We start from the raw sequence: 144,179 nt of genomic DNA, 5'->3' as shown, positions 1-144,179 counted from the left end.
ACCCAAGGATTTCTAGCAACCCTCGTCTTTTTACCTACTTTATTATCTGCTGCCTTCACTACTTCATCCCTCAAAGCTACCCATTCTTCTTCTACTGTATTTCTTTCCCCCATTCCTGTCAATTGTTCCCTTACGCTCTCCCTGAAACTCTGTACAACCTCTGGTTCTTTCAGTTTATCCAGGTCATGTCTCCTTAAGTTCCCTCCTTTTTGCAATTTCTTCAGTTTTAATCTACAGGTCATAACCAATAGATTGTGGTCAGAGTCCACATCTGCCCCTGGAAATGTCTTACAATTTAAAACCTGGTTCCTAAATCTCTGTCTTACCATTATATAATCTATCTGATACCTTTTAGTATCTCCAGGGTTCTTCCATGTATACAACCTTCTTTCATGATTCTTAAACCAAGTATTAGCTATGATTAAGTTGTGCTCTGTGCAAAATTCTACCAGGCGGGTTCCTCTTTCATTTCTTAGCCCCAATCCATATTCACCTACTACGTTTCCTTCTCTCCCTTTTCCTACTGCCGAATTCCAGTCACCCATGACTATTAAATTTTCATCACCCTTTACTATCTGAATAATTTCTTTTATTTCATCATACATTTCTTCAATTTCTTCATCATCTGCAGAGCTGTTGTTGTTGTTGTCTTCAGTCCTGAGACTGGTTTGATGCAGCTCTCCATGCTACTCTATCCTGTGCAATCTGCTTCATCTCCCAGTACCTACTGCAAACTACATCCTTCTGAATCTGCTTAGTGTATTCATCTCTTGGTCTCCCTCTATGATTTTTACCCTCCACGCTGCCCTCCAATGCTAAATTTGTGATCCCTTGATGCCTCAAAACATGTCCTACTAACCGATCCCTTCTTCTAGTCAAGTTGTGCCACAAACTTCTCTTCTCCCCAATCCTATTCAATACCTCCTCATTAGTTACGTGATCTACCCATCTAGTCTTCAGCATTCTTCTGTAGCACCACATTTCGAAAGCTTCTATTCTCTTCTTGTCCAAACTAGTTATCGTCCATGTTTCACTTCCATACATGGCTACACTCCAAACAAATACTTTCATAAACGACCTCCTGATACATAAATCTATATTCGATGTTAACAAATTTTTCTTCTTGAGAAACGCTTTCCTTGCCATTGCCAGTCTACATTTTATATCCTCTCTACTTCGACCATCATCAGTTATTTTACTTCCTAAATAGCAAAACTCCTTTACTACTTTAAGTGTCTCATTTCCTAATCTAATTCCCTCAGCATCACTCGATTTAATTTGACTACATTCCATTATCCTCATTTTGCTTTTGTTGATGTTCATCTTATATCCTCCTTTCAAGACACTGTCCATTCCGTTCAACTGCTCTTCTAAGTACTTTGCCGTCTCTGACAGAATTACAATGTCATCGGCGAACCTCAAAGTTTTTATTTCTTCTCCATGAATTTTAATACCTACTCCAAATTTTTCTTTTGTTTCCTTTACTGCTTGCTCAATATACAGATTGAATAACATCGGGGAGAGGCTACAACCCTGTCTCACTCCTTTCCCAACCACTGCTTCCCTTTCATGCCCCTCGACTCTTATGACTGCCATCTGGTTTCTGTACAAATTGTAAATAGCCTTTCGCTCCCTGTATTTTACCCTTGCCACCTTCAGAATTTGAAAGAGAGTATTCCAGTCAACATTGTCAAAAGCTTTCTCTAAGTCTACAAATGCTAGAAACGTAGGTTTGCCTTTTCTTAATCTTTCTTCTAAGATAAGTCGTAAAGTCAGTATTGCCTCACGTGTTCCAACATTTCGACGGAATCCAAACTGATCCTCCCCGAGGTCCGCATCTACCAGTTTTTCCATTCGTCTGTAAAGAATTCGTGTTAGTATTTTGCAGCTGTGACTTATTAAACTGATAGTTCGGTAATTTTCACATCTGTTAGCACCTGCTTTCTTTGGGATTGGAATTATTATATTCTTCTTGAAGTCTGAGGGTATTTCACCTGTCTCATACATCTTTCTCACCAGCTGGTAGAGTTTTGTCAGGACTGGCTCTCCCAAGGCCGTCAGTAGTTCTAATGGAATGTTGTCTACTCCGGGGGCCTTGTTTCGACTCAGGTCTTTCAGTGCTCTGTCAAACTCTTCACGCAGTATCTTACCTCCCATTTCGTCTTCATCTACATCCTCTTTCATTTCCATAATATTGTCCTCAAGTACATCGCCCTTGTATAAACCTTCTATATACTCCTTCCACCTTTCTGCCTTCCCTTCTTTGCTTAGAACTGGATTGCCATCTGAGCTCTTGATATTCATACACGTGGTCCTCTTCTCTCCAAAGGTCTCTTTAATTTTCCTGTAGGCAGTATATATCTTACCCCTAGTGAGATAAGCTTCTACATCCTTACATTTGTCCTCTAGCCATCCCTGCTTAGCCATTTTGCACTTCCTGTCGATCTCATTTTTGAGATGTTTGTATTCCTTTTTGCCTGCTTCATTTACTGCATTTTTATATTTTCTCCTTTCATCAATTAAATTCAATATTTCTTCTGTTACCCAAGGATTTCTAGCAACCCTCGTCTTTTTACCTACTTTATCCTTTGCTGCCTTCACTACTTCATCCCTCAGAGCTACCCATTCTTCTTCAACTGTGTTTCTTTCCCCCATTGCTGCCAATTGTTCCCTTATGCTCTCCTTAAAACTCTGTACAACCTCTGGTTCTTTCAGCTTATCCAGATCCCATGTCCTTAAATTCCCACCTTTTTGCAGTTTCTTCAGTTTTAACATACAGGTCATAACCAATAGATTGTGGTCAGAGTCCACATCTGCCCCTGGAAATGTCCTACAATTTAAAACCTGGTTCCTAAATCTCTGTCTTACCATTATATAATCTATCTGATACCTTTTAGTATCTCCAGGATTCTTCCATGTATACAACTTTCTTACATGATCCTTAAACCAAGTGTTAGCTATGATTAAGTTATGCTCTGTGCAAAATTCTACCAGACGGCTTCCTCTTTCATTTCTTAGCCCCAATCCATAATCACCTACTATGTTTCCTACTCTCCCTTGTCCTACTGACGAATTCCAGTCACCATGACTATTAAATTTTCGTCTCCCTTCACTACCTGAATAATTTCTTTTATCTCATCATACATTTCATCAATTTCTTCATCATCTGCAGAGCTAGTTGGCATATAAACTTGTACTACTGTCGTAGGCATGGGCTTTGTGTCTATCTTGGCCACAATAATGCGTTCACTATGCTGTCTGTAGTAGCTTACCCGCATTCCTATTTTCCTATTCATTATTAAACCTACTCCTGCATTACCCCTATTTGATTTTGTATTTATAACCCTGTATTCACCTGACCAAAAGTCTTGTTCCTCCTGCCACCGAACTTCACTAATTCCCACTATATCTAACTTTAACCTATCCATTTCCCTTTTTAAATTTTCTAACCTACCTGCCCGATTAAGGGATCTGACATTCCACGCTCCGATCCGTAGAATGCCAGTTTTCTTTCTCCTGATAATGACGTCCTCCTGAGTAGTCCCCGCCCGGAGATCCGAATGGGGGACTATTTTACCTCTGGAATATTTTACCCAAGAGGACGTCATCATCATTTAATCATACAGTAAAGCTGCATGTCCTCGGGATAAATTACGGCTGTAGTTTCCCCTTGCTTTCAGCCGTTCGCAGTACCAGCACAGCTAGGCCGTTTTGGTTAATGTTGCAAGGCCAGATCAGTCAATCATCCAGACTGTTGCCCCTGCAACTACTGAAAAGGCTAGTTGGCATATAAACTTGTACTACTGTAGTAGGTGTGGGCTTCGTATCTATCTTGGCCACAATAATGCGTTCACTATGCTGTTTGTAGTAGCTTATGTATTATCAATTGTAAATAACTTCAAATTTAAGTGACCTACATAAATAAATTTTGCAAAATGTATTAATATTAGTACTTAAAAAAATGTAACAGCAATCAGCATGTGGATGATTGTGACCAATTGTAATACTTTTTATTTATTTATTTAATTTTAATTAAGTTAAGAGCATTCCTACTCGAATCTCTCTCTTGTCTGTTAACTTTTATACTGATAGGATGCACTATAGCTGTATTCCTCCCGAATCAGTAATTAACCTTTCTTTTGCGTATACAGATCTGATACAAGTGTTATGTACTAGCTTTAGAGCCATTTTCAATTAAATTAATGTAAATCTGTTAAGTCTCATGAGTTCTCATTTTAACAATTCTCCTAATAACTGTAAGATACATGAAATATTTTAATCCTTTACTGTGCAGCCAACAATCAATACAAGCTTACCAGATTGTGGCTTGGAAACACAACGGCTGAATACAATTAGTATTCTGCCTTTTATTCATTTGCAACTTGCTACAGCATTCCTCAGATTAATTGCCAATCATCACAAAGCATTTTGCAAACTCGAATGCAAGTGCAGAACCTTAAATGATCTGACCAAGGTCTCCAAGTTATGATTCTGTTTCACCTGTAAATAACAGATACACTCCACAAAATTGATGCTGGTATTAAAAGGTGTAATCTTTTCTAAATTTTACAGCATTTTTCTAGAAGTCAGTTTGGCCACTAACAAAAATGCATCCACCATCAACAATGGGCATAGGCTTCAGTTAACTTTAACAGTTTGTTTCCTGGTATTAATTTCAATTTCTATTTAAAACCATTTTTTAGAAATACTTTACTTGCCATTGGTAGCCTACATTCAGTGTCTCATTTTCTAATCTAACTCCCTCAGCATCACCTTGATATAATTCAACAACATTACCCCTGTTTTACTTTTGTTGATATTCTGCTTATCATATCTTTTTAAGAGACAATCTATTCTGTCCAGCTCTTCCATCGTTTCTGTACAAGCTGGAAGTAATATTTTCGCTCCTTTGTGTTTCATACATGCTACCGTTAAAATTTCATCACACAGAAAGGACATGCAAGAGGCCTCAATCAGCACTGCTCTGTGCGTATATATATATATATATATATATATATATATATATATATATATATATATATATATATATACCAAGCGGGAAAGCGCCGGCAGACAGGCACATGAACAAAACACACAAACACACACACAGAATTCGAGCTTTCGCAACTGGCAGTTGCTTCGTCAGGAAGGAAGGAAGGAGAGGGAAAAATGAAAGGGTGTGGGTTTTAAGGGAGAGGGTAAGGAGTCATTCCAATCCCGGGAGCGGAAAGACTTCCCTTAGGGGAAAAAAAGGACAGGTGTACACTCGCACACACACACACATATCCATCCGCACATACACAGACACAAGCAGACATATTTCTGCTTGTGTCTGTGTATGTGCGGATGGATATGTGTGTGTGTGTGCGAGTGTACACCTGTCCTTTTTTTCCCCTAAGGGAAGTCTTTCCGCTCCCGGGATTGGAATGACTCCTTACCCTCTCCCTTAAAACCCACACCCTTTCATTTTTCCCTCTCCTTCCTTCCTTCCTGACGAAGCAACTGCCAGTTGCGAAAGCTCGAATTCTGTGTGTGTGTTTGTGTGTTTTGTTCATGTGCCTGTCTGTCGGCGCTTTCCCGCTTGGTAAGTCTTGGAATCTTTGTTTTTAATATATTTTTCCCATGTGGAAGTTTCTTTCTGTTTTATATATATATATATATATATATGCTTGAATCACTGAAAGATGGTGCAAAGGAGACTTCGCCATATGCACACATCCCACAGTCAATCTCCAATGGCCAGCCTGCACTAATACATTGGCAGCTGATTCAGACACACATGCACAGTGACACCACCCATTGTGCACTCACACTCATATGCACTAGCTGCAGAATACAATACACTGCACCCCATATGAAGCAGGTGCACAGGCGACGGAGGAGATGCCAGCAGCCCAACGAGAGACAAGTACAACAGACCCAGCTCTTGAGCATGGGGCTGGAACACATGGCACGCCTGAGGGTTGCGGGCCAACGCAATGCCCAGTAACAGTGCTGGAGAGGATGGTACCATCACAATCTCGATGTCATCATCTACAGGCAGGTCCCAGTGCAGAAATGGCAGGGCAGGATGGTGATGATGGCTGATGTGATGATGGAGAGGGGACCTGACTGAAACAGCAGCCTGTTGCATTGGACCCAAGGCTGGAGAGAGACCGGTACTGAGACTGGAACCCCAGTGCACCACACATGGAGGAGCCAGCCAATGGGGCAGGTGTACCTCCACAGCAAACGGTGGGGTGGGCTGTGGCGACAGGAGCCACCTCTATGACCTGGTAGCTTCTGGCGGCAACCGGGGCTACAGCTGATGGAAGTGCCACACTATCAGCCCACTGGCTGTTGGGAAGTCAGACCTGAATGAATCCGACTGTAGCAGGTGTGACAGATTGCAAAAGGTAAAGGGGTGTGCTTGGCTGCCAGCTGTGGAGCAACTCTACTGGGGCTCTGCTCCCCCATAGGCATGAAGTAATAGGTGCTCAGGAACGGAGAAGGGCACTGTCTGGCAAAGAATCCACAACAAACTTTCTCATTGGGGACCTGAACATACACACTTGTCATTGTATCATGCCATTTGATTGAGGGTGGAATGATGGAGCCATAACATGACGAATGTCATGATGGGAACAAAACAATTGAAAGGTCTGAGAAACAAACTGGGGCCCATTATTGGAAACTAAGACACAAGGCAACACTTCAACAGAAAAAAGAACCTGAAAAACATATGAATTGTGACCGCAGTCCACGTCGATGCACACCAGAGAAGGTGTAAGGAGACTATGAAATGCATCCACACAAAGAACCATTAGGAATTCAAGAAGGGATCTGCAAAGTTGACAGGAATGCATTCCCGTGGCTATCATGGAGCGCAGCAAGGGAACAGAGATGCCCTGGGACCCACCTGTTGTTGGGCACAGTGCTCACAAACCACGCAAAATGGACAATTTCGTCTTAAGTCACTGGCCATAAAATGTCTCCTAGCTAACAGTTAGGTGCATAAAACCTCCCGTGGCCCTGGTGGAGAGGGTGTAGGACCTTATGATATAACACTGGGAATATAAGTTCAAACTATTTGTTCAGTCAATTTGTTTGTGGACTCACATGCTTTTTAAGAAAATGAATAGGGATGAGGATAGGAGTGAGGTAGAAATGAAAGCTATAGAATCCAGCCAGGACATGTCTGAGCCAACTGAAATCGTAGTTTGTAAAGAAACAGTAAAAACTGATATTTTGCAGTTAATTTTGATAAAACTAGAGGAAATTAAGACAGATAACAATAGCAAATGTATTGCAGTTAATGATCAGTTAACTGAAATAAGAAACTGAAAACAGCAGCAAAATGGACGAAGCACAAGATTAGATACATCAACTTTGTAATCAAGTTTCACAGTTAAAAAATGGGTTGTCGAAGGGATTAAAAAATGTGAATGAAAAAGATGATGTTTCAGAAAATAAATGTATTGTTTTGGAAAATGAATTGGTAGTTGAGTCAGTGAGACAATTGAAAAATGGTGATGATGTCGGAGTTGAACAGAAGACTGTAGCAGAAAAAAATGGAACAAAATATCGCCAGCTTAAACCAAAAAAATTTAAATGTTGAAAACAATGTGCAAATTAATGTAACTCTTTTAGATCAAAAAATTTCAACAGTTCAGGAATTTTATGTGAACCAATGTCTATGTGCAAACAATGGTATTCCATGGTCCAACACTCCTATCAAAAATTTTCCAATGTGTAATTTACATCCAGTGGATTTTCTGAACTCTTGCAGAGAGAGTTATGTATCAGGCATGGGTGACAATCAAAACATTAAATTTGTTTAAAGGTGTCTTGTAGGCAAAGCTCTGTTATGAGTTAATTTTAAATTTAAGACAACAGGAAAATAACAGAGTTTCGAGAAAAGCTTTTTAAATAAATTTTGGTCAGTAGCTGAACAGGGGAGAATCAAAAGTGAATTTTGAACTGATGTAAATATAGGAATATGGACGGAATTTTGAAAGAGTTTTGTAAGAACCAACTTAAAAAATTAGCACACCCTGACAAAACATTTGACGAAATGACCTTGATTGATGCACTTAAAAGGAGATTACCAGAAAGACTGCAGTGGGATTTAGTACACAGACCTGATGGCTATCTTGACCAATTTTTACAATATGTTAACAGGCTGGATAGTGCAGTAGAAAGAAGTATGCTCCATAATAATAGGAATGATAGAAACCACAATGGGAGTAAGTAAAGAAACTCCAAACAGAATTAAAGTGTCAATAGAGAGAGAAATTTATAATCTTGAACAGAATAGGAATAAACATGATAATCATGTGCATTTTAATAGAAGAAACAATCACAGAAGTAACTACTCAGGAAACAGCAGTTAGCCACACTGAAGGTCCACAGTTTTGGACCAAGGAAACACAACAAGCACAGGACCCCCAAGTTACATTTGCATTCAGACAATAATAACTGTGTTAATGATAAGGCACATTTATCTGAAATTGGATAGTAAGAATATCAGATTTCTCCAGAGTTCTCATTTACTGTTCTGATGAAAAGTTTTGGGATACTATGTTTAATTATGGTGATGTAGGTGCCAATCACAAACCAGAATGTGAGAGTAGTGAGAATTTTGATACAGTATGTACTAATGACTTCTTCTCTTGGCTAGAAAACAGTGTTACTGATGTATGTCAATCAGGTGATGGCTGTATTGGATATGAACTAGATGATATCTTTGATGTAGATGTGAATGGGAGCAGTGAAATAACTGAGGTTGGTAAGTCTAAGACTGCTGCTTATTACAAATGAGTATAGGTGAGGTAAGTGACTTTGATGGAGATGAGACCAGTATTGTTAGTGAGGAATATGATGATGATGATGATGATGATGAGTACCAGGTATTTGTGTAATTTAAGAATAATGAAGTTTCAGAGTTAGTTGTGAATGATGTTGACAATACAGGTAAGGCTAGTTATGTATGTGATGTTGTAAGTGAGAGCCATTGAATACTAGTCCTGTCAAAACAGTTTTTCATTAATGTCATGCAGAGTAATGATCCAAACGGTAAAGGTGAGTTATCTTTGAGCCTAGAGAATAAAAGTGAAAACTTTTTGAAGTTCGTTTGGGACCAGATTGATGATGACATAGATAAATGTGCATCCGGGGATAAGTTAGCTGTGGTTAGTCAGAATTTGTGTCCAAATTGGTAAAATGAAGCAGGAATTGTAATTTTGACAATAATGTGTTTTATGTTTCTTCTGTAATAGGTGATGTTAGTTATGGCATGCAATCTATTCATTGCGTTCAATCTTTACCTGTCAACATAAGTAACCAAAGTAATGCTATGGTACCAGTAAAGTTGATAAAACCCTGCACAGACAGTGCGAATGTAGCATTTGATGAAACTGAAAGTCATGAAGTGTCTCGAAAAAAAGGGATGATTGAGATTTTGGTTGTCCTTACAATAAAATTAAGACTGATCAGTGGGAAGGTAACTGTTTTATTGATACAGGTAACCCGACCTGTGGTGTATCAGAACAGTTTAGGGACAAGATCAAGTATAGTAAAAATTTTGTAGAAATGTCCACGTGTAAAGAGAAGAGGAGCTTCTGGTAAGCAAGGCATGTTGTTAAAATCTCAAGCACTGTTAACTTTTAGTGCAGAAGACAAGATGTTTGAACATGGATGTGTAGTGACCCGTAGTTTGGAAGAAAATATAGACTATGCTTGCAGATTCATACAACTATATAGCTGTGTTTTGTTTGTCAGGAATGTAGTATGTAAGATGATGTGATTTCTAAAGTTCTGTCTTATCTATTGCCTGAGTTTAAATCTGTGCTACACTATATTTGCTGGTTCATAAAACCATATAATTATGTTCTGTAATAGAGTTGTGCTTTAGAATTTGGTAATATATGCCATGATACTAAATGAGTAGATCCTTTTGAAATGGGCAATGCCATTAAATATCTAGTAATAAATTTTCATAACTTGTACCGTAAAAATTAGGAATAGTGTCTCATATCTGTTTGTATCACTTTACTAGTTCATTTTCTCATTGCATTTTGCTGTATTTATTAAAGTTTCATATGTAAACGCTTTTTAATCCAGTCTGATGTAAACTCTGTGTACATGTTTTTTCAATATACACTCCTGGAAATGGAAAAAAGAACACATTGACACCGGTGTGTCAGACCCACCATACTTGCTCCGGACACTGCAAGAGGGCTGTACAAGCAATGATCACACGCACGGCACAGCGGACACACCAGGAACCGCGGTGTTGGCCGTCGAATGGCGCTAGCTGCGCAGCATTTGTGCACCGCCGCCGTCAGTGTCAGCCAGTTTGCCGTGGCATACGGAGCTCCATCGCAGTCTTTAACACTGGTAGCACGCCGCGACAGCGTGGACGTGAACTGTATGTGCAGTTGACAGACTTTGAGCGAGGGCGTATAGTGGGCATGCGGGAGGCCGGGTGGACATACCGCCGAATTGCTCAACATGTGGGGCATGAGGTCTCCACAGTACATCGATGTTGTCGCCAGTGGTCGGCGGAAGGTGCACGTGCCCGTCGACCTGGGACCGGACCGCAGCGACGCAAGGATGCACGCCAAGACTGTAGGATCCTACGCAGTGCCGTAGGGGACCGCACTGTCACTTCCCAGCAAATTAGGGACACTGTTGCTCCTGGGGTATCGGCGAGGACCATTCGCAACCGTCTCCATGAAGCTGGGCTACGGTCCCACACACCGTTAGGCCGTCTTCCGCTCACGCCTCAACATCGTGCAGCCCGCCTCCAGTGGTGTCGCGACAGGCGTGAATGGAGGGACGAATGGAGACGTGACGTCTTCAGCGATGAGAGTTGCTTCTGCCTTGGTGCCAATGATGGTCGTATGCGTGTTTGGCGCCATGCAGGTGAGCACCACAATCAGGACTGCATACAACCGAGGCACACAGGGCCAACACCCGGCATCATGGTGTGGGGAGCGATCTCCTACACTGCCCGTACACCTCTGGTGATCGTCGAGGTGACACTGAATAGTGCACGGTACATCCAAACCGTCATCGAACCCATCGTTCTACCATTCCTAGACCGGCAAGGGAACTTGCTGTTTCAACAGGACAATGCACGTCCGCATATATCCCGTGCCACCCAACGTGCTCTAGAAGGTGTAAGTCAACTACCCTGGCCAGCAAGATCTCCGGATCTGTCCCCCATTGAGCATGTTTGGGACTGGATGAAGCTTCGTCTCACGCAGTCTGCACGTCCAGCACAAACGCTGGTCCAACTGAGGCGCCAGGTGGAAATGGCATGGCAAGCCGTTCCACAGGACTACATCCAGCATCTCTACGATCGTCTCCATGGGAGAATAGGAGCCTGCATTCCTGCGAAAGGTGGATATACACTGTACTAGTGCCGACATTGTGCATGCTCTGTTGCCTGTGTCTATGTGCCTGTGGTTCTGTCAGTGTGATCATGTGATGTGTCTGACTACAGGAATGTGTCAATAAAGTTTCCCCTTCCTGGGACAATGAATTCATGGTGTTCTTAGTTCAGTTTCCAGGAATGTAAATAGGCAGAGCATATGCTGTATGATGTGAGGGAGATATTGAACAGCACACTTAGTACATAAAACAATGATGCGCAGGGTTTGATGTGAATGCTAGACAGGAAGTAACTTATCCATCAGAGTGTGTGATGGCCCAGTCGACTTTCAAGAGATCATAGGTGCTGGGTAATGTACTCAAGCATCTGACAAATAAATCAGTGTTGTGGTTGAGAACTGTAAATTGTAAGCCAGGAAATTATCCTATATGATGAATTCATGGAACTATTTGTTAGAAATGTCGCCACTGCCACGGACAGTGTTATTCCACATAAATATAGGTTTATTTTATTTTATTTTTTATTTTTTTTATTAAGTTGTGGAATTAACTTCCCAATACATTATGTAACTTTAAAACAGTATGTATTATTTTTTATCAAATGTAAATTAATCTTCTAGGCTTCTGTGTACATAGGTTAGTTTGTATGGACAGTTAGCAAATAGTGTGGAAGACATTTACATGTATAGACTGTATAACAAGATATATATGTTCCTGATTTCACGCACTGACTTTGGTCCTCAAGCTACTCGGTTATGTCATCATTCAAAGCTATTTATGTCTGTGATTACCTGTATTTATCCTGAGTACTGCATTATGGTATCTCATCAAGATGGCGCCGCACGGTAAAACAGTAAATGAGGATGGCTCTGATAAATGTGACTATAAAAGTGTTACCAATTGTAAGATGTGCAACAAAAAAGTGATTAAAGGTATTCGGTGTACAAGCTGTCACCGCGGGTTCCACGAGAAGTGCGCTAATTAAGCATAAAATTTGTAAACAAGGACTACATATGGACTTCTTTCATGTGTGTTAGTGATGCTGTGGAAAACAAATTTAGAAACACCATCAAGGAAAAAGATGAAAAAATCAGAGCACTTGAAAGTGATTTACGTACTCTAAATTACAAATACACTACTCTGAAGAATAAGTGTACATGTGGTGCAAAGGAACCAGATGTAAACAAACCAGACTCTTCTCGGTAAGAGAAGACGATTTCTCGATTAAGGAAGATTATGGACATAAAGAAACATCGAAAGAAGTCTTCTCAGTGTCATGTAAAAATGATTCTACAAAGAAGATACACAGAAGAAGATGGCGAAAATATTCGGCGACAGTCATGGCCGCAACATATGGGAACTCTTGACAAACTGTGAAATAACATTGTTCAAATCTCAGGCATTGTAAAGCCTGGTGCCAGTTTTGACAATGTGGTTAATAGTGTTAACGAAGATTGCTCAGAACTCACAAAAAAAGACAGTGTGGTGATAATATGAGGTGCAAACAATATTTACAGAAATGAAGCCATGGTCTTTGTTAAGAAGCTGATCACAGTGCTGCAGTTCCTACAGTTCACAAACTTAATTGTAACAATACTCCCACAAAGGTATGATCTTCCAGACGGAAACTTCCTGACAGATTTAAACTGTGTGCCAGACTGAGAATCGAAGTCAGGAGTTCGAGTTCGAGTCTCGGTCCAGCACACAGTTTTAATCAGCCGGGAAGTTTCATATCAGCGCACACTCCACTGCAGAGTGAAAATCTCATTCTGGAAACATCCCCCCAGGGATGGCTAAGCCATGTCTCCGCAATATCCTTTCTTTCAGGAGTGCTAGTTCTGCAAGATTCGCAGGAGAGCGTCTGTTAAGTTTGGAAGGTAGGAGACGAGGTACTGGCAGAAGTAAAGCTGTGAGGACGGGGCGTGAGTTGTGCTTGGCTAGCTCAATTGGTAGAGCACTTGCCTGTGAAAGGCAATGGTCTCGAGTTCGAGTCTCGGTCCGGCACACAGTTTTAATCTGCCAGGAAGTTTCATATCAGTGCACACTCCGCTGCACAGTGAAAATCTCAATCTTCCAGACTGGTCGTGTGTTATCAAAGAAATTTAAAAGTTTTTGTGCCAAATTTTTAAATGTAAAGCTCATAGATATTGATACTTACAAAAGAAACTGTTTTACACGGCATGGAATGCATCACAACAAACATGGTAGGAAAAGATTAGCTCCGAGCATTAATGATGTACGTGGACAGATATCTCATGATAACAAAAACAGATCCATTATTGCAATGGAAGCGCCTTCACAGGGAAACTAATATGGCGGACCAGTTCCAATGGAATTAGGTCCGAAAGAATTAACGAAGCGAGGGACCGTAAATTAGCAGTAAAAATTCACATAGGTGTAAACTTTGCCAGCAGTTTAATATATACTGTAAATTCTTTAGTCAGTAAAAATAGTTTCATAATGCAATTAAACATAGGTGGTGTGTCAGGAGAAATGATGAACAAACGATATGTCCTAGAAATACTCTTAGGGCAAATAAACTCTGTAAAAGTCATATGTTTGAATGAACATTGGCTTAAATGGGACAATGTCAAGCTACTAAATTCTCTCTCAGGATACAAGTTAGCATCGAGTTTTTGCAGACAAAAGGGGTATGGGGGATCATGTATATTTGTTGAACAAACGCAAAATGTCGAAGCCAAAACTACTTTCAATTGTTCAAATGAGGAACAGGTATTCAAAAGCTGTTGTACTGAGCTGTCTGAATACAGTTTACTAATCATAAGCTTATATCATGTCCCAGGATATTGGGCTACTAGGGCGTTTCTAGAGAACTTTGAAACTCTACTAAGTAGGTTGCAGGTAGGGAAACCATATAAAAATGTAATTTGTTCAGATTTTAATGTACATATAAGAGATGAAAACAGATTTCTTCGCAGGCTGAAGGATTTTTTGGCTACAAATGGCTTAACACTAAATTTTACTAAGTGCACCAGGCTAACAGCCACTTCTGCCACAAGCATTGATGGTATGGTGAGCAGCAAAAATTATGGGAATACAGAAAAACATGTATTAGAATCAGGAATATCTGATCACTCAGCACTTTTTAGGTCATTGCCATACATAGAAAAAACATATAGGCCCACAGTAAAATTTGTCAAAAATTTCAGCCAGCCAAATATAAACACATTTATCTTGAAATTAAAGGACACCCACTGGACCTTCAGCAACCAGTGTTCAGTAAACAATAATTACAACACTTTCATATTTGAATTCAAGAACATTTTCAATGAATGTTTTCCCCTTGTGTCAATACGTGATAAATACAATAAAAGTAAGTCATGTATTATGGAAGGTATCGGGATCTCTACTATCAGAAAGAGGGAAATGCACAAGGAAGCGAAAACCAACCATGATGCTGAATTTATTAGATACAAAATCAAATACAAAAAAATATTTGATCGGATAGTTAAACAAGCAAAACAAATGGCAGATGGTAAATATATAGCTAATGCCTCAAATAAATCAAAAGCAGTATGGCAGGTTGTCAAGAAAGAAACAGGTACTGAAGAAACAAAACATTTTAATTACAAACTAGAAATTGGTAGGAATACTGTTACTAACTCTCAGCACATCTGTGAAAAATTTAATAAGTACTTCATAACCACAAACAAAATTCATAACTTCTTGCTTCACAAATAAGACCTGATGCAGTACTGCAGGAATCAAGAGAGTTTAAATTTACTGCAATATCTTGTCATGAAGTAGCTACCATCATACAATCCCTAAAAAATCTTAAATCTGTGGGCTAGGATGAATTCCAACAAATATCATAAAGGCAGGAAGTGACAGCATTGCACCTCAACTCTGTAAAATAATAAACCAATCATATTTGATGCCCCCCCCACTCCCCCCCCCCATGTACCATGGACTTTGCCGTTGGTGGGGAGGCTTGCGTGCCTCAACGATACAGATAGCCGTACCGTAGGTGCAACCACAATGGAGGGGTATCTGTTGAGAGGCCAGACAAATGTGTGGTTCCTGAAGAGGGGCAGCAGCCTTTTCAGTAGTTGCAGGGGCAACAGTCTGGAGGATTGACTGATCTGGCCTTGTAATATTAACCAAAATGGCCTTGCTGTTCTGGTACTGCGAACGGCTGAAAGCAAGGGGAAACTACAGCCGTAATTTTTCCCGAGGGCATGCAGCTTTACTGTATGATTGAATGATGATGACGTCCTCTTGGGTAAAATATTCCGGAGGTAAAATAGTCCCCCATTTGGATCTTCAGGAGGGGACTACTCGAGAGGACGTTGTTATCAGGAGAATGCAAACTGGCGTTCTGCGGATCGGAGTGTGGAATGTCAGATCCCTTAATTGAGCAGGTAGGTTAAAAAAATTTAAATAGGGAAATGGATAGGTTAAAGTTGGATATAGTGGGAATTAGTGAAGTTCAGTGGCAGGAGGAAGAAGACTTTTGGTCAGGTGAATACAGTGTTATAAATACAAAATCAAATAGGGGTAATGCAGGAGTGGGTTTAATAATGAATTAAAAAAGTAGGTGTATGCGTAAGCTACTACAAACAGCATAGTGAACACATTATTGTGGCCAAGATGGACATGAAGCCCACACCTACTACAGTAGTACATGTTTATATGCCAACTAGCTCTGCAGATGACGAAGTAATTGATTAAATGTATGATGAGATAAAAGAAATTATTCAGATAGTGAAGGGAGATGAAAATTTAATAGTCATGGGTGACTGGAATTCATCAGTTGGAAAAGGGAGAGAAGGAAACGTAGTAGGTGAATATGGATAGGGACTAAGAAATGAAAGAGGAAGCCGTCTGGTAGAATTTTGCACAGAGCATAACTTAATCATAGCTAATACTTGGTTTAAGAATCATAAAAGAACCCTGGAGATACTAAAAGGTATCAGATAGATTATATAATGGTAAGACATAGATTTAGGAACCAGGTTTTAAATTGTAAGATATTTCCAGGGGCAGATGTGGACTCTGACCACAATCTATTGTTTATGAACTGTAGATTAAAACTGAAGAAACTGCAAAAAGGTGGGAATTTAAGGAGATGTGACCTGGATAAAGTGAAAGAACCAGAGATTGTACAGAGTTTCAGGGAGAGCATAAGGGAACAATTGACAGGAATGGGGGAAAGAAATACAGTAGAAGAAGAATGGGTAGCTTTGAGGGATGAAGTAGTGAAGGCAGCAGAGGATCAAGTTGGTAAAAAGACGAGGTCTGGTAGAAATCCTTGGGCAACAGAAGATATATTGAATTTAATTGATGGAAGGAGAAAATATAAAAATTCAGTAAATGAAGCAGGCAAAAAGGAAAACAAACGTGTCAAAAATGAGATCGACAGGAAGTACAAAATGGCTAAGCAGGGATGGCTAGAGGGCAAATGTAAGGATGTAGAGGCTTATCTCATGGGGGATAAGATAGATACAGACTACAGGAAAATTAAAGAGACCTTCAGAGAAAAGAGAACCATTTGTATGAATATCAAAGACTCAGATGAAAACCCAGTTCTAAGCAAAGAAGGGAAAGCAGAAAAGTGGAAGGAGTATATTGGTTCAAATGGCTCTGAGCACTATGGGACTTACCATCTGTGGTCATCAGCCCCCTAGAACTTAGAACTACTTAAACCTAACTAACCTAAGGACATCACACACATCCATCCAGGATTCGAACCTGCGACCGTAGCAGTCTCGCGGTTCCAGACTGAGCGCCTAGAACTGTGAGACCACCGCGGCCGGCAGGGAGTATATTGAGGGTCTATACAAGGGCAATGTACTTGAGGACAATATTATGGAAATGGAAGAGGATGTAGATGAAGATGAAATGGGAGATACGATACTGTGTGAAGAGTTTGATAGAGCACTGAAAGACCTGAGTTGAAACAAGGCCCCGGGAGTAGACAACATTCCATTAGAACTACTGACAGCCTTGGGAGAGCCAGTTCTGAGAAAACTCTACCATTCCAATCCCAAAGGAAGCAGGTGTTGGCAAATGTGAAAATTACCGAACTATCAGTTTAATAAGTCACCGCAGCAAAATACTAACTAGAATTCTTTACAGACGAATGGAAAATCTGATAGAAGCTGACCTCGGGGAAGATCAGTTTGGGTTCTGTAGAAATGTTGGAACACCTGAGGCAATACTGACCCTACGACTTATCTTAGAAAATAGATTAAGGAAAGAAAAACCTACGTTTCCAGCATTTTTAGACTTAGAAAAAGCTTTTGACAATGTTGGTTGGAATACTCCCTTCCAAATTCTAAAGGTGGCAGGAGTAAAATACAGGGCTATTTATAAAATGTACAGAAACCAGATGGCAGTTATAAGAGTCAGAGTAGGTATTAAAATCCATGGAGAAGAAATAAAAACTTTGAGGTTCTCCGATGATGTAATTCTGTCAGCAAAGGACTTGGAAGTGCAGTTGAACGGAATTGACAGTGTCTTGAAAGAAGGGTAGAAGATGAACATCAACAAAAGCAAAACAAGGATAATGGAATGTAGTCAAATTAAGTCAGGTGATGCTGAGGGAATTCGCTTAGGAAATGAGACACTTAAAGTAGTAAAGGAGTTTTCCTATTTGGGGAGCGAAATAACTGCTGATGGTCGAAGTAGAGAGGATATAAAATATAGACTGGCAATGGCAAGGAAAGTGTTTCTTAAGAAGAGAAATTTGTTAACATCGAGTATTGGTTTAAGTGTCAGGAAGTCATTTCTCAAAGCATTTGTATGGAGTGTAGCCATGTATGGAAGTGAAACGTGGACGATAAATAGCTTAGACAAGAAGAGAATAGAAGTTTTCGAAATGTGGTGCTACAGAAGAATGCTGAAGATTAGATGGGTTGATCACATAACTAATGAGGAGGTATTGAATAGAAATGGGGGGAAGAGGAGCTTGTGGCACAACTTGACTAGAAGAAGGGATCGGTTGGTAGGACATGTTCTGAGACATCGAGGGATCACCAATTTAGTATTGGAGGGCAGCATGGAGGGTAAAAATCGTAGAGGGAAACCAAGAGATGAATACACTAAACAGATTGAGAAGGATGTAGATTATAGTAGGTACTGGCAGATGAAGAATCTTGTACAGGATAGAGTAGCATGGAGAGCTGCATCAGATTAGTCTCAAGACTGAAGACCACAACAACAACATCATTTGATGAGGGACTGTTTTCCAGACAGACTGAAATATGCTGAATTCTGTCCAATCTACAAAAACGGAAAACAAGATGATTTACTAAATTTCCGCCCAGTGTCTATATTCCCAGTTTTGTCTAAAATAATTGAATGAATAGTATGTAATCAATTAGAAATGTACAATGAAGAAGGTAACATTATTCTCAGTAACCAATATGGGTTTAGGAAGGGACGAAACACTTTACAGGCTGTAAATGAACTAATCTCTAAAGTAAGTAAATGCCTCGACAACAAACAAAGCATATCTGGTATGTTTTGAGACCTCTCAAAGGCGCTTGACACAGTAAACCATAAGCTACTGCTCCAAAAACTGGGTACCTATGGCTTCCATGGAAAATCTAGAAGATGGTTTTCATCTTATCTCAAAAAAGATACCAAAGGGTGGTGATACATCAAAAGGGAGAGAAAACTTTCTCTACCTGGAAAGAAATTCAAGCAGGCGTGCCCCAGGGCTCGATATTAGGACCAATTCTGTCCTTATACACTCCTGGAAATGGAAAAAAGAACACATTGACACCGGTGTGTCAGACCCCCCATACTTGCTCCGGACACTGCGAGAGGGCTGTACAAGCAATGATCACACGCACGGCACAGCGTACACACCAGGAACCGCGGTGTTGGCCGTCGAATGGCGCTAGCTGCGCAGCATTTGTGCACCGCCGCCGTCAGTGTCAGCCAGTTTGCCTTGGCATACGGAGCTCCATCGCAGTCTTTAACACGAGTAGCATGCCGCGACAGCGTGGACGTGAACCGTATGTGCAGTTGACGGACTTTGAGCGAGGGCATGCATATAGTGGGCATGCGGGAGGCCGGGTGGACGTACCGCCGAATTGCTCAACACGTGGGGCGTGAGGTCTCCACAGTACATCGATGTTGTCGCCAGTGGTCGGCGGAAGGTGCACATGCCCATCGACCTAGGACCGGACCGCAGCGACGCACGGATGCACGCCAAGACCGTAGGATCCTACACAGTGCCGTAGGGGACCGCAACGCCACTTCCCAGCAAATTAGGGACACTGTTGCTCCTGGGGTATCGGCGAGGACCATTCGCAACCGTCTCCATGAAGCTGGGCTATGGTCCCGCACACCGTTAGGCCGTCTTCCGCTCACGCCCCAACATTGTGCAGCCCGCCTCCAGTGGTGTCGCGACAGGCGTGAATGGAGGGACGAATGGAGACGTGTCGTCTTCAGCGATGAGAGTCGCTTCTGCCTTGGTGCTAATGATGGTCGTATGCGTGTTTGGCGCCGTGCAGGTGAGTGCCACAATCAGGACTGCATACGACCGAGGCACACAGGGCCAACAACCGGCATCATGGTGTGGGGAGCGATCTCCTACACTGGCTGTACACCTCTGGCGATCGTCGAGGGGACACTGAATAGTGCACGGTACATCCAAACTGTCATCGAACCCATCCTTCTACCATTCCTAGACCGGCAAGGGAACTTGCTGTTCCAACAGGACAATGCACGTCCGCATGTATCCCGTGCCACCCAACGTGCTCTAGAAGGTGTAAGTCAACTACCCTGGCTAGCAAGATCTCCGGATCTGTCCCCCATTGAGCATGTTTGGGACTGGATGAAGTGTCGTCTCACGCGGTCTGCACGTCCAGCACGAACGCTGGTCCAACTGAGGCGCCAGGTGGAAATGGCATGGCAAGCCATTCCACGGGACTACATCCAGCATCTCTACGAATAGCAGCCTGCATTGCTGCGAAAGGTGGATATACACTGTACTAGTGCCGACATTGTGCATTGTCTGTTGCCTGTGTCTATGTGCCTGTGGTTCTGTCAGTGTGATTATTTGATGTATCTGACCCCAGGAATGTGTCAATAAAGTGTCCCCTTCCTGGGACAATGAATTCACAGTGTTCTTATTTCAATTTCCAGGAGTGTATTACATAAATGACATGCCTATCAAAGTAAATACAGATACAATACATTATGCAGATGACTTATCTGGTGCAAAAACACTGATGAATTAGTAAGGACCACGAAACAAACTCTAAAAGAACTTGAACAATGGATAAAAGATAGTGCTATGAAATTAAATCTTGAAAAAACACAAATCATACACTTCAGGACCAAACAAACTACTGAATGTATATCGCAAATAGAATATTCCGGTAAAGAACTGACCACAGTTGATTCTGTAAAATTTCTTGGGATAACTTTAACTGAAAACTTGCAATGGATCAGCCATGTGGACAGTTTACTGAAGAGATCAAATAGTTTAGTTTATGCAATGAGGGTACTACACAAAGTAATGAATTTAATGGTGAAGAAAACTGTATAATACATGTATTTCATAACACTTATAAGATAGGGAATAATATTTTGGGGTGCTGAAAAGACAAACCTCCTTCGAATCATCAAACTAAATAATAATAATAATAATAATAATAATAATAATAATATACTCAGGGCAATGACAGGAACCAACAGTACACATTCATGCAAACCACTATTCAAAAGCCTGGACTTCATGACAATCCCTTCCATCTTCATATATGAAATACTTCTCTTTGAACAGAAAAACACGTATCTGTTTGAAGGAAATACATTCACACATGACTATGAAACTAGACATAAATTGAAATACATGCTAACTTGTCACCAACTCACAGTATATGAAAATACTCCATATTACATGGCTCTGGAGATCAGAAATAAGTTAAGATCAATATTTGGGGAATCCACATTGGAGACCATTGGCACATATCTAAAAAGCAAATGTTGTTATAGTGTAGAAGAATTTCTAAATAAATAAAAAGGAATGTTATAGTTTAGAAGAATTAATAAATAGGAATAGGGAGTAAAGATACAAGTACAAATGGTATACTTTCGAAGCCATATAGATACAAAGTATACACGTTCACTGTATATTCATGTTTATATATAGAATTATAGTTTGAATGATTGTTTGTATCCTGTTCAGTACATCCATACTTCATATAGTAGTGTGAAGGCTATTCTAATGATTCAATGAGCTACGAAAAGATTTAAAATATAATGTTGTATTTTTATTATAATAAGCAATGTACGTATTATGTATTTCCTGTAGTATATAAAATACTGTAACAACTTAGGTTAAAGACTGATGAGTCACCAATGTTCTCAATTGAATGATTGTATAAAAACATGTCATGTGACAATAAAGTATCTTATCCTATCATTGAAACTTGAGTTGTGTGCAAACTCATGCTTAACTCTGTTTTGGGTACCCCTGGTCATTGCAACTGTGTGCGTGTGTTCAGGAAGAGTGTGCAGCTGTTGATTGAGGCTGGATGCTTCCCATGATAATTCTTTTCATATGACTGAACTCATTGATGTATGATTATGAACTTTATTGATTTTGTTGTGGTCAAAACATTTCTTCTGTTCTGCACCTGGTGTTGGTCCCCACATTGTAAGCTTAGGCCCTAATATTTTTTTCATTATTTTCTCCTTTCACGAGTCAACATATCCTTAAATGCTCTGGTTTATGTAGCTGATTGATTTTGTGCTATGTGTATGTTTATAATTGTTAGATTTAGGTCGTTTATGGAGTAAATATCTATAAAACGCTGAAATAATTATGCTGAAATCATTTTGCACATTTATATTGCTTATGGAAAAGCTTTCTTTGGACAGAAGTATCTGCAGTTGTCCTGACACCTGTAGTTTCTGTTTGAAGCACAGTAGCGCTGCCTTGGGGTGATTACTATGTGTACATTTTGGTATATGTGGTCAGCTATTGTGGAATTTTCTTAGGGGTTGAGTTGAAAAGTGCCAGGGTGTTCTATATCATGCATTTAGAAAGTTCTACCTCCTTCCTCATATGTAGAACGCAGGGCAACTGTTGCATTGTAATTTGAAAATCCACTATGTTCAAATAGGGTGTGCTTTGGGGCAGGCAAGTGATAACTGAGTCTATTAGAATGCAGAGTCTCATGGTGATAACAGTGAATAAAAAGTTCTCGGTTTTCCAGCTACGTCAAGTAATTAAAATTACAGGAGCTTGTTGCCATGCACTTCTTGGCCATTATCAAGTGGTATGACCGTCAGTGGGCTGTTAGTATCTCCTTTATATACACTTGATGTCAGCTGTGGTATCATTGGTGCCCGCGGCATCACCATATATGTTGACTCGGCATTTGATGCTTCCACTTCAACTGTGCGATCGCTGGATCCCCTTGCCATACTGAGCTGCAGACCACTGTCTCTATTTAGGGTGTTATCAGTGATTTTTATTTCAATGCCTTCTTTAATTATACAACCCTAGGAGCTCTTTCTGCGAGCAACAATGCATGTTTCATCAAATTTGCCCCTACTTTTTATTAGCCAAAATAAGGTACACAAGGTAATGATAAATGTACATCCTATTCTACGTACCTTACACTATTTTTCCACATAGTCTCCACACCAGTTCACACGTTTGAGCCATTACACCACAAAATTTGAGATGCCCATGTTTTAGAATTCGTCCAGGTGACTGTGGAACCATTGTTGGACTGCTGTTTTGGCTTCACCATTACTTGTGAATTGCTGTCCTGCCAGCAACTACAGCAGTCCGAAAACTTGGAAATAACTAGGGGAAAGGTTTGGACTGTATGGTGGGTGGTTCATAGTCTCCCAGTAAAATACTCAGACTTTTTTGGCAGTTCTGATTGCTACATGTGGTCTCGCATTGTCATGGAGCAGAATCACGATGTCCACATTGAGAATTCCTTGGTGCCTTTGTCTGATGACAGCCCTCAGTTATGACACTGTGGAACATTAGCTGTAGGCATTGATGGTTGCACCTAGTGGCAGGAAATCCAGCAGGAGTGATGGATGGCTATCCCGGAAGGCTGTTAACATCACTTTCCCAACAGATAGCACTGAACGGAATTTTTTTTATCACAGGTGAATGAGGGTGTTTCTATGCTCTGCTCTGCTGCTTGAATACTAGCATGAAATGCAGTATCCATGTTTCATCGTCAGTAACAATGTGATCCAGGAAATTTCCACCCTCTTTTGAGTAACATTCCAGATGATTTCATGAAGAAATCGTTCGCTTGCCTTTCATTATGTCATCCAACTGCATAGGCACCCATCATATGAAACTTTCTGGTACCCTAAGGACCTGAGAACAATGTTGGAAGCACTCCCATGCAATATGCCAAGCTTCCAGGAAATGGCCATGATTGTGCAAATGCCAATCTGCTTTCACCATTGCATCTACATGGGAAATTTATTGTCAGTCAGTGATGAACGCAGTCTCCCTGACCACTCATTGTCATGAATGACTTCAAGGCCTTTGTCAGACTGAACTCACAATGTCACCACTACCTTACATTTCTATAGGCGAGACAGTTTCTTTCATATATGGGCTACATTTCCCTGTAGATCTTGATGGGTGTTTGTCCCTTTCTCTATAGTAAAAGAATCACACTTCATTGCTCTAATATCTTGGACGTGTGAAGCACAACTACCATTTGTAACAACTGATAGCAATGCCATGCAGGAGCTACCAGCAGACAAGGTCGGCATGAACCAAGAAAGGTCCAGTGCTGTCAATGGATATGTTGGCTTCGCATTTACAGCAGTAATTTGGCTAAAAAAAGGCCAAAGACTTTGTGATTTGTCCTCATATCCAGTGTCTGTTTTCTAAAGCATGCTCAGCTAACGCAGATTTCTCAGGAAATTGTAGGCAATAAAACCTCTCATGCTCCTTCCTTCATTTTTTTGATGTAAGGCTTGCCACACTTGCAAGGTATCTTGTAGGCCCCAGGTGTTCTGAGACCTGTTGCATCTTTAACTGTCTCAGTAATTGATAGATTTCTTGTTGGAGGTCTGAAGATTGATTTGATCATATGTCATTTCAGCAGGCAGCTTATCTTGCCTGACACAGAGCCAGAGAATGACAAGAAAGCACGTTTCTTTTCGTGCTCCCCGTCAGTGGTATTGTGAGTCTTGCTTGAAATCACTTTATTTATATGATGGATGTTATGGATGCTGTTCCTGAAGACCTTGCGTAGGAGGCTCAGCTCAGGGAACAGCTATGAACTAATGTATGTAAAACAGTGCGCTACTGTGCTAGGTGATGATGGCTGATGGCGCGGAAGTACAGGTCAGTGCGGGTGGAATTTCTACAGATGCTGTGAGCAAGGCATCCATTTCATTTGTGCAGATGAGAGGCATTGCCCTTCAAGCACCACTATTCTGATTTCTTGTAGAGGAGTGAGACTAGGTGCCTTTCATTGAGTTCCTCTCACATATACTGCGATTTCAAATCACGTACCCTTTATGACAGGCACATCATATCCTAAGTTCTCTGTTGGATGACAATATACTAAAATGATCCATGAAGCTATTTATCTGCAGATAGTATGCAGCTGTCGTCCTGAGACTGATGCTGCATCACGAAGTTACTTCTGAGACCTTTGGCAGTGAGCCTTGGTGAAACTATAGCAAACGAGGTAGCCAGTGCACACTGTCATCCATTTACTCCCAACCCAGTAAAATGGAACAACTGCAGGAGGAATATCAGGAGTCGTGGGGTAAGAGTAATATGTGTTTCCATTCCTTACAGTAACTTGCAAAATGTCTTTCAGATTGATAGAGGCCTGCCCAATGATACATACTGTTGATTCTATTGTCGCATGAACATCAAAATGATAAATATCGAAATAAGTGACTATGGGATTGAAAATAAACTTAAACACTCAACAGAGAAAAGATCACTGGACCTGATGGGATACCAACATGACTTTACAAAATTTATGCGAAAGAGCTTCTTCTCTCCTAGCCGTAGTGTATCACAGGTTTCAGGAGGAGTGCAAAGAGTTCCTATGATTGGAAGAAAGTGCAGGTCATTCCCATGTTCAAGAAGTCACTGAACAGACACATAAAATTACAGGCCTATAACTCTGATACTAGAGCGTTGTAGAATTTCAGAACTTGTTCCAAGCTCACATATTATGACATTACTGGAGTCCGAAAACCACCCCTGTAGTAATCAACATGGTTTCCAAAAACAACAATAGTATAGAAACCGGCTCAATCTGTTTGTCCATGAGACCCAAAAAGCAATAGACACCGATGCCCAGACTGATGCTTTGTTTGTTGACTTCTGCAAATTGTTCTATACAGTTGTGCACTGCCAACTAATGAACAGAATATGACATTGCAGATATCATACTATCTGTGTGTTTGGACTGAAGAGTTTCTAGTAAACAGAACTCAGCACATCATTCTCAATAGGGAGAAATCTTCTGGCATAATGGAAGCTTTGAGAGTACCCCAAGGAGCTTTATAAGAGCATTACATACGAACCATGAGAGAGCTTTGGATACTTCAAAGCCTACTACAGCAAGAAGCATAAAAATCAGGTTGATAAAGTATCAGATTTTGAAGACATAATCAATATCATTGCTCATAAAAGTACTGAATTACTTTCTTGTAGGTTAATGTTTGAGAAGAAACTAGACCATAGCTTTGAGGAATTAATAAAGTTCCCTGACAGCCAATAAATAACTTTATGAAAGATGCAGGCAAAGGCATTTACACACAATGCAGCTCAAGATCGCCTGGTTAAACAAACCTATCATTTACAAAAGTTGAGATTATGTTATCATCTGCTTCATGCACAAAGTTCCCATCCACAGAGGAAGTGCTACAGAAATTCCTCCCTTAACATATAGTATAATTCCAGGTAATCCTTATTATATACACACATTCTGTCAATTTACAGACATCAAATGGTGGGAAGTACCATAGGAAACACTCTGTGGAGAATTCAAAGTTGTAGCATGGAAGAAACGAGTGTTACAATAATAAATAAGTTTAAAGGATTCAGTATTTGTTTTGAAGTAACTTTTCCTATGTATGTTTATAGACTGCTTGAGGTCACTCTCTGTGATAATATAAGTAAAGTGTGTGTTTAGTGCTAGAATTAAAGAATCTCATTTCCGTGCCAGTAGACACTTTGTGCGACGTGTGTAAAATATCACATACTTTCGTAATTTAGTGAAGTGGTCACCACAAGTGTGTACTAGTTTTTTATTATCAGTCATTCCCGGATACATACTTTTGTAAAGATTTGAATACAGTCGTTATCAGCATGTGCAATTTACTGTTTTGTAGCATGCACTAGCCTAATTTTATTGTTGGAGTGGTGCTGTTAGAAGTTTATTATTCTTTATCAAGAGGCACATAAACATCAGAGGAGAGGAGTGGGTCGCATATCATGTTCCTGCATGCAGGAGATTGATGGGAGATGTACTATGTTATGTCATGTGACCTTCCCAATCAGTCCTTGAGGCTTTGTAGTTCCAGCAGCAGCCACCTGCAAGTCTGGTGCGCTGAGATCGCATCTGTTGAGATGTTTCTGTCCCATTCACCTGTCCCAAACCTATGCTCTCCCTGCAGGTCCAGAGGTTAGAATAGGCCCGCTGTATTCCTGCATCATAAGTAGCGACCTAAAGGAGTCTCACACATTTTGGCGTTTGTGATGGACCCCGTAGTGTTTGACCTTCATACTTCCAAAATTTTCCGAAGAGTGAGCCACTTGGGGAAGGGCGCCTTACATGGTGCATCATGTCCATTGTGCATTGAGATCTTTAGTCTGCTTCCTTTTCATCGCATTGCAGTCCTGCTCACTCTCCATCTCTTGGGCGAGGATACATTCCTGGGTGCAGTTTCTGCCATCCACTATGCTGTGTCGCTTTCTGTGCCGGCAATGACCATGGACTTTTTTGCACCTGATATCCAGCGTGGTAGCCAGTCCATTGTGGTGGGGCTGCCATGTACCTTGTTGGTTGTAGCCCCCTGACAACACAGGGATCGCTCTGCTGATGCCTGTGCCGTTAACTCCCCACATATGCCAAGGAGTAGAAGCTTATCTCCCTGGGGCATTGGGACTCCTGGCAATGGCCATCCTGCCTTGCTGCAACTGGGTGGTGCCTGTGCGGAGAGGCCTTGGTCAGATTGGGTGGCATCAGGGTGGATGACATGCAATTAAATGTGGCACATCTTTTCTTGCTGGTGGCCAACTGTCAGCAGTCGCTAAGTGTTCCAGAGCTCAATTTAATGCAAGCACATATGACCCCAAATCGTTTTCCTCCCTGGCCACACCTTGGGAGGAAAGAAAGGCTAAGGAAGGCAGCGAAACTTTTTCACCTTGGTACATAGTATGTACGAGAGCTGATGGGGAACCCTTTGTGTCCATGAAGCCTCAGTTCTTTGTAGAACATTTAGAGGACAAGTTTGGGGAGGTGGAGGTCTTGTTCAAAATGTGGTCTGGGCCAGTCTTGATAAAAACAGTGTCCTCTTCCCATGGGCATTACTCACTTGTGACAAGCTGGGGGATGTTTCTATTACTATCACGCCCCGTTAAAGCTTAAATATGGTCCAGGGTATTATCTTCCAAAGGGATCTTCTTTTACAGTCTGATGATGAGCTGCACACCAACTTAGTGTGATGAGGTGTCTATTTCATCTGGTGCATTCACTAGGGTCCGAGAGATAATCAGGTTGCCACCAGTGCCTTCATCTTGGGCTTCGAAGGTGAAACATTATCCGAGAAGATGAAGGTGATGGTCTACCGTTGTGATGTCAAGTCATATATCCCTCCCCCAGTGTGGTGCTTTAAATGTTGGAAGTTCAGCCATATGTCTTCCCACTGTGCTTCCATCCTCATATGTCGAGGTTGTGGTTGTCCATCCTATCCCCATACTCCATCTGCCCCGTCTCCCATTTGTGTCAACTGTGGAGAGCACCATTCCTCTGGCTCGCCCTACTGTAGGATTCTACAGAAGGAAAGGAAAATAATGGAATACAAGACCCTGGAACGACTGAACTATGCTGAGACGAAAAGGAAATTTCAAAGGCTCCATTCTGTGCGCATGACAACATTGTACACCTCCGCTATCACTACTGTTACAGCCTCATCTGTTGCACCAATTCGAGTCAGCTGTCAGAGGTACATCTTCCCCCTTGATGATGAGGGGCACTTCCCTCCCTGTTGCTCCAGCACCATCTACCTCAGGAGCAGCAACCCCCCCCCCCCCCCCCCCACACACACACACATACACACCATGGACATCAGTCCCCACTTCTCAGCCAGAGAAGCGAGCGTAAGTCTTCTTTGGCTTCTATCGTTAGGAAGTGGTCCCTTGGGTCACTCCCTTCCTCGGTTCCTACCAGTGGCAAAGCAGACACCATCCAGTGGCTGAAGAGGCCGAAGGTAGCTGGTCGTAGGGCTTTGCGGTCCTCCTCAGTCCCAGAGACTGAATCAAATAAGCCTGCCCAGCTAGAGCAACCCAAGGACCAGTGCGAGAAATCGAAACCAAATACCCCTAAGAGCAATGAAATGGCGGTGGCACCCACACCACCACTACCTTCACCCTTTCTTCTGTATTGATCTGCAGGAATCCCCGACGTCTGTGGCTGTCGGGATTATTACAAGAATTGGGCAGCTTATGCGAGGATATCTGGCGTAGTCTGTGTCTACGTCCTTAACTCTCTTTACAGCGAGTGTGTACCTATTCAAACACCTTTAGAGGCTGTTGCTGTTTGGGTGTGGACGTCTTGGGCTGTTACTGTCTGCAGTATCTATCTTCCGCTGGATGGTGATGTCCCACAGAATGTATTGGCTGCACTGATAGCCCAACTGCCGCCCCCTTTCCTGTTACTGGGTGACTACAATGCCTATAACCCTTTGTGGGGTGGATTGGTGGCTACAGGCTGAGGCACTGTCGTTGAGCAAGTGTTCTACAGATCGACCTTTCCCCCTAAAATAATAGTGCCTCCACACATTCAGTGTGGAGCACGGCACATACTCAGCCATCAACCTTTCAGTCTGCATCCCTAGCCTTCTACCAATGGAGTGTGCATGACAACTTGTGCAGTAGTGACCACGTTCCAATCTTTCTGTCACTGCCACAGCATCACTCTTCTGGGCACATCCCCAGATGGGCTTTGAATAGGGCTGACTGGGATTCATTCACCTCGATTGCCACTATTGAGCCTCTTTGTCATGATGTCATTGATATGGTGATTCAAACGATGACCACTGGCATCGTTTCGGCAGCGGAATTCCCTGTTCTTCTGGGTCCCCTAAGTGGAGGACTGTGCCTTGATGGTCACCAGAGATTGCTGAGGTAATTAGAGATCACAGGCGGGCCCTTCAAAGTCATAAATGGCACCCATCACTGGAACACCTCATTACCTTTAAGCAGCTCTGTGCCTAAGCCTGATGCCTTATTTGCCATTGGAAGCAGGACTGCTGCGAATGGTACATCTCCACCATTGGCATCCGTACCTCTCCATTGCAGGTTTGGAGTAAAGTTAGGCGACACCTGTCAGCGTACCTGGGCTTTCCCTGAATGGAGCAGTCAGTACTGAATCAGACACAATTGCAGAACACTTATCAGAGCATTATGTTCAGAGTTCCGCTTCTACAAATTACCCACTTGTCTTCTGCTCTCTAAAAGAGTGGTTGGAATGTCAGAGCCTTTCATTCTATATGCACCACCCCAAATCGTACAATGCTTCCTTCAGTGAGTGGGAATTCCAGAGTGCCCTAGCCACTTGCCCTGATACGGCTCCTGAGCTGGATTGCATCCACTATCAGATGCTCAAACGCCTCTTGGTGGACTGCCAGCAACACCTCCTCGACCTTTTCAACCGTATCTGGGTTGAGGGTGAGTTCCCATCACAATGGCGGGAAAGCATAATCATCCGCATGTTGAAACCTGGCAAGAACTCACTGGAGGCAGACAGCTACCGCCCCATTAGCCTCACCAACATTCCATGTAAGTTGATCGAATGCATGGTGAGCCAGAAGTTGAGTTGGCTACTTGAGTCTTGAGGCCTTCTGGCTCTGCCCCAGGGTGGGTTCCATAAGGGCCACTCTGTCACTGATAATCTGGTCTGCCTGTATTCTGCCATCTGCACAGCATTTGCCTGTCATCAGTATCTGGTTTCCATGTTTTTTGACATGCAGAAGGTATACGATACAATGTGGTGACATCACATCCTCACCACGCTTAATGGGTGGGGCCTTAGGGAGCTGCTCCTGATTTTTATTCAAAATTTTCTGTCACTTTGTTCCTTCCATGTGCAAGTTTGTCCCTCCCATAGTTCCTCCCGAGTCCAGGAGAATGGGGTCCCGCAAGGCTCTGTCTTGAGTGTCTGCCTGTTTTTAGCTGCTATCAATGGTGAGTCCTTCATTATCTGTAGTGACTGCATGAGCAGTTTAAGAGCTATCGACCAGTGTTTTCCTCACTCTTATCTGGTGATGGCTATCCAGGAGTCCCTCCATACTCTTGTCCGTTGCTGCTGCTCCATGGTCTTTGGATGGAGCCCAGGTCAAGTTGGCATCCCGGGTAATTAACATATTGACACGTTGGCCAAACAGGCTGTCAGTGCACCGTTGTTGGAGATTGGCCTTTCGGAGTGTGACCTCCAGTCAATTTTGTGGCAGAAGGTCCATGGTACTTGGGGGTGATGAATGGCACAATCTGCCTTCACCCAACAAACTTTGAGTCGTCAAGGAGACTACTGGTGTGTGGTGCTCCTCCTTGTGGGTGTCTCACAAGGACTCTGTTGTACCCTGCCAGCTGCACATTGGCCACACCTGGATGACGCACTGTTATTTATTGCACCATGAGCACCTACCTCTCTGTCGCTGTGGTTCAGCATTGACAGTGGTCCACATTTTGCTGGACTGTCCACTTTTAACTGCACTCAGGCAGACGTTTTCGCTGCCTGATACACTTGCTGCACTTTTAACAGATGATGCTGCCATGGCAGACTCATTTTTGCATTTTATTCAAGCAGAGGGTTTTATCGCTCAATCTGAGGGTTTGTTTCTTTTGCGTGTGGTTTCTGGCCTTTGGCCTCCGGTTTTAGATTGGGGTTTTTAGTGTGTTTCTAGGTGGTTGGCTTTTCCTTTTCTTTTTTTGTTTCCATGGCCGGCCAACCGCTGTAGCACTCTGTGTGCTTTTCCTTCCTTTTCTCTGGTCTTTGTCTGTGTCTTTCTTGTTCTGTGTAGTTCCTTGTCATCTCCGCTGCTTGTTTTTATTCCTTGTGGGTGTTTCATGGTCGCGAAAAAGGGTACCGATAGCCTTTCTAGTCTGGTCCCTCCAACAGCCACAAACCAACCAACCAACCAAACCTATGCTGCCCATGATCTCTGGGCAGTTATCATGCTGTAACCCGCAATACCACATGACCTTATTGGCTACCTCCCACAATGCTGTTGTGGCAACTGTCTCTGTCTACATACCCAGTGCACTGAGATTGCGTCTGATGGGTCGTATTTCTCAGCATTTTCAATTGCTGCCAACTGCAAATGCAATGTCTTAGAAGCCCAGCATTCTGATATATTGCTTGCCTGTTGTTGACGAAAGATGTTTGAAGACCGGATGACAGTGATATCGCCAGTGAGCAGTGCAATTTCATAATGCTTACAATCTGTTAACATTGTACTCTTTCATATTTAGATTCTATAATCTGTTTATATCTTTTGAACTTATTCGCAGGATATTGTATTTATAACTTGTAACTAGCAGCAGTTCAGTATTTACATTACTTGTCTGCACCAGTATTTTGAGAACAAGGGGATATTTTTCAATCTTGTCAATTTTTGCCTTTACAAATGTCTGCTTGTGTCTGTGTATGTGCGGATGGATATGTGTGTGTGTGTGTGTGTGTGTGTGTGTGTGTGTGTGTGAGTGAGTGTATACCTGTCCTTTTTTCCCCTTAAGGTAAGTCTTTCCACTCCCGGGATTGGAATGACTCCTTACCCTCTCCCTTAAAACCTACATCCTTTCGTCTTTCCCTCTCCTTCCCTCTTTCCTGAAGAAGCAACCGTTGGTTGCGAAAGCTTGAATTTTGTGTGTATGTTTGTGTTTGTTTGTGTATCTATCGACCTGCCAGCGCTTTTGTTTGGTAAGTCACATCAACTTTATTTTTAGATATATTAATATGGTTCATATTCATTGCTTAAAGAATTGTCGGTTCCTTTCATTTATCCGGTACAGCTTGTGCTCAAATGTGTTCATTTATAATTCCTGATAGGTTCTGCTTTGTGCGCTTGTAAGTGCTGTTATAGCTTTTGCAATTTTACTTTTGTAGCATTTCCTGTGGGATTATTCAGCGCCATATGTTATGTGATGGACATGTCTTGTTTCTTGTAACACCTTTCCTTTTTTTATGAAGATTCTTCCCTTTTCATTAAACGCATTTCGAACTGAAATTTTATGAGACCTAACATTTTCAGAGTGAATGTGTCTGGTGGATGTGTGGCGTTTCAGCATCCTCACATATCTAGAAACGTGAGTTTTGATATGATTTTTTTATTTCATGTTTTCAGTTATTTGTATCTCCGGTGAGTGGTGCACCGTATCTGGCTGATATTTGTCTAACAATCATGACGTGTGAGTGAACAGTGCTGCAGATGGCTATCAAGACAGTCATAGCATCTTGTTGTACAGTACAGTATGAGTCTGGTCGTTGAAGTGATGAGGTTCATAGTCAAATGGAATGACGATAATTATTTGTATGTTAATAATGATGCTTATAACTACATTCTAAGTTGCTACTATTCTTACTTGTATAAGTTTAGTGTGCATCACTTGTCAAGAACATTAAATTCAGAAACAAATGCTGCTCATTTTCCATGATAAATAAGATTTTTCTCAATAACAATGGTAAAGGAAAAGAAACAAATGCTGCTCATTTTCCATGATAAATAAGATTTGTCTCAATAACAATGGTAAAGGAAAAGATATGTTCAGTAGCTGTGAAGGACAAAGAATTGTAATAAGAGGTGGACAGCGTTTTAGGGAGTGTCTTAGCAGGAAAGGTCAATATTCAGAGATATGACAGGAACTATCATTTGAAGCAAGAAACTTCACATGGATGACTTAGGTCAACAAGATAGAACACAGATTATCACTGGTGTGACCAGCCTTACTTGCATGAATTCATTATCAGGATTACACAAATACAAAAAAAGTGAAGTACAAAGCATGTGGCAGATTTATGTTACACTACCTTCAAAAGTACTTTTCCTGCCTTCTTTTAGATTTGACACAAGGTGTCCCTCAACTTTTCCCAGTCTGATTTTTTTCTTTAATTTGTTAATGATTTGCCAGTTAGTATCAACATTCTGTCAGCTATTTTTGCATATGATACATCTGCATTATTTGAACACAGGTAAGATGGGTAGACACATATATGCATGCGACTAGCCCAAAACAATACATTAAAAGTTTTCTATCTCGAAAAGTTTTTCCAAGAAGTGTTCCTGTCGTATCCCTGAATGTTGACTATCCCTCCTGGGACACCTTGTACAATACCACAAAGGAGGAAGCTTACAAAGCCTCGTTTGACCAATATTTGAAATGCTCTTCTGTCTGGAATCCGTATCAGATATGAATGACAGAGGAAATCTATATTATCCTAGGGAGAGCATCGTGTTTCGTTACAGATAAATTTAGCAAGTTCAAAAATGTCATGGAGATGCTCAGACAACCCCAGGGGCAAACACTGCAAGGTAAGATTTCTGTATCACGATATGGATTGCTGTTAAAATTCCGAGGGGTGTGTTCGTAGAATAGACATTCTACCTCACATGGAGCTTGTCAGAAATCGTTCTTTCTGCGAACCATTCGCGACTGACACAGGAAAGGGGAAGCAGGGAGTGACAGTGGTACATAAAGTGTCCTCTGCCACACAGCTTAGGGTGGCTTGTATAGTGTAGATGTATGCATGATGCCACACTCGTGAATGCAAATCTCAGGGCTCGCCTGTCTGGTTTTATTACAAGAAACAAAGCACTAGGTTCATAATTGATCCATTATTACACTTTCCAATAAACTTTCTACTTACTTGTAATATAATTTTAAAAAAAAAACCTGTTGCTCAAGGCGGAAGAATGCTGATGAAAAATACACTTTCTCAGTATTACAACAAATGTAATGCAAACATTGAATTTCTTTTCTATTGTTAGTGACTAACTGCACCAATGCCGATTAAAAAGCAAGATAACCAAGGGTCCCGTGATCATGGTTAAGACTTAGTCGTGATTAAGTTGTCTGTGTGCTGCACCAATGTTAAACGCCAATTATCAAAATGTGGATAGCTAATCAGGAGTTTGACTGTAGTTAACTCCCATGTGTTACAAAAGAAAGAGCCCATACACATGCAAAGATAATGATATTCGCTGTCTGCCTTTGGCAAAGGTGTTGTAATCCTTGGTCTGTGGTACTTACGCATGGTTTTCATATTGTTGGCGTAATGTGAGCGTTGTTACTGCACTATGGAGAACAAAAAAAGGAAGCCGAATTTTTCCAAATTCGAAGTAGACATACTTTTGTAGTTGGTTTCCTCCAATTCAAGTATATTAGAGTGTGAAAAAACGGATGGTTGCACAGTTAGGGAAAAACTGGATGCATGGGAAAATATAGCAACACAATTTAGTTCAACTCCAGGTAAGATTAAATTTTTATTTGAATCATAAATCGATAAATATCTGTTAATAATCTAAATTAAAACACTATTTTTCATGGTGCTTAGATTGATATTGAATAACAGTTCAAAATACACACAACAAAAATGATATCGGCTACTACAAAATATATCCATTTCAGATGTAACAAAAAGAAGGCATGGAAGGCTTAAAACATGTTATGAGAATTTGAAGAGGAGGTTGGGAAAGGATTTGCTGAAGAGAAGGTTCAAACAGAAGGAGGGAAGGCAGCGCCAGTGCGTAAAAAGAGTCCACACGAGGCAAAACTACTGGAAACAGTTGGCTCATCATTGAAGCCACTGGAAAATACCTTTGATTCAGATGCACAGTACAGTGTAATAATGGATCTAAATGTAGATTTAGTTGATGATGCAGCAGTTGGCGATGCCAGCAGTACCACAAACAGTAATGGAACTGTAATTGCTGCTGAAGCTGGCGAAAGCCTGATACCAGCACAGGTTGTTATGGAGAATGTTCAACAACCTTCTCCAAACCTTCAACTGCAGAAATACAAGAAACATGTAATCGGAGAAGGATGCCACCGAGACCTAAACCAACTTCTTCCTCTGCACTGGACAGTGTGATGCAGAAGAGGGTGGAAGTACTCCAGCAGCAGCTGGAAATAATGAAGAGAGAACATATGAAATAAATGAGAATAAAAAATCTCAAAATTTTGGAACTAAAAGAAAAACTGGAATATTGGAAGCAGAAAAATTCTACCGAATGTAATGCAAATGTTTAAAAAACATTTTGTTATTTGTGCACTATAATAATTTCAAATAAAAATAATTACATATTTCACGTGTATTAAGTAACAGTTCATCCATTATAGCACGACGAAGTGCTCGTCCAGGTAATGTGTCATCATAATACATTTGTTGACCGGGAGGCATTGGCTCATTATCGTCAATATCGGAGCCCCTCTCTCTACATAATAACCTCAGCAGCTGCATAATTTCCGTTCATCTGGTGGCTCTTCCTTGCTTGTGCTTCTTTCAGTATTATGCAAGACAGCTGTACTCACTATAATTGGCATTGTCTTTTGTGGAATACACCTCATTCTCAAAGATAAAATGAGGAATCTCCTCTTCCACAACCCATATTGTCTCTCCACAGTGTTCCTTGTTGTAATGTGAGACCTATTATGTCAGTGTTCTGCCACACTCTGTGGATTTGAAAGTGGTGTCAATAAGTAAGGTCTGCAAGCATAGCCACTATCTCCTAGTACAAGTAAGTGACCGACTGGTATTTCACCATTTTCAAACTGTGCCCTTCGAATGAAATTACAAAATATTGTACTATCGTGCACACAGCCACACACTGAGCCACAATGTCCTGTATTATTAAATTGTGGTCGCTGATTGTTTGACAATTAAAGGAGAAATATGATTTCCCATTGCGGAAAAGTTCTGCATTCAGTCCCCCAGGTGACTGAATCCTTATGTGAGTGCAATCCACTGTACCAATGACTCAAGGAAATCCAGCCAGTGTGTTGAAACTATCCATCACAGAGCGTACTTCTACTCCAGAAGGAAACATTACGTATTGACGAGACGTTGTTGCTATGATTCCCGACACTTCACTTATAATTCTTTGTGCCGTTGTAAAATGTATATAGCACTGTCACCAATTATTATATTAAATGCTCCAGTTGCGTATGCTCTTAATGTCATCAAAAGTATGTTCATGGGCGAGACTGGATTATTTCGGTAAGTTGGAAATTCTAACCTAGCGTGGATTTGATCCAATAACCACTACACTGTTTCTTTTGAAAGACGAAACCTCTCTTCAAATTTCCGGTCACTGTAATCTTCGAAAGGATTTCACCTTTCTGCAAGTACACCAACATGGTTGCGATGATTTATATGTTGAAGACATAGTATTTCTTCGTTTTCTATGCCATCTAAAACATCATAGTGCGCTGCCATGTTATGTGTTTACAATAAGTTCACCGTGATCACTTCTTAATCGACCCTTCGAGCTCAGTTAACTTTAATCGCGATCAAATCCCCCGATTAACTTTGATCGAGGCAGCCGAATATCGAGTTAATCAGGGTTAAATGCTGACTTGGCTGCAGCTAACTTTTAGTGCAGTCAGCCCCAGGAGTGAGTTTCAGAGATAAATATCGTTTAGACTCACCTGGTGATAGCAGTGTTCTTATCAACAATCAAAACTTAGCGATAAAAAACTGCATACATCAAACATACAGCTGAGTCCACTTGCGTGTCTTTTTTTGTGATGACAATAGAAAAATTGTGCTACTCTCGGCACTACAACAGATGCATAAAGTGACATTGTCTCTGCCAATTATTTAATGAAGCGATCATTTTCTCTAACAATGCAATGTGTGTGATTGATGACATTCTTCCTGCCTGATGTACACATAGGGCATTGTTCTATGTTTTGTCGAATCAGACACAGCAGAATGCGCTGTTCAAGCAATTCTGAATTGTAATGAAGGTGTGCTTTTTTTGTATTTGTCAAATTAAAAAAAAAAAAATACATCGAAAAGTAGACAAGTAGATCTCCATTTTTTTACTGAAAAGGAAGAAAGAAGAAGTAGAATCGAGCGAAAATGGAACAGTGTTACCTGGAAACAATGTTGGTGTCTTATCATTGTCGATTTAACGTTCAGCAGCTACATCTTTCTCTGTGTACTTGATGAAATTCATACAAACACGATTAGTCGAGTTTGTGACTTTTATTGGGTTGAGTTCGTTGATCTTTCAGTCTGTGTGGTGTGAGTGGCTGTGGAATGGACTCTGTAACAGTATTGCGAAGTTAACGATTTTTCTGACTAAATTTGGTGGTTTTGAGCACCTGTCTAGTGTGCAGAATTTGCATCTACTGGCTGGTGTAATTTATGGTGGATTTTAAAAAGATTTGGATGGTTTATGGCAAAATTATTTTTTAAATCACTTGATCCATTCTACGTACAGCAAACAGCAATATTTAATTTGCTACTTGCCATTGGTGGGAAGGCTTATGTGCCTCAGCTATACGGATAGCCATACTGTAGGTGCAACCACAATGAAGGGGGGTCTGTTGAGAGGCCAGACAAATGTGTGGTTCCTGAAGAGGGGCAGCAGCCTTTTCAATAGTTGCAGGAGCAACAGTCTGTATAGTTGACTGATCTCTCTTTGTATCATTAACAAAAAACGCCCTTGCTGTGCTGATACTGCGAACTGCTGAAAGCAAGGGGAACTACAGCCGTAATTTTTCCCGAGGGCATGCAGCTTTACTGTATGGTTAAATGATGATGGCATCCTCTTGGTTAAAATATTCCGGAGGTAAAATAGTCTCCCATTCGGATCTCTGGGTGGGGACTGCTCAGAAGTATATCGTTATCTGGAGGAAGAAAACTGGCGTTCTACGAATTGGAGCATCGAATATCAGACCCCTTAATCTGGCAGGTAGATTAGAATATTTTAAAAGGGAAATTGATAGGTTAAAGTTAGATATAGTGGGAATTAGTGCAGTTCAGTTGCAGGGGGAACAAGACTTCTGGTCAGGTGAATACAGGGTTTAATAGTCATTGGAGCCTGGAATTCGATAGTAGGAAACGGAAGGGAAAGAAAAGTGGTAGGTGAATATGAAATGGGTAAAGAAATGAAAAAGGAAGCTGCCTGGTATATTTTGCACAGAGCATAAGGTAATCAAAGCTAACACTTGGTTTAAGAATCAAATGGCTCTGAGCACTATGGGACTTAACTTCTCAGCTCATCAGTCCCCTAGAACTTAGAACTACTTAAACCCAGCTAACCTGAGGACAGCACACACATCCATGCCCGAAGCAGGATTTGAACCTGCGACCGTAGCGGTCACGCGGTTCCATACTGGAGCGCTTAGAAACCGCTCGGTCACACGGGCAGAATTTAAGAAGGAAGGTTGTATATGTGGAAGAGGCTTGAAGATGCTGGAAGATTTCAGACAGAGTATATAAAGGTTAACAGAGATTTAGGTACCAGCTTTTAAATTGTAAGACATATCCAGGGGCAGCCGTGGACTCTGGCCACAGTTTACTGGTTGTGAACCGTAGATTAAAACTGAAGAAATTGCAAAAAAGTTCGCATCTTAAGGAGATGGGACTTAAATAAATCGAAAGAACCAGAGGTTGTAGAGAATTTCAGAGACAGCATTAAGGAACAATTGACACGAACAGAGCAAAGAAATTCAGTAGAAGAAGATGGGTGGCTTGGAGAGATGAAATAATGAAGGCAACAGAGGATGAAGTAGGTAAAAAAACGAGGCCTAGTAGAAGTCCTTGTGTAACAGAAGATATATTGAATGTAATTGAGGAAAGGAGAAAATATAAAAATTCAGTAAATGAAGCAGGCAAAAAGGAGTACAAACATCTCAAAAATGAGATCGACAGGAAGTGCAAAATGGCTAAGCTGGGATGGCTTGAGGACAAATGTAAGGATGTAGAGGTATATATCACTAGAGATAAGTTAGATACAACATACAGGAAAATTAAGGAGACCTTTGGAGAAAATAGAACCATCTGTATGAATATCAAGAGCTCATGTTGTAAGTGAAGATACGAAAGCAGAAAGGTGAAAGGAGTATACAGAGGGTCTATACGAGGTCTATGTTCTTGAGGGTAATATTATGGAAATGGAAGAGGATGTAGATGAAGATGAAATGGAAGATATGATATTGCATGAAGAATTTGACAGAGCATTGATAGATCTAAGCCGAAACATGGCTCTGTGAGTAGACAACATTCCATTAGAGCTACTGACAGCCTTGGGAGAGCTAACCATGACAAAACTCTGCCATCTGGTGATCAAGATGATACAGGCGAAATACCCTCAGACTTCGAGGAGAATATAATAATTCCAATCCCGAATAAAGCAGTTTAATAAGTGATGGCTGCAAAATACTGACACAAATTTTGTACAGACAAATGGAAAAACTGGTACAAGCCGACCTCAGGGCAGATCAGTTTGGATTCCGTAAAAATACTGACCCTACAACTTATCTTAGAAGAGAGATTAAGGAAAGGCAAATCTACTTTTCTAGCATTTGTAGACTTAGAAAAAGCTTTTGACAAGGGTACTGGGATACCCTCTTTCAAATTCTGAAGGTGACAGGGATCAAATACATGGGGTGAAAGTCTATTTACAATTTGTACAGAAACCAAATGGCAGTTATAAGTGTCAAGGGGCATGAAAGGGAAGCAGTGGTTGGGTAGGTACTGAGACAGTGTTGTAGCCTCTCCCCGATGTTAGTCAATCTGTACATTGAGCAAGCAGTAAAGGAAACAAAAGAAAAATTCGGAGTAGGTATTAAAATCCATGGAGAATAAATTAAAACTTTGAGGTTTGCCAATGACACTATAATTCTGTCAGAGACAGCAAAGGACCTGGAAGAGCACTTGAACGGAATAGACAGTTTACTGAAAAGAGGATATAAGATGAACATCAACAAAAGCAAAACAAGGATAATGGGATGTAGTCAAATTAAATCAGGTGATGCTGAAGGAATTAGATTAGGTAATGAGACACTTAAAGTAATAGATGAGTTTTGCTATTTGGGGATCAAAATAACTGATGATGGTCGAGCCAGAGAGGATTTAAAATGTAGACTAGCAATAGCAAGGAAATCGTTTCTAAAGGAGAGAATTTTGTTAACATCGAGTATAGATCCAAGTGTCAGGCAGTCCTTTCTGGAAGTATTCGTATGGAGTGTGGAAATGTATGGAAGTGAAACATGGACAATAAATAATTTGGACGTGAAGAGAATAGAAACATTCGAAATGTGGTGCTACAGAAAAATGCTGAAGATTGGGATCACGTAACTAATGAGGAGGTACTGAATAGAATTATGGTGAAGAAGAATTTGTGGTACAACTTGACTAGAAGAAGGAATCGATTGGTAGGACACGATCTGAGACATCAAGGGATCACGAGTTTAGTATTGGAGGAACACATGGGGGGTAAAAATGGTTGAGGGAGACCAAGGGATGAATACACTAAGCAAATTCAGAAGGATGTAGGTTGCAATAGTTATTCAAAGAACGAAGAAGCTTGCACAGGATATGGTAGCATGGAGAGTGTATCAATCCAGTCTCAGGACTCAAGACCATAACAACAACAACAACAAAAAGAACGTATTGTAGCTCTAAAATTTATATCACCTAAACATTAATAATACACGGTATTTTGTCTTAATTTCCATGTTGTTTTGTGGCCTTATTTTTATACATCTGTTTTGTTATGCTATTACTATTAATAAATCTGCAATAGCATGCACAGTGCATATCTATGGTTCCAGCGGTAATGTGGTGTTTCTTAAATCGCTTGCTGTTGTTTTAATGCTAAACATATGTAAAGTTAAGTGACTGTGTATCCGGAAATTTCGTGCAGAATTTCTATGCGATAGTAAATTTGCAGACTGACTAGAAAGAATTCAAGGCGATGAAGACAGAGCATATTGTAAATTTTGCCGTAATATTCTGTTAGCGTGTTCTGCTGCAAAAAGAAGCCACAGTGACTTTAAAGGCAAGTACAAGACAGTGGGAGTAGGGGAGACTGTCGCACAGTGGGCACTTTTTTTTTTTCAAGGATTTGTTGTGATGAAATTTGAATATCTTTTTGGATTATTTCCTGACTGGCAGGAAGCCTAAATCATCTAGTATCTATGTTAATTTAATTTTTTTGCTCTTATAAAAATTTTACATATAAAATAAATGAAAGCAAATTCATGTAAAAGTGCCCACTGTGCCCAATGATGGGGCATTGTGAGCATTGGTATGGGACACAGTGAGCGCTAGTAAAAAAATCCTCACACAAGTTGAAAACATTTATTTTAGTGCTAAATATTATTTGATACATTGAATTGATACACTGTACAATCACTGGACATTTTATGATTCCATGTAAGTGGGGAATACAAACATTCCTACTGTTCGTTTTGTGCTGCCAACTGTGGAAAACTTTGGTAATTTACAAATGACATCTGTCAAACAAATCTCACCTGCTTCTGCACCTGCAGGAAGTGAAAAATGTCTGTCAAACTCCCGTGACTTTTGCAAATAAGTCACAATTGCAGTGCCTTCATTTTTATTCATTGAATTACTATGCGCAACTTCCAACTACTGCACCTTGTGGACCACATGTGACCTGTCTCTCTTCTGTCCTTTCAGTAACATATGAGCCCAAAAAATCCGTATAAGAGAAAACATCAGTATTAAATGGCCAAATACTAGTACAGTGAAAACACTGCAGCTACTGCAAAAACAACTAACCTTTGAAGAGTCTGTCTTGGGGTATGATGTAGTTCTGCTGCTGTCAAAACTGTCATTCCATCTGCAATAATACTATTCACAGATTTCTTTATTTCTTCAGCACGTGTTAACCCAAAAGATGTTTTCCTCTTTCTGTAGCGAACCATTTTTCTTTTCTGAAAGTTATGGAATAGGCTACTATTTAGAAATGAAACGAAACATGGGGCACAGTGAGAACCTATGCACACTGTGCCCCACGAAAAATTGCTCACTCTGCCCCAAACTCCATCTTCACAATCAAACATTTTTTTTCAGTCACAAATAGGCATAATAATTCTGTATTTTACGTGACATGTAGAAACAATATGTATTAACAACTACTTACATTCTCAATCTTTTGTTTCCGCTAAACGTAGAAATACAGTCCCTCACACAAGATGCAGCAAAATTTACTGTGGAAGATCGCAAAACCAAAGAGTCACAATTTCAAATCTACAGCATCATTCCGCCATCTAGTTTTCATTGCCCTCTATATGCTCAGAGACTAGTTCCAATGGGCAAAACTTTGCTGGAATTCTGGCAGTCATCGATTATATATAATCGACTGCTCACTGTGCACTGCTCACTCGCTGAGTGGCAGTGAAAGGTTGAGCATCGCTCCTCTTACTAGCGCACCTTCAGCCATAGGCCCCCGCTTGGACGGGTGACAAACCAGGAGAACCCTCGACTGTAGTTTTATAAAAGCATTGGCGGGATCTCAGCAGAGGTCTGCAGTAAGAAATTACGGCGGGCAGGGTATTTTTTGGCGACACTCGACAGCAGAGTTGTCGTGTTTCTTCTTCGAATTGTGATATGTTGAACTCCATTGGTGCCTTCGGGTCGAAACGGTCTACCGCTGTCGACAAGAGGCGCGTGTTGTTGTTGCTGCGGGCAGCTTCTCTGGCCGTTTCGATCACATCATCTGCTGCAGAGCCAGGCTCTGTCCCCCCCCCCACCCCTCCCCCAAGGTTAGGGAAAATGTGGGCCAGGACCTGGAAGCCGGCTGCAGAACCGCAGAGAAGGTTTCCGCTGCCGCCGTCCAGACCTCCGCGTCCACCAGGAAAATAGGGCCAGCAATGCAGCTGGGCCACCTAACGGTGTCAACGATGGCTGTAACTGGCACCCCCTTGGCAGCAGCCCCCCTTTCCGCTCAGGACATGGCAAATAACATGAGAAATGCGACCATACACAAAATGCCAACAACCTCATACATAGTCAGTACTTGCGATCCCACCCCTCCTCCCCTTGTCCTAAGTCCACTCCTGCATGGCAACGCTACCAACAGCCTACCAGACTACATCACTTCCCTAAATAAAGGTAAGCAGGGAACCCATCTACCGATCGAAATCTTCCCCAAACCCACTCCCTCGTCCCAGCCCTCTACCCGATCCAAATACCTTAAGTCCCCCCCCCCCCCCCCCCCAGCCCCAACCACTCCCTCACCCTCCGAGGAACCTGCACCCCTGACAGCACCTGTCGTTGCCATGGGAGAGGATCAGGAAACAACTGCCCTGGAAGGGAACCATGTAACTGGGCATGACTCGGATGGTTTCGTGTTGGCAAAAAAAACCTTTCACCATCCAAAGCTTCTGGTGGCTTGGGGAGTGGAACCTACCCCGAACAGGTTCCAGGTGGTGGCTGATGAGCCAGAGACAACACATAACACAACACAAACACAAAACCATGTCACCCACCACCTCCCTCCAATTGTCGCGGAGTTCACTCAGAATTATGAGAACTCTTCGAGATGCTAATAACAGAAATTGGGGGAGGCAGTTTCCAGGCAAAACCTGCCGGTGGTGACAAAATGAAAATAACAGTACACACACTTGAAGACTACATCACAGTCAAAACATACTTCAACAAGTAAAACATACCCCACTACACATTCCCCATAACAAAAACACGAAACAAGAACAGCGTGATCAGAGGCAGGTCCGGCATGTTAGACATAGCTCTCACTAGGAGGAGTGCAGGGTTTGCGGCTGCAAGGACAATCAACAGAATTTGCTCCAACCACAAACCAGTGATTCTAGAGGCCGATGTGGTAGAATGGGTATTACTCCCATGGTACCAGTCATGTTACAAACGTACAGACTGGGAGCGATACCGAGAAACTGTCGCCTCTGATATCGCACGTGCTCTGTCACCTACTACCGAAACAGTATAACAAGCACTACAAGACTTAACAGGTACCGTCTTGCAGGTAGCAGAAGAGGCCACCACTCCATAAAGGGATGGCCCACAGCTGCAAATACAGCTCCCGGAACACTTGCTAGCTCAAATTCGACATGTTATTACGGACTGCACCTCTGAATGATTATACAGCAATGAGAAAAAACTGTATGGGCCACCTACTTTCATAAGTTGTCCACAGATGACCACCCTTTTCATGCACTTTGCCCTAAAGGAGCAGATTCTTGGTGTGGTTACCAAAAAGCAAAATAAAGTAGTCAAATATACCATCATAAGCATTCTCTTCCTTAGTCTGCTACGAATGAAATAAAACCACTTTTTAGAGACCTCAGTGACCCTGTTTTGCTTAGTAAATGTCTTCATGGGGGCACTCAGAATGAAAGTTTCAACCATTGCATATGGGAAAGATTACTCAAGAATGTTTCTGTAGGACTAAACACATTAAAAGTTGGTGTATTGTATCGTATGGAATTGGGGACCTAGAAATGACGGAGAGGCTGCGTCCCTGCCATAGCCCTCAGTGGTTCACAACCCTTCAACAGGCTACAGCAGTGCACTCACCTCACTACCACCCCACACCGAACAGAGGGTTACTGTGCAGTTCGGCCCTCAGTGCACCCCCTGGGAACGTCTCACACCAGACGAGTGTAACCCCAAATGTTTGCATGGCAGAATAATTATGGTGTACGCGTAGGTGGAGACAGTGCTTGCATAGCAATTGCCAACATAGTGTAAATGAGGCGGAATTAGGGGGACCAGCCCGCATTCGCTGAGGCAGATAAAAAATCTGCCTTAAAAACCGTCCACAGCCTTACCGGCACACCGGACCTCGACACTAATCTGCCTGGTGGACTCGTGTCAGGGACCAGCATGCCTTCCCGCCCAGAAAGAAGTACGTTAGATCGCATGGCTAACCGAGTGAGCAGAGTTGGTGTACTACTGTAGATGCAGTAATATGTTACAATGATGGAGTGACAGGAAGATTGGAAGACCTGAGCAATTTAGGCATAAAATGTGGCTCTTTTATGGAAGATCAATTGCTTGCGTCTGACAGACCAGGGGTGCATAAAGCTGAAAAATTCGCTCTTCTAGTTACAAAAGAAGCAAGAAGTGCTAAAAGGAATGCCAAGAGGAAGCTTGAAGATGAAGAAATGCTGCAGGATGGAGACTATGCTTCTGGAATGTTCTGAGGAACAGTTTAATTGGACTCATATCTTCATTCACAATTTCCCGTAAGTTGTATTTTTTAGAATTCAGGTACAAATATTTCCTAAAGTTTATAAAGCATTGCTCTAATTTTTTTCTGTAACTTATTGGGCCAGAAAAGTACCCTGTACCCTTAAAATTGCACGCACATGTGATACGCAGTGGTTGTCCATAGAGCTTGTGGTAACGAGAACCACAGAGCAGCGGTTTGAGTTTAGAATGCGCATTGAACTAATGCGAATCAAAGACAAATTGTACACTGCAGAAATGCTTTATTTAGTGTTTTTAATGGATCCAGTTAGGCGTATTTAAATATTTTCCAAGATGATTATTTCAAATTTACATCTGGTTAATAACATTTCGAACCCAACAAAGAGGATCTGTTAAATAACCACATTGTGATAACAGAATCATTAATAAAAAAGTTTTTGTTGCTAAATATCCCAGGCAAAGAAAATTAAATTTAGACTTTGAAAACTACTTAGATCCCAAAACATATCTAGGATATCAGTTCGAAAATAAGATTAAAATAAATGAGAAAATCTTAATTATACCCAGAACAAGAACATGTCCTACGTCTGACATGCATCCAGTTTGTGTACCAATTAATAATGCAGTTGTTGCAACGACTTCCAGACAACAATGAAATTTTGAGGAGAATTTCACTTCTTCCAGAGTCCAAAGCTATTCGTGTCGTTAAGGAGTCATTAATTCCTCTCCTAGAATTGTGTAATATTGATCCTGGCACAATAACAAAAACTGATTTTCAATGACAAAATTCAGGTCTTGTCAAATGGTCCGAGACATACGCTGTTAATTTCCGGTGTGAAGTGCTTCAACACAGAGATGCAAATGACATGAGTCCATTTCACGAATTGACAACTTTTGCACTGTCACGACTCATTTTACCTGTTCGAATGCCGAAGTGCAAAGACTTTTTAGCCGGATGAACATGATCAAAACTAAAGCAAAAAATAAAATGAAATCCGAAATGATGAATTTGCACTGTCGATTCCAGCAGGAATCGGTAGGAAGAAACAATGTTGCCACAATAATGAACTGCCAACAGAAGTGCTGATGCAGGTAGGACATGGGCAGCAACAGCCATTGACATTCAAGGCTACTTGAAACTGAATGAAACTGCAGACAGCTGTTAACTGATGGTTTATTGAGCTGACCGGTTTCGCTGCGTTAAAGTAGCGTATTCAGGTGTACGTGGTGTCACATAAATTAGCACTTGGAGATGCTCCCAATGTTTGTGGTCAGAGAATCCACTAGCTTTTTACCCTTACGACTACGGACTACAATTGCCGCATCCCCTGCACTATTCGCCCCAGTGTTTCGGCTATTTTTAACCGTTGAGCAGTTCCCTCTTTATGGGGTTGCATTCTCTGACTACGAACGATGGGGTGTCTCCGTGTGCTAATTTATGTGACACTACTTATACTTGAAGATGTTGTTTTAACGCACCGAAACCGATCGTGTTAATAGACCATCAATTAACATCTGTTTACGGTTTCATTCAATTTCTTGTGACCTGATAGGAAGTATTAACGTCATGTAAATCATCTGAACATACTTTATCCGCAACTACCTCTGCCTCTGGTGTCGAACCTTCTGTCAAGGAAGACATTGATAACCCCAAGCTTTTCATTTTCTCTTAGGTAATTAGGTTCACTGCGCCACATTCCATAATATTGCTCTAGCTTTAAACAAAGGGATAAATTGAGTTGTCTCATACTTTTGGTTGCTCATCATACTCAGTGCTTAAAAAATAACAGTCTATCATCATCATCATCATCATCATCAACAACATCTTCGTTTCCCTTCTATCCAACATCTGGTCAGGTTGGGGTATCAATGGTACTTCGCCACTTCACTCGGTCTTTCCACCACTCTTCTTCCACAATTTGAATCCATAGCAGGTTTCTCCTCCTTAAACTTATCTTTATTGTATCAATCCATCTTGTTCTCGGTCTTCTCTTGGCCTCTTGCTCTCAATCTTGATCTCGATCATCCAGTTTCCTTCCTAACATCTTCGTTTTTCACTCTGTCTCTCCTCATCTTCCCTAGCATATGTCTCAGAAACTTCATTTTACTGTATTGTATCCCACTCTCCTCTCTTCTAGTCATAGTCCAAGTCTCTGGACCGTAAATTAGTATGAGTGTGAAGTAAGGCTTGCATAGCACCAGTCTGCACCTCATTGTCACTTCCCTTCTGCATACCAAGCCCCACATACAATGGTAAAATGTACTACTCTGTTGTATTCTTTTGTTAATTTCTTTCTCCAAACGAGCATTCCCCATTAATACACTTCCCAAATTTATAAGTTGTCCACTATTTCAATATCCTGTCTCTTAATATGAATTTGTCCCTTGCCCTCTCTATCCCCTCCATGGTCTTACTTTTCTCCACACTAAATTTCATTCCATATGTCTCGTCCTTATCATTTAGGATGTATATTTGTTTTTGTACCTCCTTACCTCTTGTTCACCACACCACAACATCATCTACAAATAGTAACAGCTTCGTCCCACTTTCTCTATGGGCTTCTTTCGTCTCTTTGACAACTTCATCCATCGCCATTATAAATAGTAGGGGTGCTATCACACTTCCTTGTCTTAGTTCCGTAACATTCTTAAACCATTCAGTTCTTCCAACTGGTGTCTGCACACAACTAGAGCTTTTTTCATACAGTGTTTGGATGACTTCAAGTGTTTGCTTTCCAACTCCCTTTCCCTTCAAGGTTGCTCATACCTTTCCCCTGGGAACAATGCTTTCACTAGGTCGAGAAACGTCATCACCAGATCTTTCCCATTCTCCCACTGTCTTTCCAGCAACTGTCTCATACTAAAGATTGGGCCCACTGTTGATCTACCATAACAAAAGCCACACTTCTAACTGCCCTTCCACTTTTTTCCCTCACTCTTCAATCCACTATCCTCTCCGTTATTTTGATCCCATATTATTATCCCTAGATAGTTGGTACATACTTTCCTGTCACCCTTCACAAAAACTGGGATTATTATTCCCTTTCCCCATTCTTCTTGTACACATTTTTGGGTCCAAATGCATCTTGTTAGTCTATATAGCCACCGTAGCCCAATTTGTCCAGCTGCCTTTATCATCTCCACAGTAATTTCATCTATCCCAGGAGCCTTTCCTGTTTTCGTTTTTCTCAGAGCTAGTTCCACTTATAACATCGATATATACTCCTCTTCTTCCAGACCCCTGCCCCCCTGCTGTACTTATATTCCCTTTCACTGCCGTTATTCACATTTAGTAATTTATCAAGGTACTCTTACCATCTTTTCTTTAAAGTAGTTCTAAGTTCTAAGGGACTGATGACCATAGATGTTAAGTCCCATAGTGCTCAGAGCCATTTCTTACATTTATTTTTACTATCCCGGTATTTCCTTTTACTTTCAGCTGTTGGGTCTCTGTTCCATTCATAAAATAAAATAAGAAATAACAGTCTAACGGTTGTGTTAAAGGCTCGATAAAAAAGTAGTGGTTTATAGTGGTTTTGAATAAGTTTTTTGGCGGGAAATCTCATTTCAGTGTAGGCAACAAAAATGCTCTGAGCACTCGATTCTATTTGTCTGCCCTGCAAGGAACAGCGTGTAGTAATATTTAGCATTAATGATGTAATGTAATATCAGTCATCGGGTTTGTTCGATTTTGAGTTCTTTTTAAACTAGCTTTCTTTGCGGGTATGCCTATGTGACCGCGAATTTCATACGTTTTTACCGCATTATTTACCTAAAATCGGTAAATAATCTTTTAATGGGTTAAAGTACTTACAGATAAGAACAAATTTTACTGTGGAACCAACATCAAAATCGTGAAAAATCAGCTGTTTCATACATTTTGTGCGAGTAGGTTAGTTTGTATGTAACTTTTACAGGGACTAGCGGGCGGATTTAAGTTTGTCCCATAAAAAGAAAAGCTTCATATTAATGACTTTTATTTTAAATCCTTAAATGATATTGGCCTTTTTAAATAACTCTTTAATATGTTCATTTTCAACTTCTCGCAGCGTAATGAATAGTCCATTAAATTACGGGCATGCAGCCGCGCAAATAAAATTTCCTCCACTGATATTTCGGCCGCGTATCGTCCGTCCATCCTCCTTCGGTAGTCATGAAGCGTTCAGAAAGGCAGCAGTCCTTATTGTCACCTTATTAGCAGGATCTTTCTTAATCTTACGGTATGCACCAGAACTAAGTAGACCACATATCTTTTCCCTGTAGTCTTTCTGGGGCAAAAGGACGGTAGCATTACCTTTATCAGCACGCAGAACGACTGTATCAGTATCCTCACGCAGCTTTCGTATCACACATCTTTCTTCCTTGGAAACATTGCTTCTTTGTGAACGATGCTTCGTTATTGCTTGACAGGTTTCTCGTCTGATTTCTTCAGCAGAATCCTCTGATAGTGGTCGGACAGCTTCTTCAATTGCACTGACGTTTGGAGTAGGGGCAAAATTTAGCCCTTTTCTTAGAACGGACAATGTAGCTGTCAAATTTATGACAGGACGTCGAATAACAGAGTACACCTGAGAAGGCTGGTCCAATCGGCTGTACTTGGTAATCAGTCTTTTTGTGGCCACTTCGCGAACCCAGTCAGACAATAAGGACTGCTTCCTTGCTGAACGCTTCACCAATACGGAAGGAAGTCATAAGAAGTTTACTTACTCCGAGGATGGCCGGACGATACGCGGCCGAAATATCAGTGGAGGAAATTTTATTTGCGCAGCTGCATGCCCGAAATTTAATGGACAACTCTGTAATATACACTCCTGGAAATTGAAATAAGAACACCGTGAATTCATTGTCCCAGGCAGGGGAAACTTTATTGACACATTCCTGGGGTCAGATACATCACATGATCACACTGACAAAACCACAGGCACATAGACACAGGCAACAGAGCATGCACAATGTCGGCACTAGTACAGTGTATATCCACCTTTCGCAGCAATGCAGGCTGCTATTCTCCCATGGAGACGATCGTAGAGATGCTGGATGTAGTCCTGTGGAACGGCTTGCCATGCCATTTCCACCTGGCGCCTCAGTTGGACCAGCGTTCGTGCTGGACGTGCAGACCGCGTGAGACGACGCTTCATCCAGTCCCAAACATGCTCAATGGGGGACACATCCGGAGATCTTGCTGGCCAGGGTAGTTGACTTACACCTTCTAGAGCACGTTGGGTGGCACGGGATACATGCGGACGTGCATTGTCCTGTTGGAACAGCAAGTCCCCTTGCCGGTCTAGGAATGGTAGAACGATGGGTTCGATGACAGTTTGGATGTACCGTGCACTATTCAGTGTCCCCTCGACGATCACCAGAGGTGTACGGCCAGTGTAGGAGATCGCTCCCCACACCATGATGCCGAGTGTTGGCCCTGTGTGCCTCGGTCGTATGCAGTCTTGATTGTGGCGCTCACCTGCACGGCGCCAAACACGCATACGACCATCATTGGTACCAAGGCAGAAGCGACTCTCACCGCTGAAGACGACACGTCTCCATTCGTCCCTCCATTCACGCCTGTCTGACACTGACGGCGGCAGTGCACAAATGCTGCGCAGATAGCGCCATTCGACGGCCAACACCGCGGTTCCTGGTGTGTCCGATGTGCCGTGCGTGTGATCATTGCTTTTACAGCCCTCTCGCAGTGTCCGGAGCAAGTATGGTGGGTCTGACACACCGGTGTCAATGTGTTCTTTTTTCCATTTCCAGGAGTGTAGTTCTAAAGAGTTATTTTAGTTGCTGGTAATTTAGTGATCTACTTTAAGTGGCTAGAAAAGTATTCAGTGACGAGGAAAAGTATAAATATCTGACTGAGTCTTCAGAACAAACTCTTAATTATTAATATCCAGAGCAGACAGAGGGTGAACAAAAAAGAGCGTTACTTTCTGATTGGCTAAAGTCTAGTCTATAGCCAACAGCAGAACGGTGCATATTGTTTGCCTCGCGTACTATTTTCTAGTCTAGATACTGGGGCTACGGATTCTGTGGCTCTAAGATCTTTAGCCACTCATCCACTTTGAAAATACAAAAAAGCACTAGAAATCTTCAGAAACCATTCTGCTATAGATTAAATGGCAGTTTTAAAAAGCACAAATTTCAAAAGTTCATATGAAAATCCCGAAAAAGTTGTAAATAATTTAATAGAAACTGAGAAACCGAAAATGATTAAATGAAACAGAGAGCGGCTGATTCCTATAGTAAAGATGATCACATTATGTGGTCGAGGAACCGTACTGTTAAGAGGCCGCCGAGATAATGGTACACTGAGTGATGAAATCAGTCAACGAAAATTTCGAGTACTTTTAAAATTTCACGTTGACTCAGGTGATTCGTCTCTCCAAAAACATTTAGAGACAGTGCCAAAAAATGCTACATATCTGATCAAAACAAGTCAGAATCAGGATTGATTGTTGTTATTCTGTCATTATGAAAAAGGTACTCGACAAAGTCAAAGAAGCAAATATTATGCTGTCGTTGGCGACGAAACAGCGGATGCCAGTGGTACAGAACAACTCAGTGTACGTATCAGGTATCTGAATTTACAAAAAAGAACAATACACGAAGACTTCATCTGCAACTGGCATGACTGGTGCTGTATTAAGTGATGAAATCGTTCAAGAATCAAATCAAATCGGCCTACAAGTTAAGAATTTGAGAGGGCAAGGTCATGTGGAGGTGCCCTTCTTCTGATATCTGAACCAGTGCATCATAAACGCCTCCAATTTGAAACCTCAGGGGAGTAAGTGCATCGATGCGACTTTCCCACCTAGTATCGTTCAGTGGCTTCAGCGACAGGTTAGGCAGATACTTCTTCAAGACATCCCAACATCGAACAGAGGACGAGAGGAAGTCATACAATCTTTTCACTGTCGAAAACATGGAAACAGCATGTTTAGAAGACATAGCGGCATCGTTTACAACAAGATTCCATGAGTGACTGTTACATGGTACATAACATGCTCTCTTGTTCGTATCTGAAATTCTTTTCTGGAGACCAGACTTCTTTCCTTTCATGTTTGCTCCATTGTCGTATCCTTGTTCTCTCATATTACACAATAGGATTTTTTTTAAATTTTCCAACAACTTGAGTACGACCTGCGTCAAAGTGGAGCTTGAAGAATCGGGCACTGGAAGAAATCCCAGGAAATGCTCCCAAATTGGGACATCGTATACCCCGTCGAGTCTTGTCTCCTGGACGAAACGTACCACAACTGTCATCTGCTCAACTTTTGAAATATCTGGTGTGCAGTCCAGAATTATACTGTAATACTTTGCAGATTTCATCATTAATAGAATGTTGTTGGTTATAGATGATCCAATAAGATGAATTATTTCATTGTGTGTTTCTTTTCCAAGATAATGATGACCCTTTTTCTCACCTTGCTTTGTTCTGTGCAGACGCTCCATCATCACAGTGTCGAACTTTCCGAATAATTCAACGAGTTTCAAGAAGTTTCCGTCGTCAGGCTGAAAGAGTGTATCTGTACTTTCTCTCAAAGGCAGACGTTGCCGACCCAGGAAATGAATTATTGCTGTTAAGCGCTCAAGAACATTTTTACAATGTTCGCTTTCAGTATTGAGAAGCCTTTGATGACGGGCGTCAACAGTTCGGGACTTTTTCAGTCCCTCGGAAAACACGATCCACTTTTTATGTGAATACAAATGCTCGGTAGACTTCCCGTGACTTTCGAAATACGAAGCAAGGTGCCGCCAGTCGCTTATACCGTTCTTTGCAATTTTTACTGTAGACGACGAAAACAGTTTGCAACAAAAGCAGAACACAGCATCCTCGCTCTTTGAGTACAACAACCAATGTCTATCTGCTTCTTCTAAATTCTTCAAAGAATAGTTGTAGTGCACAGGACTGAAATGGCGGTTGTCCGCGCTTCTAGGATATTCTTCAGCTTCCTTAATGCGCTCGGAAGGACCTCGCATGACCAAAGTCGTTCGAATGCAGTCGGTAATAATTTCCGGCCATCTTCCGGGATCTGAGTCAATTGTGTCTTCCAGTTTAGGCTCGCCTTCAATCCCTTCTCCAGTGGTGAGTACTTCGGCTGATGTTCCTCCGTTATTTTCCGAATCGGGTCGCCTAATTTCAGTTCTGCCTGATGTTTCAATCTCGGAGCTTTCGTCACAAAGCATGTCTTGAGTCCAGACGAGGTCTGTTGAACATATTGTGGATGGCCCACCGTCAGCATTGTTAATGTATGCTGTGGTCGCAGTACTGTGTTCATCAACTTTCTGATCATTTCCTGAAGATAAAGATGTAGCTGCTGTACCTCCACTAGTTTCTGTACTTTCAGGACCTATTTTTCCACCCTCGCCGCTGCTAGGTCGTTTTCTCTTTGGCTTGAAATATCGTTGTAGAGCATCATTTTGCTTCTTATCGTCATCTTCCTTCAGAACCCGTCTTTTCATATATTCACTGCCAGACAGTCTTTTTCTACCATCGGACATGTTTCGATACAGCCTGTAAAGAACGATTACGTGAAACTAACTGTTGATGTCAGTGTACTAACTTTATTTGCAACACACTTCGCAAAAAAATTCCTGATATTCCACTTCACGTAAACGGAAAATTATATTACTGTAGGGTACACTGTTCAGGAGATGAAGTCATAAGAACTGAGCCGCGTGAAATTGAATTTTCAGGCCGAATTTCACTACAGACGCAGGTGAAACTGTCAAAGAGTGAGGCGGAAGACAGTGGAGAGAAGGAAGAATAAGGAGGTGGAGTAACATAATAATGCAATAAAAACACACCCGGGCATCGACGGGTACTAATGCTAGTCGAAATATAACAACTCACTGCACTGCTGCTGCTCATTTCAAAGAACTGACACTCGACATCTGTCATAATTTCCATGAGTCACTTCTTTCGTGTCTGATTATGGAATAAGGGGTAACAAATTAGTCATCGCCGTATCACTTCACTTTTCTTCGCTTTATTTTCATTCTAGCTGTTGGGACGACGGGTGCTTATTTGCCGACTTGCCAATTTTAAAAAGTAACAGATCATAGGAAAAATAAATTTTCCTATTCTGCAATCTTGAAGGAGAATGCAAGAAATTCGGGCACACCAATTCTTCTGTTCTTACGAAACGCAATGAAAGTGCTTCTGACCAATCTTGACCCCCTCGGCCAACAACAGAAACGAATTCTATAGTTTTCGTTGTAGAGAACGCAACAATACCTATTGCCTAGAAAGGCGAAGTGGTGACGCGGCAGTGCCAGGAACTAGGATCCGTGACGAGGTACAGCAAGGCTACCGTTAAACTAGCGCCCAAGAAGAAGAAGAAGAAGCAAGAAGCTCACAATAAGTATGTGACCGATGATAAGGACAAATGTATTATCAGGCAGCAATTTCTATGGCATTACGAACAATAGAAAGAAATACGAACATTGCGAAAACTGCACAACTTTTATCAAACAGAAATGAGCTTCACAATGTTCTGTCTATGGATTTTCGTTTTAGAAGGTGTCAAAATTAAAGTTCTGTTTTGTGCGGACGAGAGGGCATTGTTGTTAAAAGACCATACTTTCTCAGGTTTTCATCAGAATTAAAGCGACCAGTAGTTTACTAAGATGAAACATGGATTCACACGCATTACACAGAAAATAAATATTGGCAGAGTGATAGTGTGCGAGCAGTATTGTCAAACAAAAGTGCCGGTCAGAGTTTAATTGTTGTACATGCAGGTGGAGACATGTGTTTCATGACTCAAAAACCGAAACGTCCGACTATCACTCAGAAGCAGATAGCAAAAATTTTCTAAAATGCTTATGTCAGGCAATAGGCCTGTCAGTAGTAATGTTCAACCATTTTTTTCCATAATGCGGGAAGAATAAAACACTCGGAAACTGCCATTGAAGGGCTTAGCAAAATTGATTCAGACTTAATATGTAAACCCAGTATCGAACATTGCATTCGAATTTCCAAATTAGATTTCGTCTTCTGCAAAATTAGTTGTGAGTAAACGCAATGCGCGCAAAGAAAAAAAAAAGAAAGGGGGGGGGGGGGGGCTGCAGATTTGCCGCCCCTCAGAAAATGCCGCCCCGTGCAGCCGCACGTTTCGCACGTATCTTGCGCCGGCCCTGCCTGAACCAAGTCTCCATACTTTTTATGATTTTGTCAGTAGTTGACTGTAACGAGTTTTTAAAGTCGCTCACTATCAGACTTGTGTCATCTGCATATAGCACAATTTTTGCTGTATAATATTGTAACTGTAAATCATTGACATATATGAGAAAGAGTAGTGGCCCTAAGATGCTGCCATGGGGTACTCCTAAAGGAACTTCTTTTGCTTCTGAAACTAACCTTATTTTTTGATTTGAATTTACAGTGGTGAGCTCTACAATCTGAGATCTGTTTTGAGATATGACTCAAACCACGTTTTAACTCTTCCTATAATACCTACTATTTCCAGCTCATCAAGAAGGATCTCATGGCAGACCGTATCGAAAGCTTTAGATAGATCTAAATTGATTCCTGCTACTCTTTTGTTTTTCTCCATTTTTTAAATTATTTCTTGGGTGTAGTCTATGACTGCAGTTTCTGTGCTTTGTTTTGCACGAAAACCATGTTGATTACTATTACAAAGTTTATTTTTGTCTAGGTAACTAGTGACTCTCAATTTCATCAGTTTCTTTAATATTTTGGAGGAAGCAGGAAGAAGTGATATGGGATGGTAGTTTTCTGTTTTATGTCTGTCTCCATATTAAAATAGTGGCCTCACATTTGAGATCTTCAGTCGCTGAGGAAATACACCTTCACTAAAGGATAAATTTGCAATATGTACTAAAGGTTTTGCAATCTGCACTGCAGTCCTTATTATGATTGAAATTGGTACTTCATCAACACCTGCTGCCATTTTTGGTTTTAAGATTCTAAACACTCTAATTATTTCATGTTCATTTATTGAAGGAATATTCATGCTGCAGGCAACCCTTGGAGCATGTATTATTTTTTGTTTTGTTAAGTTTAAGTTTAGTGAATGTGGTACATTTAAAAAATAGTTATTAATATCGTTTGCCATTTTCTTCTTTTCTATATTGCAATTTGCACTGCTTTTAATATTATTTCTTTCTCTTCTCCGAAGGCAGTAGTTTCATTCCTCACAATGTCCCATATAGTTTGTGGTTTTTGTCTGAGTTACTGATTAAATTGTCATTATATAGCAACTTTGCCTTTGCTATTGCCTTTTGGTATATTTTTCTGTATGTTGTTACATATTCTACAGACTGTGGATCTGAGAAAGTTTTAATTTCTTGGTTCAGTCTTTTCGTGGTTACTCTGGAAATTCTAATGCCTGTAGTTATCCAAGGTTTGTGTGCTTTTTGTTCTGATGACTTGGCCTCACTAACGTCTTAGGGAAACACATTTCAAAATTGTTACATGAATATAGAAGAAAAGCTATTATATGCATTATTTGCACTTGATTCTGATCTCACATCTGTCCAACTTTAATTGGTTAGACAGTTAACAAAATGTGTGCACTTTTCTTTAGAAAAAATTCTTTTATAAGTCTGGCAAGATGTTTTTTTTTCACATGCATTGGGGAGACGGTAAGCACAAGAGCATTGTGATCAGATAAACCAAGGTCAGTGTTATTTACCTCCACTTCATTGGAATCTATGTTTGAGAATACATTATCTATGAGGATCTCTGCTGTGTGTGTTATTCCGGTAGTAAAGTGTTAAAACTCTGTAAAATATTCAGGAATCTATCCTTAACCATACTATTGCAAATAAGATTTATGTTAAAATCCCCACAAAGAAGCACAGTAGCTTTTTCATTGTACCCAATGTTTAACATAATTTCTAATTTTGAAAAAAAAATTATCTACATCTCCACATGGTGACCTGTACACAATCATTACTATCATTTTCCTTAGCTTACCATACAACTCGATAGCAGCTGCTTGGAAATGCTTTTCTACACTTAACGTCTCAATATCACATCTCCTTTTGAATTTTATCCCTGTTTTTGTATAAATACAGACACCACCACTTCTGGCATTTTCCCTACAGTAAGAGCTAGATAGTCTGAAAGGGTGTATAATGATTTTTAATTCATTTTCCCGAGGTCATGCAGCTTTACTGTATGATTAAATGATGATAGCATCCTCTTGGGTAAAATATTCCGGAGGTAAAATAGTCCCCCATTCGGATCTCCGGGAGGGGACTACTCAGGAGGATGTCGTTAACAGGAGAAAGAAAACTGGCGTTCTACGGATCGGAGCGTGGAATGTCAGATCCCTTAATCGGGCAGGTAGGTTAGAAAATTTAAAAAGGGAAATGGATAGGTTAAAGTTAGATATAGTGGGAATTAGTGAAGTTCGGTGGCAGGAGGAACAAGAGTTCTGGTCAGGTGACTACAGGGTTATAAACACAAAATCAAATAGGGGTAATGCAGGAGTAGGTCTAATAATGAATAGGAAAATAGGAATGCGGGTAAGCTACTACAAACAGCATAGTGAACGCATTATTGTGGCTAAGATAGATACGAAGCCCACACCTACTACAGTAGTACAAGTTTAAATGCCAACTAGCTCTGCAGATGACGAAGAAATTGAAGAAATGTACGATGAAATAAAAGAAATTATTCAGATAGTGAAGGGAGACGAAAATTTAATAGTAATGGGTGACTGGAATTCGAGTGTAGGAAAAGGGAGAGAAGGAAACATAGTAGGTGAATATGGATTGGGGCTAAGAAATGAAAGAGGAAGCCGCCTAGTAGAATTTTGTACAGAGCACAACTTAATCATAGCTAACACTTGGTTTAAGAATCATGAAAGAAGGTTGTATACGTGGAAGAACCCTGGAGATACTAAAAGGTATCAGATAGATTATATAATGGTAAGACAGAGATTTAGGAACCAGGTTTTAAGTTGTAAGACATTTCCAGGGGCAGATGTGGACTCTGACCACAATCTGTTGGTTATGACCTGTAGATTAAAACTGAAGAAACTGCAAAAATTTGGGAAATTAAGGAGATGGGACCTGGATAAACTGAAAGAACCAGAGGTTGTACAGAGTTTCAGGGAGAGCATAAGGGAACAATTGACAGGAATAGGGGAAAGAAATACAGTAGAAGAAGAATGGGTAGCTCTGACGAATGAAGTAGTGAAGGCAGCAGAGGATAAAGTAGGTAAAAAGACGAGGGCTGCTAGAAATCCTTGGGTAACAGAAGAAATATTGAATTTAATTGATGAAAGGAGAAAGTATAAAAATGCAGTAAATGAAGCAGGCAAAAAGGAATACAAACGTCTCAAAAATGAGATCGACAGGAAGTGCAAAATGGCTAAGCAGGGATGGCTAGAGGACAAATGTAAGGATGTAGAAGCTTATCTCACTAGGGGTAAGATAGATACTGCCTACAGGAAAATTAAAGAGACCTTTGGAGAGAAGAGAACCACGTGTATGAATATCAAGAGCTCAGATGGCAATCCAGTTCTAAGAAAAGAAGGGAAGGCAGAAAGGTGGAAGGAGTATATAGAAGGTTTATACAAGGGCGATGTACTTGAGGACAATATTATGGAAATGGAAGAGGATGTAGATGAAGACGAAATGGGAGATACGATACTGCGTGAAGAGTTTGACAGAGCACTGAAAGACCTGAGTCGAAACAAGGCCCCCGGAGTAGACAACATTCCATTAGAACTACTGACGGCCTTGGAAGAGCCAGTCATGACAAAACTCTACCAGGTAGTGAGCAAGATGTATGAGACAGGCGAAATACCCTCAGACTTCAAGAAGAATATAATAATTCCAATCCCAAAGAAAGCAGGTGCTAACAGATGTGAAAATTACCGAACTATCAGTTTAGTAAGTCACAGCTGCAAAATATTAACGCGAATTCTTTACAGACGAATGGAAAAACTGGTAGATGCGGACTTCGGGGAGGATCAGTTTGGATTCCGTCGAAATGTTGGAACACGTGAGGCAATACTGACCTTACGACTTATCTTAGAAGAAAGATTAAGAAAAGGCAAACCTACGTTTCTAGCATTTGTAGACTTAGAGAAAGCTTTTGACAATGTTGACTGGAATACTTTTTTTCAAATTCTAAAGGTGGCAGGGGTAAAATACAGGGAGCGAAAGGCTATTTACAATTTGTACAGAAACCAGATGACAGTCATAAGAGTCGAGGGGCATGAAAGGAAAGCAGTGGTTGGGAAAGGAGTGAGACAGGGTTGTAGCCTCTCCCCGATGTTATTCAATCTGTATATTGAGCAAGCAGTAAAGGAAACAAAGTAAAATTTGGAGTAGGTATTAAAATCCACGGAGGAGAAATAAAAATGCTGAGGTTCGCTAATGACATTGTAATTCTATCAGAGACAGCAAAGGACTTGGAAGAGCAGTTGAACAGAATGGACAGTGTCTTGAAAAGATGATATAAGATGAACATCAACAAAAGCAAAATGAGGATAATGGAATGTGGTCAAATTAAGTCGGGTGATGCTGAGGCAGTTAGATTAGGAAATGAGACACTTAAAGTAGTAAAGGTGTTTTGCTATTTGGGAAGCAAAATAACTGATGATAGTCGAAGTAGAGAAGATATAAAATGTAGACTGGCAATGGCAAGGAAAGCGTTTCTGAAGAAGAGAAATTTGTTAACATCAAGTATAGATTTAAGCATCAGGAAGTTGTTTCTGAAAGTATTTGTATGGAGTGTAGCCATGTATGGAAGTGAAACACGGCGATAAATAGTTTGGACAAGAAGAGAATAGAAGCTTTCGAAATGTGGTGCTACAGAAGAATACTGAAGATAAGGTGGATAGATCACGTAACTAATGAGGAGGTATTGAATAGGATTGGGGAGAAGAGAAGTTTGTGACACAGCTTGACCAGAAGAAGGGAGCGGTTGGTAGGACATGTTTTGAGGCATCAAGGGATCACAAATTTGGCATTGGAGGGCAGCGTGGAGGGTAAAAATCGTAGAGGGAGACCGAGAGATGAATACACTCAGCAGATTCAGAAGGATAGGTTGCAGTAGGTACTGGGAGATGAAGCAGCTTGCACAGGATAGAGTAGCATGGAGAGCTGCATCAAACCAGTCTCAGGACTGAAGACAACAACAACAACAACAACAACATTCCCTACACGAATGCTCTGAAAGACACAAACAGTCAATGTTAAACTCATCTAAAGCAACTTCTAGTTCAAGGTATTTATTTCTTAGAGACTGAATATTTAGATTCATAACTTGAAAAGAATTTGATGGGAGCCCAGATTTAGTTACACTGCAATTTGTTTTATCAAACTGGTTATAGAGAAGTTGGTTGTCTGCACATGTGTTGAAAGTTCTGTACAGCAACTTTTCCTGTTCTCGGGTAGAAAAAATCCTGGTTTAGTCTTAAAGGTCGTTTTGATCTTAAGCTCATTTGTCCATTCTTCGGTGTTTCCCTGAATTATTGATCTTGCTTTCAGACTTCTGTGTGCTTGTTCCAGCAGGAGTGAGCTGTACTGCATTTGTTATTACATTGGTTCTTGAAGCTGTTGGAGTACATAATTTGTTTTGGTCTAGTCCTTTAGGCACAGCTTTCATAGTCAGAGAAGGTGCTGTGGTTGTTACCTTCGTATTTATACACATATTAGAGTACTGTGTTGGATCTTCTGCTTCCATTTGTAATATAATAGGATCATCATCTTTCTTGTCAATAAATTTCCGGATGAGCTTTTTTATTTGTGTACAGACATATTGCTTTCCCACATATCAATAGAGGATGTAGAGACCATCACTGAAGAATTGCAGTAGAGAACATTGTGTGCATGGTGGGTGCCTGGAATGTTCACTCCCGACAAGAAACAGAGGAAACTTGGAAATCTGTGGTAGTTCCAATGGGACTAAACTGCTGAGCTCTTTAGTCCCTAGGCTTACACACTCCGTAATCTAACTTAAGCTTACTCGCACTAAGGACAAAACACACAGACACACCCGGGGAGGACTTGAACCTCCATGGTGGGGGGTGGGGGTGGAAGTGGTGTGTGAAGTAGAGAAGATTGGACGACTGTTAACAATTTCAAGGATTTGTTTTGCGCTTTGAGTGTGAGGGTGAGAGGTTCTTAACAACATTGTGACAAGCGATGCAACCTTTGTTCACCATTTTGACCTCAAAAACAAGAAAGCATCAGTGGAGTTCCGCCAATTAGGATAACTGACACCAAAAAACATCAAGTCCATGCCATGACCTGGCACAGACATACTCATGATATTCTGGGATGTTCAGGGTGTGGTCATTTGGAATTCATGCCTAAAAGAACCGACATAAACTCTGAAAAGTACTGCAAAACCCTCTGAAAACTGAAACCATGAATGTGAAGAGCTCATACACACACGAACACTGCGACATCTGCTCAATCAGACGCTTCCTTATAATCGATCACCCTCCATACTGTTCCGACTTGGCCCCATCCGATTTTTATTTGTTTCCAAAACTTAAAGAATAGGTTCGAGGAATGCACTGTGATAGTGATGTAGTTGTGAAAACAGATGTGAGGTCGTGGCTCTCTGTCAACAAAGTCAAACATTCTACAGCAACGTTATCAACAACTGGTCCCTCGTTGGAGAAATATGTTTTTTTCCAGGGTAGCTACGTTCAGAAACAAATATGTAGACATTAAGAATAAAGATGTAGGGTGTTAATAACGTTTAGACAAGCATTTGCCATAGGAGTCATATTCGAAAGGCAGGAGAGTATCTAGTGAAAGATCAAGTCAACTGCAAATGAATCTTTTTCTAGTGTCCTTTTTGTCTCCTCTGTGCCCTTGATTTATTCTTTCCTCATTGCAAGAAAATATGAGCTTATTTTTTTTAATTTCAGAGACTGAACAATATTATTGGTGGATATAATATTTATTGTTCAACAATAAGGCATTCTGCATATTAGCATCAAATTTTAATTTATTTTTGTACGACCAGTTACCAAACATAAAAACATGTTATTTTTATAATGAAATTATGATTCAATTTTTAAGATTAAATAACAAGTAAACTGTTTTTATTCTACTGATTTTTGTTCATTTCTAAATAGTTTTTAGCTTACAGGGCCATCTTCAGGAAACAACTGATTAGCATCTGAAAACTAGTTAGAAATAAACAAAATCATTAGAACAACTACAGTTTACTTGTTATTCGAATAAAATGGGATTGTTCTATCAAGAAGTGACAGAAGAATCGATATATAAGATAAGATACAGTATTTGTTTATTATCATTTACAACTGATAATAAATACAGCATTTAAATAAAAGTAAAAAGAAATTATTGACTCCAACAAGGTTCAAACCAGAGACCTTGCTACCACCAGCCTGTGACGGTACACAGTTACTAGAAGTTATTTTGATAAGTGCAATATGTATTGTACTATTGTACTCAACAGCTCTCAGAAGTCTTCTCATCTACAGATTGGTTTATTCGGGTTTTACTATGAACTACAGCTTACAGCTACAGGGAACTGGCTGGCTCCTAGGTGTTGACCTCCAAATCCATGAAGAGGGCCAGTCTGTCAGATAAAATAACTCAGAGACATTTCAATAATTTTCACAACGCTCGAAAAGTATGTGCCTACAGCGGGAAACACTGAAAACATGCAATTCGAAAGAGACAGGCGAACGAAACACGGCATTGTAGCTGATCACATGTTACGTGCGACTTCTCTCTCTCTCTCTCTCTCTCTCTCTCTGTCTGCTGCAGGTTCTCACAACTAAGAAGAACTACTACTGTGCGGGCTGCTTTTCGCGTTATCTGTGTGTGGCTGTGTTTTCTACGTACACGCCATTTCTGAAGTCCTATATCAAACATTTTTAATGTTACTCTGCACGTACAATGTTCTGAATTTAACCATGAAATTAAAAACTAGTTGCAACATCATTAACTTAGAATAGATTTAGTCTCGCATACGCTTTCGTAACAAAGAAATTATAGGGCAGCTGATAATGTTTGGCACTGAGGACTGGAATCCTGGATTAATTCAGCTGTCTTACACAGACTTTATCCACATTAACAACTACCACAAATTCTTCTTACTGTGTGGAGAGCACCAGCATTAAATTGTCGATCTGGAGCATTTACTTCAAGGGTTCGGGAAGTACTCATAACAAAGCGAGGAACTGCCTGCAGCAAAATTATGTACCAAAATTTATTTATCGTCCACAGTTGTGGATATTTCACGAAAGTTTGGAGCTGTCATGTAAGTATATTCCAGACGTGACTTATAGTGTGAAAAACTCTATTGTTTACTTATGTACAAAAAATACTTTTTTGTAATGTCTAAAACGTGGAATACGAGGACAAAAAAGTAATAATAGAAGTTGTATCAAATATCTTTTGAGTGTGTGGATTCGGACACAGGTGACTATCAATACTGTGAAGTAAATTTTGTGAAATCTGCAAAAACTGAATTGCGATATCTGAGATGAGGCGCAGGAAATCGGCGCGTAAAGAATCTGTATCTTAAAAATGCATAGCACCATATAAAATATTGCATTTACAATAGGGAGATATCGCTTAGTTATTATCATTTCTGCATATTTTGTTTTACAAAGACAAGATCATTTATTTTTACCGGCACCGGCTCTACATCAATCGTACAATTCAAAACATTAAATTTCACATTGAATGTAGAGTTGGAATTTCGTTTCTGTGAACTAGCACTCAGCGATCGTAACTCTATCTCTCATTTTTAAGGAAGAACGTTGCAATAAAAGAAAAGCGCCAGTTTGCTTTTCATTTATTATAATGTTGTTCTACCAAGAACCGACGGAAGATTCTGTTAATATGAAGAACGTTGTCATTACCCAAAAACGCCTCTTGTAGACAGAGACAGCTCGAAGGATTTTGGATCCCCATGCGAAAGTTTCAGGCGCCTTTGCCTTGGCCCCCCTCGTTGCACTTCCAGACATAGTCAACCTTTCTCACAATGTCATTCCTCCACGACGTCATATTTTCACATAACACAAGTACTCATAGGTCTTTTTGATGTGAATACCTCTTTAAGCACAGATCTATGTTGGGGCACGTATCGGTGAAACAGAAGCGAAACGTTTACAATGTAATACAGTTTGAGTTATAGCTCCAAAATTAATTTTTATGGCTTACAGAATATACAACTAGCACCGGTAGATCGCATACGTTGGCAGAAGATGCCAGAGGCACAAAACGTTCCTAATTAAGTCAACGAATTCCGAACAGAACTGTAGGTCTCATCGCAGGGAAAAGAAAAGATTAAACACAATATAGTATGCGAAATAGCACTTCCAACATTGGCTTTGCATAAACAGTTGACATTTGGCAACCTATTTGGATATTAGACAGAACAAATGTAAGCCTACCCTACAACAAATTTGTATATTAAGTAAATGAACTAATAAGCACGACACACATAAATAAATCAAAACTAAAATTAAAGATTAACAAACGTTTTCACACTTAGTGAACGTCGATTAATTACGTGAACTCATAGTATGCGGGGGATAGGGTCTGGCAAAATATCACCAAATCTTATTTAAAGTGGGTTGGGGACCAATGAAAATCTCACGTCAACTTTTTAATTCAGAAACTATACATCATTATAACGGATAACATTTTGTTTTATAAAATTAATTCCGAGCCTAGACAATATTAACGTGCCGTCTTTATGACCTCTCTGAACTGAAATAAATGCTTTACACATAAGCATGCTCGGGATTCCCCAGTTTGAAACAAAGTGCTGCACAAGTGTCAGATTTCATTCCAGGAATTCCCTGCAGCACCGATCGAAATCACTGCGTGTTGGTCAGTGAGACATACCATTACAGTGCGTATGTTACGTGACATGCGGGCAAGTCGAAACATATGTGTGAGCAATAAGTTAATCGTTTGTGGAAGGAAGCTAAGCTGAAGTTCACCGGCAAGAATTTTTTAGTGATCATATGAATCAAGAGATTGGAAAGCTACATAATCGTATGGTGCGTTGGAAGGTATAAACAGTAGTGTCTTTCATCTGCAATGTAAGTGAAGATTCAATGACTTTTAATTTGTATGATATATCAATAAAAGGTAAATTTTGTAGGGACCCTCCAAATGCCTGTCTGTCCGAGTACTACTCAGGGTTGGTATGTTTAATTAATTTTTAATCACATGTAAAAACCACTTTTTAATACACTTTCTCAATAAAACACGTGTTAAAGTTTTTAATGAATGTTTATAACAAATATAAAATCTTATTTACGTATCTATACCTGACTACAGGCTAAATCCATGTGAGGGAGATGGGGGAGGGGGGCGGGGTCTCACCAAAGGAGAGGGGCGTCCAAATAAAAAAAAATCACTAATTAATGGATGTCCCCTTACCTTATATTATAGATATTTTTCTTGCTCTGGCATCAGCGAACTCCTGTATGACTTCGTTGAAATCTGAACATTCAGCTAGCTCATGTTCAATCGACGCCGTTGCCAGCCCACAAAACGTACTTAGGTACGCGTAATCAGTTTAAACTTCGCAATCATTTTTCTTCACTTGCCACCGGTTGTGTAAACAAATTTCAGAAGATCGCACTCATATTGGACAAAAACCAGGGAAATCGACATGAAGTGTTCCAGACAAATCCCATATGTCATAGAACCGAATGACGGACCTATCGGACACCTTTCACGTGCCACCTACCTGCAGTTACCTTACTAGCAAATTAGTTATCGCCAAGCGTGAACACGCATCGTTTTCCTTTAAATTCTCGATCTAAGGGGTATAAGTAGCTGCTAGCTTGCTGATGTACAGAATATCCAATAATAAATCAGTGCTTAAATATACAGCTCTAAAACTGACAGTATATTTAGAATGCACCGTCGCACCGGAGAAGAAGACGACGGCGACGACGACGGGCACAGACAAACCCGATTTAGCTGAGGGACAGCGCAGGAGCAGGTCACCCTCAGAAGAACAGCGGCGTCGACTTCCGCACCGCCGTGGAGAAAGCCACGGTGGGCCCCAGCCTTAGCAGCCGCCCTGGCTACAGTGAAGGAGGAAAGGAGGAGGACTTGAGGCAGCTGCACGCAGTCCTAGCCCAAGGCCTACGATCGGCAGAAGGGGTGCAAACTGCGGCGAAAGCTCCTGCACCCATGCAGAAGAGTGCAAGGTTATCACGATCCAGCAGACGGCTGAAGGCAGCACTGTTATCGCAACACTAACGCTTATGCAGAGATAGCACTAGATCGTTTGTGTTGACCATCACGCTTCGCCTCTTAGAGGAACAAAAAAGACAGCCAGCCACTCACTCCGCAGGTCCCAACACGAGTCGTCGCGTGAGTTGTTCCGACTCTGCAATTAGCCAAACCAGCTCCCGAGTCGCCTCACTGAGGCTCCGAGCGGTAGTCGTCTGCCACCGACCGCAGGCTGGTGAGTCTAGCGCCTTAAGCCCTCGGAACACGAACCGCTCATTCGAATGTTGGGCGTTGGGTGTGCAGAGTTTCTGACCTCATAACGTGGAAAAAACACATTGGGGGGGCTTTCTGAACGTACATGGCAATATCTAGCATGTCAGATATTCTCAACGTCCGTTTGAACGTAGGCCAATGAGATGGAAGAACGCCACATACGTCAGATGACGACATCTCTCTTCAGTAAAGAGTCGCGAGACGCCATTTTGGTTTTCAGTTAAAGCCCTTATACATACTGTTTGTAAGCACTAGAAAATTGTGGATCTCTGAAAAACCCGTCGTTAATTGTACGATTTGTTGTAATAAAATTTACATCTACATCTACACCTACACCGATACTCCGCAAGCCACCTGACGGTGTGCGGCGGAGGGTACTTTGAGTACCTCTATCGGTTCTCCCTTCTATTCCAGTCTCGTATTGTTCGTGGAAAGAAAGATTGTCGGTATGCTTCTGTGTGGGCTCTAATCTCTCTGATTTTATCCTCATGGTCTCTTTGCGAGATATTCATAGGAGGGAGCAATATACTGCTTGACGCCTCGGTGAAAGTTATGTCCTCGAAACTTCAACAAACGCCTGTACCGAGCTACTGAGCGTCTCTCCCGCAGAGTCTTCCACTGGAGTTTATCTGTCATCTCCGTAACGCTTTCGCGATTCCTAAATGATCGTATAACGAAGCGCGCTGCTCTCCGTTGGATCTTCTCTATCTCTTCTATCAACCCTATCTGGTACGGATCCCACACCGGCGAGCAGTATTCAACCAGTGGGCGAACACATGTACTATAACCTACTTCCTTTGTTTTCTGTGTGCATTTTCGTAGGATTCTACCTATGAATCTCAGTCTGGCATCTGCTCTAGTGGCGATTAATTTTATATGGTCATTCCATTTTAAATCACTCCTAATGGCTACTCCCAGATAATTTATGGAATTAACTGCTTCCAGTTGCTGACCTGCTATATTGAAGCTAAATGATAAAGGATCTTTCTTCCTATGTATTCGCAGCATATTACACTTGTCTACATTGAGATTCAATTGCCATTCCCTGCACCATGCGTCAATTCGTTGCAGATCCTCCTGCATTTCAGTACAGTTTTCCATTTTTACAACCTCTCGATATACTACAGCATCATCCGCAAAAAGCGTCAGTGAACCTTCGATGTTATCCACAAGGTCATTTATTTACTTTGTGAATAGCAACGGTCCTGCGACATTTCCCTGCGGTACACCTGAAATCCCTCTTACTTCGGAAGACCGGGAATGATGAGAAACGTCATATTTGTGTTTAAAGAATTATTGTAACTTGTGTATTATGAGAGTATGCCGTTTCGAGGCAACGGAACATTGAGGATCAATTATAAACACAACGTTCTTAGCACAATTTGTTATAATTAATTTACGATTAAAGCTTTCAGGAGCTGGTGAGATACAAAGACTGGTGGTAAATCAGTTTTAATCGGGATACCGTAATGAGTAGAGCTCCAGATTTGTAGTGTGATTCCTGATGTTTCGCTGGTTCGTGCCCCACTTTTCTTTCTGTTTTTTCCCAACCTGCGCATTTTAAATGTAAGTGCACTGTTCTGAGGAACGAGTTTGTTCAGTTGGCTTTATCTACAAGACAGCTTGTACTACTTGCAGTAAGATATTTTGCTCTTTTTTGTTTCAATTTTTATATTCCACATGTTGTAAAGATTCCTCTACTCAATATGAAAAGTGATCAAGTAAGAATAACATTAGGGCTTCACTAAAAATCGAGAATGATGAAGTAATTCCTATCTTACGTGGAGAACTATTGGATATTTGTATCACACAATTCATGAAGGAACATTTAGACGCCTACGTCGTTATTCACTGGACATCGTACTTTCCTTTTTGCTTTATCCTGTGTTCATGGATACTGTACTTTTATTTATGTATACTACAGACAGAACAACACGACTAGCATATGGACAAGAGAGGAAGTGCGTTTTAGTAGAACTAACCTAGTACTTTTACTCCGGTCCATTTCGTAAACGGTGTGATATGCGAGCTGTTTACAGCCGACAACTGCAATTGAGCATGTTCACTTCTAGTAGCCGTCTTTGGCGGTCGCGTTATCTCGTCGCCGCTACAGACCGCTCTTGTCGCCTCGTCTGACAGCTCAGTCACTAGTCCCCTTCTTGCCATCAGACGTGGCGCCCAGCTCATTTGGTTTGTTTATTGGATTTGGTTTGTTTATGTTTCTTTTCCGTCACGATGGAGAACCAGGAACGAAATATGTGCAAGTGGTCAGACAACGACGTGTTGAAATTTCTGGATGTTTATAGGAAATATGAAAGGCTTGGGACACAAATAACAGGAATTACATGAAGAAGAATGCAAGGCAAAATAGTTGTAGAAATTTACTTGTAGAACTGAATGAAACTGGGTTGAAAATTCCCTGTGAGGAGCAACTGAGGAAAAACTATTAAGAATATTACAGACGCGTTTAGAAATGTATTAAACAAAGTTAAGAAATCCTTGAAAAGTGGCATGGAAGCTGTAAACGTGCATAAACCCAAGTTGGCTCAACGAAGCGGATTCCTTTTTGAGGAATGTCATGAGTGGTCGTCAATCCAGCTAAATCTCGGTAAGTTAAAAATTTGACAAATAATTATGCATTGCGGGCACCAAACTTTTAGCTGGCCTATTGCTCCCACAAACTGAAGATGATCGTCTGTTCAATGAGCATTCACCAATCCATGTTGCCCCTTTGGAATCGGCCAACTAAAAATGCGGCGCCTATATTTCATCCGTCCCGAGTATTGACATTGTTTTATTCATGTTTTGTTCTTGACAAGACAACGTTTGTATGTCGTTAAATATGAGCTAGCAATAGTATTAGCAATTTTGCACTGGCTTCAGTTATCACGACACAGATAATGCTGTTGCGAAGGCCCTAGAGTAACTTTCCCTCATTGATTTTGCATCACTGGAATAGTGGTTAGATAAATATCCCACGACAGTTCGAGTAATTGATGGAAGTGGATTTACCACCTCCTACTCCACTGTCCTGCATTAATTTCGCCTGTATTCAAATCGTTTTCAGCAACACAACTGCTTCGGAAATAGTCTCTCCCAGTCGTCACGCGCAGCCAGTTGTGCAGGGCACTTGCAGGCTTTACGAGCACTTCAGTTGCCTCAACTTTGTGATCAATTGGTCTTCAAGAGATACGAAATCGTGCAACCAGTACTCCGAAACCATTTTCATTGAATCATCGCTCTCTTGACAAGCTATAATTAAAAATTTGTTCTTCCAGTGAAAGTTGCCCTTGGCTGTATGGCTTTAGTAAGTTTATCCAAGTGGAAAAGCGTCATCTCCCACACAAAGTCCACCTGCAAGCCAAATGAGCAAATTCTTCACGAGTGCAGAATTCAGTTTACACATTCAAAGTCTAGTACTACCGGAGGCTCTTCTAACGTTTCCGCCATCTGTGTCTTTGAAGCAGTATTCAGCATCGACCATTGCAAACAGCACAATACTGTTAAATCCTTTATAATTGTAAAAATTTAAAGTGATGTTCTTGGGACTCGTTGTGGCAAAGTGCTTTCCATCTAAAGTACCACAGAAAATAGGGAAGTCCCATTTCGTCCAAATTACTTTAGGATAGCTTGCCACTCTTCAACTTTGTCAGGAACCTGATAAAATAGAAAATAATAGTAGAACTGTGTATCATGTACATGCAGTATATTCACCTCACCTACCTATACAAAACATTGACAACTATAATGTAATATTTCACTCAGCAATAAATTATTTATGGTGATGTTTTTAATTGACTCATGCAGGGCAAGTATCCATTACGTACTGTATGCTTTAATATTGCTTCCTTCCCGACTACTTACTAACATTTTGACTGATAATTGTAAATGTCCTTCTATATCACAATGTTTTTTTATTTATTGACGTGATGATGTGTCTGTGATGACAGAAGATGGTGCAATAGCGATGTAGTTCGTATCAGAGTCCTCTACCTTCTACTGTCCACCGAGAAAATAATATGGTTCAAGTCTTTCAGTCAGATTATTCTTCAACAGTGGACAGCAAGCAGTTAAAGGCACCACCAACTCCAGCGATAAAAAAAGGATGAAAGGGCAATATGGTTCCCTGGCAATTCTAAACCAATCTGTTGCAAACTGCAATAAATCGCATCAATGTCATCACAAGATGGTACTCAAGATTAATACGACCATTTTGCAATGCACATTGCTTCTCAACTGAGAAAACTTCCAACTGGAAGTTTTATTATACTTCAGGACAAAATACGAAGCCTCGTCACAAGAAAGATTAAAAACCTTGGTTTTTCCGCACGAAAGTGCACACATAACTCCATCGTCAGTTACTCAGTCACCATCATGCAGTTCATGCCATCACCTGGCCCTACTTGGTAGCCTGTTCCCCATGCTCAGTAAGAAGCTGACCAGGGAAACACTAATGAAACCGCTGTTTTCGATGTAGATGAACACACACAATCAAGTAAAACAAATGTCAGCCCTTTCCAACAGGCGATTCTGAACATTTTGCAGTAATGCTACAAAATTATGTCATATGTTCATGGTACAAGTTAAATTATATTATGCCTGTTTATTTCTTAATGTAAATCAGAAAACTAAACATAAAATCTACATAATAGGAATAAAGTTTTGCATTCAAATGTATGTCTTCACTTAATCTAGAACATCTAAGGTAAGCAAATAATCCTTACCTTAATAAATGGCGACAAGGCATTGTAAACGGCTTGATAAAAATCTGGCAGAAAAGTAGATATTGCGTTGTAAGGAATCCTGAATAATTACTGCAAAGATACCTGACGCTCACCACTCGCTAAATAAGGCAAGGCGATCTCTAATTTGATCTTACGTGGAATTGCATTTCCCACCAGTGTATCTTTTTTCATTAGCTGGGGAATAACCATTTCAAGTAATTCATCAAACTTTCCGTAGAGTATTTCTGTAGGCAAGATGATCCTCTGAAGCTAGTTCTCTCAAAAGTAAACCAGAAACACCCACTTTGTCTCTTCGTCTAATCCAGTCACGAATCAATTTCGATTCTTCCGAAGTCTTTCTACATCATTTAACAAATGTTTAGGCAACTCAGCACAAGCCGAAAGAGTCAATCGTTTCAGAACTATCGTAATAGGTTTGTTCGACGTATAAGCGAGGAATGAGGTTCGTATGACTCTTCTAGCTACTACCTACTCGTAAAAACCAACAGCTAAGTGTGACCAGCTGGTAGCGGCTGCATGAAGTGGAGACCACTCGCTGTGAGCAGTAACAGCGACATAAATCGTTCCACGTGACACATGCTCAACCCGCTCAGGTGTCCCCCAGCGCTGCCATCGCTCACCCACCAAGGAACCCTGTCCCGTGGGGCTAGGCAGCTACGAACGCTATGGGACAATCTTACTTCAATGATTAAATTTAGACTTTGGCTGAACCGTTCTTACTGGTGAATACAGTGTAGTCTTATCTCTTGTTGTATAGAAGTGACTGTTTTCTTGTTATCATCAAGCAGTGACTCTTTATTTTTCTATTACTCATGTTCCGTGTTTACTCTCTTAATAAACTGTTGTTCATCATTATCGGTTGGACATCAATAAATGTTCTCCCTCTGTGGTCACAGACATAAAACACATGTCCGCATATCATACAATTTTTTATAAACTAGGTGAAATCTCCCGAACGAATTTTCACTTAGCCGGGAGTGTGCGCTATTACGGAACTAGCTGGCAGATTATAGCTATGTGCTGGAACAAGACTGCGAGAAGAACGCACGTTCAACTACCACCCCCACTGCAATCTTTTAGGACGTCCATTTCCCCACCCCCCCTCCCAGTGTTCATTATGACCCATTCATACCGAGTGCCGTACTTTTTTTTTTTTTTTTTTTCACGACAACTAGAACAGTGATGCATTTTCCATCAGTCGAGGTAGCATGCATTCGCCTCGATTACCTGGACCGCAGGATGATTTTCGAACAGACGTCTATAGTAAACTCCGAAGTCAAATAGCGATAGGCACAGTCTCCACGGGAGGTATAAGTAGGGGGAACCACACAGCTGGTCTGATATTCCGTAGGCTCTTACTTTGTTTATCAGGCGACAGTGCGGAACAGTATCGAACGCCTTCCGGAAGTCAAGGAAAATAGCATGTACCTGGGAGCCTGTATCTAATATTTTCTAAGTCTCATAAACAAATAAAGCGAGTTGGGTCTCACACGATCGCTGCTTCCGGAATCCATGTTGGTTCCTACAGAGTAGGTTTTGGGTTTCCAAAAACGACATGATACGCGAGCAAAAAACATGTTCTAAAATTCTACAACAGATCGAACTCAGAGATATAGGTCTATAGTTTTGCGCATCTGCTTGACGACCCTTCTTGAAGACTGGGACTACCTGTGCTCTTTTCCAGTCATTTGGAACCCTCCGTTCCTCTAGAGACTTGCGGTACACGGCTGTTAGAAGGGGGGCAAGTTCTTTCGCGTACTCTGTGTAGAATCGAATTGGTATCCCGTCAGGTCCAGTGGACTTTCCTCTGTTGAGTGATTCCAGTTGCTTTTCTATTCCTTGGACACTTATTTCGATGTCAGCCATTTTTTCGTTTGTGCGAGGATTTAGAGAAGGAACTGCAGTGCGGTCTTCCTCTGTGAAACAGCTTTGGAAAAAGGTGTTTAGTATTTCAGCTTTACGCTTGTCATCCTCTGTTTCAATGCCATCATCATCCCTGAGTGTAGGGATATGCTGTTTCGAGCCACTTACTGATTTAACGTAAGACCAGAACTTCCTAGGATTTTCTGTCAAGTCGGTACATAGAATTTTACTTTTGAATTCACTGAACGCTTCACGCATAGCCCTCCTTACGCTAACTTTGACATCGTTTAGCTTCTGTTTGTCTGAGAGATTTTGGCTGCGTTTAAACTTGGAGTGAAGCTCTCTTTGCTTTCGCTGCCAAAAAGAATAAAGATAGTATCTACACCCCAGCCTTTTTCCCGTCAGCTTGTAGGTGAAGGGTAGAGTTTGAGTACGTCTGCCACTATTTTCGAGAGGTACTGTTAAACTTTTTCTCAGGGGTATAACACCAGTTGTATGGCATCGTCAATTTTTGAGCTGTATTGCAATTATAAGCAGTCCTTGGGTAGTGCTATGTTTATAGTTCTGTAATTAGGGTCAATCATTATGAATAATTACGTAATTATGACCGATCTCTACTTCAGTTTCACAACCAAAACATATTAAGTACACTAACGTAACCTTCCTCTCCCTCATCTGGACAGCTTTCGTGTGTTGGGCGGCTGCACTTAGGCTTTTTGTCCAGAAGGACCAGGGTTTGAGTTCAGAAAAGGGCACCGCCATGTTAATTTCCTGTCAATTCTCATGGGGGGAGGGGGGAGGTGTGGGATGGAACGACAGCACAGTCCTGGGATAAAGAAATTCCCACCAAAATTCGAGTTTCCTGCCAATAAGGTAGGTGAGGGAGGGGAGGGGGTGGGGACCCACGTGCCGGCTGAGGAAAACACATTACGTTATTTGGGAGTGGGGGTGGGCATGGTCGCCGGCCGCGGTGGTCTCGCGGTTCTAGGCGCGCAGTCCGGAACCTTGCGACTGCTACGGTCGCAGGTTCGAATCCTGCCTCGAGCATGGATGTGTGTGATGTCCTTAGGTTAGTTAGGTTTAAGTAGTTCTAAGTTCTAGGGGACTAATGACCACAGCAGTTGAGTCCCATAGTGCTCAGAGCCATTTGAACCATTTTTGTGGGCATGGTCGGGGGTGGTAATTAATTGATTAGTTTAATTAATTTGAATATCAATTTGATATCAAAATTGCATCCGCGGTCCCATCTCGCTATTACTCCTCTAACAATTGAGCTACCCGAGCATGACTCATTCCCCATTTTCACAACACTTAAACCTCCAGTACCTCATCTCCTACATCGAAGTAAAGCTGTGGGAAGCGGTCGTGAGTCGTAGTTGGGTAGCTCATCTGGTAAAAGGCAAAGCTCACGAGCTCGACTCTCGGTCCGGCACACAGTTTTTGATCTGCTAAGAAGTCTCATGTCAGCACACACTTCGCTGCAGAGCGAAAACTCATTCTAGAAACAGTCACCCAGGCTGTGGCTAAACATGTCTCCAAAATATCCTTTATTCTGGGAGTACTAGTCCTTCAAGTTTTGCCGGAAGGTACGAGATGAGGTAATGGCGGAATTAAAACTGTGACGATGGGTTGAGGATCGTGCCCGTGTAGCATAATTCGTAGAGCACTTGGCTCCTAAAAGTAGAGGTCTCGCTTTCGAGTTTCGATTTGGTACACAGTTTTAATCTGCTAGGAAGTTTTAGGTAAAATCTGTTAGCAGAGCCGTGTACGAACAAGAAGTTACGGCCAACACGTACAGCTATAGGCTAATACAATTGATAGATAGTTCACCAACTTATTTCCAGTGCATTACAACCAGCATTAAGCTGTTAGCACAGTTCCCAAGCCATAATCCGTGAGCATTACGAATGGTCTGAAAGGACAGGCAGCTCATTGTATCACAGACAGGTTGGGATGCACAGGAAGTGTGAGTTTTATAGTGGATCACATATTTCAGAGAAGCAAACGATGCCTTACAATACAGAGAAACGAATTCAAATATAAACTCTGTTTGATCTTGGTATCTTATAACGAATTTTACTAATAGTGTCTGGAAGAAAGAAGGAAGACGAGAACTAAATATCTCACGGATGCCAACATCAGAGACGGAACATACATTCGCATTGAGCGAGGATACATAAGAATTTAGGGGTGGATTGGTTGCAGGAATCATCCCAACAAGTACCTAGAACGATGTAGGAAAATGAGAGAAAGTCTGAGGCAGAAATGAACGAACAGGGACTAGAATCTCATCCTCCAGAATTTGACTCTGGTGTATTAACTATTGCCTCATCTGGCTTGGTGACAACGCTTCGATGGCGAAGATATTACTTATTTGCAATTGATAGGAGTTTTGTCGGAACAGCTGATAAATAAGTAATTTAAAAGAGTTTCTGACATAGAAAATTGGGTTCAAGGTGCTATGTTTGTCCGTACTTACAGGGCATATAACAAACTGGACAAAATATTACACATTATACTAATAACCAGTAATTGACTCGTCCTTACTGATCTTAACTGGGCAAAGAAGAGAGTCCACAAATACTTTCGGGTTTGTCATATCCAGCTAAAGCCCCTCATTAATGATTTCTACATATCACGTCCTGTTCCAAATAGTATCAAACATTAGCTATTGGCCTAAGTTCAAATGATTTAAAGGCGTTGAGTGCACTGCAGCGTGTGAGGTAAAATTACATCTGATAGAAAAATGTAAATTCATATTGTTGAATAGGGACACGAGTTACTATGGTTGAGGCTTGAGTTATCCGCTGTAAGAGAGACGAGGGACACGGTAGAAGGGAAATGCCCTGGGCACATGCGTAACATCAGCAGAGAAGTCCTAGCGGCAAACATTAATCGTCTCTTTGTTAGTGTGGTGAGAGGGCCAATGTTGGCAGATATGACTTAGCACCGGCATCAGCTGAAGTGTCTACAAATTGCTGTGACTTCTCCTGGAGCTCGTACAGTAACTTGAACCGGCACTATTCCTGTTGATACAGAGAAAATTTGGAGGAATATTTTACACTGGAGGTAGCACAAAGTATTGTGTGTCGATCTCCAGAACAAAACTATACAGGAAATTATATGCGGCAAAAAAACAGTATGACAGGTCAGTTAAAATCACATGTCGCTATCAGACTTTATACGGTTCGGTAGTTGGGATAAAGAAAATAATAAGCACATGTACGAAACTTGACCTATTATGTACTCCAATTACTTCTCTCTGTATAGAGAATGAAGAAAATGCATTTCTCACTTTCTTATTTACCATATGAAACGTCTTTTATTTGAGAAATATGAAGAACAGAATATGAATGGAAAAACAGTTATAAGGATTGACTGAGGAATGAATGTGGAACAGATCACCAACATTAAAACTTTGATTACTTGTTTATGGATGATTTTGTAAAAACTGATAAACTAGTTTGTAGTCAACTGAAAGAATTCGATAAGACGAGTCGTTTTGATCCTCAGCATGTGGAACATTATCTTTCCAGATTGTGGATGGTTATCATCTCATTTTTGATTATTTAAGAAATTTCAGCAGACGGCGGACAATTGATTTCAAACCCTTTTTTCTCCTTGGACACTCCCCTAGTACGAGGATCAGCCAATATGAGCACAGCACTGACCTACTTCCACCCACACTTCCCTCCTCCCCACACATATCCTACTTTCACCTCCTCTCCCCAATCCAAGGTTGCTACTCGTCCTAGGTTGTGGAACCAGAAGGTTCTGGGTTTGAGTACCATCATGATTAATTTTTTAAAAATTCTTCTGTTTTCAGCGAATTTCGACACACTTACATCTTAACTGCAAACAATTACAGCCGCCCCCATCCCTTTTCCTGCCGCCCCGGGGTTCAAATGGTTCAAATGGCTCTGAGCACTATGGGACTTAACTTCTGAGGTCATCAGTCCCCTAGAACTTACAACTACTTAAACCTAACTAACCTAAGGCCATCATCACACACATCCATGCCCGAGGCAGGATTCGAACCTGTGACCATAGTGGTCGTGCGGTTCCAGACTGTAGCGCCAAGCCATCCCGGCCGGCCCCCGGGGTTCACCACTGCTGCTGCTGCTGCTGCCGCAACCAGTGAGGAGGTTACATCGTGTATACAATATAAGACTCATTAGTTTGTCCATACAGCTAGTACATTTTACAATGCTGTTTACCGCTACGTATAAACTGACTTCTATTAGTTTGAACCTTGTTAATGTCGCTTAATAGCTGTAGTTCTTCAGGCTTTCCCGGCGATGTAATGACATCTTGGGTTGTCGGATGTTCTGCCGGAGATCAGCGTCGTACTTGCAACGGGGACAGCTGCAGTACTCCACAAATAGAAGAACTGAAGGTGTGAACAGAGAGAACGATCTCTATACAGAGTTCCAAGCGCACCAGATCGAAGATGGCAAGCATAGGGTCGGGTCTGACGGGCGCGGACCGCAGAGGGAACATCTAGAATCGCAGCGGACCGAAAATGGAACGGCAACGCCCCAGCAGGTCACAGTGAGCGGGAGAGGACCACAGGGGTAATGCCTGGTACCACAGACGAGATTCCAAACGCACCAGACCGAAGATGGACACCCAGGAGCGTGTTGGCGGGCGCGGACCGCAAAGAAAATACCCAGGACTGCAGCGGACAGAAAAGGGAACGGCAATGCTCCAGAAGATCGCAGCGGGGGGCGCGGACTGCAGAGGGAGCGCCTGGTGAAGGGAGAAGGCCACAAGCATAAATACTGGACCAGGTTCACTCGAGGAGTAGTCTCAGGTCGCACCTGATAAAGGTAAGGAGCTACGTTACCGAAATATCGTGCAAGTACGACGCTGATATCCGGCAGAACACCCGACATCCCAAGATGTCGCTTATTGTGTGAATAGTGTTATAATGAATACTGTTGTGTATAAAAATTTGGTAGATGGTAGGCTATAACGTAATTACGTCATGTGCTCACGTTAGCTGGTCGGCTTTTTGTTGCTCTAAAACACAGGAAAACATAACTTATCTTGGCAGTAATTTAAAACGTAACCCATCTTGCGTTGATGTGTGTCATGAAAAGTATTACTTATCGCGAGAAGGTTTTGAAAGCCGTAGTGGGAGTTCATGTTTTTGCCTTCCACTATAGTCTTCTGTATGTAATAGTTTCCTTCTAGCGGTAATTTACGTTGTAAACTGTTGCCGTGTTTCAAGATGTGTAGATCAGTTTCGATATTTGCGGGGTGGTGGTTTTCATTTATTGAGTGTTCTGCGAAAGTGAAATATGTGCTGTCGTTCTTCAGTGCTCTCATCTGTTCTGTGTACCCAGTTTGTAATTCCGGATTGTTTATCCTTTGTACTGGGGTTGATAGGAGTTGTATGTGAGTTAGTATACTGCTATATTGCAGTATATGTCTGCAGTTCTGATGTCTTCTCTTAGTGTTTGTTGTACTATGTTGTTTGTTCTGAACGCTACAGGGATCTGCTGTTCCTTCACTATATTTCCAATTCTATGAACTATTTATTATATGTTAGTGTGTACCATTTGTCTGTTTTTCCTGATGTTTCGTGATCTGCTGTGTTGTCTGTGCATTCTGTCTCTGTGTTTTCATATCTTTTGGTTGTGCCCTTGTATGGGTGGTCACTTTATTTTTTATTTCCATCTTGTTACTGAACTCTCCGGTTTGCATTTATTGTTAACAGCGATTTGTTTGAAGATTTTCCGTTTGTATGTGTAGTTTTGATGTTTAGGACGTGTTTGTGAAACATGTGGAGCATGTGTGTGAAACTGGCACGGTTATGAGGTGCCAGGTGGTTGGATGTGCTATCGATAACAGAACTTGTGGATGTAGGTTTTCTGTAGATGGAAAACCCACAAACATACAGCGCCATGTTGAATTGTGTATCTGGTGGGGGGACGTCACTTTCAGCACCTCCTGTAATGTATTTTATTCCTCAAAGGTGGGTCATGTACAAATTTTCGAACCCTCTTTTATTAAAATCTTTATGACACTTATCCTGGGTCCCTTACAAGTGGGACATCCTGTACGATTCGCCGTTTGTGAGTTATTTGCCTTGGTGTGTCTATGAAAACACTGACGAAGCCCCCACGAATCCCACGCAAAAAGAGCGACAGCATATCAACGCCGGTTATAAGCTCGAGTTCGACACCTGTGGTTTTGAGCATCTCATCACATGATAACACACGTGCGCTGTAGTAATAGGCAGTTCCCAGCTTGTATGTTGCCAGTCATACGCTCCGCTGACGGGACGTGTATGTCTATGTCCGAGAACAGCCTTGCGTATTTCCGTAAGTTCGAGATACTACATTCCTACCGAACACACATTGTGCTCACATACTGCATCTGTTATGATATTGCCTGTAAGTTTACTGGAGAATGCAGATATATCAAATAGTGCGCTTTTGTAGAGTTTCTCAAAGGAATATCCTGGGCTTTGTAAAGAGCTGGAACTTAGAATCACTGGTATGCGCACCTCGTGAGAGAAGCATATCTCCTGGAGGCAGAGTTCCAGCAAGTTCCCGAAGCAGTGCCTGCACGAGTATTCATAAATCCAGGAAGCACTCAGCATACTCAGCAGCCCTCTTCAAAGCCAGGTAGGACAGTAACCTAGTCGTTGCTTGCATCAAAACCAGACAAGTGCTTCATAAGGAAATGAGCTTCGTATCAGCTACAGATGACGGAATAAAAAAATAAAATAAAAAGAAAAACGAGCACTTGACTTCGGAACTTGCATGAATTGTGTGCTGCAGTGCGAAATTTTTCCGTTAGATGAAAATCATCCATACGTGGTTTTTTACCTGCATTTATTAATGGCAGCTTAAATACAGCTCTCAACAGCTTTATCCTACATCGATTTAACTTCGTATCACGTAATTAAAGGAATGACGGTGTACTTACTCTGATTTACTTCCTCTGCAAGTGCTTGAAGCTTTTGCAGGATCTTTCCCATCATATAATTTAAAATATTTACGATTTGTGTCATGTGAACGTACAATATGATACGCTGAAGTAAATTGTCTGTATCATTCTGTGAGAGTTATATGTGACGCAGGGGGGTCACTCTCACAAGCCGCCACAGGAATGAGAAGATCTTCAGAGTCAGCATACACTCCTGGAAATGGAAAAAAGAACACATTGACACCGGTGTGTCAGACCCACCATACTTGCTCGGGACACTGCGAGAGGGCTGTACAAGCAATGATCACACGCACGGCACAGCGGACACACCAGGAACCGCGGTGTTGGCCGTCGAATGGCGCTAGCTGCGCAGCATTTGTGCACCGCCGCCGTCAGTGTCAGCCAGTTTGCCGTGGCATACGGAGCTCCATCGCAGTCTTTAACACTGGTAGCATGCCGCGACAGCGTGGACGTGAACCGTATGTGCAGTTGACGGACTTTGAGCGAGGGCGTATAGTGGGCATGCGGGAGGCCGGGTGGACGTACCGCCGAATTGCTCAACACGTGAGGCGTGAGGTCTCCACAGTACATCGATGTTGTCGCCAGTGGTCGGCGGAAGGTGCACGTGCCCGTCGACCTGGGACCGGACCGCAGACGCACGGATGCACGCCAAGACCGTAGGATCCTACGCAGTGCCGTAGGGGACCGCACCGCCACTTCCCAGCAAATTAGGGACACTGTTGCTCCTGGGGTATCGGCGAGGACCATTCGCAACCGTCTCCATGAAGCTGGGCTACGGTCCCGCACACCGTTAGGCCGTCTTCCGCTCACGCCCCAACATCGTGCAGCCCGCCTCCAGTGGTGTCGCGACAGGCGTGAATGGAGGGACGAATGGAGACGAGTCGTCTTCAGCGATGAGAGTCGCTTCTGCCTTGGTGCCAATGATGGTCGTATGCGTGTTTGGCGCCGTGCAGGTGATCGCCACAATCAGGACTGCATACGACCGAGGGACACAGGGCCAACACCCGGCATCATGGTGTGGGGAGCGATCTCCTACACTGGCCGTACACCTCTGGTAATGGTCGAGGGGACACTGAATAGTGCACGGTACATCCAAACCGTCACCGAACCCATCGTTCTACCATTCCTAGACCGGCAAGGGAACTTGCTGTTCCAACAGGACAATGCATGTCCGCATGTATCCCGTGCCACCCAACGTGCTCTAGAAGGTGTAAGTCAACTACCCTGGCCAGCAAGATCTCCGGATCTGTCCCCCACTGAGCATGTTTGGGACTGGAGGAAGCGTCCTCTCACGCCGTCTGCATGTCCAGCACGAACGCTGGTCCAACTGAGGCGCCAGGTGGAAATGGCATGGCAAGCCGTTCCACAGGACTACATCCAGCATCTCTACGATCGTCTCCATGGGAGAATAGCAGCCTGCATTGCTGCGAAAGGTGGATATACACTGTACTAGTGCCGACATTGTGCATGCTCTGTTTCCTGTGTCTATGTGCGTGTGGTTCTGTCAGTGTGATCATGTGATGTATCTGATCCCAGGAATGTGTCAATAAAGTTTCCCCTTCCTGGGACAATGAATTAATGGTGTTCTTATTTCAATTTCCAGGAGTGTACATTATAGACAGTATTCGCTTCTTGTGTAGGAAAATCTTAAACTTTAAGAACTTTTGCATCTCAGTAGGCACCTCTACATGTAGTGGATCCTGGGTAGAGCAGTCCCTCATGTGCCCTGTCAATTGATTTCTGGTATGGAAGAGATCCAGACTCGTAGAACAAGTAGGTTAGCTGGGCTGAAATGAGGCGGGACATATTTTTGATTCACCTGTAATGTTATTTAGAACCATGAGAGATAAGCAACAAAGCAGCAAGTTTTTTTCTATGACCTGGGGACTGGGAAAAGTGAAGTGGCCTGACAATTTTATGGTCAGTCTTCTTCTTAGACTAGTCTTTGTCCAGGCTGAATATATGTACTGAAATGCAGGGATTCTAGCTCTCAAATTTCTCAACGTCCTAGAGATGACAGGTAATTCAGTCCCATCATGATTATAATAAGTATAAACATCAAACATGTAATATTTACTCGTACTTTGTGAATCTTCCTTGAAATTTTATCACAAGCCAGAAACGACCAAACAAAGCAAGTGTTGTTAGGATTTGCAACATTGATAATACCCTGCTTATTAGCTATATCTCCTGGAAGAGGAATGTAGGAAAAATCTCTATGAAATGGATAATGGACACACGTACGTGTCAAGCCACAGAAGCTTATTTAGGGGTTTACTCACTCTCTTTCTTCAGAGAATCTCGTCTGTTTTCTAGTTTTGACGTAATTCTCGTGTCGCTCAACCAGTGGTGTGCCCTGCGGTATCGCTCCAATTTGGCTCCATTAGCGTATAGGAGCTGCAGCATAATGCCACGTTTTGTGACAGCAAACTCACAGTTTAGTGTTCCATTCTGTTTAATCGCAGGATATCATGGATCATCGTTGCCTGTTTCCAAACACTTTGCACTTCCACGGGACGCTACAGAGGAAGTAAATCTGAACTTATTATGGCTATTCTAATAAACCCAAATACCTCCGAGGAAAAGACCGTCGTGCTTCATCAACATACATTCTTAGACAAGAAGATGGTGAAGAGACTCAGCTGCACCAGCTAGATTTTATGGGCTAACTAAAGTCCACATGGAAGGAATGCTACTCTGCCCAATTGTTAGCAATATTGGTACACCAACATATGAATTAGCAAAACAACTGAAGGCAATGATCAGTCCCTTTGCAGGCAAGTGTCAGCACCACATACAGAATTTGTAACATTTCATTCAGCAGTTCCACAACTTTCAACTGGGCCAAGAAGACCTCATGGTGAGCTGTGACGTGTCTCTCTTCACAATGGTACTTCTAAGAGACATTTTAAGTCCCATAGCATAAAAATTTGGACCAGCGCTAACAAGACTATTTGAACTCATGATTAAGTAATCTACTTTCTATTCGACAGAAATTACTATGAATGCCCGCTTTCACCTGTGGTGATCAATATGTTTATAGAGCCGTTTGAAGAAGAAGCCTTGGAGTCAGTAGCCTACAAGCCCTCATGCTTTTTTCGATATGTGGGCGATACGTTTGTAATCTGGCCGCTCGTACGACATAACCCACAATACTTACTGCAACATTTGAATTCGCTGCACCAGGACATCAAATTCACGATACAGGTAGAATAAAATAACCAACTTCCATTAATAATGTACTCGTCAAGCGAAGACCAGATGGCATGCTAGAGAACGTCATCTAGTGTAAACTTACACATGTAGAATTGTAATTGCACGCCTCTAGCTGTCATGCCCCTTTCACAACGGGAATGTGTCTTAAGCAACTGTAACTGCGTCCCTGGCAGTTGCAGTCGGCTGGGTGCGGCAGCTTCGCGGCTTTCCTCAACCAGTAAGGTACTGCGATTTTGTAAACGTCTCTATGGAAATGCCTCAGTGTTGTCACAGCTCCGCAGGTGCTACTATTTCTTCTGCAGCCGTTAGTGCTTCACAATTGAAAGCTGGCAACAGCATTCCGAGCTGTCAGGGGTCCTTCTTCACTGGTTCAACTATAGTGCACAGAGCACGCGAAATCTCAGACCACGACAGTCTACCAACTGAATTTAAGCACCTGCAGGCCGTATTCCATTTGAATGGTTAGAGTCATTGCCGAATACAGAGTGCCTTAAGGCCAAAGTTGATAAAACAACAGCGTGCTAAGATCGAAGAGAAACCTTAACTCGAAGAAAAACATCAGCAGAAATCGCAAGAATATTCGGGAAAAATAACATCAAATTCGCGTTGGGATCATGTAAGGATGACTTAGCACTCCGTAAACAAGTATTCTACCACGTCCTTTGTCTGTGTAGGAAAATGTATGTTGGCCAGACTATCCCGACGGCACAGGAAAGATACACTGTGCATTAATGCCAGACAGACAACACACAAACAGCCGACAAAGCTCGCTGTGACTGAGTTCTGCATCTCCCATGGACATGCCATGAATTACGATGGCATCAAGTTGTTTCAGCAGTGCAGTACCTTCTGGGGTTGTATTCTACAAAAGGGTGCACAGATGCGACTACATGATGAACTAATAAATAAAGACAGCCGCTTCCAATTGAGCAATGCCTGTGACCCAGCCTTGAGCATGGTCAAAGCACAGCGGCAGTTTACATGGAAGTTCGCTTCGTCATGGTATTTGAAGAGGATGAGGACGCATTATCGGCACACAGAGACCTGAGGCCGGCGCCGGCCGCGGCGCGACTGAGGATATTGGACCGAAGCCCTGTCACGCTTCCCCCACCACCGTACACGTCCGCGTCCATAGCCTGTCGACTGGAGGCTGCGGGCGGGAGCTTTTAAGGGTGGCACCGCCCAGCAGAGAAAACATTCGCTGAGTGGCAGTCTGGCGTCGAGCATCGTCTACGTCAGTGTCACGAAGCCATAGGCCCCCGCTTGCACGGGAGACAAACCAGGAGTGCTTCCGGCTGTGCTTTTATTAAAGCTCAGACGATCACTTACATCGTGTTGGCACCAGCGGCTAGAGCAGCAGCTGGTGAGCAAAATTGTCGTGTCTTGTCAGCTGCGGGTCGGCGCGGCTTGGCACGCGTCTTCCTGCTTCTGCGGGCCGCTCTTCCGGCCACTTCGAGAGTATTGTTGCTGCAGTAGGTACACCACCTGCCCCCCCCCCCCCCCCCCCCCCCCCCCCGTCCACCGCCGAGGCATTTTCCAAGCCAGGGCGTGGTCGCTGGCCAGCCACCTGCGTTTGGTAGGCAGTTAGGGCCGGTGTTGTAGCTGGAAACGTATAACAGTGACAACGAAGGCAACACTCGGCACTCCCCTGGCAGCTTTGCTTCGTCTTTCCGCTCCGTACATGGATAGCAATCAGATTAGAAGTGCGACAGGCGTCCCGCAACGGGGAGGCTCGTCGATTGCGTTCCTACACAACACAGAGAAGGTGAGCAGGCAGCCCTCAGATCCAAGATATCATCATCGCCATCACCATCACCACCACCACCATCACCACCACCATATGTCCCTCCCACCACTCTATCCCCCACAACACTCCGCCAGCCCATCAGAGAGCCCTTCCTGCTCCATCTAACTCCCTCTCGAAAGGACAGCAACCGTCAATGTCCCCCCCAGACCCGAAAGGAACATTCTCCCAAAAACGACGCCTTCACCAAGACGACATACGTCAGTCAGGGGGCAGGCACCCAGACAGCAATCGCTAGATAGAGAAAAAGGCTCCCTCAAAAGAAACAGGCGTGATAGGGAGAGGAGGAGGAGGATATTGGTGTTTAACGTCCCGTCGACAACGAGGTCATTAGAGACGGAGCACAAGCTCGGATTAGGGAAGGAAGTCGGCCGTGCCCTTCCAAAGGAACCATCCCGGCATTTGCCTGGAGTGATCTAGGGAAATCACGGAAAACCTACATCAGGATGGCCGGACTCGGGATTGAACCGTCGTTCTCCCGAATGCAAGTCCAGTGCGCAAAGCGTGATAGGGAATCGGACGAGATAGCCGCAGGCGTGCTAAGAAATGCGCGCTGTCAGAAGACTCACTAGAAAAGTCCCCAGGAGCCAAGCGAGACGCTCAAGAAACAGCCCTCACAAAAGCACCGTTTGACGTGCCGATTGTGGTCGACACAGTCCCAGAGGCTAACATCAGCCTACCATTCGACGGCGAGCAAGCCAACGAGCAGGGCGACGAGTCGCCCTGCGGAATGACCAGCAAAACGGCTCGCTGCGCGTCACATCCAGGAACAACCCACACCCACCTCCCTACAGCAAACAGGTTTGACGCAACTGCGTCATCCTCTGTACCGGCGATAGTCGGGCCAACACGCCCACCTCCACTAGCCAAAAACTATAAAATCCCACCCATAGCCGCAGAATTCCCGAACACATACTCGGACCTCTATAACACCATCAAACAGGCCCTGGGAAACAGAGACTTCCAAGCGAAGTCAGCAGGGGGGAGATAGGATTAAAATCACCCTGTCAAACACCGAAGACTATCTCACAGTCGAAAACCTTCTGAAACAACAGAACATCCCTCACTGCACGTTTAGTATAATCACAGAAAAACTACTAAAGCCAGTCTTCAGAGGAATACCCATCAAAACAGCCACTGAAGACACCAAAAAAGACCTCATCTCCCAAGGCTTTGAAGTACTCTCCGTCGGGCTACTAAAAAAAACAGGGAGAAGGAAAACAATGCCACTGTTCCTAGCGACACTCCCTGACACCTCTCAGAATTGTAGAATCTTTCAGGTCACGAGAGTAATGGCTCTAGACGTGACTGTAGAGCCACTCAGACAAAAAACAGGCCTCAGGCAGTGCTACAATTGCCAAGGGCTTTCACATGTCGCAAAAGATTGCGACCTGCCCCCCCCCCTCCCCCACGCCCCCCCCCCCCCCCAAATGCGTACGCTGTGCAGAACAACACACCTCACGAGACTGCCCCACGAAAGAAATGGGGGACAAAGTAAAATAAGTCAATTGTAAACAGACGGGACACCACGCTACCTACTGAGGCTGCGAGGTAATAAAACGAGCATGAGAGGAAAAAAGCAACAAAACATCCATAAACCAAACAACCGAGCGGCACACTCGCAAACCAGGATGGGGAACAACACAGCTAAGCAGGAACCAACTAGACAACCTCCCTCTACCACCACAACAACACCAGCACGGAACAGTGGCAGGGAATCACCGACCTACGCTGAAATAGTGTTCCCCAGAGCCAGAACCGATCCGCCAGGAAAGGTCAACAGACCAGGCGACAAGCACCACTCCACGTTCCCTGCGTCTGAACCAGTAGGCCAGTCTAAGGACGCAGAAGGCATGCAAGCACGACCGTCCGGGAACGACATAGTTTGTCACCCGCAACAAATAGCCGCAGTCGATCCTGCAGCATGCACTAGCCATCCCAACTTCCAAAAGGACACGCAGGTTGCACAGCTGGCCAGTTCAATGAACACAATCATGTCAGCTGTCACCAAGACTCTTGACATGATGCAGGTACTAGCAAAGCAAATTGCGCAGATTTCACCCTCTATGGCAGTCACGTCTTCGTACTTCGCTGCGACAACCCCAGTGAACACCACCTCCCACAAACATGAATAGAACACACATTCAAGGCCTAACCTTTTGCATCTTCAATGCAAACAGTCTCACTCATCAGGTCAGGAATTCAGACAATTCATAAAAGACGATGACATCGACGTATGTTTGGTATCGGAAACTCACCTGAAGTCAGGCATTAAAGCCTCGGTACCAAACTACTCTAGCTACCGACAAGATATGCCATCGGCAGGAGGCGGGGTAACCATCTTCGTAAAAAGAAGAATCCACCACCACCCAGTCCATCTCCCAGACACTCAGCTAGAGTCAGTTGCCATAGAGATAGCCGCCACAGGACCACTGGAGATGAAGATATTGTGGCACTGGGTCAGCTAAGAGGCAAACTCCTCATTGGAGGAGACCTCAATGCTAAACACCCGGACTGGCGCTCCAGAACAACCAACAGAGCCGACTTGCGCGCACTCACAACTTCTATGTGTGGGATCCAGAGGAACCCACACATTTTTCTCTCAACGGAAATCGTGCCGACATCCTAGACATAGCCATGACAAAGAGAGTGCCAAGTTTTGTGACCGCGAGTTCACTCAACAGAATGTCATCAGACCACAATCCAGTCGTCCTCGAACTCGACGTAGGCGAATGGCTACCCATAATATAGCGCCAGTACTACTACAAACAGACCAACTGGGAGCAATTCCGTTTTGACTTGGCCACGGACGTTGCCGACACCCCGCCTCCCACAGCGGAAACCACAGAATAGGCGGTGCATCACCTCACCGGAACGATCCTACAAGCAGCTCAGGAAGCCTTTAGAAAGCGACCTCCCCTCTAAACAGGTACCACCGCACCTGCTTGCTCAGATTAAGAACAAAAACATGATCGCGAAGGACTGGAAATTAACAAGAAACCCAGGCACCGGAAGACTGCCTAACCGGCTCCAGAGAGAGCTGAAAACAGCCCTCATAGAACACAGAAACCAGGAATGGTCCACACGTTTTTCCACTCGTAAAGTGGAAGACGACAGCCTTTGGTAGCCAACCAAACAGTTTTCCAAAAGACGCGCAAAAATGCCCCCTCTGCACGGGGAGCGAGGCCTCGCGTTCAGTGCTGCTGACAGGGCTAACGCGCTCGCGGACATCGAAAAACAGTTCCAACCGGCAGAGTCACAGGTTAGGGAACACGACGCAATCGTCAGCAGGCCGTCGGCCGCCTTCCTTGCAGCAGAAGACGATGAAGATGACACGCTACCGCTCTTCACCGCAGAAGACGTAGTAGCAGTCATAAAATCGCTACCAACTAGCAAGGCGCCTGGCCACGATAAAGTCACAAACGAGCTGTTGAAACAACTCCCCACGGTAGCGATTACGCACATCGCGAACATCTTCAATGAGATCACGCGATCACGCAAGTTCCCTAAGGAGTGGAAACATGCAGAAGTGATCGCGATCGCGAAACCAGGCAAAGATCCAATCTTTCCGCAACATTAGAGGCCAATAAGTTTGCTGCCATCACTAGCAAACTATACGAACGTCTCCTGCTTCTCCCCATACAGCAGCATATAGCAGGAGAGCAGATACTCACCAGGACACAGTTTGGCTTTCAGAGAGGCCATGCTGCCCCACAACAAGTAATGAGGATGACAGAGGCCGTCATCCAAACCCTTAACTGCAGAGACTACTGGGGAATGGTCCTACTAGACGTAGCTAAAACTTTTGATACGGTCTGGCAGCCGCGCGGGATTAGCCGAGCGGTCTCAGGCGCTGCAGTCACGGACTGTGTGGCTAGTCCCGGAGGAGGTTCGAGACCTCCCTCGGGCACGGCTGTGTGTGTTTGTCCTTAGGTTAATTTGGGTTAAGTAGTGTGTAAGCTTAGTGACTGATTACCTTAGCAGTTAAGTCCCATAAGATTTCACACACATTTGAATAACGGTCTGGCACGAGGGACTATTTTATAAACTGTACACGCAGGGCTTCCCAGGGCCCATAGTAAAACTCATAAAAAGCTACCTGTCAGGCAGAAGTTTCGCAGCAAAAGTAAACAACACACACTCAAGAAAAAGACGCATCCGAGCAGGAGTGCCCCAAAGTAGTGTCATAGGACCCATCCTATACAATCTATACACAGCGGACACCCCCACCGAACCGGCAGTAGAAACAGCGCAGTACCCTGATGACACTGCCTTTTCTGCACAGAGCTCAGACAGGAACCTAGAAACAAGACGATTACAAAACGTCCTCGACAAAACAGACTGATGGGCCAAGGAATGGCGCATAACACTGAACAATGAAAAGACTCAAGCAATTATGTTTACGCATAGAAAAAGGAAGAGATCTCCACGCCGCTGCCCACACCCCACTGTCCGTCTTCACAGGCGCAACATAGAGTGGCGGCCCGACATAAAGTACCTTGGGGTGACTATGGACCAACCCCTCACATGGCGTAGACACATAGAAGCCATGAGGGTAAAAGCAAGTCAAAGGCTCCACGTACTATACTCCTTTCTAAACAGAGAGAGCAGCTTAGCAGCGAAAATGGGGGTTTGGCGGTATTGCAGTCTAGTGCACCCTATCCTCGAATACGCCTGTTCTGTATAGGGCTACGCTGCAAAAACCCACATCCAAATATTGCAAACAATACAGAACCGAGCCTTGAAAAGACCCATACATGTAGACTCCCGTTTCCCCACTGCAGACTTGCACGCTGCCGTCAGTATAGAACCTCTTAAAACAAGGTTTAAAAGTCTGGCCCAAGTATTCTACGATAGAGCTAGGCAATCCCCGAACGCGCTGATAAGTTCCCTTGGTAACTACTCCCCAAGAGAATTCACTCACAAGAAAATTCACAAAAAATTACCTACTCCCAGATAAACCCAGGAAAATAAAACACTTCTCTCATAAACCACAGGACCCCACAAAAAAGCCATGATCATTACCCCTCCACTCCAAAAGGCAGAAGTAAATGTTGCAAGGATAAAACACTTCACCAACTCAGCCTTCAAGTAAGGCTTATAGTAAGAGAGAGAGAGAGAGAGAGAGAGAGAGAGAGCGAGAGAGCAGAAGAAAACAGTAATCAGGAACGCCTGAAGAGGGCAAGAAGTCCAAAATATCTCGCCTTCGGAGAATGCCACCTAGACGAAGGGTGAGACATATTCAGAATTTTACTACGCTGGGAAAACTTAAAATCCTGCGTTGACATGGGTTCAGGAACAGAATCTGACTTTGACATCCAACAGAATTGTCGATCTAGGCATGAAAGATCCTATTTCCAAGTGTGCTCAAAATTAGTGTAAGTGGTAATTCTGTGGCGTTTTAACATTCTGTGTGGTGTCTGTTTGTTCTATATCGTGTCTCCCTACCACTTTCGCGCAACGACGCTCTGGGCGTGTTTTTTAGGGAATTAACTAGTTTGAACCTGGGACCTGTTGCTGGTAAGGAGACGCCAGACCACACATGACATGTAGAGTTCAGAAGAGTTCAGTGAGACTAGCGATGGTATAACCAAATACTTAATGATTTCAGTGTCAGCTCCACTGCACTCCTTGTAATAGAATCTTAATACTAACTAAATGAAGTGGAAGGGGTTCAAGACTTTCCTATTTTTAGTTAGCTGGTAAAATAACGTCGAAAAAGCAATTAAGTTTACCATTGGACATTTTATTCTACTCACAAAACATTGTTTATAAATTGCACTATTGATAAAAGGAAATGTTTTAATATAGGATGGTAAAAACCAACTGCGTTCTACAAAAATGTGAACGAATATTCCCTGAATGGGTTTCCAAATTCTACAATGGATCTAAGGATGACCTATGCCATATCACATCTATAATCTAGGTTTAAATTAAGTTTGACGAAAGGGAAAACTATCAAAATGGTCTACAGTGACCCTCAATTATCTTTAATTACTTATCTAACTTGTTGTAAATTACAGCGGCTGATGTGGCTTCTCAATAACTATATGTAACAGAAAAATCATAGCGTTTCAGATTTTTACTTCAAGTGGCAAATGTGAACACCATGAGCTTTAATTGACGAAAGACACTAGTATTACGCAAAAGGGGGTGTAACAGATGAGACTTCTGCAGTTTTGAGTGAAGCTTTATGTGCTGTTATGCAGCACTGCGTGCGTTCATTACTTTGTCGGTGTTCGTCAGGGGGCGGCAGACAGCACAGCTCCGCTCACCTCGCCGTCTCGGAAGCAACTCTCTCCTAACTTCTCCTTACTACAATTTACCAATCAGGGTCTCAATGTTCACCTTAAGCTCTGCCTATAAAAATTCTGTCTATCCAATGAGAAACGTTATACTTTGCGTGGTGGGGCAATGTTTTTAATGTTTGCAACGTAACAGAGACGCGAAAAAGTCTCACGCTAAAACTTGCGGCTGCTGTGGTCCTTTTAGTGTTATCGTAAGATCTATTCTGTTCTTCTGTTATCGTAAGATCTATTCTGTTCTTCTGGAGGGCTGTATCTTTTAACATGGGCTGCGAGGTGGTCCTGACATAACAGACGCGAAAAAGTCTCACGCTAAAACTTGCGGCTGGGGTGGCCCTTTTAGTGTTATCGTAAGATCTATACTGTTCTTCTGTAGGGCTCTAGCTTTTAACATGGGCTGAGGGTGGTCCTACCAGTTAGCTGGCGACGTGGGTGTCCGTCCCTTAATGTAGGGCCTTCTAGATTAACACTGTTCAGCACTCGGCTTCTGTTCTCGTTTCTCCCCTCGGAACTGCATCTGTCTCACGGTGGGAAGGTATGACATGCATTTAGGCATTCTTGTGTTAGTCTGTGGTATTCCATTTGCTCATTCGTTACTCGTATTACTTTGGTTAATTTAATGTCAGGATTTATTCAGAGCTATGTGACATACTACTGGATTTGCTTATCATGTCAGGGTTTTTATGGAAGGTGTTGGATTTGCCTGACACCTTACATATCACCACCCTTCGAACTTAATTTTTGTACTGAAGTTAGGCAATGATTGAATTGTTCTCTAAGCCAGTCAAAAATTATTCCGTTATCTAAGTTTTGTTGCCTACTGTTCAGCCACGTTATTCTGTTCTATGCTAGTTTGTATTAATAATTTATATTTTTATATACTTCCACATTATTATCAAAAATATGTTTATATTGACCAGGGAAGAATATTTTTATTCTATTATAATTATTATTTTTTAATTATTTTCTTTCTTCATTTAATTGAGAAGTTTGTTTTTTAAGAAGTTTGTTATCGAAAGTGAGTAGTCTTTCACATCGATTTTCTTAGAAATATTGTTTTTATAAATGTAGTAATTAAGTAAAATTTATTCCTAACACATTTTCTAAACAATATGTACAAGTAAAATGTTTTTGTTTCTAGACACTCATTTCAACATTGTTACACTAACAAATAAGAATTATTTCCAAGAATTGCTTTGCCAAAAAAATATGCATACACAAGTATTGAGATATTATTCTAACAAATGGTACAAATGTTTAAAAAAAAAGGGAACACATCCAACAAGATAATTTTTTATTCTTTGTTTTTATAAGGAGAAAATAAGTAAAATATAGTTGTTCTTTTATTTTTATGAGGATAAAATAAGTGGCATATAGTTTTAGTGTTTATTATACCTTACTTTTGTTCTTTATATACTGTCTATTTCAGAACTAATGACTTATTTTTATCGATATTCTATTTTTTACTTAAGTCCATAGTCAATGACTGTTATTTTGTAGTTTATAAGCTGTCTGGTGTGCTTCACTTATTTAGTTTTTTACATGTTTTTTTGCACAATTCCTACATCACATAATTTGACTTCACACATTCACACAATCCTATGAATGTTTAAGTATGAGGTTGGCAAATATTTTTTGCATGAAGGTGATGGACTTGAGCGAGATGGATGTGGGCAAGTATTTGATGTGCAGCTTCGTTCGTCGTTCCTTGTTGGTTTTGCAAGTGTGTGTTGCTGTTGTGGAGGCCCCATAATGGAATGGAGCTTTGAGTGCAGAATCTCGTGGTTTACTGTCTTTGTATGTGTGAAAGTCATCGTTATGTGCTGGTGAAAGCGGTCGTTTTTCGTTGTAATACTTCGCAGATGAGTAGTTCACAATAGGATAGGGATTTGGGAAGGTATGTCATGTATTCGTCACCCAACTTCGTTCTTGGTTTCAATCTTGCGAATCTTTTACTTCTGTTCTTCCTGCTTTTTCTCTGCTTCTTGGTTCTTCTCTGGGTAGGATATGGAAATATTTATTGACACTAGTCGCTTTGAAGTTTCCTTTTAGTAACAGTTTGATAAATTGTTTGGGCGTGTCATTCTTACTTTGTGGAAGTTTTCTTCAGTTCCTTGCTTCAGTGTGCTGTTTAATAGCAGTAGTGTGACTTTTACACATATTTTTTTGCCAGTGGTGGCTTTCCCAAGTTGTCTTCTCGTCGGGCCATTTTTTTGCTCGCTCCGCCGAGTCAGGGCGTTCGGAGACCCTTCTGGCGTTTGGTGTCCTCTGCAGGGTTCTGCCACTGTGTGGTTCCGTGTTGTGTCGCAGCAGGGTTCCGCCACCCTGTGGTTCAGCTTGGCAGCAGATTTATTTAGTGCCCACTTCGGCTACAAGGGCCTTCTGTTGGTCTGACTGTCCTTTCCCTTCTCTCGACGGTTCTGCCTTGTAGGAATCGTGTCTTGCTAATTACGTCCTTTTCTTTCTTGATACATCTTGCGTTGCAGCTTGTGGGTCGTTGCATCTCTTCCTTGCTGGAGTTTTTACAATGGTTCTTACAAAAAGTTTTACTTATAATCATCTAACATATATCTACTATCTACTTGTTTTGCGCCTACTTAAAAAGCTTTACAAATTTCGGCGCCCTTTCCATGTTACAATTCTAAGATATTTTGAGTCTTAACGTCTACAAGAATCCTCAAATTCGTTTTTTATTTTTGTGTAGTGTCGTGGTGTGTAGCATTTTAGTATTTCATGCTGTTAGACTATCTGCACTTTATCCCTTCACCTTAATCTATGGTACTATTGGTGTTATTTTTGTTTTTGTTTTTATTGAAACTACTTTCTTTTTCCCACCTTCCTCTCTCTTCATTCTTCTTTCTTCTGACGATCTTATCTGCAACATAATCTTGAAATGTTGTGCTGATTATTTACCAGTAATAAAATTAGTCATCAAACTTTTTGATATGGCTCACATGGTGAAGTCCTAATGTTTTGCCTGTTTTTTGGTTCATTAATTCCACAGCACTATCATGAGCAATTCGGCTAATTATGACAGGTCCCTTGTATGCAGTGTAAAACTTATGTATTTTGTGTTTCTGTTTGCTGGAGAGATGGTGTTTTTTTACGAATACTTTCTGGCCTACTGATAATGTTCTTTTAATTGCTGTTCTATCTCCTCTTTCTTTTCTTTTAATGGCTGCCTTTATGATGTTGGAGAGTGCTGTTGCTATGACTTGTTTGTGCTGTGTTTTTAAGTACAGTAACTGGAGGTAGTAGTGTAGTGCTATGTGGCATTTCATTTATTACTTCTTGAAAATCTTTAAGGTATATATCCCAAGTGTTGTGTCTTTTTCCTGCATATAATCCTCAAAAAGTGCCTGTGTCCTTCATAGATTGTTCTGCTGGATTTACGCTAGGTTTGTACTTAGATATGTAGATGGATTTTATTTTGTGTTGTTTCAACATGTTCTGCCATTGCACTGATTTGTATTGTGGGCCATTATCCGAAATTATTCGTTCCACTCAACCTACGTGTCTGAGAAAATCTTGTCTAAATGCTTTACTTATAGTAAGACCTGTTGCCCGTTTTAATGGTGTCAAGGTAACATATTTAGAAGTAAGTTCCAAAACGACAAATATGAAAATATATACATTTTTTGTGCGTGGGAGGGGCCCCATCAAATCTGTTGCAGCTATTTGTTATAATCTTTTAGAGATTATTGGAAACATAGGTGGTTTGGAAAGTGACGTGTTTAGCCCTCACACATTTTTTGCATTTGGCTAATACTGTTCTAATTCGTCTTTCCATATTAGGAAAATGGCTTGTTTATTTGATTTTTAAAAAGCACATCTTTGGTCCAAAGTGACCATTACTTAAATGAGTATACCATATGTACTTATTAATTAGTTCATCTGGGATATAAATTAACCATTCATTCGTTGCAACATTTCGTCTAAAAAACAAAACATTGTTTTTTACGAGATAGTGCTGTCGAATGTCTGGAAAATCCTTACTTCTCCACTGGTGTTTGATTCCTAGTATTTCGGGATCCTTGTCCTGTTCTTTGCCTATGTTTTTCAATGCTGTCGTAATGTAGTTTTCGAAAGGTACTTGTTTCATATAGTACACTGTAAACTGGTCTTCTGCTGCTTTCAATTCTCTGTTATTGGATACACCCTGCGGACATCGTGATAAAGCATCTGCTAATACATTCCCTGGTCCTGGTATGTGTGTAATAGTGAAGTCAAATTATTGTAGTATTAACATCCATCTGGCTAACCTCCCATGAGTTAGTTTGGCGGATAGCAGAAATTCTAATGCTTTGTGGTCAGTGTATACTTTTGATTTTCTTCCGAATAGGAAGTATCGAAAACGTTGGAAGCCCTATACGATGGCCAATGCTTCCAGCTCTGTGACTGAATAGTTTTTCTCGCTTTTTGTGAGTACCCGACTGGCAAACGCAATTGTTCTATATGATCTTAGCCCTGACTGTTTGTATTCTTGGAATAAAACAACTCCTAAACCTGTTTTCGCGCTATCAGTGGCCATACAAAAATTTTGTGTTAGATCAGGATGTGCTAAAATCGGTGCTGCTGTTAGTGCGTTTTCCACTTTTAAAAATTCTTCATTGGCTTGTTGATCCCATACCCATGGCGTGTTTTTCAAGTCAATGCACATAGACTTGGTGTTGCGAGAGAGTCGATCCAAATAAATCTTTTATAGAATCCGGTGAGACCTAGAAATCCTCTGAGAGTTTTCTTGTTATATGGAGTACAGAATTCTTTGATTGCCGTTAGTTTTTCTGGGTCGGGCATTACCCCTTTCTCGGAAATTATGTGTCCTAGAAATTTGACCTCTCGCCTTCGAAATTTGGATTTTGTTATATTTACTGTGACCCCATGCTCTTTCATGATCTGTAAAAACTGATTTAATGTGTCGTTGTGATGTTCCCAAGAGGGTTCTGCTATAATCACATCATCAACATAACAAGCAATTTTTGTAAAATTTCAGGACTGAGTATAGTATTACATCCCCCAATAAACGCTGCTGGTGATATGTTTAAACCAAATGGCCATCGTTTAAACTGGTAACATCTACCGAATACGATAAATGCTGTAAATTTTCTACATTCTGGGGCCAATTCTATTTGCCAGAAACTACTCTGTAAATCAATTGATGAAAATATGTTAGCACTGTGGAAGTTTTGTATCAATTACTCTATTTTTCTGGGCGATCTGTCTCAGTGATTATGATTGTGTTGACCTGTCTGGAATCAAGCACTAACCTGACGCTCCCATCTCGTTTTTGTACAATATGGAGCAGGCTGTTATATGTGGAGGTAGCTGGTTTAATAATATCGTCATCTAACATTTTAGATATCTCCTGGAATACTTTATTCCTGTAGCTTAATGAGATTTTTAGGGTGGCACTCTAAATGGTTTGTGCTGTTTTACTTCAAGCTTGTACTGAAAGTGTTTAATACTGCCAGTCTTATGTAAAAATACCTCTGCTTTATCTCATAAAATACCCTCTAATTCTCTTTTACTGTATTCCGAAATACCTTGAACTTCTTGCAATTTTTCGTCGATTTCTTTATGGACTTCTAACATGAGTTGAGGCGATTCCCCCTTTTGTGCATACCATTCTAATTCTTCATCCTCTTTATCTCGCATCATTCTTAATTGTTTTTTGTTTATAACTGGCATCTCTTCTAATTTTAGCTTTTGCTCAAAGAGAAGTGTGACATTCCCGAATGTTACGCTACCTTTCCCCATATCTATTATCGCTCGTCTCTCATTTAAAAAATCTGCACCTATAATCAAATCTACAGTTGGTTTAGGTATAATCACGAAGTTGGCTTCGATCTTTTGACCTTGGCACGAAAGAGTTAACCTTGTTTGTCTCGTAACTTCCGCAGCATTGTTTCTAATAGGACCTCTTACTTTAATTTTATGTGTTTTCAGAACTGGCAATTCCTCATTGGCATTACACTGCATGAATAAATTTTCTGAGATTGCAGTCAGTTCGCTTCCGCTATTAATTACAATATTGACTGGGATATGCTTTACCATGGCCTTCACAATTGGTTGAATTTGAAAGGGTTGGTTCTGTTCTTCTTCTTCTTGCATCAACGAATCCTCCACTGAATTATACATGAGTCTTTTGAGGAATTTCCCTTGTGAATTCGAACTTCCTGTAGGATAAGCTTCGACTGCTACTTCTCTCTCTTTTATTCCCTCTTCTCTATTTTTTCCTTCATTTACGCTTTCTTCAACATCCTCTACGTTTTCCTCATCCTCTTCTGTCTTCTCCTTCTTCGTCGCTACTTCCACATAATCTCATCTACATGCTCTAATTATCGCTTCATAACTTCCTTCATTATATACGTTAGGTTGTGTGCCCACTCGTAACTTATTCTCATCTTCTGTCGACTGCGCATTATCCTCATTGAATTCGCTTTCCCTGGTTTCCATCTCAAATAGCTCTGCAATACTCATTACTTCGTCCTTTCCTCATACATTCGTTGTGCATGCCTCTGGTAATTCATCTTCCTCGCCAGTATTCTCCCAATTAATTTTGTCCCAACACGATATTGTTATTTTCTTGTCCTCATTTTCATCTGGTACCTGCGGATTCGTTTCTTCCTTCTTCTCTTCTCGTGATAAGATTGTGATAAGATTTTTACTTCTCTGTTCAAGGTGCTGCAATTGTCCTGGGTCGCTGCATCATTCTCTTTGGCATGGGCGCTTAGCTGTCAATTCGAACGTTTATCGGGGTTTGGTGGTCTTACCTCCACCTCTTCTAACTGTATTCTCATTTCTTGTTCAGCTTGTTGTAGTGGTTTCTTTGTTGATAATTTGTCGGTCTATTGGTTCTCCAGTACCCGTTCCGGTTGTCGTTATTCCCTCTGTAATAGTTGTTGCCATTCCTGGGTGAATTATAGTTATTGCCATATTCTTTTCTAAATCCATAACCGGTTCTTTGTTGAAATCTATTGTCGTTTCTTGGTGCGAAGTTATCACATGGATCGTAATTATTGTTTCTTCGTACTGTGTCTTGTGGATTTCACTGCTTTTTGCTTTCGTTTTCACGTGCGCTTTGTCTTTTTCTTGCGTCATCTTCCGAAAATATGAACTTTAGTTCCCTTAGAATACTTCTAAATGCTTCGACGTCATTGCCTCCGCGACCTTCTAATAATTGCTGGTATTTCAATGGTTGCTTCATCGCGCATAATTTAATCAACTCTCCGTCACTGTGTGGTACATCTAAGCATTGATTTTTCTTTGCCATTAATTCGAAAAATTTCACGGGACTCTTTTCTCCTGAATTTTCAGAATATGGGTTCTGTAATAATTCGTACTTCACTCTGTTCTGTGCTTCGCTGGACCAATATCGTGAGAGAAACTTCTCTCTGAAATCTTCGTACGATCGGCATGTCGCTGCAACATTCTGCATGGTTTCTGCGACTGTTCCTGACATGCGTGCACATATAAAGTCTAATTTGTGTGCTAGCGTTCAGTGTTCTGGTAATCCTACCCGGAATTGATCCATAAAAGTTCGTGGATGTAATGAGTTTCCTTCTCGAAAGTGTTGAAATTTTCTGACTGTGTAGCAATGATCGTTGTACTTGGTCATAGTTCCATATGAAATTCGCGATTCTTCGACACTTTTGTTTCTGATCATTTCTGCCGTCGTTCTTTCCGGCTGTGGTAGATCCATTGGATATTGTCCACTGTAACTTTTGCCTACCCTTGCGTAGTACCGTTGGAGTGGTACGCAATAATTTTCTTCCATCGGTTGTGAACGTGTAGCTGAATGCATTGCACTGTACTCTTCGCGACCTGGCTTTTCATTGTCAGGTATTGGTTCGGTATCTTGTCTGGCTAACCTTGCTGCTTCATTGCACGATCCAAACTGTCTTGAAACATACATTTGCGGTTCCGCATATGTTTGTGATGCCGTTTGTTCATCAAGAATTTCGAAACGTGTTTGTTGCTGTGCAGGCTGTCTGATTTCACGTATGTTACTTTCCGCCTGTGATTGGAATCGCAAATGCGTAATATCTTCGTTAATTGCTTGTTTTTCCGGTGCTGTTACAGATACGGATGTGGTTGCAGACTCTGTGCTTGTTCGATCCTGTTCACTATGCTCTTCAATGGTTTGCAACAACCAAGTTCGCAATTTCTGAAATTGTCGCTTCGTTTGCACTTCTATTTTGACTATGCGGTTATCATATCTTTCCAGCGCTGCTTTTGTGATACATTTGTGTAACACACTGTTTTCAACAATTTCACGCGCTGTACCTGCTGCTTGTCTAGTAATTACGTTTATCTGTTTCTCTAGTTTCTTGACTTCTCCCTGGGTGTTGTTACGTAATGTTTTGATCTCGTCCTGAGTGTCATTACGCAATGTTTGAACGTCCACTTGTACCTTGTCAATGTCTGTTCTCAATTGATTGTGACCTGTTATTAAGTTTCGTATCAGTTCTCGAGATTCTTTTGCCTCGTCTTCAATATGACATAGGTGTTACTGAATTTTTTTGTTTTGTTCTTTAATCGCACGCATTTGTCTCGCGTTTTTTGCATTCTGAATTTGAATTTAGTTCGCTATGTCTTTATTTTGCCTTGTCATGGTTTCCGTAATTTGTTGTAATAATTCTGCCATATTGGTGGGTCCTATTGCGTTTTCTACGCTCTGTGTTTTCGCCCAAGTGTTGGTTCGCAACCAATTGCATTGAACTGTGCTGTGACACGTTTCTGCTCGCATTCCTTGTACTCTGCGGTGAGGGAGCTCTGATTACTTGTACTATGGGTTCCACGTATTCAAGACGCAAGTTAGAATCCTCATCGACTGTCTCGTACATTATCCTCGTTATGGTGCGTTATATGTCCTATTTCTCGCGATACTGCATCGTCTGTTGTACTGTCCTCTATTCTCTGTCCATTTTCATGCTGGGTCTCTACCTCAATTCGATCAAGGTCTCGATTTGCCATTGCTAATATTTGCGAATCCCTTATTTTCTGTTTTAAAAACAATTCACGTGCTCTACTTCGAGTCAACATGCGCTCATACGATCTCACGCGTTTCATAAACTTTTTGTTCACACGACTTGACACTTATTATACCCAAGACTGACAATCCATTCACTTACTTGTTGGGTCAGAACTAACTTGTCAACGATGTATCCGCCACCTGTGTGCTTGCATTGAGGAGGAAACTTAATTCTAACAATTTTTAAAATTCATAACTTAATTATGCTATTGTCTCTGCTAGAATGTCTCACTATCTATCGCTGCAGCTACTGTATTCAACTATTTACGCCTTTCAAAAACAAATTTGTTTATTATGAAAATTTTTAACAGGATAATTTTCTGACCTAGTTAGGTATGTGGTCGACTTTCAATCATGGTATTTTACCATCCTGGCAGGTTCGCCATTTTCTAACATTCTGCATGGTGTCTGTTTGTTCTATATTGTGTCTCCCTACCACTTTCGCGCAACGACGCTCTTATTGTGTTTTTTTAGGGAATTGACTAGTTTGAACCTGGGACCTGTTGCTGGTAAGGAGACGCCAGACCACACATGACATGTAGCGTTCAGAAGAGTTCAGTGACACTAGCGATGATATAACCAAATACTTAATGATTTCAGTGTCAGCTCTACTGCACTCCCTGTAATAGAATCTTAATACTAACTAAATGAAGTGGAAGGGGTTCAAGACTTTTCTATTTTTAGTTAGCTGGTAAAATAACGTCGAAAAAGCAATTAAGTTTACCATTGGATATTTTATTCTACTCACAAAACATTGTTTATAAATTGCACTATTGATAAAAGGAAATGTTTTAATACAGGATGGTAAAAACCAACTGCATTCAACAAAAATGTGAACGAATATTCCCTGAATGGTTTTCCAAGTTCTACAATGGATCTAAGGATGACCTATGCCATATCACATCTATAATCTAGGTTTAAATTAAGTTTGACGAAAGGGAAAACTATCAAAATGGTCTACAGTGACCCTCAATGATCTTTAATTACTTATCTAACTTGTTGTAAATTACAGCGGCTGATGTGGCTTCTCAATAACTATATATAACAGAAAAATCATAGCGTTTCAGATTTTTACTTCAAGTGGCAAATGTGAACACCATGAGCTTTAATTGACGATCGACACTAGTATTACGCAAAAAGGGGGTGTAACAGATGAGATTTCTGCAGTTCTGAGTGAAGCTTTATGTGCTGTTATGCAGCATTGCGTGCGTTCATTACTTTGTCGGTGTTCGTCAGGGGGCGGCACACAGCACAGCTCCGCTCACCTCGCTGTCTCGGAAGCAACTCTCTTCTAACTTCTCCTTACAACAATTTACCGAAGTTGATTTAAAAAAACTATACAATCAGGGTCTCAATGTTCACCTTACGCTCTGCCTACAAAAATTCTGTCTATCCAATGAGAAACGTTACACTTTTCGTGGTGGGGCAATGTTTTTAAATTTTGCAACGTGACAGAGACGCGGAAAAAAAAGTTTCACGCTAAAACTTGCGGCTGAGGTGGCCCTTTTAGTGTTATCGTAAGATCTATACTGTTCTTCTGGAGGGCTCTAGCTTTTAACATGGGCTGAGGGTGGTCCTACCAGTTAGCTGGCGACGTGGGTGTCCGTCCCTTAATGTAGGGCCTTCTAGATTAACACTGTTCAGCACTCGGCTTCTGTTCTCGTTTCTCCCCTCGGAACTGCATCTGTCTCACGGTGGGAAGGTATGACATGCATTTAGGCATTCTTGTGTTAGTCTGTGGTATTCCATTTGCTCATTCGTTACTCGTATTACTTTGGTTAATTTAATGTCAGGATTTATTCAGAGCTATGTGACATACTACTGGATTTGCTTATCATGTCAGGGTTTTTATGGAAGGTGTTGGATTTGCCTGACACCTTACAGCGTGATATACCTAGTGCTCATTATCATACTTATCGGTATGGGCTGATGAGCTGTTGTTGTTCGATTAGTATAATAACCCACTCCAAAGGTAGAGGTAGACGCCGTAGTTGGTTTGGGTGTAGGCTCTGCCTCTGACACCTGCAGTGAGCCTGATGCGGGCTCTGGCACTTCGACATTTTAGTTGTCAGTTGCAGAGTCTGCCAACAGTCCCCCATCTCATCATCAAGTATTTCTAGGACAAAAAACAGAAATCAAGAGATAATCATCATATAAGAGTCCGTTTTGTTTTTAGCAAACGACATATATAGACAAACATGTATTCTTCGTGGGTTTAATGCGGTGGCTCTGCAGCCCTCATCCATCGCCCTGATGGTATTGGATAACCTACAAAAAAGTGCTGTATTGGTGTATATTCTGAGTTAAATACATATGTATAGGATAATGTAATGCTTACTCACAAGTACTTTCTGATTAAAAACTTTAGCGGATCAGTACCTTAACCTCAGAGGTGTGTTTGATTGGAACAAAAGAGAACGTACAATTAAAATTTGAGCAATTTATGAGTATTTAATTGAATAAACACATATTTACACCAAAACTTAAAACCATTAAAATGGCTTTGAGAGACTCATCTTACTCCAGGTGGAAGCTCCTATTGTTTTTTTTTTTTTTTTTTTTTCGTGCTTGTGAGATAGATTTGTGATTTGTGTTTCTAAACTTTGCACCATGAAAAACACAATATATATTTAATTTCTGTTAACGCAAACGTGTTTCGACACTTACAGATCATGTTTTGAGTGCCACGATTTATTTATATAAAATATCATCAGAAAAACAACCATTAACTTTGAACGATATTTTACAGAAGTAAGTTGAAACCCACAGAAGATGGCACATAGGTATCGAAACATGTCTGCGTAAATAAACAATGAAATATATTGCATTTTGGATAAGGCGGAGTTTAAAAACCCAAAAGGAAACCATTCTTTGTTTACAAGAAATGATAATAATTTAACGATTGTTTGTTTGCTAAAGCGCTCCACTGGCTGACTTTGCAGAACAGCAAACCGTAAGCCTTTTTTCTTTGCAATCAAACAACATCTAACATCAATAAGACAATACTTAAACTTTTCAAAACTGTAACGCTTGAAAGAAATATTTTAGTGGCCTTAAAAAATGGGGGAGATAACTTTAACAACTACCTTTTAACGTCAGTCACCAGCTGCCTCAGAAAAACAAACAACTTTAACAACTTTCTTCAAAACTGAATGATCCCTCAGAAAATAGTTTAGACATTTATTTCTTTGTCAGTGATCGAGTAAGCACTTCCTCCGTATATCACTGCTACTTCAGTCTGAGCAATCTGTTGATACAGTGAAAACATACTGAGTACAGTCACTAAACAACTCGGGTACTTAATAGGTCCACCGCTACTTCACTTTTCCGCTGCCTTGTCTGGTAGCCGAGAAGCCGTCCCACACCTGCTGCTTATACCTCAATTCGACAGTTCACCCTGCTTGTTCGTGCATTCAGCAGGGCCCAGGTCTGCCCCCCGGATTCTTTATAAGCTGCTTCGATAAAAATCGCCGTGGAAGCCGCACGGAGCGGGGCGGACTTTGATGCGTCTCAGAGCAACCTTCAGAAGCCGCAGATAAGCTTTCCAGTCTTGACTTCAACGGCCACGTTGTAGCTACGGTGTCTAGTCCACAACACTGTCTGGTCGCACCTGCGCTGATCGTCTAAAAGCAGTTCTCTTTTCAGCCTCCCAGCACTCACTGTCCAAGGCAACATACTATCTCTGTCCACGCTAATACTTGGTCAATCAATGTATAACACTAACGTGCCGTGAAACACGCTTATGTTACCCTCTGAGAGGATTTAAAAGTTTGACCGCGTTTACGTCTAATGGGCAAAGGTAATGGACTATAGTTTAGGATTTGGTGAAATTAACAGAAAAACAAAACGGTCTTTAACGTTGGGAGTTATCGAAAGCGGTAAAATCATAAATGAATGAAAAAATGAACTGCCGCCAGCCCAGTTAGGCACATTAATTTGGAACTACATATTTGAGAAAATTGAGTATGAGTTTTTGAAGTTATTTTTGTTGGGATTTCCCTTTGAACAGCAAACAGTATACAAACTGGCACAGTGCACTCTGTACTGGATGTAGCAGCAGGTACCAATAACATACACAACAGTAAATTATGGGGAGTAGATTTGCACCAAGCTCATACTAATGACAGCCACACTCAAGAGCAATACTGAAATGTCACTGCATGAAGTGCAGAACTAAATTTGGACATGAGGGGTTCCTATCTTGCCTGACATAAAAAACGCAAATAAAGGTGAATAACACCATAAATACACCGTTTAAGCACCTCTACATATAGCAGGTTTCCTTAGTAACAGTAATAGTTCAATTTTTTCTTAATATGTGGAGGACATAATGGGGTCCCATAAACTAGTACAGTTTCTCTAGTCAAAACTCTTTGATTATTACAATAGTAAAGACTAACTCTAAAAGCTATCATTCATTTCACTTGGAGCAGTTCATAAATTACTGTGCGAGACAAAGAAATACCACACTGGGCTTAATTAACTTCAAAAAAGGAACCATTCATGATAAAAACCAAAACCACACTATGAAACTTCCTGGCAGATTAAAACTGTGTGCCCGACCGAGACTCGAACTCGGGACCGTTGCCTTTCGCGGGCAAGTGCTCTACCAACTGAGCTACCGAAGCACGACTCACGCGCGGTACTCACAGCTTTACTTCTGCCAGTATCCGTCTCCTACCTTCCAAACTTTACAGAAGCTCTTCTGCGAACCATGCAGAACTAGCACTCCTGAAGAAAGGATACTGCGGAGACATGACTTAGCCACAGCCTGGAGGAATGTTTTCAGAATGAGATTTTCACTCTGCAGCGGAGTGTGCACTGATATGAAACTTCCTGGCAGATTAAAACTGGCAAAGGTCCCGAGTTCGAGTCTCGGTCGGGCACACAGTTTTAATCTGCCAGGAAGTTTCATATCAGCGCACACTCCGCTGCAGAGTGAAAATCTCATTCTGAAAACCTCACTAGTTTTGAAAATGAGCGTAATTTCACTTCTAACATTACTATCGTAAATCTGTTCATTAAAGATTTGTATGTATTTGCCTTTTAATCAACTGTGAAGCAGTTATTCTAGACAATAATATTTACACAATCTTGCACTGTAATCCTAGAAAACTATATTTTATAATAAACTATGTATACTTCAGCAAAAACCTACCCAACTTCACTTGTGTGGTTTTGGCTTTAACTTTTACTACTCCTTTTACTTTAATCACTTTTAAGCACATGAATTCAGTAAGTGTTCATTTAAATCAGGATACTTGGTTTTAGTAGCACTTAGACGAGGAGTCTGTGTAGGTTCGTGATCAGAATTGAAATTATGATTCCGAGCACGAATTTAGGTTTTATATGGGCATTATTGAGACAACAAACAGCACACAAATTAACTGGTCAATATCCATATACGTGACCTAACTAACCTAAGGACATCACACACATTCATGCCCGAGGCAGGATTCGAACCTGCGACCGTAGCAGTCGCACGGTTCCGGACTGCGCGCCTAGAACCGCGAGACCACCGCGGCCGACTGAAGTTAGTGAAACAGAGGCGAAGAGTGGTATAAAATTTTTTCTTGGGGTCGGATTTTCAACGTATTACAGCTATCCCATTATGCCGTGAAAACCAAATAATAGCCAGACCCACATCCGAGGCAAATCCCTTATAATGCAGCTTTCAGTTGCCTCTCTTAGCAACGCCGAAGTGTACCGTGCTAAGACTAGCCACATACTGCCTGCCTTTCACAAAAAGGAACTGCTCAGTTTGACCGCCAAATCCACCTTTTACATCGCGCCATGCCACTTCCGTTGCGGAGGGACCTCCCCACAGCGTTTACACGTTACAAATACAAGTACCCTAAGCATGAACCAGCTTTTTACAGACAAAAAATTGTTCAAATGGCTCTGAGAAATATGGGACTTAACATCTGAGGTCATCAGTCCAATAGAACTTAGAACTACTTAAACCTAACTATCCTAAGGCATTACACACACCCATGCAAGACGCAGATCTACTTCTAATCGATATAAGTGTTACAAATGGACGAAAATTCTGGGAGGTTGTGTTAAAGTAAAGCCTCCGCATTTTTTTTCTGTTGTCAATAGCAGTTGAGGTATTACGTGTCATACATATCACTCCGTCTGACGTCGCCACAAGCTGCAGATCTCTGCCGCTAGAGAGCTACGAGTTGCAGCATGTAACAATGGCGTTGCGTAACGCTGCTATTTCGGTGCATAAGAAACAGAGTCCTGTAATCGAGTTTTTAACCTCAGAAAACGTGCCTGTAACTGAACCAGCAGTTTGAAGAAGGGAACAAGCGCCAAAAAACTGATTTTTTCCGCCAAAGATGTGTTAGCATATAGATGCACATTGTAGCTATAAAAAGGAAACCAAAAACCACTAATATGCCGCCTTAATAGGACTTGGAAACATTCGTTAGTTTGAAGAAGGGAACATATCCCAGTTGCGCGTTCGTTCACCCTCAACCATGGTGGTTGTATCCGCTGTTCAATTGCTTAAAGCCTCGTTTTCACAATGCATCGGGGTATTATTTTGTGTTTAATGACACGTCAGATATCTAGGTTTAGATAGTCTTCATTAAAGGTAAATGAATAATAGACATTGATGCAGTAGTTATCGATATGTAACAAATCAATCTATACTTTTTAAAAAGAATTCTACAGATCTTTTTAGGCCCCGTAACTCTATAATTTAACATTTTTGAATCGGAGCCATAATTTTTTATTTATTTAAGTGAAACAGATTTTTGCAGTGGATGTTTTTTTATCATGTTCGCCATCTTGGATCAAGTTTCATGAAACAACCCCTTCTCGATAAAGTTTGCCACACTTACCTGAAAGTTGCGTCTGTGTTATCCGACGATTTTCTCTAGTGAGTTCATCAGCCAGATTCCGATGAGTCTCGTCGATTGCGCCGTGCGGGATTAGCCGAGCGGTCTAGTAGTGTGTAAGCTTAGGGACTGATGACCTTAGCAGTTAAGTCCCATAAGATTTCACACACACTTTTTTTTCGTCTATTGCCGTACGCGGTCATCCACTTCAAGCTTCGTCACACATGCTGAGATTAACACCACTGTATCCTTCATTATGAGCACAAACAACCCAACATCGTACATTACCGATGTCGATACAATCATCGCCGTAAACGCTTGCATTCTTCTATGGATTTCAATTGAATCGGTAATTCGAAGAAGGGAACGAATTCAAAACCTGCGTTTGTTTGGAAATACAAGAAACTTTCTCCTGTTCTTATTTTTAATTTTTGTCTTAAACAAGCAGTTATACGCGATTATTTATATTAACGTCCTACCTCAGTACCTAGGAAAGACGAATTGATTTGTCCTGGAGGAGGCATTACGATATTAGCAACATAAGATTAGTTCGCTTCTTCAAAGTGATTATGAGATGGATGGCTCTGAGCACTATGGGACTTAACATGTGAGGTCATCAGTCCCCTGGAACTTAGAACTACTTAAACCTAACTAACCTAAGGACATCACACACATCCATGCTCGAGGCAAGATTCGAATTTGCGACCGCAGCAGTCGCGCCGGTTCGGACTGAAGCTCCTACAACCGCTCGGTCAAAGTGGCCGGCTATTGATTATGAATTAGGCATTAAAACTTCTTTTACAACACCAAAGACTCATACTACAACACATACAGGAAATGCCTATACTTCTCACATGTTTTGAAAGCGCTATCTGTGAAAATTAATCTGAAACTGATCTGTTTTTCACAATCTCCGTCCTCTGCAGAGTAGCTGTTGTTGGTCACATCAACACTTCTTCACAAAATTATCTATGCACGTATACTGTAGAGCGTATATAACTATCAGGCGTACATGATGGATCTTTATGCCTTGTATCGGAATTTTCCACTGTAGGCTACGCATTTTTGTTGGAAAGTGGGGCACTCCCGTGTTGTTATTTTGCAGCAAGGACATGTTTTTCACCACAACATCAGCGAACTCAGATGCAATTAGATAACCGTTAGGTAAGAAATATTCTAATTGCCTGTACTCGTAAATCGTAAATGACGACTTTTCTAGGCACTATGTAGATTTTTTGTTGACTTAGAACACCAGTTCTTGAACTCTGTGGTTCTTTGAGCAGCAATTTGAGTAACATTGAATACTATTTTCCTTGAGTATTGGTTTAAACAGTTAAAAATTCGTTATCATTCACGTTAAAAATCTGGTTAACGTTCACGTTCCCCACTTTCTATTTACTATAAGCATAACCCGCGGTATTACAGAAAGATACCTGTTCAAAAATTTAAAAATATTAATTAGTTTTGGAAATATATAGACTCTCTGAAAAAAAGGCGCTCGCGATAATTGGCTAGATCTTCTCAGCAGATGGCCCTACAGTAACAGTTTTGGGCTTATTTCCTTCGCAAAGAGATGTGCTACCATGTTATTAAATAATTTTTACGATTTTATTAATTGTAAGTACCAAAAACGATTTACAAAAACTTGCAGTTTTGTTAGTTATATTTTTTAACTAATTGTCTCAACTTTTATTTTATAAAAATAACTTTTAAGGAATGAAGTTGATGAAATTTTTTCACCAATTTTAAAGAAAAGTTTTCTTTTTTACGACCTTCTAGAGCCAAGAAACACCCCCTTTTTTTAAAAAAATGTCTAGTGGACGTAATTGCCATTTTACAGAGGTATTCCCTGTGGAGTTCAATATTGAGTACTTACGTTTAAAAAAAAACTTTGACTTGTTTAACTGATTGATAGTATTAGAAACTGAGTAATGAAGTGAAACGTTCTAGCAGTAAAGTGTGTCAGCTGGAGCGGATGGCGAAGTGGGGGAAACCGGCGCGCCCTCGCTCTGAAAACTGATTCTAAACCATCCGCGCTTACATAATCTGTGTCTAGCCTTCTCGACCACGTACAAAAATCCTTTTGTACTTACTCTAGGATAAACTGGCGAGATAAGCACGAATGTTATATTTGTTACACAAAAAAAGTTCTGCAGAGACCTTTCCTACACAATGACCCCATACACAAATATTTTGTCAACTTATTATTGCAACAATGTGTAACAATACATTATGCAACCGAGTAAAGTTTCACAGTGACGTAATTGTCGGGGCACAAAGTTTCAAATACCGGCTACATGGCCATTGTTCGGCCTTCACAGCTGAGCTCTTTGCCCTCTACCAGGCTGTTCTTTACGTCTGCCGCCACCGACATTCTGTTTATGTCATCTGCTCCGATTCTCTGAGCGCCATCCAGAGCCTCAGTGATTCGTATCCGGTTCACCCTTTCGTGCACCGGATCCAACGCTCTCTTCAGCAGCTGGTGGACGACGGTTCCTGGCCATGTCGGTATCCCTGGGAACGAAGCTGCAGATGCCGCGGCCAAGGCTGTGGTCCTCCAGCCTCGGACGGCTTCTAGTTGTGTCCCTTCATCAGATTGTAGCACGGTCATTTGTCGGCGCATTTTATCGCTGTGGTATGCCGATTAGGCTGCACTTAGGGACAACAAGCTTCGGGCCTTGAAACCTCTTCCCGCAGCTTGGACGTCCTCCTCACGTCCTTCTCGGCGGGAGGAGGTCGTTGTTGACCAGGCTACGAATTGGACACTGCCAGTTCAGCCAACGCCATCTGCTGACGTCAGCGCCGTCGCCGTTCTGTCCATGTGGGCAATTGCTGACGGTCCGCCACATTTTAACGTCCTGTCCGGATTTTACTACGCTGCGTCTTGATCTTGGCCTGCCATGTACTCTGGATGCCATTTTAGCGGATGACCCAGGAGCTGCTGCTCGCGTTCTTCGTTTAATCAACTTGACACACCTGTCTAAGAACGTTTGATTATGCTGTAGTTTTTTAATCCTATGCCTGTTAATACGTCTTTTATAGTGTTGTCCCTTTTAGTTGCTGTTTTAACCTTGTGCCTCGCGGTGCATTCCTAAATTAGTCAGGGCGCTAATGACCATTGTAGTTGTGCGCCCTAAAACCACAAAAAAAAAACAATGACGTAAAATAATGAAAAATATGTGTGCAGGATTTTCATGTGGTAAATATCCGGGTGGAATTTATTCGTGTAAAAATCATGCGTGGATAGACTATCTATTTTAACTGTCCCTGAATCCTACATCGTCATATTTCAAAAAGTTAACGTTCACCAAAAGTTATAAAAATATCTCACTATTTGTAGTTCACGTACATTTTGTAACACACTGATCACTATTTCGTAAATTATTCACAAAACAGTTTCATTTCCGGACTATAAATATCAAAGATTATGCAACTGCGTGCTGTTTAGAATCAGTTTTCGTAGCGAGTGCGCGCTGCTTCTTCCCATTACACCGTTCACTACAGCTGGAGCAGTTCGCGCTTAGATGCTTTACTTTACTGCCCAGTTACTAACACTAAAAATCAATTAAACATATCCTAGTATTCGTGTCAAAATCAAGCGTAGATAGACTATCTATTTTAACTGTCCCCCATTCATTGCATCAATTTTGAATGCTAAATGCCTTCATTTTATTTTTAAAGAACTACCTTGGCTCCAGAGGGTCGTAGAAATTTTTTTTTAAATTCATGAGAAAATGTTAGTGTCTTTCTTTAAAATTTAAGTACACACAAAAAAAGAATTGAAATAGTTAAAATAATAATACTCCCAAGAGAACTGCAAGTTTTTTGAAGTAATTTTTTGATCCTTGCAGTTAATAAAATCATAAGAAAATATTTATTAGCGTGGTAGTAAAATTCTCTGCGAAGGAAAGAAGCCTAAAACCGTTGCACTAGAGCCAATTACGGTATCAAAAAATCGATGCCTCCAAAAATAATAAACATTTTTTAATTTTTCAAGCAGATACTTTTTTGACACACTGCAGATTACGCTTACTGTAAATAGCATGTACGGAAACGTGAATGTTAATGAGGTCTTTAACATAAATGTTAACGATATTTTAACGGTGTTTTCGGCAACGTAACAAATCAGGCGATACTTCTAAAAAAAAAAAATCAATAGATCTTTTAAAGCCCTACAGTTTTCTCCTTTAACATTTTTCGAACTCAGTTTATTTACTTAAGAAAACCAGATTTTTACAACTTTGCTGATTTTTTTTTGGCCACGTTCGCCATTTTGGATCGAGTTCCATGAGACATAAAATCTATTTAAATTTTCTTGTCATATACGCTCATTTTTTCGTTTCCAGGTAATAATTTTTTTTCGAATTTAACATTAGGCCATCGCAGAATGCTTGGACTACATCCCGAGATCGTTGCAGAACTGTGGTACAGAAAATAGAGAAGATTAGACATGTGTCAACAATTTGTTTTGTATTTTGAGCCTGAGAGTGATGGGTTCCATAATAACACTGTGACAGGTGATGAAAGTTAAGTTCACCATTTGGACCACGAAAGCAAGAGAGCATCCATCAATGGAGTTACACCTCAAAGGACTACTGAAAGCAAAAATGTTCAAGTCCATGTCACAGCAGCAAAATCATGTTCATGGAGTTCTGGGAAGGTGTGGTGCATTTGGAATTTATGCCTTACGGCGCTACCACACACTCTGCAAGGTACTGCAAGACCCCTCATAAAACTGAAAGCACGGATACAAAGAGATCGTCCACACATGGGGCACCCTATCCTTCAGCATTATAATGCCAGACCACACACGTCAGCTGCGACATCTGCAACAATCCATTGCCTCGGGTTCACTGTCATCGATCATCCTCCATACAGTCCCGACTTGGCCCCATCCGATTTTCACACGTTTCCAGAACTTATAGGACACCTTCGGGGGCTTCTGCTTGATAGTGATGAAGCGGTGAAAGCAGAAGTGAGATTGTGGCTCCGTCAACGAAGTCAAACATTGCACAGTGACGGTGTCAACAAACTGGCCTCTTACTGGGAGAAAGGCGTTCGTCTCCAGGTAACTATGTTGAGAAATGAATATCTAGATATGAAGAATATGGATGAAGAAGGTTAATAAAGTTTGTTTTGTCTAAAAAGGTTTGAGAGTTTTCACATAAAAAATTCGAATCACGCCCTCGTAGTAGACCAACTGAAATGTAGAGTGCTCTTAACCAGCGGCACAGGGTCGGGAACACTGTCGAAAGTCATTATAGGAAACTAAAGTCTTCAACAAATCAAAAACATCCGAACGTATTCTTTCTGTTAACTAAACTGAAGAAGAAAGCAGTAAGTGCTGTATTTGACATTGCAAAAGATTCCATTGACCTTCTTTCTCATAAAAAAAAGACTGCCCAGGTTCGTGTAGGACTCACGCACTGACGGTTCCTTGAGACTTAACTGTACAGACAGTTAAACGCATTTCTGGAATCGAGAGCCTGATATCGAAAGTAATACCGGCACAATATCGGCCCCAGGGATTCCAGAATTTTCGAGAATGTTTTGATTTCAATGTGACAAAGTCATGCAGGAGGCAGATAGGTATTGCTATAATAATCAATAGTTCTTCATTCAGGCTGACTGGGCCACAATGGTAAAAATCAAACATCATGCAAGGAATGACTTTATTGCTCATATGACGCGCTTCGGAATATACAGATCATGAGATATCCAGCAGCGATTGCTTTTCAAATTGTACGTGAGACAAACATTCGCAGATTCCTGGATATCTGATGATTAAATTACGAAACACGTCATATGAGCAATAAAGTCATTTCTTGCCTGATGTCTGACTTTTAACTAATGTGACCCAGTCAGCCTGAATGTATAAATACTGATAGTTTTAATTTCAAGTTTGACTTGGGATAACAAATGACAAAAGAAAGATTTTTGGTGTGATATAATTGCGAATTAATGTTGGATTTTTTCCTTTACTTATACTATTCGATCTTGCTTTTTCCGAATTTCTCGGTTCTAGGTCAAAAGGAAGTACCCTATAGGTTTTGATGAGTTTGTATCAAAATATGTGTCGTGAATGGCCATATATTTTGATTGCACTGACTTAAAAACTTCAATGTTTTATACCGGCAAGTAACCATAAACCTCAGCATGTGACGTAGACTTAAACTGGGTACGTCTACCGACATACATGCAGACCGACCGACAACAATGCGATCATATAAGCGTTCCATTTTGGCCTGTTGAGATACGGAACCCTAAAAACAGGTACATAAATCATGACAAAACGATAATAGTCATTATTAAAACATGTAACGTTCCGGGGGATTTAATAAGATGTTTCAAATATCTGGCTTCCTTACAGATAATGAGTGAGAAATTAAAATTCATAAAATGAGACAAAAAGTTTAATCGTTTGCTGCAGTAACGTTGAGAACGAAAAAAAGTAAAAAAAAAATAATAATAGAAAGTTACATTCAGAGAAGCGTAAAATGCGCTAAGTGCACAGCCAGTCATAAGCCTGGATAAATGTGAAAGGATGTTCCTGTTACTAAAACGGTAGGAAAATCCAAAGCGAAAATATTTGTGGTCGGAAACAGCACGTTGATGTCATGGGTTGCAAAATCATCGACACCGCTGCTTCCTCCGCACCATTCCAGTTACTTCTAGAGGAAAAAGTACGCTAACAATATGTTTATCCGGCGTTTTTTTTTTTTTCTAGAAATGATTGAAAGGGTTGATGAGGAGCAGGTAGTGGACGAGATGCCCTAGCTCCGGGACTGTAAGTATTGAAACCCTTTTGGACTTATGTACGTGTATGTATGTTTATTTATAATCTAATGATACTTCCTACATGTTACAGTTGATTTTGATGATGAGATGAACTTTATTTTCAGGTCTGCTCTAGATAGTGTATTTACATTTTTAGCAGGACAGATGGCCTAGTGTAAGTGAATGTTACTTTGTTTCTCTTACTTCACGATTTTTTTTTATTTTTCTTAGGATTATATTGCTTAGGACCTCTCTTAGATTTGGAAACAGCTAGTTTCTTAATGTATCTACGAAACCCAGATGCATTGTGTTCTTGTAGCTTGGGCCTATTTCTCTATGTCTTCTAACAACGGGTCAAGAAGAAATCACAGCGCAATTTGTAAGTATTTGGCAGGCTAGTTTTTCTGACACTTCTGTGATTTTAAATAAACTTGTTGAGAGACAAGTACGCCCGTTTGCAAAATGTAAGGACGAAAGTACCTTTTGCAAAATGTGTCACTGCCAAGTAACATGGCTCGATGAAACTTGGAGCATACACAAAACTGCTAGCGTATAGCGCAGAAGATCTGAAAGAAATAGAGCATGACACGAACAGAAATGATGCTTTTATTCAAAGACAGTAATTACACTGAAGTCATGGGATGTTTGTCCCCTGGACAGTGCAAAGGGCAGGACATGGTTCTTATTAGGGTGTGCGATCGCTACGCACGGCAGTGCATGCCGGGGAACATGCTCGCATGCTGATCACAATGTCGGTAGGTTCTTGTTCTCGGCGTTCCATTCCTTCACCAGCGCGCTTGACAACGGCTGCAAGAGGTCTCCCCAGCGCATCGCGCTAGTGCCCGATAGTATTCAAGACGGGGCGGGGGAGAAGCAGCTCAGTCATTCGACGAATATTCTCACATTCCAAGACGCCTCTGCCTGCGCTGTTCGAAGCGGTCGCGAATTTTCATACGTAAAAAAGAAGCCATAGCGAATTCATCGCTGAAAAGATGCACATGGCCAAGGAGTACAATGTCACAATAACAGTGACACTATACTCTTTCGCCATACGCATCTTTCGAGAGAGGCATTGGGCCCTAATTTCAGTTTTACATCAGCATCGAGCTGCGTACGTGGAGGAGCCCTCAGAATGAGAGGATATTAGGCGAACGGACTGGCGTGCCCCTTCCTTTGACTTAAATCCTGTCGAGTACATGTGGGATGCGTTGGGGAGACTTAATCGTAGAATGACTACACGCACGAACAATCATCCAGGAGTTGTGGACCGCGCTGCTGGAGGAATGGAACGCCCTGCCACAAGAACAGCATACCCACCCTGTGGCCAACGTGGGAGCACTTCGCAGAGCATGCACTGCCGTTCGCAGCCACACCCTATTAAGAACCATGGCCCGCATTTTGTAATGCCCAAGGTGCCATCATAAATCGCGATGAGTTCAGTGCAGTTATTTTGTTTTTCTTCGTGCATTTCTTTCAGTTACCTTCTGTACTATACTGTGGCAGGTCTCTCTCTGTAGGGTCCAACTTTCATCGAGCTATGTTACTAGTCAGAAACACACACTACTGGCCATTAAAATTGCTACACCACGAAGACGACGTGCATTCACACAAGGTTTGCGCCGGTGGCGACACCTACAAAGTGCTGACATGAGGAAAGTTTCCAACCGATATCTCATACACAAACAGCAGTTGACCGGCGTTGCCTGGTGAAACGTTGTTGTGATGCCTCGTGTAAAGAGGAGAAATGCGTACCATCACGTTCCCGACTTTGATAAAGGTCGGATTGTAGCCTATCGCGATTGCGGTTTATTGTATCGCGACATTGCTGCTCGCGTTTGTCGACATCCAATGACTGTTAGCAGAATATGCAATCGGTGGGTTCAGGAGGGTAATACGGAACGCCGTACTGGATCCCAACGGCCTCGTAACACTAGCAGTCGAGATGACAGGCATCTTATCTGCGTGGCTGTAACGGATCGTGCAGCCACGTCTCGATCCCTGAGTCAACAGATGGGGACGTTTGCAAGACAACATACATCTGCACGAACAGTTCGATGACGTTTGCAGCAGCATGGACTATCAGCTCGGAGACCAAGGCTGCGGTTACCCTTGACGCTGCAACAAAGACAGGAGCGCCTGCGATGGTGTACTCAAGGACGAACCTGGGTGCTCGAATGGCAAAACGTTATTTTTTTCGGATGAATCCATGTTCTGTTTACAGCATCATGATGGTCGCATCCGAGTTTGGCGACATCGCGGTGAACGCAAATTGGAAGCGTGTATTCGTCATCACCATGCTGGCGTATCACCCGGCGTGATGGTATGGGGTGCCATTGGTTACCCGTCACGGTTATCTCTTGTTCGCATTGATGGCACTTTGAACAGTGGACGTTACATTTCAGATGTGTTACGATCCGTGGCTCTACCACTCATTCGATCCCTGCGAAACTCCACATTTCACCATGATCGCAGTTCGTAGTAATAGACGGCAAATCATCGAGTAAAACTGAAGTGATATCAGGTGTTCCCCAGGGAAGCGTCCTGGGACCTCTACTGTTCCTGATCTATATAAATGACCTGGGTGACAATCTGAGCAGTTCTCTTAGACTGTTCGCAGATGATGCTGTAATTTACCGTCTAGTAAGGTCATCCGAAGACCAGTATCAGCTGCAAAGCGATTTAGAAAAGATTGCTGTATGGTGTGTCAGGTGGCAGTTGACGCTAAATAATGAAAAGTGTGAGATGATCCACATGAGTTCCAAAAGAACTCCGTTGGAATTCGATTACTCGATAAATAGTACAATTCTCAAGGCTGTCAATTCAACTAAGTACCTGGGTGTTAAAATTACGAACAACTTCAGTTGAAAGGACCACATAGCTAATATTGTGGGGAAGGCGAGCCAAAGGTTGCGTTTCATTGGCAGGACACTTAGAAGATGCCACAAGTCCACTAAAGAGACAGCTTACACTACACTCGTTCGTCCTGTGTTAGAATATTGCTGCGCGGTGTGGGATCCTTACCAGGTGGGATTGACGGAGGACATCGAGAGGGTGCAAAGAAGGGCAGCTCGTTTTGTATTATCGCGTTATAGAGGAGAGAGTGTGGCAGATATGATACACGAGTTGGGATGGAAGTCATTACAGCATAGACGTTTTTCGTCGCGGCGAGAGCTTTTTACGAAATTTCAGTCACCAACTTTCTCTTCCGAATGCGAAAATATTTTGTTGAGCCCAACCTACATAGGTAGGAATGATCATCAAAATAAAATAAGAGAAATCAGAGCTCGAACAGAAAGGTTTAGGTGTTCGTTTTTCCCGCTCGCTGTTCGGGAGTGGAATAGTAGAGAGATAGTATGATTGTGGTTCGATGAACCCTCTGCCAAGCACTTAAATGTGAATTGCAGAGTAGTCATGTAGATGTAGATGTAGATGTAGAATACACGACCGCATATTGCAGATCCTGTACGGGCCTTTCTGGATAAAGAAAATGTTCGACTGCTGCCCTGGCCAGCACATTATCCAGATCTCTCACCAAATGTAAACGTCTGGTCAATGGTGACCGAGCAACTGGCTCGTCACAATACGCCAGTCACTACCCTTGATGAACTGTGGTATGGTTTTGAAGCTGCATGGGAAGCTGTACTGTACACGCTATCCAAGCTTTGTTTGACTCAATGCCCAGGCGTATCAAGGCCGTTATTACTGCCAGAGGTGGTTGTTCTTGGTACTGATTTCTCAGGATCTATGCACCCAAATTGCGTGAAAATGTAATCACATGTCAGTTCTAGTATAATATATTTGTCCAATGAACACCCGTTTATCATCTGCATTTTTTCTTGGTGTAGCAATTTTAATGGCCAGTAGTGTATGATGCGAAACTTTCATCTTTCAGTTCCGCTCGGTGTATGTTGCTATGTTCGTTTCGTATGGACGTTTAACCACGGCGACAGATATGGCATTGAGAGGCTTCTGGAATTGCCCGAGGGGAAATCATAGAGCTTGACTTGTATGGAGAGAGCATTCGGACGTGCAGAACAAAATTTTTGTTACCACATGCATTGACTCCAAAAGTCAGATGACTAGGATGCTGTGCAAGGCTTCTTCGTAAGTGTTCTGCACGCTTTGAATGTCATTATATCTCTAGTGCAGACAGATCCCGTTTAAAAGTAAGCGTTTCATAGGCATCCTAACTATATGGGTTAGACATCTGGAAACAACACGGCTTAGACCTGTGAAGAGAGACACATGAGCATCTCGCTTGCTTTCAATGTGGCATATTTTGATACCGATTAGAAAAAGAAAAGGTATCCATCGACTTTGTTTTAAGGGTTTATTCTGCTCTTTATCGCTTTGGCGTGTCTCTGCTTTCATAAATAGTGTTGCGTTGTCATTGCAAATTTGCTTCCTAGTAGGCCAAACTGAAAGTGTCCCGAAAACTTTGAATCTGGAAAAAAAACAGCGATTTATCTCGCTTCGAAATATTTTTGGGCACAAAATTGTTCCGTTTTCCGTTACTGGTACCATCTTCTTGATCTTCGTTCATCCTTGTTGTTGTTGTTGTGATGTTCAGTCCTGAGACTGGTTTGATGCAGCTCTCCATGCTACTGTATCCTGTGCAAGGTTCTTCATCTCCCAGTACCTACTGCAACCTACATCCTTCTGAATCTGTTTAGTGTATTCATCTCTTGGTCTCCCTCTACGATTTTTACCCTCCACGCTGCCCTACAATACTAAATTGGTGATCCCTTGATGACTCAGAACATCTCCTATCAACCGATCCCTTCTTCTGGTCAAGTTGTGCCACAAACTTCTCTTCTCCCCAATCATATTCAATACTTCCTCATTAGTTATGTGATCTACCCATCTAATCTTCAGCATTCTTCTGTAGCAACACATTTCGAAATCTTCTGTTCTCTTCTTGTCCAAACTATTTATCGTCCATGTTTCACATCCATACATGGCTACACTCAGTACAAATACTTTCAGAAAAGACTTCCTGACACTTAAATCTATACTCGATGTTAACAAATTTCTCTTCTTCAGAAAAGCTTTCCTTGCCATTGCCAGTCTACATTTTATATCCTCTCTACTTCGACCATCATCAGTTATTTTGCTTCCCAAATGGCAAACTCCTTTACTACGTTAAGTGTCTCACTTCCTAATCTAATTCCCTCAGCATCACCCGACTTAATTCGACTACATTCCATTATCCTCGTTTTGCTTTTGTTGATGTTCATCTTATATCCTCCTTTCAAGACACTGTCCATTCCGTTCAACTGCTCTTTCAAGTCCTTTGCTGTCTCTGACAGAATTACAATGTCATCGGCGAACCTTAAACTTTATGTTTCTTCTCCATGGATTTTAATACCTACTCCGAATTTGTCTTTTGTTTCCTTTACTGCTTGCTCAGTATACAGATTGAATATCATCGGAGATACGCTACAACCCAGTCTCACTCCCTTCCCAACCATTAATTTCCTTTCATGCCCCTCGACTCTTATAACTGCCATCTGGTTTCTGTACAAATTGTAAATAGCCTTTCGCTCCCTGTATTTTACCCGTGCAACCTTCAGAATTTGAAAGAGGATATTCCAATCTATATTGTCAAAAGCTTTCTCTAAGTCTAAAAATGCTAGAAACGTAGATTTTTATTTCCGTAATCCATTTTCAAAGATAAGTCGTAGGGTCAGTATTGCCTTATGTATCCCAATATTTCTACGGAATCCAAACTGATCTTCTCCTAAGGTCGGCTTTTGCCAGTTTTTCTATTCGTCTGTAAAGAATTCGCGTTAGTATTTTGCAGCCGTGACTTATCAAACTGATTGCTCGGTAATTTTCATATCTGTCAACACCTGCTTTCTTTGGGATTCGCCCTTAGAGAAACTAAAATACTGATGGCATATAATCATTCACCGAGTCATAGGAACTTTGGTTACAATGAGGCGACAACAGTTATTAGATAGCGTTATGGACATATACAAATCGCGATAGTGTCGCGAACATAAAGTACTTAAAAGGGCAGTGCACTGGCGGAGATGTCATTTGTACTCAGGAGATTCACATGAAAAGGTTTCCGACGAACTGCTCAGATTGTCACCCAGGTCATTTATATAGTTCAGGAACAGCAGAGGTCCCAGGACGCTTCCCTGGGGAACACCTGATATCACTTCAGCTTTACTCGATGATTTGCCGTCTATTACTACGAACTGCGACCTTCCTAACAGGAAATCACGAATCCAGTCGCACAACTGAGACGATACTCCATAGGCTCGCAGCTTGATTAGAAGTCGCTTGTGAGGAACGGTGTCAAAAGCTTTCCGGAAATTCAGAAATACGGAATCAACCTGAGATCCCCTGTCGATATCGGCCATTACTTCGTGCGAATAAAGAGCTAGCTGCGTTGCACAAGAACGATGTTTTCTGAAACCATGCTGATTACATATCAATAGTTCGTTCCCTTCGAGGTGATTCATAATGTTTGAATACAGTATATGCTCCAAAACCCTACTGCAAACCGACGTCAATGATATAGGTCTGTAGTTCGATGGATTACTCAGACTACCCTTCTTAAACACTGGTGCGACCTGCGCAATTTTCCAATCTGTAGGTACAGATCTATCGGTGAGCGAGGGGTTGTATATGAGTGCTAAGTAGGGAGCTAGTGTATCAGCGTAAACTAAAAGGAACCTAATCGGTATACAATCTGGACCTGAAGACTTGCCCGTATCAAGTGATTTGAGTTGCTTTGCAACCCCTATGGTATCTACTTGTAAGAAACTCATGCTAGCAGCTGTTCGTGTTTCAAATTCTGGAATACTCCATTTGTCTTCCCTGGTGAAGGAATTTCGGAAAACTGCGTTCAATAACTCCTCTTTAGCGGCACAGTCGTCGGTAACAGTACCATCGGCACTGCGCAGCGAAGGTATTGACTGCGCCTTGCTGCTTGTGTACTTTGCATACGACCAGAATTTCTTCGGATTTTCTACCAAATTTCGAGACAATGTTTCGTTGTGGAACCTTTTAAAGGCATCTCTCATTGAAGTACGTGCCAAATTTCGCGCGTCTGTAAATTTTAGCCAATCTTCGGGATTTCGCGTTCTTCTGAACATCGCATGCTTTTTCCGGTGCCTCTGCAACAGCGTTCGGACCTGATTTGTGTATCATGGGGGATCAGTTCCATCTCTTACCAATTTATGAGGTATGAATCTCTCAATTGCTGTTGCTACTATATCTTTGAATTTGAGTCACATCTTGTCTACATTTGCATAGTCATTTCGGAAGGAATAGAGATTGTCTCTTAGGAAGACTTCTAGTGACACATTATCCGCTTTTTTAAATAAAATTATTTTGCGTTTGTTTCTGGTGGATTTGGAAGAAACGGTATTGAGCCTAGCTACAACGACCTTGTGATCACTAATCCCTGTATCAGTCATGATGCTCTCTATCAGCTCTGGATTGTTTGTGGCTAAGAGGTCAAGGGTGTTTTCGCAACCATTTACAATTCGCGTGGGTTCGTGGACTAACTGCTCGAAATAATTTTCGGAGAAAGCATTTAGAACAATCTTGGAAGATGTTTTCTGCCTACCACTGGTTTTGAACAAGTATTTTTGCCAACATATCGAGGGAAGGTTGAAGTCCCCACCAACTATAACCGTATGAGTGGGGTATTTATTTGTTGCGAGACTCAAATTTTCTCTGAACTGTTAGCAACTATATCATCGGAGTCTGGGGGTCGGTAGAAGGAGCCAATTATTAACTTAGTTCGGCTGTTAAGTATAACCCCGACCCATACCAATTCGCACGGAGTATCTACTTCGACTTCACTACAAGATAAACCACTACTGACAGACATAAACACTCCACCACCAATTCTGCCTAATCTATCTTTCCTGAACGCCGTATGAGACTTCGTAAAAATTTCTGCAGAACTTATTTCAGGCTTTAGCCAGCTTTCTGTACCTATAACGATTTCAGCTTATGTGCTTTCTATTAGAGTTTGTAGCTCAGGGGCTTTCCCAACACAACTACAACAATTTACAACTACAATTCCAACTGTTCCTTGATCCAAGCACGTCCTGTATTTACCATGCACCCTTTGAGATTGCAGACCACCCCGTACTTTCCCGAGGCCTTCTAACCTAAAAAACCGCCCAGTCCACGCCACACAGCCTCCGCTACCCGTGTAGCCGCCAGCTGAGTGTAGTGAACTCCTGACCTATTCAGCGAAACCCGAAACCCCACTACCCTATGGCGCAAGTCAAGGAATCTGCAGCCAACACGGTCGCAAAACCGTCTGAGCCTCGGATTCAGACCTTCCACCTGGCTCTGCACCAAAGGTCCGCAGTCGTTTCTGTCAACGATGCTGCAGATGGTGAGCTCTGCCTTCATCTCGTAAGCAAGGCCGGCAGCCTTCACCAAATCAGATAGCCGCTGGAATCCAGAGAGAATTTCCTCAGATCCAAAGCGACACACGTCATTAGTGGCGACATGTGCCACCACCTGCAGCTGGCCGCACCCTGCGCTCTTCATGGCATACGGAAGGACCCTTTCCACATCAGGAATGAGTCCACCCGGAATGCACACGGAGTGCACACTGTATTTCTTCCCCTCCTTAGCCGCCATATCCCTAAAGGGCCTCATTACGCGCCTAACGTTGGAGCTCCCAACTACCAATAAGCCCACCCTCTGGGATTGCCCGGACGTTGAAGGCTTAGAATCATCCTCTGAAACAGGGCAGGCAGCTGCATCTGGCTCAGCCAGAGACAGTGCCTGAAACCTGTTTGTCAGACGCACCGGGGAGGCTTTCCGATCAGCCTCCTGGGGACGTCTTTCGTTGCCTGCCACGCCTTGGAACGACATCCCAATCAACCACAGGCGAGGGCTCAGCGCCACTGCGGGCAGCAACATGGGCAACCACAGTGGCAGACCGATCTGGGAACAGATGGGACGAGGTTAACATCCCTGTGATACCCAAGTCCGGCTCCCCACAGTGGTGCACATTGGCAACAGCCTCAAGCTGCGCGACCGAAGTCGGCGGCGCTTGCGGCTGTGAGCGAAGGGATGCCAACTCAGCCTATTTTAACAACATAATTAAGTTAATATAACAACTTTTTTATTTTTTATTTTTGTTCTTTTTTTAATTTTTTTTCTTAATTTATATCTAAAAATTCCTCATTGGAGTAGAAGGAGTTGTCATTCAGAAATTCTTTTAATTTCTTCTTAAATACTTGTTGGTTATCTGTCAGACATTTGATACTATTTGGTAAATGACCAAAACCTTTAGTGGCAGTATAATTCACCCCTTTCTGTGCCAAGTTAGATTTAATCTTGAATAGTGAAGATCATCCTTTCTCCTAGTATTGTAGTTATGCACACTGCTATTACTTTTGAACTGGGTTTGGTTGTTAATAACAAATTTCATAAGAGAGTATATATACTGAGAAGCTACTGTGAATATCCCTGGATCCTTAAATAAATGTCTGCAGGATGATCTTGGGTGGACTCCAGCTATTATTCTGATTACACGCTTTTGTGCTATAAATACTTTATTCCTCAGTGATGAATTACCCCAAAATATGATGCCATATGCAAGCAAAGAGTGAAAATAGGCGTAGTAAGCTAATTTACTAAGATATTTGTCATCAAAATTTGCAATGACCCTTATTGCATTAGTAGCTGAACTCAAACGTTTCAGCAGATCATCAATGTGTTTCTTCCAATTTAATCTCTCATCAATGGACGCACCTAAAAATTTTGAATATTCTACCTTAGGTATATGCTTCTGATTAAGGTCTATATTTATTAATGGCGTCATACCATTTACTGTACGGAACTGTATGTACTGTCTCTTATCAAAATTCAGTGAGAGTCCCTTTACAAGGAACCACTTAGTAATTTTCTGAAAGACATTATTGACAATTTCATCGGTTAATTCTTGTTTGTCAGGAGAACGTTGTTGCAAATGCATATACATTCAGCGGATTGACTAGTACCACAGCATTTGCCTCATAAATATAGGGCCATACACTCACATAAATTAGTTCTACAATTTTGTTTCTTATTTACTCTATGTCTCGATATTAATCACACTTAAAGCATCTCTTACTAGTATATTAATTGCAATTTGACAGCCTAATACATACCTGATCTGCTCTGACGAATTTCGATATGCATCCGTAGAAATAACGGTTCAGCACCATGCTGTGACTAATAAATAAATGTGTGAAAATGAGTAAATACGTGTATTATCAAAGTTTCCACCTTGGCACAAAATGTAAATAACGACGTCACATCGACGAAACCTGACTGTTAAATCTGATGTAGGCGACATGCGCACCACACTACTTTCGGTCTGTAGATATTGCTCATCTAAGGAGGTCGAGCGATGTGGCGCAATCGTTAGCACTCTGGACTCACATTCTTGAGGACAACGGTTCAGAACCCTCTCTGGCCATCCTGATTTAGGTTTCCGCGATTTCGCTAGATGTCTCTGGGCAAATGCTGGGACAGTTCCTTTCAAAATTATGTGAGTTAACGAGCATTGCTCTCTCATTTAATTAAGTGTATGGCTGAAAGAGTCAGCCTACAGGAATAGTGAAACGAACACTGTCGTCGAGGACCGTGTGTCACAAAGGGCGCAGATTCACCACAGGATGGGGAAACTCACATTGTCTATTGAGGCCTAAGCGCTGTAGTGTGCGAGTGGGACAGACGAGAACCTACGTCATAGAGAAACGCAGTAGAAGGCTTCTGTGGCCAAGGAGATGTAGCAGTGTTAAATATGCCGGACCTAAGATCGTCCATAAAGGGAAACATTTATGAAAACTATTTAATTCTGTAGTAGTATAGGCAATGAAGCCACAGTAATTTTAATCTGCCATACTCCATAAATTTTCGTTGTGATCCAATTAACTTGAGTATTGATCATATCCATAATCGTTTAGGATTTAATGTTAAAATGAAATTCACAAGTTTTGTAACAAAGACCTGAATGCTAAAATCTGAACGCTTTGGTCTATCTTAACGATCGACATTTCACATACAAGTGCATCATTAAATGAAAAATGGTGTAAATATCGACTCTGTAACTTTATTTGTTCAAAAGATATAGTAAATTTAAATTATCAGTATTTTCAGTTAAACATCAGATCATCATTTGCTCCACAAAATACACAATAAACGATGACAGCATGACACCTTCATCAGTCTACTGACTGACTGACTGGTTTGATGCGGTCCGCCACGAATTCCTTTCCTGTGGTAACCTCTTCATCTCAGAGTAGCACTTGCAACCTACGTCCTCAATTATTTGCTTGACGTATTCCAATCTCTGTCTTCCTCTACAGTTTTTGCCCTCTACAGCTCCCTCTAGTACCATGGAAGTCATTCCCTCATGTCTTAGCAGATGTCCTATCATCCTGTCCCTTCTCCTTATCAGTGTTTTCCACATATTCCTTTCCTCTCCGATTCTGCGTAGAACCTCCTCGTTCCTTATCTTATCAGTCCACCTAATTTTCAACATTCGTCTATAGCACCACATCTCAAATGCTTCTATTCTCTTCTGTTCCGGTTTTTCCACAGTCCATGTTTCACTACCATACAATGCTGTACTTCAGACATACATTCTCAGAAATTTCTTCCTCAAATTAAGGCCGGTATTTGATATTAGTAGACTTCTCTTGGCCAGAAATGCCTTTTTTGCCATAGCGAGTCTGCTTTTCATGTCCTCCTTGCTCCGTCCGTCATTGGCTATTTTACTGCCTAGGTAGCAGAATTCCTTAACTTCATTGACTTCGTGACCATCAATCCTGATGTTAAGTTTCTCGCTTTTCTCATTTCTACCACTTCTCATTACCTTCGTCTTTCTCCGACTTACTCTCAAACCATACTGTGTACTCATCAGACTGTTCATTCCGTTCAGCAGATCATTTAATTCTTCTTCACTTTCACTCAGGATAGCAATGACACCTCATTGAATCATTAGGTAATGGAATGTATGTTGTAAAGTTTAGTGCATAATACTAACTTTGTCCTTTATTTATTTATCAGAAAGCACATTGGTGCTTGGCTACTGGCTGTGACATTCAAAGCTAAGAAGGAAACTGTATTAATTTTATGTAAAAGAATTTAACGCTTATTATGTAATGGAGATTATTGTTACTTTATTTAGGACGTGAAAGTGGTCAAGCTTTGACTGTTTAAATATGTTTAAACGTAAAACAGCGTAGAATAAGCAGTAGCCAATCAGATGGCTGGCTTCAGGAAAGGGAACTGCCCAAGTCAGTTGAGTGATATTCGGCGCGCGGGAAACGCGGCCGGGGATGGGCAGAGGGACAATTCGGCTGGAGACACCATAGGGTACAGTTTGGATTGAGATGCGAAAGCAGAGAGTCGGTCCTTAGGCAGTTAGTAAGTGAAACGATTTAGAAAATTTCGCGTTGTATGGTATCGCGGGACTTTGTCCCTGAACGGTGAGTAGCCGCGCGCCTGTTGTGAACTCTTAACTTTTCGTGTAGACAACTTGTATTTCACGATGACATTGTGAATGATAGACTGTGTCAAATGGATATGAACTCGAGGGTGTAACTCTAAATACGACCACTTTCGCTATTAGTTTTTTTCTGAATAAACATTATTCTAACCAAATCGCAACTCTGTGGTCTTCATCATTTATGGGCCTTTAATTTAGTTCCCGATGTTATTATTGCTGTTATTATATGTTATGCTAACTTTGTATTTCGCAAACTTGACATCAGCCAGACAATTTAACCAAAGGGTCACAAGTGTCTAATTTAAGGCGTGTAATGCGACACGTGCGCTTCAACTCCTAGACGAGTTTGAGCCAAGAAATTTCGACGAAGAGGAACCGCATCCCAAGGATGTTAGATCGCAATGACGTCGTCGATTTGGTTCCCATCCTTCCCCAATTTGAGCTTGTTCTTCCTCTCTAATTACCACGCAGTCGATGGGACTGCATATCTACTAGCTTGTCTTCAATTGACTCGTGAACAACACCGACCATTCCTATCCTGCATCGTTACTGGTGACGAGAAATGATGTCTTTCTGCTAACGTAAGGAGAAGAATGGTTTGCGCCCAAACAAAGCAGCAACTCCCTATACAAAGACTGCAACTGCTGTGTTCGGATACATGCTGAGTTGGCATCCCTTCGCTCCCAGCTTCAGGCAGTGTTGGCTTCGGTCACACAGTTTGAGGCTGTTGCCAATGGGCATCACTGTGGGGTTCCGGATGGGGGTTTGTCGGGGACGGACAGCTCGTCCCACGCATCCCCCGATCGGACGACGACTGTGGCTGCCCGGAATACTGCCTACATTGAGGCTGATCCCTCACCTGTGGTAGAGTGGGAGGTTATCTCGAGGTGTGGCAGGGGGCGAAAGACATTCCGGAGGGCTGAACGGAAGGCCTCTCCAGTTTGTCTGACGAACCGGTTTCAGGCTCTGTCTCAGGCTGATACTGATCTTCGGCCGGACATGGCTGCTTGTCCTGTTCCAGAGGTTGCCGCTAAGTCTGCAAGATCCGGGCGGTCGCAGAGGGTGGGCTTACTGGTAGTTGGGAGCTCCAACAGGCGCGTAATGGGGCCCCTTAGGGATATGGCAGCAAGAGAGCGGAAGAAAACTAATGTGCACTCCGTGTGCATATCGGGGAGAGTCATTCCAGATGTGGAAAGGGTCCTTCCGGGTGGCATGAAGCGTACAGAGTGCTCCCATCTGCAGGTGGTCACTCATGTCGGCAACAATGATGTGTGTCGCTATGGATCTCTGGCTTCCGGCGGCTATCTGATTTGGTGAAGACTGCCAGTCTCGCTAGCGGGATGAAAGCAGAGCTCATCATCTGCAGCATCGTCGACAGGACTGACTGCGGACCTTTGGTACAGAGCCGAGTGGAGGGTCTGAATCAGAGGCTGAGACGGTTCTGCCACCGTGTGGGCTGCAGTTTGCTGGACTTGCGCCATAGGGTGGTGGGTTTTCGGGTTCCGCTGGATAGGTCAGGAGTCCACTACACGCAGCAAGCGGCTACACGGGTAGCAGGGGTTGTGTGGCGTGGACTGGGCGGTTTTTTTTAGGTAAGATGGCCTCGGGCAAGTACAGAAAGGGCAACAGTCTCAAAGGGTGTGGGGCAAAGTCAGGACATGCGGGGACCAATCAGCAATCGGTATTGTAATTGTAAACTGTCGAAGCTGCATTGGTAAAGTACCGGAACTTCAAGCGCTGATAGAAAGCACCGAAGCTGAAATCGTTATAGGTACAGAAAGCTGGCTGAAGCCAGAGGTAAATTTTGCCGAAATTTTTACAAAGGCACAGACAGTGTTTAGAAAGGATAGATTGCATGCAACCGGTGGTTGCGTGTTTGTCGCTGTTAGTAGTAGTTTATCCTGTAGTGAAGTAGAAGTGGATAGTTCCTGTGAATTATTATGGGTGGAGGTTACACTCAACAACCGAGCTAGGTTAATAGTTGGCTCCTTTTACCGACCTCTCAACTCAGCAGCATTAGTGGTAGAACAGCTGAGAGAAAATTTGGAATACATTTCACATAAATTTCTCAGCATGTTATAGTCTTAGGTGGAGATTTCAATTTACCAGATGTAGACTGGAACACTCAGATGTTTAGGACGGGTGGTGGGGACAGAGCATCGAGTGACATTATACTGAGTGCACTATCCGAAAATTACCTCGAGCAATTAAACAGAGAACCGATAACATATTGGACCTACTGATAACAAACAGACCCGAACTTTTCGACTCTGTAATCGTAAGGCCGTTGCAGCATCCCTGAATATGGAAGTTAATAGGAATATAAAAAAAAGGGGGGAAGGTTTATCTGTTTAGCAAGAGTAATAGAAGGCAGATTTCAGACTACCTAACAGGTCAAAACGAAAATTTCTGTTCCGACACTGACATTGTTGAGTGTTTATGGAAAAAGTTCAAGGCAATCGTAAAATGCGTTTTAGACAGGTACGTGCCGAGTAAAACAGTGAGGGACGGGAAAAACCCACCTTGGTTCAACAACAAAGTTACGAAACTACTGCGAAAGCAAAGAGAGCTTCACTCCAAGTTTAAACGCAGGCAAAACCTCTCAGACAAACACATGCTAAACGATGTCAAAGTTAGCGTGAGGAGGGCTATGCGTGAAGCGTTCAGTAAATTCGAGAGTAAAATTCTATGTACCGACTTGACAGAAAATCCTAGGAATCACTCAACAGAGGAAAGTCCATTGGACCTGACGGGATACCAATTCGATTCTACAACGAGTACGCGAAAGAACTTGCCCCCCTTCTAACAGCCGTGTACCGCAAGTCTCTAGAGGAACGGAAGGTACCAAATGATTGGAAAAGAGCACAGATAGTCCCAGTCTTCAAAAAGGGTCGTCGAGCAGATGTGAAAAACTATAGACCTATATCTCTGACGTCGATCTGTTGTAGAATTTTAGAACATGTTTTTTTGCTCGCGTATCATGTCGTTTTTGGAAACCCAAAACCTACTCTGTAGGAATCAACATGGATTCCGGAAACAGCGATCGTGTGAGACCCAACTCGCTTTATTTGTTCATGAGACCCAGAAATATTAGATACAAGCTCCCAGGTAGATGCTATTTTCCTTGACCTCCGGAAGGCGTTCGATACAGTTCCGCACTGTCGCCTGATAAACAAAGTAAGAGCCTACGGAATATCAGACCAGCTGTATGGCTGGATTGAAGAGGTTTTAGCAAACAGAACACAGCATGTTGTTATCAATGGAGAGTCGCCTACAGACGTTAAGGTAACCTCTGGCAAGCCGCTGGGGAGTGTTATGGGACCATTGCTTTTCACAATATATATAAATGATCTAGTAGACAATGTCGGAAGTTCCATGCGGCTTTTCACAGATGATGCTGTAGTATACAGAGAAGTTGCAGCATTACAAAATTGTAGCGAAATGCAGGAAGAGCTGCAGCGGATAGGCACTTGGTGCAGGGAGTGGCAACTGACCCTTAACATAGATAAATGTAATGTACTGCGAATTCATAGAAAGAAGGATCCTTTATTGTATGATTATATGATAGCGGAACAAATACTGGTAGCAGTTACTTCTGTAAAATATCTGGAAGTATGGGTGCGGAACGATTTGGAGTGAAATGATCATATAAAATTAATTGTTGGTAAGGCGGGTACCAGGTTGAGATTCATTGGGAGAGTCCTTAGAAAATGTAGTCCATCAACAAAGGAGGTGGCTTACAAAACACTCGTTTGACCTGTACTTGAGTATTGCTCATCACTGTGGGATCCGTACCAGATCGGGTTGACGGAGGAGATAGAGAAGATCCAAAGAAGAGCGGCGCGTTTCGTCACAGGGTTATTTGGTAACCGTGATAGCGTTACGGAGATGTTTAGCAAACTCAAGTGGCAGACTCTGCAAGTGAGGCGCTCTGCATAGCGGTGTAGCTTGCTCGCCAGGTTTCGAGAGGGTGCGTTTCTGGTTGAGGTATCGAAATATTGCTTCCCCCTACTTATACCTCCCGAGGAGAGCACGAATGTAAAATTAGAGAGATTCGAGCGCTCACGGAGACTTTCAGACAGTCGTTCTTCCCGCGAACCATACGCGGCTGGAACAGAAAAGGGAGATAATGACAGTGGCACGTAAAGTGCCCTCCGCCACACACCGTTGGGTGGAGTATAAATGTAGATGTAGATATAGATGTAGACAAAGACCTACGCGCATCCATAAAATATAATTTTCTGCATCTGGTGGTACAGCGACTGTGTAGTGTACTACGAACTATATCCCCGGGATGAAACCACCACTGGTTATTCTCAGTGACTGAGATGTCTTGCAGACGCAGTCCAAGAACGACGACCAGGAAGACAGCGTGAAGTGGTGCTGCTCCACAACAGCCGCCCGCAGTCTGCTAGACTGACAAAAGACGTTATAGAGGATTGGGTTTGGGAAGTCGTTCCACACCCAACTTTTTCACCTGATCTTGTGTCCTCAGATTTTCACCTTTTCCGATCTCTATCGAACAACCTTTCCGGATGAAAATGCACTCCGAACATGGCTCGTCAAGTTCTTCGCCTCAAAACCAAGTGATTTCCACAGTCGCTGTATCGAAAAGTTACACATCGTTTGCAGATTGTTGTAAATAATGAAGGAGAATAAATCATTGGTGACTGAAGTCTCTGTTACGTATATCAGTCGTGTGCGCGTGTTCAGCTTGGAAAAATGCTACGGACTTGTGCACCATTCCAATGTTGTGATATGCACGAGCGGGTAACGGGGGCAAATACGTAATGATTTTCCCGCCGTGGTAGCAGCAGCGGCAGCGCGTTTACCTTCACCTAATCTCCAGTGCCCCCCCTCCCCTCCTGCCTCCATAACGTTGTATTCGGCTTCGGGCGGCCCCTCCTCCCCACCCATCGCTTTCGGTTACCTCCCCTTCCCCCCCGACATCGATCAGTCTGCTGTGTCTGCCGGCCGTACTAGCAGCATTAATCTAGTGCTGGGTGAGTACAGCATTTGGTTTCTTTGCCTTCACGCCAGAAAACCTTCCTGGTTGCTACAATGACTTCACCGTGATCGAGGAAGATTCCTTATCGTCACCTTTATTGGACTGTTGATGGTGTGGGGACAGCAACGAGCCACAAATTTACTTTCAGTTCCTTTATTCAAAGGGTACCGTTACCGGTTTCGAATCGTTGTGATTCATCCTCAGGCAGTTTACACGCTTTCTTTATGACATGTGGTGTGTTTTTTACAGATTAATTGTCTCAACACCATCAAGTCTTCAAACAACAGCCACGGTCTCCATCATGCCATCATATGACATAATTGCATTAATTGGACTGTTTTCTGATCGTATGTGAGCTGCCGGTTACTTTACGAATACGCCACATAATTTTTCTTCGTCTATGATTTAAGCGTTTAGAGCAAAATATGAACTCTAGTCACACTGTCTGCGACCTTCAGAACTACGTAATTGCGGCAGTTAATAACTTAAAGAGAGTTGCCGTAAGTCTGGCCACCATGATATAACAGCAAACATCTTAGACTGTTGATATGGAGGTCTCCGGTTAGGTCTCTGTCATTGGAAAGATGCTATACCGAAAGTGGCGTCCGATGACTGCCAAATAATTTGAAGGTCTCTTCAAGAGAACTTGTCCCTCGATTTCTATGCCAAAGAACTCCACGGCCTAGAATCCCCAAGAGTATTTACATCTTAAAATCTCTAACTTTATCTGGTTGCAAAGCAGAACCCTCCTATATCTACACAAGGTTTTAATTCGTAGCAATATGTAATTTAGCTCTTTGTTGTATGAATCCGCTGCACTTTTCGTACTGAATGTTTTAAATCGTCTCCAGTTCTTTGCCCTATGGCGTAGACGATTGTACGGACGATTATTAGAAGGAGACCTATTTCAGATACGCACACAGACTGGCGATTGCCTCACAAACCTTGAGACGGAATATTCTGAGTTCGTGTTGAGAGTAATATTATCATTACCTGACACGATCAGTCGGTACAACAGGCTATCTCTAATTTTGTCTTGTAATCTTCTTTTGAAAACCAATTTACTTGCCAAGATCGCTACGTACACACAATTACTGGATTATTAGTTTTGTGTTAGCAGAAGAGCCAACACCGTGTTGCGAGAGGAGGTCGAAATGCACGCGTTTTAGCTCACGCAGGCTGGCGTGAGGAGGGAAGAACTATACTGACGTGAGGTCTGGAACATGACAAGGAATGAGAATTCAGAAAGCGGGCGTAATTAAGTTGATACTTACCTTTAATTCATTAATGAAGAACGTCGCTCTTGACGGTACATGATTCGCAATATTTTCTGTTCAGAATACATTCTTGAAGATAGTAATTATAGTAACTGAATATGGCGCCTTGCTAGGTCGTAGCAAATGCCGTAGCTGAACGCTATGCTAAACTGTCGTCTCTGCAAATGAGAGCGTATGTAGACAGTGAACTATCGCTAGCAACGTCGGCTGTACAACGGGGGAGAAAGCCAGGGAGTCTCTCTAGACTAGACCTGCCGTGTGGCGGCGCTAGGTCTGCAATCACTGATAGTGGCGACACGCGGGTCCGACGTATAAAAACGGACCGCGGCCGATTTAAAGGCTACCACCTAGCAAGTGTGGTGTTTGGCGGTGACACCACAATTAGTTTGTCAATATGTACTGCCATCCTCAGATCCGCAACACTGGGCACTGGTAGATACATCGTACAAAGCTTACACCACTCTATCACATGAGGACTATACGATATGCATAAAAGAGTTAAGGATTACGATCACATGCTGGGTGTTCTATCATAAAATATGTACAACTTTTAACATGAATAAGGAATGTATCCGTATATAAACGTATGCGTATTGTATAGCCCTCACATGACAGAGTGATGTAAGCAATGTGTGATGTAGCCACAGCCCGGTTTTATGGATGTAAGAATGGCAAATCATATTGCCGGAACTAGTAATCCAGTAATTGTGTTTTCTTAGCGATCTTGGCAAATAATGTGGATTCCAAAAGAAGACCACAATACAAGTAATATTATAACTAAAGCATCCCTTATAATAGGTAATGCCCCGACTGCCTTGTGGCGAAAATGCATTTTCGAAGCAGACTGCCGAACCAGTGTTTCCTTAATCACATTGAGTTGTAAAGGCAATAGGATATTTTGTAATTCATTGCCGGGAAACGTGGTGTAAGTTAAGAGATATTTCAGCTCAAGTTCATTATTTATTTGACAGTGAAGGTAGTAACGGGACGGTGTCTGCGAGAGAATTAAGGGTTCCAACGGTGTTTAAATTACACAGTTTAGTCGCATTAACGTGACCACTGGCTGTGTTCCCCGTCAACGTGCAATAACCACTCACAGACGGCATGTGGCAGCACTAGCAGAGGAGGGGATATAAAGTGTGTCGTGGGGGGGGGGGGAGGAGGGGGGAGGGGGCGGGCGGGAAACAGTGCACTCGCTGTCGTAATGTGGAAATGCAGCACTTTATCCGATGTCCGAGTGGTCATGATGACTGGCTTTCGAGCCAGGGATGGAAGCATTTCCGAAACGGCTAAGTTAGTGAGTTGCTCGGGTGCCGCTGTGGTTAAAGTATACCGTGGATGGCATAATGGGGCTATGCAAATCTGGAGCCGAGGCAGCTGTGATACACCACGGGCCTTAGTTGACAGGGGTGAACGACGGCTGCGGAGAATACACGTGCTACTGGCGAGCAACTGACCACCCAAATGAACCAAGGGGCATCAGTGTCTTCTCAACGACCAGGTGCCTCTGCAGCAGGCACCTGGTTCATACAGTCATGCTGACTGCTGTTCGTCGGTAAGGAAGGCTGGAATTTGAACGCCAATACCGCAACTGGACGTCCACTGATGGGCGCCACGTGGCCTTTTCAAATTTGTTACGTTTTATGGTTCACTGGACAGATGGCCGTTGGCGTGACGGCCTGAAGCGTTGAAAGCAAACGCCCTGCCACAAACGTCGGATGGGTCCAGGGCAGAGGATGGAGAGTTATAGTCTGGGGAATGTTTTCGAGACATTTCCTGTGCGATCTCGTCATTCCTGAAGGCACAGTGGAAACACAAATATGTGTCTATCCTTGGGGACCCTGTCCACCTCAACATACAGCTAGTTTTTCTCCAGCTCAATGGCATCTACCAGCAGGACATCGTAATGTTTCACACAGCTCGCAGTGTATGTGTGTGGTTCTGACTCCACACCACAGTCGGTACCTCCCAGAACCTCACGGACTCTCTTCCTCCACTTCTCCCAGTGGTCTGCACTACACAACCCTGCTATTCAGGCTTTTGACAGGTTGTCACATTAATGTGGATGAGACCTCTGGCACACAGTGTTTACAGAAGGCTCGAAAAGATCAAGCGTCTTTTTAAACACTGCCTTCATCATCCGATAGCTGGGTATTGCTGACGCTTCTCGCTACCCGTAGAATCGTACGTGGTAACGGTTGTTTTTAGATGCAACAGAACTACCATTTGGTCGTGATTACAGGAGTGCTCTGCTGTCACTTACGAGAGTAACTTTCGAAAAATCTGCAAACTGTCTAGAGCCGAATGTTTCACGGGATCTTGCTAAAGCGAACAGGCTACATAAGTGACATGCAGTAACTGAGCGGACTTCCGCAAAAACTGGGAGATACAGGTAACTGATTTTTCCAACAAGTGCGACCAGTGTCAACTGTCACGATTGCTGCCACTGAGTAAAAACATTACTCTAAGCGGAACAAAATCGACAGAGGTAATTTCAAGAGTATTCCAGTGAAGTCTTATGGGGTCATTAGAGTTTACAAGTAATATCAAACATCTAATGGACAATGGTGGAGGCTCTTGAGGCTATTCGCGTGCGATGCTGTTGGCTATAGGAAAGTCGCAACGCCAGAAGACTGCAGTGAAATGCAGAAAGATCTGCAGAGAACTGACATCTGGTGTAGGGAGTGCCAGTTGATATGAACGTAGATAAATGTAACGCATTGCACACAGATGGGCGAATAGATGCGCTGCTGATTCTGGCTTGGTTAACAATAGGCGACAAATCACTGGAATGAGTGGTACAGAAGTATATCTATGAGTAACCCCACCGAGTGGAATGGCCACGCAAAACAAATTCTGCTTGGTTTTAATTGAAGTGCGGCTACTCACAGAGGTCGAGTGTGGGCTGTAGTATCGTGTGACATTAATGTAGAATCGATTTACACAAATTTTCCACTTGTAATGGGTTAGGTACAGGACGCGGTCAGTAAAGATCAAGCACATGAGAAAGGTACAATGTTTATAGTACTAAGCGGCGCTTACACAGCTTGTTCAATATGAGCACCAGACACGTCAAGGAGATTGTTTAATTAGATGCTGCACAGCAACAGATTTTCACCTGGTGGGCACAATTGGAACTAATTTTTTTTCAGCATAAAGCGGTTCCACTTTAACATATTAACATACCCGCCACGTTCGCTGCCATTCGATAGTTACAGCACTCACTGGACCTCCGCGAGTAACTCCACTTTAAAACCGCCCTGTAGTAGGTAAAAGCAGACGCCAGGCTGAGTTTCATTGGGAAAAGTTTAATTAAATTTAATTCAACAACAAGTTCACTGTTGCCAGTCACCGTTCTCGAAAATAGCCTTGATTGCCTGACTAGGCAGATTAACTTTAAATGAGAACATTTTTAGGTTAGGCTTTACCGTGACTGTTACTGACATTAAATGAAACAACAAGTTGACTGTTACCAGTCGCGGTGATTGGTAACAGTGAACTTGTTGTTTCATTTAATGTCAGTAACAGTCACGGTAAAGCCTAACCTAAAAATATTCGCATTTAAAGTAAATTTAATTCGTCCACGAAAGAAGTTGCCTACAGCACACTCATTCGACCGATTTTTTAGTACTGTTCCTGCTTATCAAGTTAGATTAATAGAAGAGATAGAGAAAACAAACGAAGAGCGATGCGTTTCGTCACGGCATCAGTTAGTAAGTGCTAGACTGTTACGGAGACGCTCAGTTAACCCCAGTGGTAGATGCTACGAGAGGTATATCGTGCGTCACGGAGAGGTTTACTATTGAAATTCCGAGAGCGTATGTTCCAAGAATAGTCGGGTAACATATTTCTTCCTCTCACATACATTTGGCGAAATGTCAGAACGAGAAAATCAGGGAATTAGAGCTAATACGGAGCTTTACTGACAATCAGTCTTCTTTAGAGGGTAGAAGACTGTGGTACCAGAAGGACCCTCGGTCATACGGTGTAAGGTGGCCTGCAGATTACAAATGTGGATGCAGAAACAGTGAAGCCATCTGTACTACGTCTTGTGATTGCAGTGCAAGACACTTTCACGATAGTCATTTACGTGTGGATACTGCACGTTTCCAGGAATTCTGTTAGGATATCAGAATCTTCTGTATCTGGTTGCGGCATCCAGTCTCTCCAGTAGGACCCGTGACGTACGACCAATGGCTGCTGTGTCACCAACAGGAGATGTGTGGTGCCCTGTCCGCCGGTTTGGCATCTGCAGCGACGTCTCGGGCCTTGGACTGGTTGTACCGCTGTTGACTGAGCGGCCGTTGTTGGGCTCTTTGGGGATCTGATGAGTTGCTGGCGTCAGGCGGGACCTAAAATGGAAAGACTTCCGTCTGACGTAAAGGTCGGGAAAGAATTTCGAATAATCAAAATTTATATATGGGATTAAACAAATAAAGGGATATTTGTTACAGATATGCTTAGACGTAAAATATACACTGTTGTTAAGCAGAAATGGTACTTGACATGTCTTTATTTAAGAAAATCATAGCGACACGGATCAAATAAAAAATAATGCTGTATTTAGAAGGTTATTTACATAGGCATAATACAGGGTGCTCGAAAAGTCCCTAACCACGTCTGGAAGGAGCACTTTATTTAATTCAAATGAAATGTTTATAATTCGAAAGAATGTGAATATAAAATGGAATAAAACACTGTAACTGAGGATTGTCTTCCCGATCCATACAAAGTTGCCATGTTTCCCTTGTTCAAATGAACACTCGCTGCATTGTTGGGGAAATGGTACACACCGCTGCCGAAATCCTTTCAAGTAGGTGCTGCAAATCCCCAATCTGTTCTTAGAGGCCTGACTCTTGATGTAACCTCGGGGAAAGATGTCCAGGGCGTTAGATCAAGAGAACTTGCTGCTCACACTCAAACCTCCAGGTACCAGACACTCAGATCGGTACCGAAAGTTGTATGTCGATATAGTACCAGCCAAAAGCCCAATCTAGTTCTGTCGTCCAGGAGAACATTCATCAATAGAGTAAACCTCGACAGATTACGTGGAAGGTTGAGATCCGTTCATTGACTTTACTTATGACCAGAATATTATGGGATTTTTAGTTAGATCTTTCACCATGATCTGACAGCGGAAAATATTCTGGCCCAAGGCACAGAACATCTAACGGATGAACGAGCTGCAATTAAGTTTTCTACAACAGTTTCCCAGCAATCTCCGAAGCTAGAGTGTAGTTTCTATTTCCGCAACATTCGCCGAATGGTACGATTAAACCAAGGACTGCCTTTCAGCTTTGTTATTACTTTACTTGATAGGTACACTGAGGTGACAAATGTCGTGGGATAGCGATATGCATATATGCAGGTGGTGGTAGTATAGCGTAAACAAGGTATAAAAGGGCAGTGCGCTGGCGGAGCTGCCATTTGTACTCAGGTGATTAATGCGAAAACGTATCCGACATGATTGTGGCTGCACGCCGAGAATTAACATAGTTGAAACGTGGAGTGGTAGCTGGAGCTAGTCGCATGGAACATTCCGTTTCAGTAATATTCCGAGATTCGCAGTGTCAAGAGTGCGTCGAGAATACCAAATTTCAGGCATTACCTCTCCTCACAGACAACGCAGTGGCCGACAGCCTTCACTTAACGACCGAAAGCAGCGGCGTTTGCGTTGCGTTATCAGTGCTAACAGACAAGCAACACTGCGTGACGTAACTGCAGACGTTAGGACAATTACCGTTAATGGGCTATGACAGCAGACGACTGACGCGAGTGCCTTTGCTGACACCACAACATCGGCTTCTCCTGGGCTCATGACCGTATCGGTTGGATCCTAGACGACTGCAAACCCGTGATCTGGTCAGATGAGTCCCGATTTCAGATGGTAAGAGCTCATGGTAGGTTTCGTTTCGAACATGGCGCTGACCCAACTAAGCCATGGACCCAAGTTATCAACAAGCCACTGTGCAATCTGGTGACGGGTCAATAACGGTGTAGGCTGTGTTTACGTGGAATCGCCCAGGTCCTTTGGTCCAAATGAAGTGGCCTCTGACTGGAAATGGTTATGGTCGTGGACTTCATGTTCCAAAACAATGATGGAATTTTTAAGGATGACAATGCGCCATGTCACCAGGACACAACTGTTCGCAGTTGGTTTGAGGAACGTTCTGAATAATCAGAGCGAATGACTTGGCCACCCCGACAGTGCAACATGAATGCCATCGAACGCTCATTGGACATAATTGGTAGATCAGTTCGTGCACAAAATACTGCACAGGCAACACTTTCACAGTTATGGGCGCCTGTAGAGGCAGCGTGGTTCAATATTTCTGCAGGGGACTTCCAACGATCTGTTGAGTCCATGCTACGTCGAGCCGCAGCGCTACGCCAGACGAAAGAAGGTCCGACACTATATCAGGGGGTATCTCATGACTTTTGTCATCTCAGTATACTTTTCTGAAGCGTAGTTAGTAATATCTTTGAATTTTAACAATAGTTGAGTGTTTGACCATTTTGATTCAAACGTTCCAAATTCGTATGCTAAGTAGTTTGTTGTTGACCATCAGTTTCATAGCTACATAAAACCTTCAAGCTGTACTCTACTTTTTACGTGTAACCATTAGAAAGCTGCTAAAAATGTTTATTCCTCTGCAACTAGTTATGGTACTAGGTCTATTACGTCGTCTCGCAGACTTTGAAATTGTAAAAGGAGAATATCGTTACGTCATCTAGCCCATACTGTATCGAAACTGGGTGTAAACAGCTTTTTCGTGGTTATAGGCCTACCTAAAAATGCTAGTTATTGTTTTCGCTTGCAGTCGTTTGCGCTTTGCAAAAAAATGGTTCAAATGGCTCTGAGCACTATGGGAGTTAACTCCTGAGGTCATCAGTCTCCTAGAACAGAACTACTTAAACCTAACTAACCTAAGGACATCAACACAACCAAGCCAGAGGCAGGATTCGAACCTGCGGTCGTAGCGGCCGCGCGGTTCCAGACTGTAGCGCCTAGAACCGCTCGGCCACCTCGGTCGGCTGCGCTTTGCAGTTGAAAGCTGCCAACAGCGGTGCCACCTCTCAGGGATCATTTCCGCAGACTCGATGATTGCTCTATTGACGACATTTTTATCTTAGGTGGTGATCATGTTTCTGTCATACCATCATTCTCGCATTTTTGGCGAGATCTGGTCTGCCAGTAGGCAGAAAATTTGAACTGTGTCACTTGTTACTCCAAGCTGCTGTTTGACAATGCAGTCATTATTACTTCTCCAGACTAAGTCATTTGTTCTTACCGCCAATAGTGCACGCATAATTTTTCCAGTCGATGCTGAGCAGCCGGAGGTCACCATGTCCTTCCACCATGAGGTAGCGATATTGCCGTACTACCGAGTTCAGGCTATCTTCCAATGACTCTATAACCGATTTTTCCGCGTCTGGCAACCAGTTGGTGCATCCGATTCTTTTTTTATACGCCCTCTGTCCCCACTCAGTCTTGTCCATCCTACTTCATGAATTCGTTTTGCTCCTCATTGGACCTAATGTTTGTGCTTGTTTCTACAAATATTTTTTCCTACTGAGGAGTTCTATCTATGTAACTACTCTATAGTTCGGGTTTCAACCTGCTCTCATTTTCTAATATGATGTAGTGGGGACTGCTTTCCACGGGAAGCGTAACTTCTGAGACTTGGCGAGAATGTTCTGGTCACTTGACAACTAATATAATAAAAATTTCTCTCTCTGCTACCAAGCCTGTTTTAGTAACTGATTTATGTACTGGAAGACTTTATGCAAAGTTCTTTCCACAGATAGTGTGTCCCTCAAGTGGCGGTTTACGCTGCACGCCTGACTTATCTAGTCGACTTAAGAAGTGTCCACTGTGTAGCGTAGGGAGAAGACCTGATCAGAACTGGGAACGATGCTTGTAGTCTACAGCTGTGCAAAGACTAGCACACTCATCAAGATACAGAAAAAGGGCAACACTTGATCATTGATAAGACTGAAATAAACATCCTGGACTATGTTCATGATAACCTGAATTGAGTGGACCCAGGTCATAGTAAGAACAACCCTCTAAAAAAAATGTATCACAGAACTGTCTCCGCCATGATCTATAACCTCCACATCCTGTGTTAGCCTTGAACTGCCACATGACTGTCTGGTACCAGTTCTCCCTTATCAACACCATTCCAAAGAGACAAGTACTCCTTTAACGAGGTGATTAATATTGTATTCGGTGAGCTTACCTTTACAGTTGTAAGTAGAAGCGCCTGGTTATGCATATCCCCTTATGAGGGGACCATTTTCGAAGAAGATTGTCTAGGGGACCATTATAAATCGCGGTGACTGGAGTGTGATTACTGTCTTTGAATAAAAGTGTAATTCCTGTTCGTCTAATTGCGTATTTCTTTCATTTTCATTCTGTACTATACTGTAGCAGTTCTTTCTACTTACGGTCCATGTTTTATATCACATCGCACAGACATATCGTACGAAAGTTACTTTCGTCCTTAAGTTTTGCACACCGAAGTACGTTGACTCACTTGCTCGAACTCTTGCTGATTGTCGTCCTACATCTTCCTCAGCAGCTGCAATCGTCGTTTTTGGCTCGCTGGAAATTCTACTCACACCTCTCGAAAAGAACTTTGTGAAGTCCAGAGCTGAAAAGCAAATGAGCATGCGCATCTGCGAGGCCTTCCACCTTTGGGCGCAGAGCACAGCTTTAGAACGGGAGGACTTCCTACAACAGCTCTTTGACAAAGACAACAGTAAGAATGAATGTCGGCCGTCTCAACAGCTGAAGAAGTTCTCAGAATTCCACTTCTCATTACATTAGAAATAGTGGACTTCTTTCTTCGACAATGAAAAAATATAATACATATCACATCACAGCTTATGTTGAAACCTTTCTGTTTTCTCTTCATCCCAGTACTCTTAATAATTGAATATAAATCGATGTTTATATACACTCCTGGAAATGGAAAAAAGAACACATTGACACCGGTGTGTCAGACCCACCATACTTGCTCCGGACACTGCGAGAGAGCTGTACAAGCAATGATCACACGCACGGCACAGCGGACACACCAGGAACCGCGGTGTTGGCCGTCGAATGGCGCTAGCTGCGCAGCATTTGTGCACCGCCGCCGTCAGTGCCAGCCAGTTTGCCGTGGCATACGGAGCTCCATCGCAGTCTTTAACACTGATAGCATGCCGCGACAGCGTGGACGTGAACCGTATGTGCAGTCGACGGACTTTGAGCGAGGGCGTATAGTGGGCATGCGGGAGGCCGGGTGGACGTACCGCCGAATTGCTCAACACGTGGGGCGTGAGGTCTCCACAGTACATCGATGTTGTCGCCAGTGGTCGGCGGAAGGTGCACGTGCCCGTCGACCTGGGACCGGACCGCAGCGACGCACGGATGCACGCCAAGACCATAGGATCCTACGCAGTGCCGTAGGGGACCGCACCGCGACTTCCCAGCAAATTAGGGACACTGTTGCTCCTGGGGTATCGGCGAGGACCATTCGCAACAGTCTCCATGAAGCTGGGCTACGGTCCCGCACACCGTTAGGCCGTCTTCCGCTCACGCCCCAATATCGTGCAGCCCGCCTCCAGTGGTGTTTCGACAGGCGTGAATGGAGGGACGAATGGAGACGTGTCGTCTTCAGCGATGAGAGTCGCTTCTGCCTTGGTGCCAATGATGGTCGTATGCGTGTTTGGCGCCGTGCAGGTGAGCGCCACAATCAGGACTGCATACAACCGAGGCACACAGGGCCAACACCCGGCATCATGGTGTGGGGAGCGATCTCCTACACTGGCCGCACACCTCTGGTGATCGTCGAGGGGACACTGAATAGTGCACGGTACATCCAATCCGTCATCGAACCCATCGTTCTACCATTCCTAGACCGGCAAGGGAACTTGCTGTTCCAACAGGACAATGCACGTCCGCATGTATCCCGTGCCATCCAACGTGCTCTAGAAGGTGTAAGTCAACTACCCTGGCCAGCATGATCTCCGGATCTGTCCCCCATTGAGCATGTTTGGGACTGGATGAAGCGTCGTCTCACGCGGTCTGCACGTCCAGCACGAACGCTGGTCCAACTGAGGCGCCAGGTGGAAATGGCATGGCAAGCCGTCCACAGGACTACATCCAGCATCTGTACGATCGTCTCCATGGGAGAATAGCAGCCTGCATTGCTGCGAAATGTGGATATACACTGTACTAGTGCCGACATTGTGCATGCTCTGTTGCCTGTGTCTATGTGCCTGTGGTTCTGTCAGTGTGATCATGTGATGTATCTGACCCCAGGAATGTGTCAATAAAGTTTCTCCTTCCTGGGACAATGAATTCACGGTGTTCTTATTTCAATTTCCAGGAGTGTACATTGTACACCGCTTGATGTTGCTAAGGAACAGTGACATTGTTGGATAGGAATAATCACAGGCAATGACATACGACATGAAACACAGTATATACGTAACAGAGGTGAAGTGGTATATTTATAAAGAGCAATGGTACAGGTTTCACGTCTTGGGAAAGCAGGATGAAAGATATAAGTAACGTTCATAGTTGACAAAGGTCACACTCACGATGTAAATACGACATTGCAGGGCCTG

The 144,179-nt window shown here is 42.2% G+C and overlaps 1 protein-coding gene across 1 annotated transcript; it reads right to left on the bottom strand.

Annotated features, from left to right (window-relative positions):
* Positions 1 to 52,454: 52,454 nt before the first annotated feature.
* Positions 52,455 to 54,275, bottom strand: LOC126267790 (zinc finger MYM-type protein 1-like). Its single transcript, XM_049973094.1, has one exon. It carries the CDS (start codon positions 54,273 to 54,275, stop codon positions 52,455 to 52,457), a length of 1,821 nt encoding a protein of 606 aa, XP_049829051.1.
* Positions 54,276 to 144,179: the final 89,904 nt, after the last annotated feature.

This window comes from Schistocerca gregaria, chromosome 4 (genome assembly GCF_023897955.1).
Source record: "Schistocerca gregaria isolate iqSchGreg1 chromosome 4, iqSchGreg1.2, whole genome shotgun sequence".
Taxonomy (NCBI): domain Eukaryota; kingdom Metazoa; phylum Arthropoda; class Insecta; order Orthoptera; family Acrididae; genus Schistocerca; species Schistocerca gregaria.
This window is presented reverse-complemented; position numbering and strand designations above follow the sequence as displayed.

Bases quoted from the DNA above. Each gene is read 5' to 3' on its own strand.
- LOC126267790 (XM_049973094.1), bottom strand. From the start codon at position 54,275: ATGTCCGATGGTAGAAAAAGACTGTCTGGCAGTGAATATATGAAAAGA.